The sequence below is a fragment of the Cricetulus griseus genome, chromosome 4, assembly GCF_003668045.3.
Source record: "Cricetulus griseus strain 17A/GY chromosome 4, alternate assembly CriGri-PICRH-1.0, whole genome shotgun sequence".
Taxonomy (NCBI): Eukaryota; Metazoa; Chordata; class Mammalia; order Rodentia; family Cricetidae; genus Cricetulus; species Cricetulus griseus.
Genome location: NC_048597.1, coordinates 66,423,283 through 66,567,461, shown reverse-complemented (window position 1 = coordinate 66,567,461; position 144,179 = coordinate 66,423,283). Strand labels below are relative to the sequence as shown.

At 43.5% G+C, this 144,179-nt stretch overlaps 1 protein-coding gene and 1 pseudogene across 3 annotated transcripts; both read right to left on the bottom strand.

The window, feature by feature from the left end:
* Positions 1-69,382: 69,382 nt before the first annotated feature.
* Etv5 (ETS variant transcription factor 5) lies at positions 69,383-129,981 on the bottom strand. 3 transcript variants are annotated; one of them, XM_027412995.2, is made up of 13 exons: positions 129,856-129,981; positions 126,854-126,973; positions 126,632-126,719; positions 126,455-126,502; positions 126,311-126,361; positions 103,106-103,235; positions 101,923-102,210; positions 91,127-91,386; positions 88,733-88,792; positions 82,754-82,822; positions 82,427-82,596; positions 76,118-76,219; positions 69,383-71,831 (listed from the first exon to the last, which is right to left on the bottom strand). In XM_027412995.2, the coding sequence occupies exons 2-13, from the start codon at positions 126,896-126,898 to the stop codon at positions 71,610-71,612; spliced, it is 1,533 nt and encodes a 510-aa protein (XP_027268796.1). In that variant the 5' UTR covers positions 126,899-126,973; positions 129,856-129,981; the 3' UTR covers positions 69,383-71,609. The 3 variants fall into 3 exon arrangements, with proteins under 3 accessions (XP_027268796.1, XP_027268797.1, XP_027268798.1); XM_027412996.2 differs by lacking the exon at positions 129,856-129,981 and adding an exon at positions 129,703-129,813; XM_027412997.2 differs by lacking the exons at positions 91,127-91,386; positions 101,923-102,210; positions 103,106-103,235; ... (3 more) ...; positions 126,854-126,973; positions 129,856-129,981 and adding an exon at positions 90,335-90,571.
* A 7,777-nt stretch (positions 129,982-137,758) lies between these two features.
* Positions 137,759-138,539, bottom strand: LOC100756935 (annotated as a pseudogene).
* Positions 138,540-144,179: the final 5,640 nt, after the last annotated feature.

Sequence of the window (144,179 nt, the reverse complement as noted above, 5' to 3'; positions counted from 1 at the left end):
ACACAGGCAATATTGTCCATTAAAATTGAAGAAAAAATTTCTTGATTAAAAATGGACTAAAGGGGCTAGAGAGAAGGCTCCATGGTTAAGAGCACCGGCTGCTCTTCCAGAGGACCCAGATTTGATTCCCTGCACCCATATGGTGGCTCACAACCATCTGTAACTCCATTTCCAGGGAATATGATGCCTCCTTCTGGTCTCTGCAGGCACCAAGCACATGTGTGATATACAAACATGCATGTAGGCAAAACACCCCCCATATATATATGCATATATATATATATATGTATGTATGTATATATATAGTTACAATCTCTACAGACAATACTGGGAAGATTAGTTTAAAGAAAAGAATAAACACACCCAAGAAGTTACAGAAATTAAGCAATACAGGACAGTTAAGCAAAAGAGTTCTAAGAAAATAACCACAAAATCAGCGAAATGACAGGAATGGAAATCTTCCAACAACAACTCTTAATATTTGTGGATTTAATTCCTCAATAAAAATATACAGACCAACAAATTGAATTAGAATACAGGACCCACTTTTTTGCTGCCTCCCAGGTAATACAAGTTTTTAATCCCTTTAAACTGGGGAGGCATAGAGAGGTGGATCTTTGAGCTTGAGGCCAGCATGGTCTACAGAGTGAGTTCCAGGACAGTCAGGGCAAGGAACCCTGTCTTGAAAAACCAAGAAACACAGCTCAGTGTCAGTCATTCACAGATACTATTTTAGGCTACATGGATGGAAAAGGTGTTCCAAGCAAATAGAACTAAGAAACAAACAGGCAGAGTTATTTTAATGTCTGACAGAACAGACTTCAAAACAAAACCAATCAGAAGAGATAAGGAAGGTCACTTCATACTCTTTAAAGGGACTATCCACCAACAGGACATCACCATTCTAAACACATTCTTCATTAAAATACAAGGTTATGAAGCTGGAGAGATGGCTTAGTGGTCAAGAGCACATACTACTCTACCTGAGGACCTGAGTTCTATTCCCAGCACCTGCATCAGTTGGTTTACAATTGCCCAGCTCCTGGGGAATCTGACACTTCAGAAGTCTGTGGGCACTTACATTCAAGCGCATACATCTGCACACGTGCATATAATTAAAATAAAAATAAATCTTTAAAGAATATATATAATATTAGATCTAAAACTACAGATTAACCCAAACATAGTGACAATGGGTGACCTTAGTACCCACTCTCACTCACAGGCAGGCCATCCGGACAAAAAGTAAATAGAGAAACTTCAGAGTAAATGGCATCATAATCAAACAAACCTAAATGTCTGTCTTAGGGTTTCTATTGCTGTGAAGTGACACCACGACCATGGCAATTCTTACAAAGGAAAACATTTCATTGAGGTGGTAGCTTACAGTTTCAGAGGTTCAGTCCATTATCATCATGGTGGGGAGCATAGTGGTTGGGAGTATGAGGTATGCAGGAAGACATGGTGCTGGCTACATCTTGATCAGAAAGCAACAGGAAGTGGTCTGTCTCACTGGGCATAGCTTGAGCATATAAGAGACTTCAAAGTCCACCTCCACAGTGACACACTTCCTCCAACAAGGCCATACCTCCCATTAGTGCAGTTCCCTTAGAAGACCATTTTCTTTCAAACTACCATGTTGTCCTAGCTAGTTTTATGCCAACTTGACAAAAGCTAACATCATTTCAGAGGAGGGAATCTCAATTGAGAAAATGCCCCCATAAGATTGGGCTGTAGGCAGGCAAGCCTGTAAGGTGCTTCCTTAATTAGTGACTGATGGGACAAGGCCCAGCCCATTGAGAGTGGGACTACCACTGGGCTGATGGTCCTGGGCCCAGTAAGAAAGCAGGTTGAGCAAGTCATGAAGAGCAAGCCAGTAAGCAGCACTACTCCATGGCCTCTGCATCAGCTCCTGCCTCCAGATTCCTGCCTTATCTGAGTGTTTACCCAGACTGCCTTGGATGACAAACTGTGATACAGAAGAGTAAGCAAAATAAAGCCTTTCCTCCCCAAGTTGCCTTTGGTCATAGTGTTTCCTCATAGCAATAGAAACACTAACCAAAACATTAACATATCTACAAACCAGTCCACTAAGAAACTAAATAATGCATATTCAGCAGCCCATGGAACTTTCTCCAAAATCCGTCATGTATTAGGATACAAAGCAAGTCTCTACAAATACAGAAAATTAAACTAACATCCTGCACCCTATTGAACCTCAGTGAAGTAATGGTAGACATCAACAGCAATAGACATCACAGAAAGTAACAGACACATGGGGAGTAAACAACATACCACCAAGAAATCAAAAAGGAAACTTAAAAATTCCTAGAATTGGATGAAAATAAAAACAACATACCAAAATCTATGGAACATAATGAAAGAAATCCTAAAAGGAAAGTTCTCATCAAAACAATTAATAACTTAATGATGCACCTGAAGGCTTTGGAAAACCAGGAACAAACAATAGTAGATGGGAAGAGATAATCAAATCAGGGGTGAAATTAATAAAATATAAATAATCAGGGAAGCAAAAAGTTCTCTGAGAATATTGACAACCTTGTCAATTCTTTAGCTTAATTAATTGAAAGAAAGAAAAAGAGGACTCAGGAAAATTAGAGATGAAAAGGAGACATGATAATAGACACTGAGGAAATTCCGTGTCTTCAGAATTGTAAGGACATACTGTGTATACTGCAGTAGGGTATAAGTGAGCTGACTGGGGAAATGGGAAAGGAGGAGCTTTTTAGGGATCAAGGATAGGGAGTAAATCAAGGCTAGGTAGGAGGCTGGTAAAATAACAATAAGGATGTCTGAAAAAGTCACAAGCAATCATATTATTAACTATCTAAAAAGCTTATAATACCCATAATTCTGTGTATCAATATACATATATAGTTTAAATGAACTAGGCTAAAAGCTACCCTCTAAGAACCAAAGACCAGACGGGCGATTGTGCTGCACACCTTTAATCCCAGCATTTGAGAGGCAGAGGCAGGTGAATCTCTGTGAGTTTGAGGACAGCCTGGTCTACAGAGTGAGTTCCAAGACAGGCTTCACAGACACCTAATAAAAACCCTAATACTAGACAGAAGAAGCCCTCTTTTGAACCGTTGGTCAGGGCTTTCCAAGATACTCCCAACACATGCAGACTACTGCTAATGCCCTTGACTACCTACCAAAAGGTGGAAGTCCCTAGTACGTAAGACACCATGCACTTCAGAAACAGGGCTCAGAGGCCCCTGAGATGGAGCTAATCTGAATGTCCCCTCCCTGGGGACTAGATTTTGTGGTAACAGAAGGCACCATGTAAGCTTCCAAAAGAGGGAAGCAACCTACAGTCACACTCAGCTATGCCACCTATGAATCACAACAATGACCAGCATGACACAATACCCTAAATGCACAGTAGTGGCACACATACTGTGGTGGTAACCAACAGCACTCTAATTGGACTTAAGATCACTCAACAAGAGGAGACCATGCCTGGTACCGAAACCTAGCCAACTATTCAGTGCTAGTGAAGTCATGAATCTTAGAAGAGAACCTACAGCTACCACTTTACCAAACCAACATAATCCCTACCAACATTCTAAATATTCATCTTTATATTCACAGGTAAGTGTAGTCCTCACCCATCATCAAGGAAACTTTTCTTTGCAACAGATGGAGACCATTACAGAGCACCACAACCAGTCAAAATACAGAGTTGTGGAGCCCAGTTCCAGTGGATATGTCTACAGAACATTCCCAAACCTAAGGCTCAGGGAACACTGTGGGAGAGGGGGCAGAAAGTTGTAAGAGCCAGAAGACCAATGAGGTTTTTGTGAGAGCGTCTCTTACTAATGCGAGAAGCCAAACCCATAAGGTCTCACCAGCATGACTGTCTAAACATGAGCTGAATAAGGATGCCAATAGACATGGCAAAGTGGATGGGGAGAAGCCATGGGGCCTCAATATAGATATACATTATACATATATATCATATGCACATACATATGCATGTAATAACAATAAATGAGAAAAAGTTCATGAATGTGAAAGAAAGCAAGGAACGGTACATGGGAGAGCTTGGAGAGAGGAAACAAAAGAGAGAAGTGATGAAATTATAATTTCAAAAATAAAAAATATATAATTTCAAAAATAAAAATATAATTTCCTGCTAAGCTAGAACATCTAAAAGAAATCAGTGGATTTCTAGATACATATGATCTACCAAACTTAAAATAGGATGAAATAAAATGATTTAAACACACATATAACAACCAATGAGATAGGAGAAGTTACTTTTAAAAAAATCTCTGAACTAAATAAAAGCTCAGGGCCAGATGGACGTAAAACAAAATCCTATAAGACTTTCAAAGAACCAACATCAATACTCCTCAAATTAGTATCTAAAATAAAAAGGAAGAAATACTTTCAAATTATTTTTATAAAGTCTATATTATCATAATACCCAAAGCAGATAAAACTCAACAAAAAAAGAATAGTAAGGTCCAATCTCCCAGATGAACAAAGAGGAAAAATTCCCAATAAAACACTTGGAAACTGAATTCAAGAAAACATCAAAAAGGTCATCCACTACTATGAAGTGAACTTTGTCCCAGACATGTTGAAATGACTCAACATACATAAATCAATGAATATCACTTACCACATGAATAAACTCAAAGACAGAAACCACATGATCATTTTATTAGACACAGAAAAGGCCTGTGACAAAAATATAAAATCCCCTTATGCTAAAAGTCCTGGAGATTTCAGGAATACAGGGGATGTACTTTAATATAATAAAGACATTCTATAGCAAGGAGGCTCACAGCAACATCATGCTAAGTTCAGAAGACCTCAAAGCATTTACACTAAAATTAGGAACAAGATAAAGATATATACTGACTCCACTGCTGTTCAACATAGTGCTTGGAGTCTTAGCTAGCTAGAGAGAGAAAGAGAGAGAGAGAGAGAGAGAGAGAGAGAGAGAGAGAGAGACAGACAGACAGACAGACAGACAGACAGAGACAGAGACAGACAGACGGAGGAAACAAATAGAAAAGGAAAAATCTAAAGTAGTCAAAGTACCCTTATTTGCATATGATATGATTCTATGTATAAAAGACTCTAAAGATTCCACCAGAACTCTTCTACAGCTGATAAGCAATTTCACAAAGTAGCAGGATATAAAATGGACACACAAAAATTAAAAATTGTTGTTATGTTCCAACAACAAATCTATTGAGAAAGAAATCAGGGGGAAAAATCCCACTCAACATTGCCTCAAAAAATATTGGGATAATTTAACTAAGGAAGTGAAAAACCTGTACAATGAAAACCTTAAAACACCAAAGAAAGAAACAGAAGATATCAGAATATGGAGGGAACTTCTATGCTCATGGATCCATCTGATTACTATTGTGAAAATGCTATCGTGCCAAAAGCAATTTATAGATTTAAGCCCCTTAAAATTCTAACACAATTCTTCACAGAAACCAAAACAAAAAACAAAAAACATGAACAATAAAAGAATGATTAGCTGATGTCAAGTTAGTAATAAAACCAGTGTGGTGCTAACATACAACACATTAATCAATGGAAGAGAATTGGGAACCCAGACATATTTGTATCTGGGTTATAGATATACTATGCTCCTACAGTCACAAAAACAGCATCTTCAACTAATGGTGCTGATCAAGCTGGATAGCTGCACGTGGAGGAATGAAACTAGATCCTTATGGCTCACCTACACAAAATCCAGCTCCAACTGAATCACGAACCTCAGCATAAGACCTGAAACCCCAAATCTGACAGAGGAGGACATATGGAGTCACTTCAACTTACAGGAGCAGGAAAGGACTTTCAGAGCAGGATCCCAGTAATGCAGAGGTAATACCGACAGCAAAAAAGGAACCCCAAGAAACTAAAAACTCCTCTGTGGCAAATGATACCATCATGGGGAAGTTAGGATAGAATGCAGGATGGGAACATCTTTCCCAGCTATGTATCTGACAGAGGGTTGATATTGAGAATACACAAAGAACTTGAAAAAACTAAACACCAAGAAAACAAATAACCCAATTAAAAATGGGCATGGAAATAAACAGTGAATACAAGAAAGAAAAAAAAAAAGGAGAAAGAAAGAAAGGAGGAAAGAAAGAAAAATACAAATGTCTAAGAAACATTTTTTTACATGTTCAGCATTTTTAGCCATCAGGGAAATGCAAATTAAAACTACTTTGAGACTTCACCATAATCCATTTAAAATGGCTAAGATTAAAAAAAATGACAACAAATGGCAAGAAATACTGGCATGGATATGGGGAAAAGGGAACACTTAATCACTCTTATGGGGCGTGCAAACTGGTTCAGCCACTATGGAAATCAGTATAGAGTTTCCTTAGAAAGCTATAAATAGATGTACCAAATGATCCACTATCATATATGTCACTTCTGGGCATATTCCCAAGGATTCTGTATCCTACTACAGAGATACTTGTTCATCCATGCTCATTACTGCTGTATTCACAATAGCTAGAAAACAGAATCAGCCTTGATGTCCATCAATGGATGAGTGGATAATAAAAATAAAGTGCGTATACCCTGTGAAATATTATTCAACCGTAAAGAAAAATAGAATTATGAAATTTTCAGGTAAATGGATGAAGCTGGATTGGTCATTCTGAGTGAGGTAACCCAGACCCAAAAAGATCACACTGCACACTCTCTTTCATATGTGAATGCTAGTTTTCATTTTTTGAGATTTTTATTTACTTTTCTTTCGTGTGGTTGGGGATGTTTTTCTGTGCACCATATACATGCAGTGCCCCTCAGAGATGAGAAGAAGCTGTTAGAGCTTCTAGAACTGGAGTTATGGATAGTCGTTAGCTGTCATGTGAGTACTGGGACTTGAACCCTGATCTTCTGGAAGAACCAGTCTGAGCTCATGGCCACTGAGCCATCTCTCCAGCCCAGATGTTAGTTTTGAAGCACTCTGGATCTGTGTGTTAAGTTGGAGAATCCACAGACAGCAGGGAAGTATTAAGGGACCATAGGGAATGGGGGATAGAATGAAGGCAGTATGAAAAGGAAAGGTATAACAGAACAGAAAGGGTGAGTAGGGGGCCAAAGGGCAGGGTAGAGAAGGGATGACCAACTAAAGACCTTTGAAAAAGTCAGGTGGAAACCTATTTGTAGGGGACAGTAAGCCACGTCTGTTAAAGGCTGGCTAGGTGTGTGCCTGTCCACGCCTGTCAAGGTGTGTGCCTGACCACACCTGTCAAGGCGTGGTCAAGGTGAGGTCAGAATGACGAGGCATAGGTTCTTAAGGTACAGTGAGCACATGGAAGCCCCCTCTCCTGCCCCTTCTCTCTGGCCCCGCTGCTCGGCAGCCCCCGGCACACTCTGGCTTGTGTTTGGCTGGTATTTATCTCAATAAAGATATCTTGACCTTACGGATTACGGATTGTCTCTTGGGCCACGAAATACCCATTATTGTAGAATTTTCCTTAAACAGATACATATACGTATATAAAAGGGGTTTATGTGGAGCTACCCTATAATGGGGACAATGCCTCTCCTCAGACACCATAGTGTATCAAATAAAAAACCGAGTATGAGTTACCTCTTTTTACATTGTTGATTGATGTGGTTCCATAAAGTCTTCTGTCAAAAAAGAATATTGCAGGTTGGTTACTGCCTTTGCTTTTGGTTACCCTCCCAAGTCTGATGGTAAGAGTTGGTTGCTAGAGACACCACACATTTAAGTCATAGGACAGGGAGAAATCAAGCTAACTGGAAGATTTATGACTATTAGGTAGCTTTCATAGTGCTGGAAGTTTCCGTGCATGCTATTAGGGGAGTTTTACCCAGCTGTGAAGCCTGAGAGCTACAATAACAACTAGCTTGCCAATATATACCCACTGGTGCAATAGTGGCTCAAGAATTGTGGGCATAACCAACCACTTTCTTATTAGATTGAAAGTCCTCTCCACAAGACAAAACTGTTACTTAGTACCCTTAATTGGGCCAGAAACCCATGGCTGACTAGGCCATAGGCTCCAGAAGAAAAAAAACTAACATTTTTATTCTACTAAATAGACACAGTAATAAATTACAAATGTTCTTACCTTTATACCATAGACCAATGCATTTCTCTACCCTGATTAATATTAGTGAAGCTTTTTTTGCAGTAGATGGCAACGAACACAGAGAACCACAAATGTCAACATGTAGAGAATAAGAGACTGGTCAGTTCTAAGTGGGACACACACATACACACACACACACACACACACACACACACACACACACACACACACACACACCCCTCACAATGCTCTCTCCCTTAAGGCTCAGGGGTCACTGTGGAAGAGTAATGATTCTAAGAGCCAGAAAGAGTAGAGACCCTTAAGGTGTATTTACTGGGCTTTTGTACACACGAACTCAAACCATTTGGGATTGCATCCACAAGTTCTGCACAAGCCAGGTACAATCCCAGCCTGGATCCAGGAGGGGCTGGTGAAGTCCCGCCTCGTGCTGAGAAACTTAACAATTGATAGCTTGTGGGAGAGTCCAGTTTTCTTTAGGGATGCAGGCCACACTCCAATAGATGGTCCCACACCATACACACACAGGCACTCTTCACTGCCTCAATGGATTAAGAAAAAATCTCATCAAGTTGGAAGGGAAACGTAGGAGGAATAGGGAAGGAAATGGGAGGAATGGGGGATAGATTTGATCAAAACACATTATATATGTGTAAATGAAATTCTTAAGCACTAACCTCCCTAAAAACAAACAAAACAAGAAGGTCCCCAGATTAGCAATAACTGCATCACTAAGGAAGTTGTTAAGAAAAGCAAATTCTCAGATTCTACGCTAGAGTTCCTGAATCCCACACACAGGTGCACCCTAGCGATCACCACCAGTGTGATACACACTACACTTCAGGGTCTAAAACCAAAAGCCATGGCGACTCTCTAAGGCAGCTACAGTGTTTGGTCAGGACCAAGGGACGTCTTAAGACACGAATGTGGCTTTGTGAGGACCTTGGAAAATTAAGTAAATGGATCAACACAAACTCGATTTTGTAAGTAATATTTCATCTCCAATGAATAATTCTGAAAATTCTTTACAAAGGCAAATTAGTTGTTTCTTTTACTTATTTTCCTTTCCATTTTTGGTCCATGAGTCTATAAACATTCTTATTTGTAACTAACAAAGACACATTTTTCTACTTTGGTTTTGTTTTTGTTTTCTGAGACAGTCTCACTATCACTTTGTAGACCAGGCTGGTCTCAAACTCACAGAGGTCTGCTTGCCTCTGCCTCCTGAATGCTGGGATCAAAGACATATGCTACCATGCTCAACTATTACATAAACTTTTATACATTTAGAATAAAATGTGGGAGATTTATTCAGGAAAACTTTGAAGTTTTCTGTGGATTTAGTATCTAAACCTATAATTTCTATAATGCCTTCTAATCATTTTCCTCATGGAAATCATTTACATAACCAGTATAGCAGTAGACTTTTGTACATATAGAGTTAACATGTTATAGCACAAACATTATTCCTTATTGAACTTCCTTATTTGTCGCTATAGTTTTCATTATGTACAAGAGGCTAGTCAATAGATTCACCATGGCTTATTAGCCAGCAACTTATCATTGACTGCTTCTATTTCTAATTTCTGCACTGATAAACATCTTTGTATGTGAAGCGCTTTCCCTCCCGTATTAAGTTAAACCCTTAGCATACATTTCCAGAAGTGGAATTTCAGGGTCACAGGATACAAATTAGTTTATGATTCTCAATACATTTTGCCAAATTTCTCCCAAAAAGTTTTGTACCGGTTTATATTGCCACCAGCAATGTGTGAGGATGCCAGCTTTCCCACACCTTTGGCAATTTTAGAGATTTTAATGAAAACTTTCTGCCAATTTAATAAGCGTAGATTTTTCACTTCATTTTAATTTGCATTTTTATTACTTTACCTAATATTGCTCAGTATGTTTTTCCTATGTTGCTTTAAAGTTCTCAATAAATCCTCTTATGGCTGCCAAGCCCTTTTAGCATTGGGGCTTGATGAATGAACATGTGGGTAGGGCCATCACTTTAGAGACCACCTCACGGAGCCTGTATGGCAGGCTGTGGAGGGCTCACATGCAGCCTTTGAGGCACACGCTCAGAGTTTTCAGCTCCCATTCCCCCTGCCCCAACACTACCCCCCCCCCCCGTCAACAGCTCCACCAGCTATCACATTTTTTTTTTTCCAGGACAAAACCTGGACCTGGGGATCACTGTTAACATCGCCCTGCCCTTCACCACCTACATCCAATCAGTAACAAATTCCCCTCAATTGCTCTTGAAATTGCATCTTCAATTGCTCTTCTACTATCCAAGTTCACACTGTCCCCTCTTCTGAAGGTCAACAACCAAACCTCCTTGTGAATCTGACTCTTCTAAACTGTGTTTCATGTTGTAGGCAGACCTATGGTTTTAAGACCTAAATATAAATCTACTTTTTGTCCTTCCCTTTTTTTTAAAAACAACTTCTCTTAGCTTCCTGCATGTAGTACCCAATTTCCAAATCCATTTTGCAAACCCTGTATCTTCTGAACCGTATGCTGCTCTTTTTTTTTTCTTTTCTTTTCTTTTTTTTTTTTTTTTTTGGTTTTTCAAGACAAGGTTTCTTTGTAGGTTTGCGAACTCTCTTTGAAGACCAGGCTGTCCTCAAACTCACAGAGATCCACCTGCCTCTGCCTCCCAAGTGCTGGGATTAAAGGCATGAGCCACCACCACCGGGCCCACGCTGCTCTTAAATGTTTATTTATTCTGGGTGTTTGGCCTGCATGTATGTCTGTGAACTTGTGTGCCTAGTGCCCACAGAGGCAAGAAGAGGGTGTCAGAGCCCCTGAGACTGCAGTTACAGATGGTTTTGTGCCACCATGTGGGTAGTGGGAATCCCACCCAGATCCTCTGGAAGAGCAGTCAGTGCTGTTAACCACTGAGCCACCTCTTCACCTCCAGCTGCCTTGCTCTTATCTAAGTGGTACACACTGTCAGGAGACTTGTCTCCAAATTTTGGACACCACAGCCACATACTCAAAACTGTTGACTGAGACCACAGTTAAACGATGGGAAATAGTATCTGCTTTTACAAGTGACCTCATTAATATGCCTGCCATATCTCAAAGACAATCATTAGAGTGGTATTTTGCCTAACTCTGGCTTGGTCTCTGAAGTATGTTACTAGTACATGACGGGAAGAAATAAAAATAGTAAGTAGTTACCAGGGTGGTGCATGCCTTTAATTCTAGGACTCAGGAGGCAAAGGTAGGCCGATCTCTGTGAGTTTGAGGCCAGCATGGTCTACAGAGCTAGTTCCAGGACAACCAGGGCTACAGAAAGAAACCCTGTCTCAAAAAAAAGAATAAACAAAAAACCCCAAAACCGAAATGAGAGAGAGAGAGAGAGAGAGAGAGAGAGAGAGAGAGAGAGAGAGAGAGAGAAGAAAGGAAGTAGCATTTAGAAACTGTCATAGCAACTAGATAGAATAATTTTCTGCTTAGGAGCTAATAGCAAAACTGGGTTTGTATTTTGGTTCTTAACTTTTTATACTTGCTGCTGGACGGCACAGAATAATGAGGGGGCTTGAACAGATGGGTAGCTGTGTCATTTGTCGCTGTTGCATTTTATTTTCCATACGCTCAATGTACATGTGTGTACATATTGTTTGTGTGTGCCTGTGTGTATGTGTGTGTCAGCTTTTGGAAACCAAACAACCTAGGGTATTGTTCTTCAGGCATTGTCTATGTTGGTTCCCTAGAGAGCCATAGGGGCCTGCCTGACTCTGCTTCCTCAGCTCTGAGGTTACAGGTGCATGCCATCACACCTGTTTTGTTTTGTTTCTTTGTTGTTTGTTTTAATGTAGGCTCTGGGGATTGAACACGTGTCCTCATGCTTGAAGGCAAACACTTTACCAATTATGCTATTGTCCTAGTTGCATTTTTTTTTCAGTGACAGGAAATGCCAAACCTTGAGTTATTTATCACAGAATTTATGCTCCACCTTGGCTGTGTGACTAAATATGGACTGTTTTTTTTACTTCTTCCCTCCCTCCCTCCCTCCCTCCCTCCCTCCTCCTCCCTCCCTCTCCCTCCCTCCTCCCTCCCTCTCCTCCTCCTTCCCCCTCCCTCCTTTCCCTTTTCTTTTTAACATGCAAATATATTCTTTGACAATTTCATACATATATACAATGTGCCTTGATTATATGCACCCCAATTCCTCCCTCCACTCTCTTTGGATGCCCCCCTCCCCAACAGATGCCTTGTCGCTCTCATCTTGATGTCCCCCTCTTCCCTCCCTCTTCCAGTTAGTGCTACCTGTGTGAGCATGGCCCTTCCAGCAGCCACATCTTCAAAGGAGAATGACTTCCCCACCCCCAGCAGCCAGTCTCTGCTAGCTCTCTGTCTGGCATTGTGCCATGGAATAGCAAATGCCTGACTCACAGGCATAATGTCAGGTGTGGAGGTTGGATATTTGAATGCATAGAAGACAGGCGTAATATCTGAGTGGCAATATACCCGATAGGGAGCAGGTAGACTGTGGTGGACTGGGAAGTGTCCTGTTTAAGGGTTTCTGCCTGTGGCTGCCATGTGGCATGTGAGCCCATTCACCAGTGTACACAGTCTAGAAGCTAATCATGCCTCATCTGCCCCTGGCTTTTGTAGATCTGAAATTCTTGGAATTTTTTTCTAATGCTGAATAAGTAGGACATATGAAGTATCAGGCTAGTGGACCAGTTGCCTCAGCAGTTGCTTAGCACCAAGTCTGGCACATGGTGAACAGACTACGAACGCTAGCTGTCATTATCATCATCATCATTATTACCTAATAATGGTGCAGCAGACTTGGATCTGTCAATAATTGCAATGGAGTTATAACATAATTATACAATTTTGTGCCATTCAAATTTAATTCTCCCAAAACCGTACCATAAAACTGGAACATCGTGGAGAATTATTGACAGCGGGGGAAAAAAATAAATAAAGTCTGAGATGAATTTGGGTCAAGTCCAAGGTGGGGCTGGTATTCTTCTGCCAAGTGTGTGGGTGGCCAGCACCTTCAGACATTTGGATGTCTTGTCTCACTTTGTGTCCCCAAGTCAGGCCTATTCCAGTGGTTGTCCCAAAACAGTTACAAATAGGTGTCTAGATCTGTGGCTTCCTTCTGACGTACAGGACTGTCGCATCCCATAATCCTATGATAAATCTATGATAATACCCATAGAATTAAACCCTTTATCTCTGCCTTACTTGTATAGAATCCAAATGCCCACAGAATGACTTCATATATCATTGTGAAATTTTAAGCAGGGGTTGGCTTTGGCTTTGCACTTTTAAAGTTACAAAACAAACAGAAGAGGAAATAAAAACGTTATTTCTATTTCCATCCTAACAGTCTAATAAGACAGTTGTTTCTTCAAACTCCCTCTCTTGCATTAAATAAAGTAAGTCATAATATTACTGAAATTGTTAAAGATTGGTAAAGGAGTATGGTCATGTTGGAAAATAATCTCTCTCTCTCTCTCTCTCTCTCTCTCTCTCTCTCTCTCTCTCTCTCTCTCTCTCTCTCTCTCTCCCCCTGGTGTTTTGAGACAGGGTTTCTCTGGAGCCTATCCTGGAACTCACTTTGTAGACCAGGCTGGCCTCGAACTCAGAGATCCATCTGTCTCTGCCTCCGGAGTTCTGAGATTAAAGGGGTGTACCACCACACCCACACGTGACCCTTGGACTAACTCTGAGTGGTGTGTGTGTGTGTGTGTGTGTGTGTGTGTGTGTGTGTGTGTGTGTGTGTTCTAGAGATTGACTTTAGACAGATTAACTAAAAATAAGTTATTAACTATTGAGAATTTCATACAATCTATTTCAACCATATTCACTCCCAACTCCTTCTTAACTCCTCCCAAATCTACCCCCACCTCTCTAACCCCACACTTTTGTGACCTCGGTTTTTTTGGTTTTTTTTTTTAAGTAACCCGTTGTGCTGTCTGTGTACTCCTGGGTCCACCCACTGGAGCATGGCCAACCTACCCGGAGCCACATCCTTAAAGAAAACAACTCCCTCAGTCTGTGGTGGGAGCCCATGAACCCTCGTCCCTTCATGCTAGAATGGTTACTGTCTTGATTGCATGTGCAACCATGGCGTCTGTGAATTCACTAGTGCAGAAAACTAGATTAACTCTGAAGAGGGGCAATGGGTGTATCTGTGTTTGAAGAAACCTCTTTAGATAGTAATCCTGCGGTCTTCTGGGCAGTTCAGAATGCTGCCTCTGCACTCAGGCGAGCAATTCCGTTCTGTTGAGTAGCAATGGAGACTAGAGGTTCAGTCCTTGGCTTTAGAAGCTGCTGATTCTAGTGACTCTCAAGTCTGAGGATAGCTAGGGAATCATTTCACAAGACCTCAATTAAAAAAAAAATGTTACGGATTGTTTGTGTGTGTGCATGATGGGGACACAGGCATCTGTGTCACATCGAGCATGGAGGTCAAAGGACAACCATGTGGAGTCATTTCTCTCCTTCCACCCTTACATGGGTTCCAGGGGTCACACTCCCGGCCATGGGCTTATGCAATAATCTTCTTTACTCGATAAAGCAAATTGCTGATCTAAATAAAAAAAAAAAAGTTAAACCAGACAGAGTGGCGCATACCTTTAATCCCATTGCTTTAGATGCTGAGGCAGGTGGATGTCTGAGTTCAAGGTCAATTTGATCTACATAGTTTCAGACAAGCTATGGTTGATTCAAAAGACCTAAAAGCAACAGCAACAATACATATACATTGTAAATATAATTATTACTTGCCATTTAGGAATTTTAAGTTTTATTTTCTGTGTGTGTGTGTGTGTGTGTGTGTGTGTGTGTGTGTGTGTGTGTGTGTGTGTGTATGGGTGGTGAAGGTCAGAGGACAGCTTGTGAGAGTCAATTGTCAGTTCTTTCATTCCACCCTGTGGGTTCTGGGAATCAATTTCAGGTTGTGAAGATTGATTGTTAAAACCTTTACCCTCTGGAGCCATCTCACAAACCCTTGTCATTTTCATTTTAAAGGTTTATTTATTATGTGTACAGTGTTCTGCTTGTATGTATGCCTGCAGGCCAGAAGAGGGCACCAGATTTCATTATAGATGGTTGTGAGCCACCATGTGGGTGCTGGGAATTGAACTCAGGACCTCTGGAAGAGCAGCCAGGCCTCTTAACCTCTGAGCCATCTCTCCAGGACCCCTTCCCCACCATTTCTTTTTGAAACAAGTCTCACTGAACTTAGAGCTTTCTGATTGACTAGACAAGCTGGGCTGTAAGACCCAGGCATCCTCTGCCTCTGCAACATTTGATTATTTTTTCTTAGCAACTTTGAAATATACTTAATAGCAGGCTGGGAATGGTAGCACACACTTTTAATCCCAGCACTTGCGAGGCAGAGGCAGGTGGATCTCTGTGAGTTTGAAGCCAGCCTGGTCTACAGGGCATTCCAGGAGAGACAGAGAAACCCTGTCTCAATATATATTTGTAGCTCAGTGGTTATGAGAACTTCTTGCTCTTCCAGAGGACCCAAGTTCAATTCCCAACACCCATACTAGGTAGCTCACAACCACCTGTAACTTGAGCTCCAGAGAAAATCTGATGCCTCTGGTTTCCACTGGCATCTGCACTCACATGTACATACCTCCCCCACCCACACAAAAAACCAAAACTAATACACCTTACAACTTTCCAACCTCAGCTTGCTGTGCATTAGATCTCAAAACTTTCTCTCTCTGTGCATGTAGAGAAGGATCACACTGCCTGTCTCTAGCCTTTGGTCATTGCCACACTCTTCCTTGGTTCTATGGGTTCAGCTTTTCAAGATTATAAAGTAAGTGAGGTCTTGAATCATCTTTCTGTAACTGATTTTTTTTTCCAGGGACCATTCTACAGTTTAATGCCACCATTTTGAATTTCAAATAGAAATCCTCAGTAGAGGGAAGGTGGAGTGGATTTTCTTCATCCAGTCAGAAGGAACTGGGGACAGCTCCTGGCTGACCTTGTGGGGAGCCTGACAGCTGGAGAACAGGCCTTCTCTCTGCTTGAGCCTCATCAGGGGCTCTGGTCCTCTTAGGAAAGCCCCTTGGGACCTGGGTGGGCAGCTGCTTCCCTTTGGTGCCACTTTCTGGGCAAAAGACTCAGTGTTTGGATTTTTATTAGCCAATAAAGTTAAGGGGAAAATGCTGGAAAAAAAAATATCCCAGCACACTGCTGTTACTCTTATGAATGAGTAACACAGCTCGCAAGTGGACTATTAATGTCTAAATGGGTTTTCTGTGCTCCGAGCCAAAACACATTTCATAAAGTTACATAGCGATGGACTGCATCCCAGTTAATAAAAACAGTCGTGTGCAGAGGATGCCTGGTCCAACCAGAGGGGAGCTGGCTGCTGGGTGGTTGCCTCAGTTACTGTTCCAGCTGTGATTTGATTTGACTTTTCAAAAACAAAGCATTTCATTAAATAATTAAACTTAAACATTATTACCAAATCTTAACTCCAAAAATACATTTGTTGTTCAAGTTATTGGAAAGATGTAGATAGTTTTTTTTTATGAATTACTCTGACTAATTTTTATGAATTACTCTTTCTCTTTTTAAGGCAGGGCCCCACGTATTCAGTGTAGGCTTTGAGTTCTCTATGAGCAGTGGATAATCTTGAACTTCTGATCTTCCCATCTCTACCTCTCAAGTTATGGGGTCACAATGCCATCATGCCCAGTCTGTGTTGCCCATGTAGTCACTGAAGCATGGTCAAGCCCCTTACAGATAACTGAGTCGTGCCCCCTCCCCCACCACCACCAGAAGCCATCAACTGTGAAGAACTACACTTCAGCATCTTTAGCACAATTTTTAAGGACTGTCTTCAACAGCTTTCTGCCTGGAATATTTTCTTTTCTTTTTTTCCCTTTCCCTTTCTTTTTCCTTTATTTTTTTTTGGGGTGGGGAGGGTTGCCACAGAAGCCTTCAGCGGCTGCATGGAGCATGGACCTCAACACATTCTCTGGAAGCAGCATGGACCACAGACATAAATACAGCCTGTGGAGGCCTCACCGATTACGTAGCATGGCCTCCAATGGCAGCATGGATCATGGAGGTCTTTCTAGGAGGCTTAATCCAGAAAAAGAACCATTCTTCATCTTAGAATCAGGGTGATCCTGTGTAAGCTCCAGGCCGGTGCACCCCACTCCCCAGCCCTGCTTGGCCCATTTGACCATCTTTCCCATCTCTGTATCGAAAACTCATTCATTAAAGTGGTGTTGCTGTTAGACCCCTGAAAACTCAAGTATCCGGGGTCCCAGGCCACGTTTGCGGTCACCCCAATCACCAGGCAGATTCGAGAGCTTGCTGCAAACTGCATGAGGCTTTATTGTAATTTAACGAGCTAACCCCATGTTAGCTCGGGTCTTTCACCCACCTGCCATGGCGGATGGCTAGAAAAGACGGCTCCTAGGGGCTCCCGAAAGATCTTATAGGGCAGCGTAAGGGGAGTGTCTAGGGGTACGCACAGGCTCACGATTGGTGTGCCTCCAGGCTTGGAGGGCTTGCCCTGTGTTGATTGGTCAACTGGTTGTTATGGCCCATAGGCCCTCCCAGGGTGGTTGCTATGCTCTCTACGTCATTGCTGTGCGCTTGTCCATAAAGCACACCCAGGGTCGTAAAGCATAGCGCCACCAGCTAACTTCTGATTGGCTCCTTGTCATGAGACAGGCATCTGACATTCTAGTGTCTGGGACAAGGTCATAGAAGCACGTGTTCGGCTATTATGGCTGCCAAAAGGGAAGCTGGTTCCTTCATTGCAAAGTGCTGTGTGTCTCTCAGTGTATCTTTCCCTTCCAAACAGCTTTACATGCAAATACTCATTGCAACTAGTCTGGCTCAAGGTTTCTGAAGCACCATAAATGCTGGACTAGCTCTGAGACTCATCTCAGATGTCTGTTGTTGCCTAGAGTCAGGGCAGCCTTGCTGCTGGGCAGCACAAGCTGGGACGGGATCTGCGAGAGTTACAGGCCACTGACAAACACCTTAAATCCCAACACTCAGGAAGCAGATCTCTTTGTGAGTCTGAAGTCAGCTTCTCATCCATAGTGAGTTCCAGGCCAGCTAGAGTCACATAATGAGACCCTGTCTCAAAAACAAAACAAAACAAAACAAAAACAAAACGAACAAAAACAATAATTTGATCAAAACACGTTATGTGAATAAATGAAGTTCTCAAAAATTAGAAAAAAGATTATACTAAAACAAGCACAGAGTAAATAAAAATAGCAATAACATGACCTTTATTGCTGAGGAGATAGAAAAATAAATAAAATACAGGGCAACAAAATTTTTTTATTTTTATTTTTTTTAAATTTATTTAACTTTTATTTTATGTGCATTGGGTTGAAGATATCAGATCCTCTGGAACTAGAGTAACAGACAGTTGTGAGCTGCCATGTGGGTGCTGGGAATTGAACCTGGGTCCTCTGGAAGAACAGTCAGTGCTCTTAACCGCTGAGCCATCTCTCTAGCCCCCAAAACAAAATTTTAAAACATTTAAATTATACTTATGGGACCAGTAAGGTAAGATGACCTAACTGGCAAAAGTGCTTCTTGGGCTTGGTAAGTTGAGTTTGATTCCTGAACAAATGGAACACATGGTAGAGGGAGTGAACTGATTCCTGAACGTTGTCCTCTGGCCTTCGCACGTGTGCCCCTGCACGCATGCATATCCTAATGATAAATAGAAAAAATTAAAATTATATTTAATGGGCTGGGGATGTGGCTCAGTTTGTGGAATGCTTGTCTAGCATTCTCAAGGCCCTGAATTCAGGCTCCAGCATTGCATAAAACTGGGTATGATGGTACACACCTATAATTCCAGCAACTGGGAGGGTGAAGAGGGAGGATCAGGACTTCAAGACCATCCCCAGCTACATAGCTAGGTAAGGGTGGCCTAGGCTATAGGAAGCTGTCTCAAAACAGAAAACACTATCAAAAAGTTTTGAAGTCTACATCAACTACATTGACAAATAAAATGAATGTTACTTAGGTTATTTTTGAGACGGGATCTCACGTCTCTTAGATGGCCTAGAATGGCTCTGTAGACCAGGCTGGCCTTGTACTCACTGAGATCTGCCTGCCTCTGCCTCCCACGTGCTGGGGTGACAGCTGTGTATCACCACAGGTAGCATGGAGGATCTTAACACTAAAATGACACTAAATAGCCATGGGTGCCTCTCAGTTCAAAGAGTTATGGATGTGATCAACTTCCATGAAACATGACAACGTGTTTCAGAGCTTAGCATTTTTAAGCTCCCATTATACTTAGGCAAGAAAGAAGATAAAGAATGAAAGGTGTGCTGTAAGAAAGGCCGGGAATTCCACTGGAGAAGCCCGCTGTTGTTCTTAGAAACCCTTCCTCCCCCATCCCAGAACCAGCTGCCGCTGGCCAGCTCACACATCGTCATAGCGGCCTCTTTGGCAAGGCTGAGAAATATATGGCACAGGGAAATTCTTGCACAAAGCAAGATTCCTCTGTGTATCTTTATGTGCTCCTTTCTCTCCCAAAATGTAGTATAGACATCATGTGTAATATCAGTAAAAGACCAAAAATAAATTTGGTGTGTATATGGAAATACATCAAACAGAAGCCGCCAGCTCGTCAAATTATGAATGATTTTACTTAATTTAGTTATTAATTTTGCAGTACTGGGAATGGAGCCCAGGGCTTTAATGCATGCTAGGTAAGGCTCTACCACCAAGCTCCCCAACCCATCCCACCTTTTAAAATTTCAGTTTGAAATGTTATCTCTCTAAGTTGCCCAGAATGGCATCAAATTCACTGTGTGGCCAGGCTGGCTTCAAATTCCCAATCCCCTTGCCTCAGACTTCAGAGTGGCTGGGATCACTGCTGTAGAGTACTGTGTTCAGCAAGGTAGATATTGATTTGACCTGCTTGTCTTTTTATGTAATAAGCCTGTACCTCTTAGGAAAAAGAGGTTGTCCCCCATCTCAATCTCTCTCTCTCTCTCCCCCTCTCTCTCTCTCTCTCTCTCTCTCTTTCTCTCTCTCTCTCTCTCCCATTTATATAGCAAAAACATGAGTGTGTGTGTGTGTGTGTGTGTGTGTGTGTGTGTGTGTGTGTGTGTGGGTTGGTTTCGAGACAGGGTTTCAATGTGTAGCTCTGGCTGTCCTGTAACTCACTCTGTAGACCAGGCTGGTCCCAAACTCAGAGACCCACCTGTCTCTGCCCCCAGAGTACAGGGATTAAAGACATGCACCATCACCTCCCAGCGTCTGCCAACTTCTAAGTACATCTATCCCAAGCATATATTCCCACATTGGGAAATGATTACAGGATGAGTTCAGGGACCTATTGGATCTACTGTGAATTGGACTTCAGCCAAAACTACATTAATCACCTGACCTCTATAACCCCTTACTTTACCTGGAGGGCCACAATCAATCTTGGGGTCTCTTGGAATCGGTGTCAATTCTGAACCAGCATCCAATAGACCTCAGAAATTCTGGATGTTTCCTTTCCCCTGGTGTGCAGTTGTCTTTGTAAAAGGTCATAGATTTCTCTGGGGAAGGACTAGACAAAGGCTAACAGTAAAACTCTTAGGCATTTAGCAGAGTCCTTCCTCAGGGGGACCTGGCATTTCCTTAACTCAAGGGGTTCTGGGTTTGCAGACTGGCTCAAGTCTGAGAATTAATTCACAGGCCGACTTTCCCCTTTGCACAATCCAATATAGCCTTTCTTTAATTTGTCTGAAAAATTTTCTTACACAGATCAAACAAAAATCCAGTAGGCGTCTTATCTATTTCATGCCTGGCAACACCACGATTGATTAGCCAGTCACACCACTATAAAAATCACTTTGCCTGTGCTGACCATTACAGGTCAGGCCATTATGGACATTGCTTTGTTTATGCTGCCCATTGGGATAACTACAATGACCTTGCCTATGGTGACTCAGTGCTGCCACCTGGACCTTGCTACTTTTGGACCTGATTAAATCCATTGCATTTAATTCATTCAATTGAGCAGCAACATCTCCAACTCTAAGGTCTAGCCCAAGAAAAAGGGTGACAACAAAGGTCCTCAAATGTGCTGGTGCTCCTCTCACCACATTGTGGACTTATGGGATTAGTGAAGGGCGTATCTTCTAGGCCTTCCCCTTGTGGAGGATTAGGTTTTAGCCATTATACCCACCCTAACATTGCAATTTCCCCGAGCCTTTAAATCCCTTCGTCAATCCTAAGCCAAGGGATATCAGACATCTCCAACTCCTTTGCAGTAGGTTTGACAAAACACTTTGGCCAACCATTCAAACAAACTTTTGATACCTTTTTTTTTTTTTTTTTTTAAACTTTGCAAGCTTCCATATTGTTAAGGGGTTCATTTGGAGCCAACACAACTCATGCACCAAGTCAATGCAGATGACGAAAGTTTAGTGTAATCAAAGCTACTACTGATGGATCAGGGTTACAGAACTGATCTGAATTCAGGAGCTGAACTGTGACCCTGAGCCAGAATGTTACAGAGTGTTTAAGCCTGAAAACCACAAACATCTGTGCTAAGTTACAGTTACATTTTCCACCAATCAGGATTTGGGGATAGGAGCCTTTCTAGGAACTTATCTTGTTCTCATTGGCTGGTTCACTCAAGTATGTTGGGGCAGCTTGCCTACCATTCTTGTCTCAGCCTGCCAACCAGGGTGTCAGTGATGTCAGTTACCCAGGGGTGTCTGTGGAGGTCATGGGAACTTAGGCTTTATTTGATCCTTATTCAAAATGGAAGTTCTATCCAAAATGGCTTCAGTTTGGTTCCTTTTTACAATATCAGACCTAGAATCTTCACTCAGTGGGCCCATATCAATAAACTCAGCCTGATCCAATTTCATGTTCCTTCCACCATTATCCCACACTCAAAGGTCCATTCCTACACATATTCTCAGACTTCTGCTTGAATGAATTAGCAAACTCATTAAGCTCTTTTGTAGGGTAGCACACCTCCTCATGGACTTTACTTTTCACCTTTCCTCTAGGAGGTTGCTTTGCCTTATGGGTCTAGAGGCAACTGTTGGTGGGCCTCTAGACTGTATTGTCTTGTCTAGCATTTCCTTCAGGGAAAGTCCCTGCTAGTTTAGCAGACAGTAAAGGATTAATGTCCTCTGTTAAATGCGGAAAAGGCAATATTTCAGGGGGTGGGAGTACATCTGCTAAGGGTGGAAAGACTACTTTCTCAGGTGAGATGAACCCTTGAGAATCTGAAGATTCAAAGTTCTCAGCTTCAATAGGTCCACACATCTCCATCCCAAGATACAGAATCCCATTATTTACCAATTAATGCCCTTACTTTAACCATTGTCACCCTCTGAGGCTGGGACTTGAATTTTCATTGTAATTCAGCCAACCTTACAGTGATTTGACTTTTTTACAACTTGAGATCTGTGGCATCAGGAGAGAAGATTCTCTTCCAGGATGCATGTAGAAACCTGTATAGTCTAAAGTTTAGACTGTTTATGTGCATCTGGAGGTGCTCAGTTTTATCACAGAGCTCATTGCTATCTTCACTGTATTCTCAGATGCTAGAAGTTGATTAATGTCTGGTAAGCCAGCTCCCAAATAACTACACAGAGACTTATTATTAATTATAAATGCTCGGCAGATAGCTTAGGCTTGTTACTAACTAGCTCTTACAACTTACATTAATCCATATTTTTATCTACATTCTACCACATGGTTTGGTACCTTTCCTCAGCATAGCATGTTCATTTTGCTTCTCCCCTCATCTCCTGGTGACTCCATCCTTCGTCATCCCAGCACTCTCTCTCTGTCTGCAAGTCCTGCCTAACTTCTTCCTGCCTAGCTATTGGCCATTTGGCTCCTTATTAAACCAGAGAGCAATACATCTTCACAGTGTACAAAAAGATTATTCTACAACACAGAGCTTATTCTTTGCCTTTGTCAGTTTATCCAGAGATGCTAGTATCAATTAACCAACATCATTATTTTCCTTATTGTTCCAAAATTTGCCAAAAGTTTTATATACAGAGTCACAAAATCCCTTTCCTCTCACAATTGGTGACTCAGGATAATCAAATGCATCTGTCTCAATACATTTGTGAAATAGTTCATGCCATGGACTTTCAGTACTCTCCAATCTTCTAGGAGAGGCTTTATTAAGTATAGGTGTCAGTAGGTTGGAAAGCCTATTCCAGGTACTTAAACTCATCCTGATACTTCTGTTATTCTAGCCCTATTCCCAATATAAAAATCTGTGATAGTCAGGGTTTTCTAGAGGAACAAAACAGATGGATAGATAGATAAATAGATAGATAGAAGATGTAGGTAATTATTTATTTAGATATATAAACAGAAGTATTAGCGTAGATTACAGGCTGTAGTCCAGTTAGTCCAACAATGGCTGTCTGACAATGGAAGGTCCCAACGTCCGTTAGTTGTTCAGTCAACAAGGCTGGGTGTCTCAGCTGGTCTTTAGTAAATGTTAGAATTCCAAAGAAGTAGGCTCTAATGCCAGTGAAGGAATGGGCTTACCAGTGAGAATGAGGACAAGCAGGCAAAGAGCAAATGTTCCCTTCTTCCCTGTCCCTCAGATAGGCTGCCACCAGAAAGTATGGCCTAGATTAAAGGTGGATCTTCCTACCTCAAATGATTTAATTAAGAAAATAATCCCTTACAGGTTTATCCAGCCCTTGGGTTTTAGTTAATTCCAGGCATAGTCAAGTTGACAAGCAAGAATAGCCATCACATGTATGAATCTTGGGGAGCCAGGAACCCAACTATTCTGAGTTTTCCAGTATTGCCCCCCAAATACACATTCTTTCTGGGACCTCAGAATGTAATCTTACTTGGGGGTAGGTGTAGTTAAGACATGTATGAGGTCCTATTGCAGTATGGTAAGCCCTTAGTCCAGTGTAACTAGTCTTGTAAGAAAAGGAGAAACAGAAAAACACAGGGAGTGCCAGTGAACTGAGCATAGATAGAAGTAATATATCTGTGAACTTAGTAATACCAAGAATTGCTGACAATTCCCAAAGCTAAGACAGAGGTACACAGGCTCCCTGATGCACAAGTACCTGGGCTATGGACTTCTAACCTTTACTGTGAGACAGTACATTTCTGTTGGTTTCAGCCATGGAGACTATATGGCTGCTCTAAGAATTGAACACAACATATGTAAGTGTTGGAGGATTGAAATGTTATATACATTAAAAAACATACATGCAAAAAAATAGACATTGAAATACATAGATAAAAGGCCAACATAAAAAAAAATCTTTGGAGAAGGGAACTGGGATTGTCATGTAATTTAATCTTGTTTGTAATTCAAATAAAAAAAGTCAAAAAATCTTTAGAAATATTTTTACTTTTTAACTCTTGTGTATGTGTGTGTCTATGTGTAAGTGTGTTCAGGTGCATGGGGGTGCCTCAGGAGGCCAGGAGAGGGCATTAGATCCCTTGGAGGGGATCGTGATCTGCCAGATGTCTTTGCAAAAGCAGTACATTCTCCTAATTGCTGAGCCATCTCTCCAGACCCAAATAAGTTAATCTTATCTTGCTAACTTACAATATGCAAAAAGTCTTGAGAAGTAAAATGTTGTGGGACTTGTTTTTGAGACAGGGTCTAGCTATGTGGTTCAGGATGGCCTAGAATTCACTTATGTAGCCCATGCTGGTCTGGAATTCAGGGTGATCCTCCTGCCTCAGCCTCTTAAGTCCCAGGATCACATGTGTGTGCCACGATTATGTGTCATTTTAAAATAAGCTTTTCATTCTGGAATAGCTTCACATTTATAGAAAAGCTGCAGAGATAGTACAGAAAGTTCTTCAGCGCCCTCCCTGTTGTGTGTGGGGCAGATGGTGCCTCCCAGACCCACAAGCAGCTGTGATTCTGAGGAGAGAGCCTGCTCCTTGTCCACATAGACCCTAGAACATCTGATTGGTGATTTGCTACTGCCAAATTTCCAGCTCAGTTTCCCATTTGAAACAAGAACAAAATCACTGTGAACGTGGAGTAAGTCCTGTCTCATTCAAGCTAAATCATCCAGAGAGGACATTCAGCTCTTTGAACACAGGCTCAGTGAAATGAAGAGAGCAAAGCCTTTCCTACAAGGTGTGAGTGGAAGGGGAATTGCTTAGTTCATGGATTCAATTCTATGTTTTCTGCTTTTCCTTTCTTTACCCCTGAGCCATGTTTTCCAGGATTCTCCTTATGCTGAGTTTTATTTGGGGTGTAAAAATGGCCCGTCAGATATCTGCATGATCTATGTGGGCACTCCAGGAGAACTTGCTCTGAAATGCTTTCAACTCCTGGCACTGCTGGGGAGAGAGAGAAGGGAACAAAGGGGGGGGAGATGAATGAGAGGAGAGAGAGAAAAGAGAAAGACGAGAGAGAGGGGGAGAAAGAGGGGTGAGAAGAGAGAGGAGAAAAACAAGGGAGAGAGAGCAAGATGGAGGGAGGGGGGAGAGAGAGGGATAGAGAGATTGGGGAGGAGCAGGTGGGAGGGTAGAGGAAGAGAGAAAAGGGAAGAGAAGAGAAAGAAGTAGGAGAGGACAAAGAGGTGATTGGTGGTCCTTAAGGACCTACAACCTTGAGGCTCTTTGCATCAAGAGAAGCAGAATGTAGGCTGAATACTTCATGCTGGGAGTAGTCCCTAGCTCTGTCTGGAAATTTCCAGGAGGCGGCTTCTTCAGTACATATGTCTGAGAAGAGCTGATTTGTTCTAAAAGGAGCAAGTGCGTGGGTTGCTGCGCGCAGCACCGCTGCTCCTCATCACCCTCCCGTCGCCCCCACTTCTCCCAGCACCAGCTCTGCTTCTGCTGCGGCTGCTCCTCTTTCCCGGGCTTCCTGGGCCCTTTCCTGCGATGGCAGAGACCACAGGCCATCCATTTTAGTGCTGGGTTTCTGAGTCCTGTCTACGCTTTCCTTTGGAATTTCTTGGGGAAGATTTGAAACCAGTGGAGATTCTGGTTGCTTTGAGACAGGCTGTCGCTGTGTACCCCTGGCTGTCCTTGAACTCACCTCAGTCCTTCTTCAGCCTCCCTAGTGCTGGGGTTACAGGCGCACACTGCCATGTCCAGCTAGCAGTTCTGGTTTAACTGGACAGGAAGAGGCCCACTTTTTTTTGGGGGGGGGCAGGGAGAGCTTTCCTGGTAATTCAAAAATCCAACCAGGATTGAGAACTACTGCTTTCAGCCACAGGCTTCCAGATCATCTCAGAGAGAAGGCAGACATGTCCACACTATCCCCAGTAGCACAAATGTTCATTGGATGAGTCAGCAGAATTGCTCACCTAGAGAGGCCTGTGGAAGCCATGGAAAGATGGAGAGATGGTATGAGTTTTTGGACTGTAGGCCCCATCCTTAGTTGTACTGGAACAGCTCATGTTCAACTGTTATATTTTCTAACAACTTCCAAGTAAGACATGTCCTATACTTGGGAATCAAATGTCTCCCATAGATCCATTTGTTAAACACAAGTCCCTGGTGGTGTTACCGGAAATGCTGGTGCCTTTAGAGGCCAGGCCTGTCTTTCTTTAGCCACTGGGGAATGCGATTGAAGGGGCTTGTGTGGCCCTGTCATTTCCTCTTTCTCTTTGGCCTCACCTGGAGGTGATGTAAGCAGATTGTTATGCCACATACCTCCCGTCATTGTGGCCTGGCACCCTCCAGAGGCCTGAATGCAACGGGCTGCCTGGCTGTGGATTAGGACCTCCAAAACTGTGAGCCAAAACAACTCCTTTTATTATGTTGCTTGTTCTAGTGGTAACACTGCCCAGCACCCTGTAGAAGCTGATCACAGCACAATTCCAGAGTTCCACACAAGTGAGTAAGGGACAGTTTCCTGATATGTTAAAATAGCCCAAAGAAGTGGGAGAAAAAATCCAACTACACTAATTAACAACTTAAATTGGGATTTTGTTGTTGTTGTTTGAGGAGTTGGATGTGTAGCCCTGGGTGGTCTGGAACTTGTTTTCTAGACCAGGCTGGCCTTGAACTCACAGAGATCTACTCCCCTTTGCCTCCCAAGTACTGGGATTAAAGGTATTTGCCCCTATGCCTGGCCCACAAATTGAGTTTTGTAATTTGAGAATAATTTGGTGGGCTGGAGAGATGGTTCTGGTTAAGAGCATTTACTCTTCTTCCAGAGGACCTGGGTTTGATTCCCATAACCCACATGGCTACTCACAGACATGTGAGGAGCCCAGCACCTTCTTCTGTCCCAAAAGCACCAGGTACACAGACATACATGCAAGCAAAACACTCATAGACATAAATAAACCTTTTAAAAAAAGAGAATACTACCAGGTAGTGGTGGTGCACACCTTTAATTCTACCAGTTAAGAGGTAGAGGCAGGTAAATCTCTGAGTTCAAGGCTAACCTGGTCTGCAGAGTGAGTTCCAGGACAGCTACACAGAGAAACCCTGTCTCTGAACTTGGGAGACTAAGGTAGTAGGATTGTTGTGAGTCCAGGGCCAACCTGGGCTACGTAGTGCCTGCCAGCCCAGGCTTCAGCGTGAGATCCTGTCTCAAAAGCACCAACAAAAAAGAGAATACCTACATATATACAATTATGAATTCAGTGTAACCTGACAGCCATTTCTCCTGGCAGACTTTATTTTTGGAAACATTTTCAATCTACAGATGAATTGTGAAGACAGTACAAAGATTTTCCACACATCCTGGCCCGAGTTTTCTCCTATGAGACAGGACTTACTGGTAATAAGCACATGTCAGAATAGATGAACCAATATGGACACACTGTGTACTCTTAGCATGTTTCCTCGTGTCCTTTTTCACAGACCTACACTATATTTAGTTATCATGTATCCATAGGCCCTTCTTGGTTGTGACAGAGTCTCTTTTTTTCTCTTTTCCTTCCCACCCACCCACTCTCTCTCCCTCCCCTCCTCTGTGACAAGGTTTGGCCCTGTTAGTCTCAGATGACTTTGAACTTGAGATCTTCCTTGCTCAACCTCTCCAGTGCTGGGATTGCTACCACCTGGCTCCCTTTTCCTCCTCCACTGCTTCTTCTCACCCCCTCACCTCTCCTGAGTCATTTATGAATGTGTGGTCCTTGGGTGGTTTTCCTGTAGGCTGTGGTGCACTGCTCCTTAATTTTGCTGCCTTAGTTGTTTTCAGCTTGGCCACTAGGAGAGCTGGGGGAGCTCCCGAATTCTGTGAAAGATTACCACCCCCACTTGATTTCTGGCACTAGAAGATGCCACAGATTCATCTTATGTATTTTCTGTTACAGATATAACCACTTAGAAAGACATTTGAATTTCTTATATACTTCTTAAGTTTAGATTAATGTATTTTTTTCTCAGAATAATTGAAGATTATAAAAAAATAATCGGAGAGTTATGTTAGGCTGCTGGGGTCTATAGCATTGGCCAGCTTAAGAACTTTGTAAGTTTTTGCCATTCACTTTCTTGGTCAAAATAAATACTATTTTATATTCAATCTGGTATTCATGACTTGGAATATTCTCTTTAAAAGAGTCTGCCCACCTGTGAAAGTGTTAGGCCTTAGCTTTTCTCTCGGTGAGTCCCCAGTGCACTCTGGTTGACTAAGTGACCTGAAATATGAAGTCTAGATTTTCAATCGTCCTGGTGAAATGAGACAAAGATGAAACTATAGAAAAACAAAACTCACGCCAGCAAGATGGCCCAATGGACAAAGGTGCCTGCTAATGAAGGGACCAGCTCCCCATCTCGCCAGCCATAACAGCCTAACACGTGCTTGCCTGACCTTGCCTTGGTCACTAGGAGGTCAGATGCCTGCCTCGTGGCAAGGAACCCATCAGAAATTAGCTGGTGGTACTATGCTTTACGGCTCTGGGTGTGCTTTATGGACAAGTGCACAGCAATGATGCACAGAGCATAGCAATTACTCTGGGAGGGCCTATGGGCCATAACAACCAGTTGACCAATCAACACAAGGCAAGTCCTCCAAGCCTGGAGGCACACCAATCCTGAGCCTGTGCATATCCCCAGACACTCCCCTTCCGCTGCCCTATAAGATCTCTATGCTGTGGCTTCCAGTCTCTTTCCCAGCCATCCGCCACGGTGGATGGATGAAAGGCCCGAGCTAAAATGGGGTTAGCTGGTTAAACAACTACAATAAAAGACTCATTGCTTTTGCATCAAAATGGGCCTCTTGGTGATCTGGGGGTTCAGAATTTGGGCATAACACTGTCAAGTATGATAACTGGAATTAGATTCTCAAGCCCCACAGAATGGAAGGAGACAACTAATCCCAGAATAGAGTACCCCTCTGACCTCTATACCCTCTCTGTGGTATGTACACCCTTCCCCATACTTGAACACACACACACACACACACACACACACACACACACACACACACACCAAAGGAAGAAAGGAAGGAAGGAAGGAAGGAAGGAAGGAAGGAAGGAAGGAAGGAAGGAAGGAAGGAAGGGAGAGCCAGGCCGTAGTGGTGCACATCTTTAAGCCCAGCATTTGGGAGGCAGAGGCAGGTGGATCTCTATGAGTTCGAAGCCAGCCTGGTCTGCAAAGGGAGTTCCAAGAGAGCCAGGGCTACACAGTAAAACCCTGTCTCAAAACAAAACAAAACAAAACAAAACAAAACCAAAAAACAAACAAACAAACAAAAACAAAAATTATGTGTATGAGTATTTGCCTGTGTATCGTATATGAGCCTCATGTTTTCAGAGTCCAAAAGAGTGCATCAGATCCCCTGGAACTGGAGGTACAGTTAGCTGTAAAACATCATGTGGGTGCTGGGAACCAAAGCCAGGTCCTTTGCAAGAGCAGCCAATGCTCTTAGCAGCTGAGCCATCTCTCCAGCCCCATCAGTTTTTTATATACTAGGTCACTAAGCACATGTTGTTCCAATGTAGTCAGTGCATGCTCTGTAAGAGCAGCATACATTATATTCATCCTCCCGAGCACAGCTGGACATAAAGCAACAGCAAAGTCTTTAACTCCAAGAAGCCTATCGTGGGGAGAGGCATGAGGTAGGACAGCATATGAGTGATCACAAATGAATCATGGCAGGACGCTGGGCCATACTCCAGGAGCATCTGATTCTCTTCCAGGGCATCAGGAAGCCACCACAGAGCAGAGGTTATTTGCATTAGATTCTGACACATGAGTGATGCTTGTAATACAGAGTAAAGGAAAAAGGTTGTTGTGGTGTTGTAGTACTTTCTCATCAGGACCACTGGTCTTCAAACAATGACATGGAGACTTATTATTAATTATAAAAGATTGGCCTTTGCTTAGGCTTGTTACTAACTTAAATTAACCCATATTTTTAAATCTGTGTTTGTTGTGGGATATTTTGATCACACTCAGATGACTAATTACTAACCTACATTTCTTAATTATCTTAAACAGTTTGTAATAATAGCCTTTAAGGACTAGAACTTTACATACTTCCTTCCACATGGCTCATTATCTCCATACTGCTCATCCTGCAATGACGCCACCTTTCTTCTTCTTGGAGTTCCCTCTGCCTGGAAGTACTGCCTAGTCTCTCCTGCCTAGCGATTGGCCATTTAGCTCTTTATTAAACCTTAGGCAGAGAAACATCTTTACAGTGTAAACAAATATTCTGCAACGTCGTGGGCTGCAGAGTGGAGTGGGGCTGCATGAGGTAGGCTTAGGGTTGTAAAACCCTAGGGAGGTCAGTGAGGTCAAAATGTAACAGGCTTATTTCAATGTCCTTTCCTAGAGTAACACTTCCTGCATCAGATTCCTTTCTGCAATCTAACCTCTGTACAGTTCTTAGCAAGTTAGAGAGCATCAGATCAAGTGGTAGGCTAAAGAGACCCCACACAGCAGGGTTCCCTCCCAGATCCTGCATTAAGCACAAACCGTACTCAAACAGGTGTTTCAACAGACAGATCCTTTATTAATCTTCCAAGAAAAGTTAAAGTGGCTGCTTTCCAACTCCCAGGTGTAATTTTTAAGAAGAGAAAAAGGGGAGGTCTGTTTTAGAATGGCCTCGAATGCCATGGTAGATTTGTTTTTGTTTTTGTTTTTAGAGACAGAGTTTCTCTGTGGCTTTGGAGGCTGTCCTGGAACTAGCTCTTGTAGACCAGGCTGGCCTTGAACTCACAGAGATCTGCCTGCCTCTGTCTCCCGAGTGCTGGGACTAAAGGCATGTGCCACCACTGCCAAAGTTGTAGGAATTTTTAAAGTTATAATTTTATTTATGTGCTTGTGAGTGTGTCTCTATGTGTGTATGCCATCTATGTGCACACTATCTATGTGCAGGTGCCATTGAATGCCAAAAGAGAGCATCAGATCTAGAGCTAGAAATAGGGATAGTTTAGAGCTGCCTGACAAAGAAGCTGAGATTTGAACTCAGCTTCTCCTTTCTTTCTTTTTTTTTTAAAGATTTATTTATTTATTTATTTATTTATTTATTTATTTATTATGTATACAGTGTTCTGCCTGCAGATCAGAAGAGGGTAACACATCTCATTTCAGATGCTTGTGAGTCACCATGTGGTTGCTGGGAATTGAACTCAGGACCTCTGGAAGAACAGCCAGTACTTTTAACCTATGAGCCATCTCTCCAACCCTGAACTCAGGTTCTTTAGAAGAACTCTTACTCACTAAGCCATCTCTCAAGCTCCAAGTTATGTGAATATTTGGACATGGAAATGACCTCATCAGATTGCATGTGATAGCAAAAATCTTCAGAGAACTTAAATATCCAACAGAAATACAATGGCCAGAAAAAGCATTGTATGTTTCCTCCTAAAACTAGATTCTGTGTACTACTAATAATGATAAAGACTATTGTTATGAATTTAAAAAGACTACCAATATTATGGTATGAGATGAGGAAATTATAATAACAATTAGGTAAAATATGAACCATTTATAAATTGCACATATACATATATGTACATACATATGAGATAGCTGGAGGGATTTTCATAAATAAGCTATGGATTACTTCAGTTTTATCCTCTTTGGTTAGTTACTTTTCCTAATTTCTCCATTTATGTGATGTGCACAACAACAGAAATGTTCTTAGAAAACAAAAGTTTTGTGTAAAAGTATTTACTGAAAAACTAAGTACCAAATAGAGTTCCCTATCAGAACACAAGCACACCCCCCCATTGTGTGTGTGTGTGTGTGTGTGTGTGTGTGTGTGTGTGTGTGTGTGTGTACAGTCATGAAAATATGACATGGTTGTATGGGTATTGTAGTACTTTATTGCCTCACATCAAGTGATTATTCCCTAATCATCTCATTTAATTTTCATGACAGCTCTGGAACATAAGAGTGAGTGAGAAGCCTCTAAGTATTGGGATTTGTGGTTCAGAACTCAAGTTCACATGGCTGACACCTGGCTGAACCCAGAAGTCATCCAAGGCCTCTGCTCTTCAAGGATGACAATATTTTTCTTTCCTATCCCAGAGATTATCCTGAAGGAGGCAGAGAGTCATAGTAATATTTCAGGGCTTTTCCCTGTCATCATAGCCTTGGAAAGTGATAGCATAAATGTCCACACAAATCCGTAAGTTAAAAAAATATATCATGGTGAAGGAACCGGCTTCCCTTTTGGCAGCCATAATGGTTGAACATGTGCTTCTATGACCTTGTCCTAGAAACCAGAAAGTCAGATGCCTGTCTTGTGACAAGGAACCAATCAGAAGTTAGCTGGTGGTGCTATGCTTTATGGCTCTGGGTGTGCTTTACGGACAAGCGCACAGCAATGACGTAGAGAGCATAGCAACCACCCTGGGAGGGCCTATGAGCCATAACAACCAGTTGACCAATCAACACAGGGCAAGCCCTCCAAGCCTGGAGGCACACCAATCGTAAGCCTGTGCGTACCCCTAGACACTCCCCTTACGCTGCCCTATAAGATCTTTGGGGAGACCCAAGGAGCCGTCTTCTCTAGCTGTCCGCCATGGTGGGTGGTTGAAAGACCCGAGCTAACATGGGGTTAGCTCGTTAAATTACAATAAAGCCTCGTGCAGTTTGCAGCAAGCTCTCGAATCCGCCTGGTGATTGGGGTGACCGCGAACCTGGCCTGAGACCCCGGATACTTGAGTTTTCGGGGGTCTAACATTTTGGGGGCTCGTCCGCGATTTGCGACCACCCTTCACCTGAGTGGATTCGATCTTGGAGGTAAGATGATTCGAGCTCGAAACTTATATATGTTCAATGTTTGCTTGTTTTGTCTCTTGCTGTTTTGTTTGGTGCCATGATTTGTATTTGATCTGCGCAGAATTTGTATTTGTAATTGGGACTTCTGGGGAAGACCCTAAAGTCCTGCCCTGGATGAAAGTCCGAGGGTTGCTTGATTTGATCTGCGCAGAATTTGTAATTTGTATTTGATCTGCGCAGAATTTGTAATTGAACCATAGGGTAAGCAGACTTGCGAGAACCTTGGTTCCACCCTGGATGAAAGTCCAAGGTTTGGTTGTAATTTTGGTTTGGGGCACCATTTCTTTGCCGCGGTTTGTCCTGTCTAATGTTTGTGCTGTCTAATGTGCTGTCATTTGTGTTATGTGTTTCTTAAGCATCTCTTTCTGTCCCACATTGCCCATGCACGTGGCATGCATGGGTCAGGGGTCTTTTCTTGTTGCCCTAAGCACATGGCACGGGAAAGGAGTTCTGCCATGTGTCACGGGTTAGAATGTGTTATGTTGGAGTCCCCCGATGCTGCTTTTCTGAACTCGAACCACTGCTGCAGCCCTTACAGCTGAGCCTGGCCCATGTAGGTGAGTCTTTCCCTATCCCCACTTGCCGGTCCCATGGGTCCCTGCCATTTGCCTAGCTGCCCGGCATTCTTTGTGCTCTACACACATGGTATGCAGGGGGGCCGCAGGAGTCTTTTTCCCACCCCTGTATTGGCCTAGGGTCTGGGGTTACCAGCAGCACCCCTACCCCAGGTCTCTCTGCCTTGAGCCACATGGAGCTAGAGCGTATGAACTTATCTGGCCTGATCCGGACATCTAAATGGCCTTAAAGTTATTAAGAACTATAAAAGGGACTTTGACAAAATTTTTATGTTAACTAAAAAATAAGAAAAAAAATGTAAAAGACTTAAATAATAAAAAAAATAAAATTGTCTAAAAATGTCTAAGAAAGTCAGAGAAATAAAATAAAAGGTCAGAAAAAAGTTAGAGGTCAGAGAAAAAGATTGTTACAAAAAGTTATAGAGGGTTAAAGTTGTAAAAGGTCAGAGGAAAGTTGTCAAAGGTCAGGGAAAAGGTTGTTACAAGTGAAAAAAAATGTAAACTGTGCTATGGTTTCTCATGTCTACAAATAATAAATTTTAAAAATGGTAATATAAGTTAAAATTTTAACCATATTAAGCTAATTCTGTTTTAAAAAGTCCTGTTTATTTCTCAAGTAAATTATGTATACTTGTTTTAAAAATGTTCTATTTCCTGGTATAAACTTAAGCATGTTAAGCAAAGCAAGTTACGGCCATTTTGTAACTGGTCATATGACTTGACTGGTCGCCATTTTGCTAAAGTTAAAAAAATACTTAAACCGCCATCTTGACTAAAGATGACCGCATGGAAATTAGAAGTACCATCTTAGAAACAAGTTTTTCAATTAAGATTTAAAATGTTAATGCTTCTATATATTACAGAAAGACCTTAAGGGAATTTAAATTTCTTTTAAAACCAGTTTTCAAATGTTTGTTTTTATTAATGTTTGTACTTAAAGAGCTTCAATTTAAAATTATTCTTAAGCAAAGCCTGACAATGTAAAGTTCTTGTTTTATAAAAGATGCTAATCTGTTACAGTTTGTGTTTTCAGAAGTTATGTTTAGGGTGTTGGTAGCACACACCTTTAAGCTCAGGGTGTAGGTGGCACACGCCTTTAATCCCACCACTTGGGAGTAAGAGGCAGATGGATCTTTATGAGTTCAAGGCCTGCCTGGTCCGGCAGATCGAATTCCAGGACAGGCTCCAAAGTCACAGAAAAACCCTGCCTCAGAAAGAAGTTAAGCTACTGTTTAAAAAATGTAAGGTAGCTCTATATAGTTTTAAGTTCAGCTGTATTACAGAAAGACTTTAACTAGCCACCTGTGTGCTTCTTGTATGCTTAAGGCAAGTAATTAAAACAGACCTCTAATGCTTCAGAGATCTTCAGAATATGGCATTTAAATTGTTATCTTTAAAGTTTATAATGTCAGACAGACTGCCAGATCCTGACAGTGACCCAAAGTCTCCAAAGAAGATTACGAGGCACCTCAGTTCCTGCACCTGGACCAGTGAGCGAGATGCTCAGATGTGAAACCTGCCGCCTGCCAGAACCTGGCCGAGACTGTGGACAAAGCTGCTGGACACTGGAAAATTGATTACACCCCTTTGCCTAGACAAAACAAGGTCAGTCTTTTCCATGTCCCTCTTCCACAGAGAGAAAAAAACTCTCACAGTATAGGCCTGGCGAAGATTACTGGTCTTTAAGACACCTGCCTCCAGCGGTAATGGAGAAACTTGGGTGTGGCTAACTGTATATAGACTGGCTTCTGTCACTTTTCAGTAGATTCGGATAAAATATACCCTTCTCAGATCTCTGAAATATTATTGGTTGTCAGCTTGACAGCATCAGTCAGTCAGATCCACTATAGACTAGTCAGTATGTTAGCTGATAAAATAGTAACTATCTACTGTTCAGGCACAAGCTCAAGGTTTTTAAGTTTATTTTGGTTGTCATCTAAGTACAAACTTAAAGGGCTTTTCATCAGGCCAAAGGCACCTCTGTCCAATCCATACCTGGCTCTCTGGACAGAAGAGAAATGTACATGCTTATAGCCCAAATCTGTAGTTTTTGCTAGGACTCAAAGTTATAAATATATTCCTGCTGTTTAAACAGATATCCAAATATCTGCTTTTTCTACACTGTGGGCTTCAGAAAATAAGTTTTAACCTCTGTTCCTAGTTTAAACATGTCTTAAACAGGTTTCTGCTTCTGGCTGACATCTGAGTATCAGTTGCTAACTACAGGCTGTTCTAAGTAGACTGCGAGCCCTAGACTTGCTGTGGATGTGAACCAGTCTGCTGATGTGGACACCCCCTGTCTCTGCAACAGTGTCTGCTAACCAGAAGCCCCTGATGAATTCCCCATTGCCTAAATTCCTTTTTGCTTTTGACTAGCATTTCAACCTTCTGGGGTCCCTAACTTCGTCCCAAAGTCAGCAGGAAGCAGTTTAGAAAAGAATTTCGGCGTCCATTTTCCCTGGTTAAAATGCTAAGTCAAAAGGAACTCCCTTACATGGGGATGCCAATATCTATCACTCCCTGATGGGGATGCTAGAGAGACAGCAATTCCATGATTGGAATTTCCAGAAAAGAAAATGGGGGAATGAAGGAACCGGCTTCCCTTTTGGCAGCCATAATGGTTGAACATGTGCTTCTATGACCTTGTCCTAGAAACCAGAAAGTCAGATGCCTGTCTTGTGACAAGGAACCAATCAGAAGTTAGCTGGTGGTGCTATGCTTTATGGCTCTGGGTGTGCTTTACGGACAAGCGCACAGCAATGACGTAGAGAGCATAGCAACCACCCTGGGAGGGCCTATGAGCCATAACAACCAGTTGACCAATCAACACAGGGCAAGCCCTCCAAGCCTGGAGGCACACCAATCGTAAGCCTGTGCGTACCCCTAGACACTCCCCTTACGCTGCCCTATAAGATCTTTGGGGAGACCCAAGGAGCCGTCTTCTCTAGCTGTCCGCCATGGTGGGTGGTTGAAAGACCCGAGCTAACATGGGGTTAGCTCGTTAAATTACAATAAAGCCTCGTGCAGTTTGCAGCAAGCTCTCGAATCCGCCTGGTGATTGGGGTGACCGCGAACCTGGCCTGAGACCCCGGATACTTGAGTTTTCGGGGGTCTAACAATGGGGCTGGAGAAGTGGCTCAGTGGTTAAGAACACTGACTGTTCTTCCAGAAGACCTGAGTTCAATTCCCAGCACCCACATGGCAGCTCACAACTGTCTATAACTCCAGTTCCAGAGGATCTATCACCTTCACACCAATGCACATAAAATGAATTTAAGCAAACTATTTGAAAAAAAAATCATGGTACAGAATTCTGGTCTCATGTCACAGAAGTCTTGTCTAATGTCAGTAAAAATTCATTGTCCATGTAAACACATGAAAAAATGGATACATTAGGATTCATTGCCAAGTGTGTAGAGCCACTCTTTGCAGGAAGGTGTGAAATAAGATTCTGTGTTTGTTAGAGGCTCATGGGCCAGTGAGCCTGGAGTACACAGTGATGCAGAGACAACAGGAGGATGCTACCTTAAAACAAGGCAGAAGCATGACATTGACTTCTGAGAGTTGTTCCCTAACCACTATGGCAAGAACATGTTTGAACCAGCATGTGGGCATGCACACACTTGAACACACACACACACACACACACACACACACACACACACACACTTAATAGTTTTTTTTTAAGTTCATTTCTTTATTTACTTTTATTTTGTGTGCATTGATATTTTGTCTGCATGTATGTCTGTGTGAGGGGGCCAAATCCTTTGGAACTGGAATTACAGTAAGTTGTGACCTGCCATGTGAGTGCTGGGAATTGAACCTGGGTCCTCTGGAAGAACAGCCAGTGCTCTTAAACTCTGAGCCATCTCTCCAGTCCATAGTTTTTTGTTTGTTTGTTTTTTTAAGAGAATAATTTGGGGGCTGGAGAAGGCTGAATAGTGAAGAGATCTTGTTGCCCTTGCAGAGAACTCCAGCTGTTCTTAGCACTCATGTTAGGTGGCTCACAACCATCTGTGACTTGAGCTCCAGGAGATCTGCCTCTGTTGGCACCTGCACATACTCAGATGTAGGAACATTAAACATACGTATAATTAAAAATGTGGATGTGGTTGTGCATGCCTTTAATCCCAGCATGCAGGAGGCAAAGGAAGGTGGATCTGTGAGTTCAAGACCAATACCATAAACATAGTGCTTTCCAGGACAGCCAGTACTATGCAATGAGACCACTCCTCAAAACAAACACACAAAATAACAAAAGTAAATCTGTTATTATTATTGTTATTATTATTATTATTACTACTATAATATTTGAGCCCTGGCTGGTCTGGAACTCACTCTGCAGACTAGGCTGGCCTCAAATTCAGAGATCTGCCTGCCTCTGTCTCCCAAGTGTAGGAAGTAAAGGCATGTGCCACCAGGCCTGGCTAAAAAAAAAATTTTTTTAAAGAAAAGAATTTGTGTTCGTGCTTGCATTTGTATGAGGAAATATTAGGGAGGTACAACTAAAAATGTTCACTTCTCAAAAACTAGTTTTTTCATCATTTTTATTTCAAAGCATTCACAAAAACCCAAGTTAAGCCAGGCAACCCTGAGCGCTTGGGAGACTGGGGCAGAGAACTGAGAGTTTAAAGCAAGTCAGGGACCCTAGGAAGAAACTGTCTCAAACAAATATCTAGGATTGGTTTTAACCCTAAAATTAAAACACTTTAAAATGCAATAAATAAAACAAAATGCTCATTTTTCGTGGTAGAGAATCAGGAATTCTTATTCCCTTCTCTTTGGTACATCTGTATTTTCTCAGTGTTTTACATGTGTGAAAAATGAGTTATTTTGAAACAACTTTCAAACTTATTAAAGTCTTTCTACTTCTATTTGGAGGCAAGAGTTGATTAAGATTTCTGAAGGGTTCCAGAGCATATTGTAGGCTCCTTAAAAAGAAGCACGATTTTCACCTGAAAACTTACCTGCTGCTACCCGCCAGGCTGCAGAGATGCACTCTGGACCTGGTTGCCAGTCCCAGAATTCCCTCTGGAATTGCAGCCGGGACACTGCTCCACTCGAAGGTGAAATCAGGTTTCCCATTTCAGGTTCATTCCTTCTCTGCCCCAGGCAGACCCAGATAATGATTAAAAAACAACCCAGGGCAGCTACCTTAAAGGAAATCGAAGGATTTTAAAACTGAAGTCCAGAGACATTTTCTGGGCCTTTAGCTCTTGAGTGACTGTGAATGTAATGTATTTTTAACTCAATTCAAGCGCTTCTCCCTCAGGAGATGCTCCCCCGGTTTCTCGGCCGAGTTGCCTTGCGTTGTATCCGTGAAGTTTGGCTGGGTGTTTGTTGACACATTTTTCTGGGCACGGCTATTTGAGAAACGCTGACATTTGCCTAACTTCCTCTCCAGGCAGAAGTTGAGTTTGTCTCCCGGGCCCTGCTGGGGCTCTAGTCTCTTTCTTGGAAGGGAAGAATCTGTTTTCGTCTTCACAAGCTCGTTCCAGTTTCTAGTCTCCTTCCTTTATTTTCCGTTCCTGATTTGCCTCAGCCTGGACGCTTCCAACCACGCTGTCTCTCTAGGCACCGACTTCTCTGCTCTCCCATCTGAAGGACCGCAGGGATCTTTCTAGTTTTGAATCAGGAGTCATCTTTGCCACATGATCACCCAACAGCTTCTCCGTTTTTTCCCCTATATGTAACTTTTCCATCCATTAGAGAGGAAAGCAGTTTCGAATACTAAGGCAGCAAAAGTAAATGTGCTTGATTATACAAAAATTTAAGTCTTGCCACAGATAGTATTTGGTACTGCAGGACACACAACAATTCCAACGTTTTCAAAGTTGGTCAATATTTTGGTTTTGTAATTACCAACTGTTATTTACCATTCAAAAACAGATCACAAGATATACAACAAAACCCACTTTAAGTGTTTTATTAGAGCCAGGCGTTGGCGGCTCACGCCTTTAATCCCAGCACTGGGGAGGCAGAGGCAGGTGGAACTCTGTGAGTTCGAGACCAGCCTGGTCTACAAGAGCTAGTTCCAGGATAGGTTCCAAAGCAACAGAGAAACCCTGTCTCGAAAAACCAGGGTTAATAGTGATTATTATTAGTGATCCTTCTAGCGATGGCCAGAGGTGGTGGCATAGGCCCAGGCCAGGTGTTTGGTTTCGTTTCTGCACTGACTGGAATTAGTGTCGATGGTCAAAATGGGAGTCCCCAAGTTTTACAGATGGATCTCAGAGCCATATCCCTGCCTCAGCGAAGTGGTGAAGGAGCATCAGCTAGGACTTCAAGTACAATATTGAAGAGATATGGAGAGAGTGGACAGCCTTGGCTTGTTCCTGATTTTAGGGGAATTGCCTTGAGTTTCTCTCCATTTAGTTTGATGTTGGCTGTTGGTTCTCAACAGAGGAATCCAAAATGGCTGAAAGGCACTTGAGAAAGTGCTCAACATCCTTAGCCATCAGGGAAATGCAATTCAAAACCACTCTGAGATACCATCTTACTCCTGTCAGAATGGCTAAAATCAATAACACCAATGACAATCTATGCTGGAGAGAATGTGGAGAAAGAGGAACTCTCCTCCATTGCTGGTGGGAGTGTAAACCTGTACAACCACTTTGGAAATCAGTGTGGCGGTTTCTCGGGGAAAATGGGAATCAGTCTACCTCAAGATCCAGCAATTCCTCTCTTGGGCATATACCCAAAGAATGCACACTCATACAATAAGGACTTATGTTCAACTATGTTCATAGCAGGATTATTTGTAATAGCCGGAAACTGGAAACAACCTAGATGCCCCTCAACTGAAGAATGGATAGAGAAAATGTGGTATATTTACACAATGGAATACTACTCCAGTGGAAAAAAATCAATGGAATCTTGAAATTCTCAGGCAAAAGGATGGAATTAGAATAAACCATCATCAGTGAGGTAACCCAATCACAAAAAGGTAAACCTGGTATGTACTCACTCATTTTTTATTTTTAGACATAGAGCAAAGGATCACTAGCCTACAATCCACACTGCCAGAGGAGCTAGGAAATAAGGAGGACCCCAAGGAGAAGATTGCATAGTCCCTCAAAGAAGGGGTTGGGGACAAGAACCCCTGACCAAATTGGAGCCCGGGGCAGAGAGAGGAAGGAGAGTCTTCATCCAGTTGCTGTTTGAAGCAGAAACAGATACCCACAGCTAAGCATCGAACCATACTACTGGAATTCAGTTGTGGAGAGGGAGGAGGGTTGAACATAGCATTTGGCTTTAGAAGGCATTGATCTGCCCTAGCTCTATACATCACTTATTGACCAGGAAGTCTGGGAAGGCTCATTTTGTGAAGCTGGAGCTGTTGTAACTGCTCCATGGGGCACTTGGGAAGACTGAATAAAATGATTAAGTGAAAACTTTGTAACCCAGGTTTCCCCCCAAAAAAACCTAATTATTATTGTTGGTTGTTTTTTTGGGGGGGTTGTTTGTTTTTTTTGTTTTGTTTGTTTTTTTAAAGATTTTATTTATTTATTATGTATACAACATTCTGCTTCCATGTATATCTGCACACCAGAAGAAGGCACCAGATCTCATAACGGATGGTTGTGAGCCACCATGTGGTTGCTGGGAATTGAGCTCAGGACCTTTGGAAGAGCAAGCAGTGCTCTTAACCTCTGAGCCATCTCTCCAGCCCCATTTTTTGTTTTGTTTTTTACTCTTTACTCTTTTGGGGGCCCTGCCACCCAGCTCCCAAATAAACCACACAGAGGCTCATTCTGTTTTATGAATGCCAGGACTTGGTTGGCTTGTTTCTTGCCAGCTTTTCTTATGATCCTATCTACCTTTTGCTTATGGGCTTTTACCTATCTCTATTTCTGTATATCTTCTCTTTTCTTCTTATTCAGTGTCTGGCTGTGTGGCTGGCCCCAAGTCACAGAATTGTCACCCACATTCAGAGGGCCTAATTTGGTCCTATACAGGTTCCACAGCAGTCAGTCCAGAGGCAGTGAGCTCCCACTAGCTTGGGTGGGCTTCCCCATCAAGGTCTTGACCCCTTTGTTCACATAATCCCTCCTCCCTCTCTTCAACTGCACTCCAGGAACTCTGCCCAGTGTTTAGCTGTGGATCTCTGCATCTGCTTCCATCAGTTACTAGATGAAGATTCTACAATGTCAGTTAGGGTAGTCACCAATCTAATTACAGGGGAGGGCCAGTTCAGGCACCCTGTCCATTATTGCTAGGAGTCTTAGCTGGGGTCATCGTTGTGAGTTCCTGGGAATTTCCCTAGCACCAGGTTTCTCCCAACCCCATAATGACTCCCTCTATCAATATTTCTCTTTCCTTGCTCTCCCTCTCTGCCCCTCCCCAAATTCGACCATCCCATTCCCTCGTGTTCTCCTTCTGTCTACCCTTCACACGCACATGCACACACACACACACACACACACACACACACACCACACACACACCCTCTCAATTTACTCAGGAGATCTGATCTATTTCCCCTTCCCAGGGGCATCCATGCATGTCTCTCTTAGGGTCCTCCTTGTTACCTAGCTTCCTCAGGGCTTGTGGATTGTAGCCTGGCTACCCTTTTCTTTATGTCTGATGGGTGAGTACATACCGTGTTTGTCTTTCTGGGTGTAGGTTACTTCACCCAGGATGACTTTTTTCTAGTTCTATCCATTTGCCTGAAAATTTCAAGATGACATTGTCTGCTCCCCCCACCCCCCACATTTTCCTTATCCATTTTTTGGTTGAGGGGGCATCTAGGTTGTTTCCAGGTTCTGGCTATTGCAAATAATGCTGTTATGGACATAGGTGTGAGTGTGCATCCTTTGGGTATATGCCCCAAAGTGGTATTGCTGGGTCTTGTGTTAGACTGATGCCAAATTTTCTGAGGAACCGCCATACCGATTTCCAAGGCGGATGTACAAGTTTGCACTCCCACAAGCAATGGAGGAATGTTCCCCTTACTCCACATCCTCTCCAGCATAAACTGTCATCAGAGTTTTTCATCTTGACCATTCTGACAGGTGTAAGGTGGTATCTCAGAGTTGTTTTGATTTGCATTTCTCTGATGGCTAAGGATGTTGAGATTTCCTTAAGTGTTTTTCTTTTATTTTTTCTCCCTCTCTCACTCCCTTCATCCTTCCCTCAATTTGAACATGCCTGATGTTTCCTCACGACTGGAATATAATTTAGCTTCTTTTCAGGAGAGTCAGGGAACTACGCTGTGCTTCCCTCAGTGCTTTGTGTCAGGAAGCATGAGCCATTCATTCATCCTACTTACTGTTAGGGTTATGATTTGATTATGCAAATCCCCCATTCATGGAGACATCCTAACCATCTGTGGTGGTTTGAGTGAAAATGGCACCCATAAGCTCATAGGGAAGAAATAGCACTATTAGGAGATGTGGCCTTGTTAGAGAAGGTGTTGTCTTGTTGGAAGAAGTGTGTCATTGGGGGTTGGCTTTGAAGTTTTAAATGCTCAAGCCAGGCCAAATCCCTCTCTCTCTCTTCCTGGTGCCTGCCAGATGTAGGACTCTCAGCTACTCTCCAGCACTGTGTCTTCCTGCACACCACCATGCTTCCTGTATGATGACAACGGACTAACCCTCTGAACTGTAAATCAGCCCCAGTTAAATGTTTTCCTTTACAAGAGTTGCCGTGGTCATGGTGTCTCTTCACAGCAATTGAAACCTTAATTAAGACACCATCTGTGGTATTAGGAGGTAGGGTTTGGGAGGTTATTAGCTCATGAGGATGGAGCCCTTCTGACTAGGACTAATGTCCTTGTATAGGAGACTTTAGAGTTTAGAGTTCTTTTACCCTTTGTCTGCTTCAGGACAACACAGGAAGAAGCCTGCAGAACCTCACCATGCTGTACTCTGATCGCATAGAGTTAAACAAATTTCTTCTGTCCATCAGCTTCCCAGGCTGTATGTATGTAATGTGTTGCTGTAGCAGCCTGAGCTAAAGCAACCATCGATCTTATATCGAGTACTTATGGTTGACTGGTTTTCTTGGTGTAAAGATACCTCTGTGTCCATCATAATTGATGAGTATGTTTGGAGAATTATTCTGAGACTTTAAAAAAATATCTTTTCATCCCTCAAACTTTTCACTGTGTCTACAAATGACTTTTAGCTTGGGTTAATTCTTCTATTGTAATAGAGACTTTAAATCTTCATCTGTTCTATGTTTATTAGTGATTTATTTATTTATTTATTTATTTATTTATTTATTTGTTTTTCAAGACAGGGTTTCTCTGAGTAGCCCTTGCTGTCCTAGAATTCACGCTGTAGACCAGACTGGCCTCAAACTCAGAGATCCATCTGCCTCTTTCTCCTGAGTTCGGGGATTAAAGAACATGGGTCTCTGGAAAGAGCAGCCAGTGCTCTTAACTGCAGAACATTAGTGACTTAAATGTTTGTTCTCTAAATTTTATTAAATGATTTTTTAGCATCTATAAAAGTGAAACTATGTTCCCATTAATTTACTTATTCACTTTAGGCATGCAAAGTCATAGTTTTGGTCACGGCATCTCATACACTCAGGTTCTTCATTCTCACTTGGACTCCCCCCACCCCACCTCCACCCTCCTCCCCATTCAATAATTCCCCCCTTTTCTATTTAGACTCCCTCTTTTTGCTTTCCAATTATATGTATTTTATTGCCTTATTTCCCACCCATCTTAAGATCTCTTCCTTTCCTCTCATGATCACCTTTCTAGTTTTGTGGCCTACAAACACTTATGTATGCATATAATCTTAAGTTTAGGTATTCCATATGAGTATTTGTCTTTCTGAGACTGGCTTATTTCACTGAACATAATGATTTGAGCTCTGTCCATTTTCCTGAAAATGTCATGATTTTATTTTTCTTTAGGGCTGCAAACTTGTTTTTCTTCTTCCTTTATTACTGGGATGTAAATTAAGATATGGAATGAATTTGACATAAAGACTCTGGGGATGTCTGGCTTCACTTTTATCCCACAATCTTACTCTTTTAAATGGCTTAAATGATGTTTAAGCATCTTAATGGAGTAATCCAGTATAGTAGACATCTGTTGATTTTGCCTCTTGCTCCCCATCTCTTCCATTCTCCATTTTAGTTCAATCCATTTTGTCCTCAAATAGATCTTCCTGCATCAGCCTCCTAAACGCTGGCAGTACAGGTATGTGCCACTATACCCAGCTTGTCTCTCTGCCATTAATAACACCTTTTCATTTTCACTGGGGACTACTATTGAGTTCATATAGTTCGTTTGGAATCGATCCTACTTCTGTTTCAGGACCAGGCACATAAATCAACCCTGGCATTATTTCCCTAACCACTGTGATTAGTTTAGGGGTGGGCTCTAAGTCAAGTTAAGCCAATCAGAGTTAAGAGACTGAGCTCTAACACCTCTGTTGTCATATTTAAGAAGGAGTCTTTTTCTGTGGGATTTGGAATTGTCCCAGGCTTTCTGGACCCACTGCTATGGACAGCTCAGGAAGAAAGCAGCACACTGAGAAACAGAGACATCCCTGACAGAGATGCTGAGGCTGGCCATCATCTCCCAGAAGACTGAAAAACAAAACCATGCCTCCATAATCCTCAAGACAATTATTTGAAATAATGATTTCGCTATAGGTAACATTCCGAATGTGAGTTTGTCCCTGCAGTACCGGCTATCAACACTGTTGCCCAGCAGTGTAATGATGGTGAATTCAGGCAGGATATATCAGAGGCTGTTAAAAACCATTAGGTGAGCCGGGCAGTGGTGACACACACCATCTCAGCACTTGGAACAGGTGGATTTCTGTGAGTTTGAGGCCAGCCTGGTCTACAAAGTGATTTCCAGGACAGCCAGGGTTGTTACACAGAGAAACCCTTTCTCCAAACACCAAAAACAAAACAAAACCCCCAAACATTGGGTGGTATTTAGTTGGTGAAAGGGCTGTTATTATTAAGCAATAAGAGAATTATTTTATTCATTTATTTCACTATTTTCAGAACTAGCCAGAAAAATTGTTCATCTGAATGGCAGAGTGAGCTGTTTTAGCACATTAAAATCCTGTGTATGACTCAGGGTGCTGAGGCTGCCCATCATTTAGCTGTCTTTGTGACGTGAATGTTCAAAGTCCTCTTCTAGCTATTTTGAATAGCTGCAGTGCTTATGACTAGAGTCACTTTTCTGTAGGGCAGAATGCCAGAATGTTTCCCCTTATCTGGCTATGACTTTGTAAGAGTTTAACACTTACCTGCCCTCACTGGCCTCTGGTAGTTACTATTCCACCCCCTGTATCTATGAGTTCAGCTTCTTTGGAGTACACATATTAGTGAAAATCATGTGGCATTTGACTTTCAGTCTTCAGTTATTTCAGCTGACATTATGATCTCCAGGACCATCATTTGAAAAAAAAAAAACTAAGACAGAATTTAAAAAAAAATTACTGGCTGGAGCTAGTAAGATGACCCAGAGGGTAAGGGTGGTTGCCACAAAGTTTGATGACCAGGGTTTGATGTCACGGACCCACACGATGGAGATAATCAACTCCAACAAAGTTTTCTCTGACCTCCATGTAATATCCCCCCCCATGCACATGTACAAACACACATACAAGGAACAAATAAAATGTACTTCAAAGCTTGGCTAGATAACATTCCATTGTGCATCTGTGCCACATTTTAAAAAACTTGTTGATCTGTCACTGGACACCTCATTTGAATTCACAGGGACAGGTACTTTATAGAACCAAAGGCAAAGTCATCAATGCCAGCATTCCTGATAGTGATGCCATCTGTAGTTGTCAGAGTGGTATGAATGGAAGCACACAAGGAACATTCAAGAGTACCCCTGGAAAAATGCTGTGTAGGTGGAGTTTTCCTGTCCCACAGATGCTCTCAAATAATCACTAAGAGGCTTAATATTAATTACAAATGTTCAGCCAATAGCTCAGGATTATTACTAAGTAGCTCTTACATTTTGAGTTAAACAATATTCCTCATTTACACTCTGCCATGTGGTGGCACCTTTATTAGCATGGCACATCCATCTCCTGCTCCCTCTGCATCTGGCTGTCGACTCCAGACTCCACCCTTCTTCTTCTTCTCAGAATCCTCTTAGTCTGTCTCTCCTGCCCAATCTCTTCCTACCCAGCTATAGGCCAGTCGGTTCTTTATTAACCAATGAGAGTAATACATATTCATAGTGTACAGAAGGATTATTCCATAGTACTTCTCCCTTTTTGTCTAATTAAAAAGGAAGGTTTTAACCTTAAAATAGTAAAACTATATACAACAAACAGTTATTAAATAAGAATGGTAGTTACAATATCCAGTCAACTTAAATTTGGCAAAAGTAGAGAAAATACTCAATTATTTATCTTATATTTGTGACTGGAAAGTTTTATACCTAATCTACCTTTTATCATAACTAAGGAAAAGTTTTAAGTATGAGTATCTAGTCTTCAATGCCATCAAAGACCCCAGAGGGTGAAATGTTTCCTAATGACAAGGACATCTGGCTGCCTGGACAGTGACCCTAGGTTCTTCTGTAATATTGGGGCATCTGTCTTTGGCCAACAAGCCTAATATAGCTGACAGACTTTTCTGTGAAGCAGGAATTTTGAAGGGCTGTCCTACCTTGTCTTGGCAAAGTTTGGCAGTCACTTTCTTTTGTGTTCTGCTTGTTCAATTTGACACCATACTGTCAGCAGTCTAGGCAAGGGCAATTTCTTGCCCAGTGCCTAAATTTTGCCATAAAGAAAGTAAACTCCATGAGTAATTTCTACAATATCCATCATCTTCTCTGAAGTAGATTGGTGCTACCAGGAGCATATTTGTCTCGTCATGAAAAGCCCTAGCTATTAAACATATTTAAGAATGTCAAATTCTGTAGGTCTTTGAAGTGTTTAAAGACCATCTATCTATCTAAATATATGTTTATGACCTTGAAAACATACCTAATATGACTATAAATTTGACTATTATAGATGTCTATTAATCTGTATTTTAATTATAATATTATTTTTAAATGTGTTGCCTAAGTTCTGAACAAGTATAGAAACATACATACAGTATAAACAATTAACTTTAAATTTAATAAACCAAAACCCTTACCAATGTAAAACATTTTGAGATTAATTGTTTTTTGGATTAAAGTAGATTCAGTAATCTACCCTTTTAGCTGATCATTTTTATATCATACCCCTTTTTTCCTTCAGAAAGAGATCTTTGAATTTAACTCTTGTTTAGTTTTTTTTTTCCTATGACCAATAACAACTTGTAACCAGCCCTCCTTAAATGATAATAAACATCCATAACCCATTTTTGGAAATGTGGGTGTTGGTCTCTAGACTGCTTCCTGTTGTCTAGAGGCACTGACATCTTTGGGGGAACCTTGAGAAATCAGGATAATTGTTAGGTCTTGGCTGGAGTATTTTATGAGGGTGGATCATCTCAGTCAGCTGCCTTGAAGCTGTTCTGGATGCTGAATCACCTGGGCCATCTGTTTTCATTGATGTCTGGTCCCCTTGTTCTGAAAACACAAACCTTTAAAGGTAACATACATGTTTGCATCAATATAAATATAGACTGGGTATTGTGCACAAGTCAGCCAAAGATGATGTTTTGTGATGTGTTTGAGCAGATAAAATATACATCACAGGTCTTGTAGTTCTTTTATTTCTTTATGTCTGCTGTCAGGATTTCAGGGGGTCTTCCTCAATCAAACCTGATTTTCTTTAATCTGGAATAAATCCACAGCTTCCCATTTTCTGTGGAAACAAAAGTATAACTTCTCCCCCAAAGTAACATATCTTTTGACTCAAATTTTGAGGTCAAGATATTTTTTGAATATATAGGTTGGTTAAATCTAGCAGTTTTTCATGATCCAGTGTCTCTTAGCAGAAAAAAAAAAATCAAAGACAACACAATAACATTCAGAATCCAGACTCTCCCTTGTATTTTCCATCTTTATTTCATATTACTTTATCCCCCTTTTAAGGACTTTATTTTATTATTTTAAAACTTTGTATTTCTTTTTTATGACTATCTATACCTTTTCTTTTTCTCTGCCAAGCCTATGTATATTTTTTAAACATACTGTAACCCGTTTATAGTTTTCTTTTTTCGTGTGTGTGAATCTGTCTTTTACTGAGCATCTGTAACCTTTTCTGTCTGCATGAGCAAAACATGTGTAACTTAAATCATGGCATACTGGCGGCTGGCTTATCTCACTCAGTTCCCCAAGAGCCTAGTCGGATAGTGAGGTATGTTTACCTCCAGCTCTGGGAGCAACGTTTATTGCCCAAACTCTAGGGACTCTCTGGGTCCACACTGCCACTGAATAGTGTGCCACCGCGGCTCATAAACCCCATTTCAGTGTTAGGTATCAGGGCCTCTAAAAACAGCCAAGCAGTTTTTGCCACTAGCACTGAGCCAGGAAGCTGTCTCTTAAGGGAGTCGCACCTCTCCTCACTGCCAGCAAACAGAGCCTACTCGAGAAAATGCTGCTACCAAGAAGCCATGCTTGATTCTGTTCTTTTGTGTTTAGAATCCTTTTTAAAACTCTCTCAGGTTTTCTGTGGATATAATTTCGGAACATTTGGACGCCATTGGTAGGCAGAATTTTTCTGTCCTGTAGCCATTTCCAAATGACTGACATGGAGGCTTAATACTAATTGTAAAGCTCTGCCAATAGCTCAGGTTTATTACTAACTATCTCTTACAACTGAAATTAATCCATTTCTATTAATCTACATTTTGCCATGTGGCTTTTAATTCTATCCCATTTTGTGTGTCCAATTCATTCTGGGACTGGCTGGCAAATCCTCTGACTCTACCCCTCTTCATGCTAGCATCCTCAGTTTGTGTTTCCCTCCTAAGAATCCCAGCATGAAAGAGCATCAGACAAGCCCAGCTTATAAGACAATATATTCAACAATAGTCTGGGGAATGTCCTTGTGTCTAGGAGCTGAAGTTAATTAAAGAGATTAACAGATAGATGCTTACAGCAATTAAAGCCAAGTGCTGACTAGCGCTCATGATGGTTTTTTTTTTCTGCTTTCCATGGTTTTGAAGTTGTTACAAGTCTGAACAAATGAAATGAAATATCCTTTATACATGTTCACAAAGCACATGTTACACGGCATCTCAAATGATCCAGTATTTACTGTGCATCATTCAGTTACAGCCCTTTCTACCAGTTCATGTTAGGAAAGGTTTGTTATAATTATAGTTAATACTCATTTCAGACGATAATAAGATTCTGCACCTTCTATTAACAAAAAATAAGATTATATGCTAGTTGCTCAGCTAGTTACTTTCAGCAGTATATACCTTTCTTTTTCATTAAATACATAGGAAATTTAATCACAATGTCTGATGAAATTAAAGAGGCTATTTTGGCTTTTTAAATGAACAACTTAATTGCATTATTCCCAAAAGCTCACCACCAGAATTCACAACGCATGGGAACACCCATTTGTCAAAGAGGTACCTTCCCTTTGGCACCACCAGTCACATCAATAATAACCCATAGCACAAAGGACTGGAGGGGTGGCTCAGTGGTTAAGTGCTCTGGCTGTTCTTCCAGAAGACTAGGGTTTGGTTCTTAGTACTCACATGTGGCTCACAACCGTTTGTAACTCCAGTTCCATAGGATCTAACATTTTTTTTCTGACCACTGCAGGCAAAATATCCATACACATAAAAATAAATTAAAACTAATAACCCACAGCTTGAGTCAATTTTACAAGTTTAGATAATTGTAATGAGGTCCCTATCATCATGTTGTATTGGTAACTGAATAGGTTAATTATATTCCATCTGAATCAGGTTTACCTGCTTTGGTAATTTTATATATTTATGAAGTATCATTACATATTCTCTGAACTAATTCATGATCATCCTACCTCACCAGCCCCCTGAATGTTAGTGTTACAAGTGTGTACAATGATGCTCTACTCTTTCTTTCTTTTTTTTTGAGACAGGGTTTCTCTGTGGCTTTGGAAGCTGTCCTGGAACTAGCTCTTGTAGACCAGGCTGGTTTCGAACTCACAGAGATTCTCTGCCTCTGCCTCCCGAGTGCTGGGATTAAAGGCATGCACCATCAATACCCAGCAACTCTTTCATAACATTTCATATCACAGGTGCTATAAAATACACAATTCCACCTGAGAGCTTTACCCTTACTCCCCTCTCCTTCGGCATCTCCTCATCCTGTTCTTTCTTCTGCCTGTGGGACTGTCTCTAATCACTATTCCTGCTAACCCAGAAACACTCTCTTTCTCACACACCTTTTCAGGAACCTCAGGAGTTCAGGGAACTAGGAAGCAGTTACTTTCTGTCACTCAGAGAACATTCTTCTGGTTTGTGAGGTGGCCAGTGGGGACCTGCACACCATCCAGTAAGCATCCTCTTCAGCATGTCTTACCTACTCTAAAACATGAATATTGTAGGCCCAGCCTGCCACCAGTAGACCCAACACCCAGTGCTTGGACCACTGGATACCCTTCCCTTGGATCTCAGGAAAAGTAGCCATTTGCTGTCTAACAGGGACCCCAGGGTTAACACGTTGTTTCACCTCTATGTATTTCTTCTCCTTTTGCTTAAATTAAAATAATGCATTGTCCAAGGCTATTTGTTACCAGAAACTCTTGTGGAAATTTAACACTGGTACTCTCAAATGGACTGGACATTGTGCATGTAATTCTTACCTGATAATTGCTCTTATTGTATGTAGTTTTACTGTGTTAGAGTTAAAAACTTTCTTTTTTATTTAGAAAAAAAGGGGGAAAAATTGTGGAATAATCTTTTTGTACACTGTGAAGATGATGATAAAAAACTGAATGACCAATTGCTAGGCAGGATTTCCAGGCAGAATTCTGAAGCAAGGCAGACTCTCTAGCCATATAGCGAGCAAACAGCATGGGCATTACAAAGTAAAGGCAACTGAGCCATGTAAAAGAATGTAGATTAGGGCTGGAGAAATGGCTCAGAGGTTAAGAGCACCTATTGCTCTTCCAGAGGTCCTGAGTTCAATTCCCAGCAACCACATGGTGGCTCACAACCATCCGTTATGAGATCTGGTGCCCTCTTCTGGTGTGCAGATATACATGGAAGCAGAATGTTGTATACATAATAAATAAAATCTTAAAAAAAAAAGAATCATTGCCTTAAAAAAAAAGAATGTAGATTAAAAGATATGGGTTAATTTATAAGAGCTGGTTAAAAACAAGCCTAAGCTATTGGACAGGCTTTCATAATTAGCAAGTCTCCATGTTGTGATTTGGGAGTTGGCTGGTGGGACAGAGAAAGACTTGCTACAAGTGGTGCCCAATGTAGGGTACATATTTCCACATAAAACCTGAGAAAGGAGTTCCAAATACACAAAAATGGAGCCAAACACAGTTTCCTAGTTCTACAGTCTCATGTGGGCTGCAGTACAGAGACTCGTCTCCTGGCTGCTACCTGTGGCCTTAAGCCACCAGTGGCCATGAGCTAAGCTGTGCAGTGATTTAAGGTTTTGCTCAAGTAGACAGAAAAGGTTACAGATATGCAGCAAAGCAGTTCAGATGGAAAACACCTCTGCACAGGTTACAGTGTGTTTAAGAATGTGTATAGGCTTAAGAAAAAAAGAAAAGTGGCATAGACAGTCATAAAATAGTTTTAAAATAATAGTCTTTAAAGAAAGAAGTAATAAAAAACAAGCCATATAAGGATGGAAAGCATTATAACACAGGGAGTTCGGACCTTATATGGTGCTTTGTTAATTTTGAATTTTTTGAATGCAAATGAACAGACAACAGCTGCTGAGAGATTGGATTGTGGCACGGACTCCTGAATTAAGCCAGCCTATCTACTTTAGAAGTGCAAAAGTTAAAAAAATGTATTAGGTTGGGGAAGAGGTTATGCTTTTGTTCCCACAGGAAATGAAAGGCTGTGGATTCTTTCCAGGTTAATAGAGATGAGATTTGAACAGGGGAGAACTCCTGAACATCTTGGCGACAGACATGGGAGAGGAAGCCAGGAAAGACCTACAGGACAGGTGAGGTGTAAGCATATCCCTCTGCATGGGAACAGCTCAGCGACAGGATGAGACATGACAAATCTTGTTGGCTATGGAGTCCTCATGACTTATTATTACATGCCATCCTTTCATATGGCATGAATAGAGATTTACATAACAGTTTGGTTATACAGTCCAAATGGACTTATAAAGTTGACAGATGTCTATTACCTGCTCAGACATAGAACAAAGAAAGTATACACTGCACATTACATAACTGTGTTGATGCAGATACATGTCCCCCCCCCAGGATTTTTTAACCCAATTTTTAATGAGCAATACATTTTCCCCCGCTCCCCTTCTCTCCTTCCCTTTCCCTTCTGCCCCCCCCCCCCCCGCAATGCTTCCCATGCTCCAAATGTACTCAGGAGATCTTGTCTTTTTTTCCCCATTCCTAGAAGGATCCATGTGTATCTCTCTTAGTGTCCTCTTTGTTGCCTAGGTTCTCTGGGGTTGTGGACTGTAGGCTGGTTGTCCTTGGCTTTATGTCTAATATCCACTGATGAGTGAGTACATACTATATTTGTTTCTAAGTCTGGGTTACTTCACTAGGATTTTTTTTCTCATTCTGTCCATTTGCCTGAAAATTTCAAGATGTCATGATTTCTTTGGTTTTTGGTTTTTTTTTAAAGATTTTATTTATTTATTATGTATACAACATTCTGCTTCCAGGTATATCTGCACACCAGAAGAGTGCACCAGATCTCCTAACAGATGGTTGTGAGCCACCATGTGGTTGCTGGGAAATGAACTCAGGACCTCTGGAAGAGCAGTCAGTGCTCTTAACCTCTGAGCCATCATCTCTCCAGCCCCTAGTTTTTGGGTTTTTTTTTTTATTTTTGTTTTTTCAAGACAGGGTTTCTTTGTATTGCTTTGGAGGCTGTTCTGGAACTCACTCTTTAGACCAGTCTGGCCTCAAACTCACAGAGATCCACCTGCCTCTACCTCCCATGTGCTGGGATTAAAGGCATAAGCCTGCTGAGTAGTACTCTGTTGTGTAAATTTACCACATTTTCTTTGTCCATTCTTTGGTTGAGGAACATCTAGGTCGTTTCCAGTTTCCGGCTATTACGACTAATGTTGCTATGAACATAATTGCGAAAATGTACTTGTGGTATGATTGAATATCTTTTGGTTATATGCCCAAAAGTGGTATTGTTGGGTTTTGAGGTTGATTTATTCCCAATTTTCTGAGAAAACACCATACTTATTTCCAAAGCCGATGTACAAATTTGTACTTTCACCATCAATGGAGGAGTGTTCCCCTTACTCCACATTCTCTCCAGCATAAGCTGTCACCAGTGTTTTTTTTTTTTTTTCTTTTTTTTTTATTTCAGCCATTCTGACAGGTGTAAGATGGTATCTCAGAGTTGTTTTGATTTGCATTTCCCTAATGGCTAAGGATGTTGAATATTTCCTTAAGTGTCTTTTGGCCATTTGAGATTCCTCTGTTGATAGTTTTCTGTTTAGATTTGTGCCCCATTTTTAAATTGGATTATTTGGCCTCTTGATGCCTAGTTTCTTGAGTTCTTTGTATATGTTGGAGATCAGTCCTCTGTCAGATGTGGGGTTGGTGAAAGTCTTTTCCCATTCTGTAGGCTTTTCCCATTCTGTTTTGTCTTGGTGACCATGTCCCTTGCTTTAGAGAAGCTTCTCAGTTTCAGGAGGTCCCATTTATTATTTGTTGTTCTCAGTGACTGTGCTACTGGTTTTATATTTAGGAACTGTCCTCCTGTGCCAATGCATTCAAGACTACTTACCACTTTCTCTTCTATGAGGGTCAGTGTGGTTAGTTTTATGTTGAAGACTTGGGTTATGTGCATGGCAAGAGATATGAATCTATTTGCATTTTTCTACATGTTGACATCCAGTATGCCAGCATCATTTTTTGAAGATGTTTTATTTTTCCATTTTATAATTTTAGCTTCTTTGTCAAAAATCAGGTGTTCATAGGTGTGGATTGATACCAGGGTCTTCGATTTGATTCCATTGGTCCACCCGTCTATTTTTATGCCAATTCCAGGCAGTTTTCATTACTGTAGCTCTATAGTAGAACTTGAAGTTAGGCATGGTGATGCCCCTGGTACATGATTGTTTTGGCTATCCTGGGTTTTTTGTTTCTCCATATGAAGTTGACTATTGTTGTTTTGAGGTCTGTGAAGAATTGTGCTGGGATTTTGATGGGGATTCCATTGAATCTATAGATTGCTTTTGGTAAGATTGCCATTTTTACTGTTAATCCTACCTATCCAAGAGCCTGGTATGTTTTCTGATGTCTTCTTCAGTTTCTTTCTTCTAAGACTTAAAGTTCTTGTCATACAGGTCTTTCACTTGTTTGGTTAGAGTTACCCCAAGATATTTTATGTTGTTTGTGGCTGTTGTGAAGGGTGATGTTTCCCTGATTTCTTTTTCAGCCCGTTTATCATCTGTATATAAGAGGGCTACTGATTTTTTTTGAGTCCAGCAGATATGTATGTTTAATAGTTTGTGTGTTTTCAGAACATGGGGACCAGACACCAACGAAAACAGGTATTCCAGGTAATCCATCCTCTCAGAGTGCCTCTGTTGCAATTTCCTCAGAGTTCACATCGAGAGCAGCTCCAAGGCTGCTTGCTGAGATGGCCCAGTCTCACAGACTACTCCAGCCAGATAAGCCCTGCATTTTCCCAACACAGTGAGACTAGAGAACAGCCAGGACTTGACCATTATCTCAATTTTCTCAGGGTCCCCCAAAGGTGTTGTCACCCTCAGACAATAAGAAGCAATCTAGAAAACATGATGCCCATATTCCCAAGAGGTAGGGTAGGTGGTTTTGGGCCCTTTGATGGGTTATGAGTATCTGTCATCATTTAGTGGGGTTGGTTACAAATTGTTACTGGTCATGGTCAGAGAGAAAGCTAAATAAAGGAGATTAGATTCAGAAATCTCTCTCTGAAGGGAAAAGGGGGGATAGAGTATAGTAATGACAGGGTGAAGGGTAGATTGCTGAGTCTACTTTTAACCAACCACTAGTCACAAATATTTTACACTGATATGGATTTTTGTATATTGATACAAAATATAAGATTATTTTTGATGTACTGTGTACTTCTACTCTTGTTTAAGGTAGTGTACTTATGCCAATCATTTAGTCCTTTAAAGCTATTCAGGATAATGAAGAAATACAGGTTAATAGCTAGTCATCTATAAAGGAAGTAAAGGAGGAAGGGAGGAAGGGAGGGAGGAAGGAAGGAAGCAAAATTGTGTCATAAAATATATTTTTGTTCAAAGGTGAAAGACTCAATATTTTCCACAGCAGAAAAGTAAAGATGATGACATACCGAAATCCAAGCACATCACAGAAGGGCCAAGTAAATCACAGGTTTGTGAAAGGTAAAACTTAGCCATGAGTGGAGGTGACTAAAATCCCCAAGGTCAAATGCAGTACACAGTTATTAACCTAAAATCTAACTCTCCGTTTAAACTGTGAGGAGTAATCACAGTGTGTTCTTGGTAACATGTAAAAGAAGTGGCTTTAAAACAGGGCTCATATTTATCACGATAACTGTTTACATTTCTAAGACCCTTGTCAGGCTTTTAACTCCTGGATCATACTTAATAAAATTCTCTTTGTTTTTGTCTGAGCTTTGCCTAACTGTTAACACACAAGTTAAATCTAAAATCCATTTCCTCTTCAATCCTGGTAAAACTATCCTGGGTATGGAACCGTCTAAGCTTGGAGGTCTAAGAAAAAACAGTAAGACTTTGGCCTTTGACCTCCAAAGTCAGCCAGGCCCCTGGGGGTGATGAATCCTCTGCAACAGGGCCTTACAGCTTCACTCAGTCACCTGCCCTTTTGATTAGAGCCACGGAAACTCCTGACATGGGACTCTAACCAGTGCACACCCTTACAAAGAGGAGAGTCATTAGACAGAAATGTCCCCCGTGCCTCTGTGGAAAGCCACATCTTCAGCAAGACTGACCCATTCCAGCAGATGGCACAACTCATAGAGAAAATTAAGGAGCTTATGAATTCCTCACAAGTTCCTAAGAGTAACCCTGTGGAGCCTTGACCAACCTTAACAGTTAAAGGAAACTGGTTACGTTTAGGTCATTTACATGGTATTAAACATGCAGAAGGAATTCATGATCAAAGAATAAAATAATGGGTATGACTGGCAAAAAAACAAAACAAAAAAAAACCACTGCGGGGCTGGAAAGGTAGTTCAGTGGTTAAAAGCATATGCTGCTCTTGCAGAGGACTGATTTCAGTGCCTGACAGCCATGTTTAGTGGCTCACAACTGTAACTCCAGATCCAGGGGATCTGATGCCTGTCTGTAGTCACATGCACACGCCCACATGTGGACACACCTACACATAATTAGATACACAAAAAACTACACACTTATCTTTAATTATGTGTGTATGAGTGTTTCCCTACATGCATGTATGGTCACCATGTATTTGCAGTACCCTCAGAGACCAGAAGATGAAATCAGATCCCCTGTAACTGGGGTTACAGATCCTCTAACTGCGGTTACTGATCCCCTATAACTGGGGTTACGGACTGTGCGAGCCTCTACCTCCCGAGTACTGGGATTTAAAACCTGTGCCACCACTCCAGCTTATGGGGGACATTTCAAAGTCAAATCTCAACTCCCATAAAAATCTTTTAAAGATATTCTATTCTTCTGCCATAACGAATTGTCAGGATCTGAGTAAATAAAAGTCTAGTTCTCTGTTTAATGCCTCCTCTATTACTTATGGAGAAAATCTCTATCATACCTGGGCTTGTCATTCATTCCCAGGCCTGTATGATCCCAATCTTCAAGATAGATCCATAACTGTGAGTCTCAGACCTCAGAGGACCCCTGGAACATTGAAACATAACTGGACAATTGGCACACACTAACTGGACATATCAAGTCTACCTTCTCTCTTGCTTCTGACATACACACACACACACACACACACACACACACACACACACAAGCATCCACACACCACCTCTCCTTCCATGGCAAGGCAGGCTCATGCCTTCTTGCTATCTTGCCTTGTGGGTAAAACCCCTTCACATCAGGTCTGCTGCTGTTACTGCCTTTCTCTGTCCATTTATCAACATGGCTTAGACAGGTGTAGCCATGGCTGGCCTATCTTATCCCTCGAGTAACATTTCATATGTTGCTGTATGCTTTTGGTTCCTGCCTTTCAGCAGTTTTATCAGGTTTGTTGCTTTAGAATTAAAAAAAATTTGGGTTCAAATAGTTACACAAGAAAGATAGATGCCATCTTACCTGTCCAAGATCTTGAGACATCACAATCCTACTTCTGGCAGATCAGCAGTGATAGGTAAGGGCCAGTACATCATTCCTGCTCAACACAAAGAAGCTACTAAAAACAAGACCACCATTCAAATGTCAAAAATCTGACACCATTGCTCTGCCAAGAGCTAAGTGTGTACTCCAGTTTAGGATGGATGGCCAGGCTGTTGCTAACCTTAATAAGCTCCAAATGCAATTGTTCCAAAACACTGACTTGAAACACCACTTGCATGGTGTTTCATGGACCTCTCTGCCCCATAAAACAGCCCCCTTAGAATGTCCCTGGCAGTTTCCTTCTGCTGTCTGCTATGGCTGTACTGGAATATATCTAATAAAGTCCCTATTTCTGCCTTTCTGTGTCTCATTGAATTCTTCCACTGCTTGCATTGCCAGCTTGTCCGCACCATCCTGTATGGCAAATAAGATTCGTGTGATTATGTTACACAAGATTATAATACCAGATTTTTGTTTGTTGTTTGTTTACAGGATAGTATCTCGCCATGTATCCTGGAATGCCCTCAAACAAGTGACCCTCTTCTTGTGTTTCTGTAATGCTAGAATTATAGGCAGGTGCCACAACATAAAACCAGTCTTCCCTCTTCCCTTTTCTTCATTCCCCTCCCCTCTCCTCCCCTTCCTTGCTCCCCCCTCCCATCCTTTTCCCCTCCCCTCTCTCAACTATCACTATGTACCCCAGGTTAGCTTTAAACTCACGATCCCCCTGCCTCAGACTGCCGAGTTCTGGGACAACAGATGTACACCCCTGTGCCTGGCATCATCCACTCTTGTTAAGAAAGTGTCCTTTTTTGGTTTTGAAGAAGCAAGTGGCAATGTTGGCAAGCCTCATGGCAAGGAGCTGAGGGTGGCTTCTGGCTGGCAGCTGGCAGAGAACGGGTGCTGCCCCCGACTGTGAGCAGAGAAGGCAGCCTTCCCAGAGGCATTTCAGAGGTAACATCTGTCCCTTCTGACACCGTGGCTGTACCCTTCGGAGACTGTAAAGTGGAGGACTTGGACAAATTGTGCTCAAATCCACAGAAATTGGAAGAAAATAATATATAATTTTAACTCACTAAGTTTGGGCTGATTTTGTGTGTGTGTGTGTGTGTGTGTGTGTGTGTGTGTGTGTGTGTGTGTGTGTGTGTGTGTGGTGTAGGCCAGAGGTTGACTTTAGGTGTCTTCCTCCATTGCTTGCTACCTCAGTTTTCTGGACAAAGTCTCTTACAAGCACAACTGGCTGACCATAAACCCTGCCTCACTGTTGCTGGGATCACAGGCAGTTAGTTGCTTTTGCATTTGATGTTTTATGTAGGTGTGGATATTTGAACTGAGGTCCTAATACTTGCACAGCAAGCCCTTTATATTTCCTTTGGACCATCTCCCTAGCCCTTGAGCCAATATTTTTATACACCAGTAAGTAACTACTACAAACAGCACATCTCAATATTGAAATGATTTTGAAACCATCAGATTCCGTGGGGTTCTGGAGATGCAATTACAAGCGCACTGTGTAGTAATTATTCTCAAACTTAAATGCACATTTAAATCACCTGCTAAGACACAGATTGTTGGGCCTCACCCTGGGGTATGGGTTTGTTATTATTACTTACTTTATATTCAGACAAAGATATTTATGTGTTGCTCAGGCTGGCCTCAAACATGTAATCATTCTGCTTCAGCCTCCTAAGTAATTTGGCCAGGTCCAGCATCTCCCTAGAGTTTCTGATCCTTCATGTCTGGGACTTGAGGGTCTGCCTTCTAACAAGGTGTTTTAGATGTTGCTGGGACCTCCTGGAATCTACCCTTTGACAACCAAACATGTAGAGTCATTTGATAATGAAGTTCTGGTGAAGATTCTTCAGTATATTCCCCAGAATTCCAGTTTCTTATTTTAACAAAATTGAGGAAGGACCTGGAAGCGCTATGTACTGGTAGACCATTAAGAGCAATTCCTAGGCTGGTGATGCAGGTTAGGGACAGAGCATTGGTCCAGCACGCACAGAGACTTTAGTTCCATCCCCAAGGTTAAAAAGAAAAAAAAGTTTCTGGTAAAAAATTTGTATGTGAATTTTTGCATATGACTTGAGAAGACATCCAGCCCTAGAGCTGAATTACTATTAAACATGCACACGGTGGGGTTGGGGGGATGGCTGGCTCAGCAGTTAAGAGCACCCACATGGTGGCTCACAACTGTCTGTAACTCTAGTTCCAGGACATCTGACACCCTCTTCTGACTTCTTTGGGCACCAGGTGAACAGACATACATGAAGGCAAAACACTCACTGTCTTAAGTTTCTGTTGCTGTGAAGAGAGGCCATGGCCACTGACAACTCTTAGAAAGAAAATATTTGAGTGAGGGTGTCTCACTTACAGTTCAGAGATTCAGTCCGTTATTATCATGATAGGGATCTTGGCGACATGCTGGCAGACATGGTGCTGGAGTAGCTGAGAGTCCTACATCTTACAAGCAACATGAAGTTGACTGGGGTACTGGGTGGTATCCAGAGCATAGGAGACCTCAAAGCCTGCTCCCACAATGACACATTTTCTCCAACAAGGCCACACCTCCTAATAATGCCACTCCCTATGAACTTATGGGGGCTAATTACATTCACACTCACACACACATACACACACACACACACACACACACTGAGAGAGAGAGAGGGAGAGAGAGACAGAGAGAGAGAGAGAGAGAGAGAGAGAGAGAGAGAGAGAGAGAGAGAGACTGAGTAATTGAGTTTTGTTTTTTAACTGAACAAAGTGTGTTAGATAGGGCAAGCCGAACTGCTCTTATTTCTTAGTCTGCTCTTGAGCATTCAGTGAGTGAGAAGCCCCAGCTTCTTCCACCTCAGGGTCCAACCATGCTTGAGGTGCTGACATCATCTACAATCAAATGGAAAGACATATGGACAAGCATACTTTCATCTTAATAGCCCTATGCCATAGATAACACATCTTATTTTTGCTTATTTTTAATTAGAGGTGACAAACATGACCACTGTATCCATCTGGATCCAAACTGAAGAAACTACAAAGTAATTTGCATAGGAGAACCTTCATGGAGACTTACTAAGCTCCCAGGGACTTGACAAGCAGGAGTGGCTGCCCCCAAACCTAGGAAAGCAGGGTTCAGAAGAAGAGGGGGCTTGAGAAGAGTCTCCACATTTTTTTTCAAGATCCAGACTTTATTGGAGAGATATATTTGAAGGTCAAATATCACCACTAGGCTCTGTGATTTGTGAGAAACAAGAACCACGAAGAGCAATAACAAGCAGGGTTGGGACCTGTTAAAGTAAAAAGATACAGACTGAAGTCAGCCTAGCAGTGTCTGGGGGCCACCAGGTAAAAGCTTCCACATGGGGACATGTGGAATCAAACAGGATTTAACTCTTTAAGCAGCGATGTGTGGGGGCACTGATGAAGTGCTACCCATCACAGATGTCTAGTAAGGCCTGATGTCCCGAGGTGTTGGGGTTAGTCACGTAGATATATGGCCGACTGTCCACGTAAGTGGTCTTCAGTTACTTGGCCCCTATCTCCTCCAAAAACCAATTCATACCACACAGATACAGCAGGAATCACACTATTAGTGAAGATTCTTTGGTTCAGCTCAAGGTCCCAGGTAAGTAAAGCCTGTTTTATCACACAGGATATCCCAGGGGCTTAAGGATGACTTTCCAGGAGCCAGGTAGAGGCCAAACCTTTGTGGAATGTGCAATGTTTAGACAATGCAGAATGAGTTAATCCTTTATTGACAAGAGGCCATGACTCTGGCTTACTGAAGGCCCAAAGTGCTTTGCTGGTGGAATCTACTAGAAATCCACCATAGTGGGTGGGTACTGGGGGAAGCTGCTCAGGAACTTTGTTATAAAACTGCCAGGGAGAGAAGATCTGGGTGCTTCTGGACACTGTGCAAGGAAGGAGCCAGGCCCTGGAGAGGCTGCAAGCTCTCTCAGAAGCACTTGGCTGCAAAGCCACTCAAAATCAGCTGTCTTCTATGCATTATAGCAACGGGTGTTGGCGATGCTAGACTACTCATTGCAGGATCATGCACCTCAGAAGTAAATCCTTTTTCTTTAGCATCTTCTATTGACAGATCACTAAAGGCAGCCACTAAAGGCACGTTTTTGAAGGTCTAAAGGACTCAAACAATTTCAGAGTTGCAAAAAAGCAAAATAAATAAATACATACATACATAAATAAGAGAGATGTTGAATTGGAGTTGAGAAGCCATGTTTTAATAATAAGCACAGCTGCATTACAAAGGATTCTGGGAAGCATAGGGCAGTAGTGTATCTGGCTACAGTCTAACTACTAACTGAGCAGAAGAAAAATCTTCCTTTGGATAGTTTCACTATGTCACACAAAATTGCTGAGTTGGAATAGAACTGACACCAAGTCCAGTGCCACTCTTGCAATAATGGAAAAGCAGTAACTCTCCCATCGAGCTCACTGAAAAATTCACTTACAAAATTTTTGTTTAATAATTGTGTGTCAGATTTGGTTACATATTTGTCTTTTGATGAATATGAACTTACAATCACAGGCACTCAATACAACATGATTTTAAAACTATAAAGCCTTACTGTCAAATAAATATATTTGTAAAAAAGATTTAATCAAACAATTTTTATTCGTGCACGTGTGTGTGTGTGTGTGTGTGTGTGTGTGTGTGTGTGTGTGTGTGTGTGTGTGTGTGTGTGTGTGAGTGTGTGTGTATAAGCCACATGTTCGAAAGTGGCTGATGAACCAAAAGAGGCTGACCCCCACATACATATCTCTGTCTGAAGGAACAATGCTTATTTTCCATTTTCACTGAGTTAGATATTTTAAAACATTTTATTGATTCATTATATGTGTATGGGTATTTTGCCTGTATTTGTCTGTGTGCCTCTGTGTGCAGGTCAGAAGAGGAGGGTCAGATGCCTGGACCTGGAATTGTAGACAGTTGTGACCTGTCATGTGGGTACTAGGAGTTGAACCCAAGTTTTCCCAAAGAGCAGCCAGGGCTCTTAACTGCTGAGCCATCTCTCCAGATCCTCAGTTAGGAATTTCCGTTTTAGAGATAACACAAGTTAGCCAGACAGATATGTTCTGCTTTCATGGAGTTTATACTCTGTTTAAAAGAAAACAGTCAACTAATCTTGCAATGGGTGAACAATTAAGCAGTGAGGAGCTTTAAGAAGCAGTAACCATTAAAGCAGCAAACAACTGGAGATTAATCAGTGTTTTGCAAGATTCATGAAGTGTCTTCTCCTTGGGTGAGGTGTGGTTGCGTGGACTTTATGGAGGTCAGAGGTCAGGGACAGAGGGAAGCAGGAAGCAGACAGCTACAGTTACATTGTTACAGTGAGCATGTAACAATGATCTAAGTCAGAATATGGACCATCACCCTTTAGCCCTGTTATGGCTTTCTGATTTCTATTAATATAGCTTAATTTTGCTACTTAAGACTTCACGTAAATAGAAATATACAATATTGTTTGCCATTTACATGTTTTCAACTTACTCTATTTTTAAGATCACAGGGGTGCAGGGGGTGCAGTTCACATTGTATAAAAAATAAAAAACAAATCACTCAGTACATTATGGGAAAGAGGTTGGGGTGGGGCAAGAGTGGAGGAGATGAGACCTACTAAGTGCTGGAAACAACAGTCTGGGTGGGCTGAGATACGCAGCTGATGGCAGAGACAGGTCTGAGAGAGACTCAGGAGGTAAAATTGACAGGAGTCGTTACTGTTGTTTGATCTTGGTGGTTGTTGACATTTGGCTTCATTTTGTGGTACATTTATCCCCAGCAAATGTGACTCCTTAAACATGTTCTATGGAATAGCATGCCATCATTAAAAATGTACAGTAAACATTTCTAAATCTTTACATGTATGTATATGGCATGTATTATGTGTGTGCATAGGGGCACAAGTGTGTCACAGCACATATGTGGAGATCAAAGGACAACCTTGAGTGTTAGTCCAAACTTCCATCTTGCTTGATACTAATACTGTCCACTCCCATGCCCTGGATTTTATGTCAGACAAGCTAGCCTATGGACTTCCAGAGATTACAGGTGAAAGTGATTCCACAGCCGATTTCTCATGGTCTCTGGGGACTTGAACTCACGATTGTATGAGCGCTTTACCCACTGAGCCATCTCCTCAACTATATTTTTTGATAAGAAATAGTTTAAAGTATTTTATTTAAGAAACAAGTTACAAGAGTTATACAATGTAGTAATGGATAATTTTGCATTTTAAAAAGTTAATTAACAATCTGAGCAGTGGTAATGAACACCTTCTATACCAGCACTTGGGAGGCAGAGGCAGGCAGATCTCTGTGAGTTCAAGGCCAGCCTGATCTACAGAGCAAGTTTCAGGACAGCCAGGGCTGCACAGAGAAACCCTGTCTCAAAACAAAAACAAAAACAAAAACAAGTTAATTTATCAGTCAATTACTCAGTGTGCATGTGTGTAGGTAAACACATTCCATAGCACACAAGTAGAAGACACTGGACAAGTTGGGGACTTGATTCTCTCCTACCAGGTGGGTTTTAAGAATTAAACTCTGATCATCAGCAAATGTTTTTCCTCCCTGGCCATCTTGCCAGCCCAACTTTGTGTATTTTAAAGATAGTGTGGAGAAAGAAGTGGGCTGGTGTTAAACATGATCTCTGGCTTGAAATTTTCAAAGCAGTTTGACATTTTGGCTATAGAGCTTTTAAATTTTCCACAAAGAACGTTTGCTAATTATAAATACGAAGAAGGTAATTAACAAACATTTAATGTTCCAAAATAGGAATGCGCTTTAAAAACATAAAACAAGAATAAACAGAACCCCAAAGGGGTGGGAAGGTTCTAGCAACAGTACCCTGCTCCTTCCTCCAGAAAGGCTTTTTACTCTATGAACTTGTGGGCATGGGCAAGGATCCTACCAACTCATTCAGAAGTTGTGCCTGGAGGCAGCAGGATGTGCAAGAGGCTGAGTTGAGTTCAAGCCAAGGTTTTGAAATCCATGGGGCTTCCCCTGGCCCTAACTCAACTCCGAATTCCAGCCGTGCTGAGCTGTTATCTGCCATCTCATGGAACGTCTTGTGCCAGTCCACCCAGACTGTTCTTACTGCTTCAGTTTCAGCCCTCTTCAAATTAGAAACACCGGAAGAGTGGAGCCTGCCTTCCTATAGGAGATGCTTCCTGGTACCCTCCCCTCCCTCCCCTCCCTCCCTCCCTCCCTCCCTCCTCCCTCCCTCCCTCCCTCCTTCCCTCTCTCCCCTGCTCCTAGTTTCCCAGTCTCCATTACTGACTCTCGTTTTCCCCATGTCTTAGTTGTGGGTTGTCGGAAGGCACAGCTCCTCTCTCTCTGCTTGTTCCCCCAGTGCTCCCACCCAGTATCAGCTCTTCAGGCTCCCATACACACTTCTGATTCCCATCTCCACCTGGAGGTCCTCCCTCAACTCCATCCCAGTTGATGTCCCCCGTCCGATCGTTTTTTTTCTAATGTAGTACCTTATGTGTATGACTGTCTTGCTTGTGTGAATGTGTTATGTATGTGCACTGTGTGCATGCCCTGTGCCCTCAACCCCGGGGTCTCTGGACTGGAGTTACAGACAGTTGCTAGGCACCAGGTGGGTGCTAGGAATTGAACTCAGGTGCTCTGTGAGTGCAATCAGTGCTCATCACCACTGAGCCATCTCTCCAGTTTGCCCAGCTGATTGCTAAGGGTGGTATAAGTTAAATATGGCCTGGGTGGAGACCCACTTTTCCCCAGCCACAAATCCTTTCTCCTCAGATTTCTTTCCGAGTTTCAGTTCACAGCAACTTCAACCTTCTTCAGCCCCAAACCTTGGAGCTGTAATTAAATCCCCTTTATCCCAACAACCGTCCCCAAATTATTGGCTCCAATGTAAACCTGGAACCGGGTATGCCTCCCACTGCCTGTTGTCTGCATTCTGCAGGGGCAGGTTTGGTTTTCTTGTTTCCTTCCTTGGCCTCTCCCACCCCTTTCAACTTGAGAAGTCAAAAGACTACTTCTTGAAGTAAACATCTGATGAGGTCACTTCTGAGCTCAGATAACTAACAGCTAGCCAAGAACAAAGCAACTCCTGGTGTTCTGAATGTCTGTGCTGCCCTCGGAGGCAACACTCTTTATCTCTCACTGTGGCCCACAGCTCCCACCGGGCAATTCAGTCGGTGCCCTTCCACAATATCCCAGCCAGCTTCACTCTCCGGCACTAGTTCAAGTCTTTGCTCAACCATGAGGCCTTCCTTGACCTCAAGGTTTAAAGCTGTGGCCCTCCACTCCACCCTCACTGTCTCCTCCAACCCCTTCCCACAGTGGTTAACATCTTCTGACAAATGCTAGCATGTGCTTATCCTTTGGTTTTTTTTTTTGTTGTTGTTTGTTTTTTTTTTTTTGTTTTTTGTTTTTTCTTGTTTTGGTCCATTTGCCACATAAGGTCCTGAGCATAAAGATTTGTATTTACATCCCTTCAGCTTTACACCGAAGAGTAGCACCTGCCACGTAATGGGGGAAGTGCTTCTGTGTATGTGTTTGTCTTACTGGATGATAAATAAAGTACTGTTTAGCCAATGAGGCAGCAAGTTAGGCAGGACTAGGAGTCGAGTTAGGCCTCGGGCGGTTTTTGGCGGAAAGATTTATCGTATCAGCCATGGAATGCTGCTACTTAGCAGATGCTGCCAGTGTGTTGTGTGTTCTAGTTTCATCTAGAGAGATGTTCTGTCAGTGGCTTTGAGAGTAGCCTGGGTGGGCTCCATTGTGATTCTCTCATACCAGTGTCTTTCACATAATTGGTAAGCTGCACATTCCTGAGAGATGGAAACAGATGCATCCCCCTTCACTATGGAAACAGGACCATCCGGGAGAGGGCTAGGCAGTGCTTAAAGGGCTACACGGCAGACACCACGGCTGCCCTGAGACCACCTGAGTGAGCTTCACCTGCCAACAGGTCCCAGCACACAATCCTGCACCTTTCCCCTTGTTCCTGACAGAGTACAGAAGGAGCGAATATCCCAGGGTTAACATTCAACTAGTAGGGGTAAAGGCTAGCAGGTAACTAACTGCATCCAGTCAAGATGGTCAGAACAAGATGTTGGAACAGTGTTTGAGTATGAGCTGGGAGGTGGGGCAATAAACATTCTCAGGGTCATCTTGAGTATTACCGTGCCACAAAGCAACCTTTAATTTGAAACTGCTATTTCTAACCTTTAGCAGTGACTGCATCCAGTGGGCAATCAGTGGTTGCGTAGACAAGGATGTATGCTTGGAGAACTGTGCTTTATAAAGGTGAGGCACACAGCTGGGGCCAGAGCCCACAGGTCCAGCCTCCCAGAGTCGAGTCTGATTTCTACGGTAGCCACTGTGAACATCCTGAAGAGAATAATTTTGGAGGCCAAGAGCCATATTTTCAGATTTGATTTCAACCAAGTGTTCCCATTTAAGACAGCATGCCAAAAAAGATAATGGAGACTTAAAAAAAAAAGTGCTCTGCAAACTGTAAAGCGCTACCAAATGGTTAGCTATCTGAGGATCACTGCCAAGGTCAACAAATTGAAGCCTGGGTGTAGAGCCAGCTCTTCAATTGGAAGGGCTATGGAAAGCCCAGACAGGGTCTGTGTATTTGCCGGAACCAGGACACAACTGCCTGTCTGTGTCCCACCATGGATCCCTCCGTCTATGTGAAGCACAAATGCACTTACACCCAGTGTTTACATTTGTATTAGAATCGACTTTCAGGAGTTGTTCCTCCCACTCCCCATCCCCGACCCCCCTTGCTTGCAGTTTGGAGACAAACTATGCTCCAACTACCTGACTGCTGGGCAGATGGCTCTTCCCAAAGTTCCCTACTGTCTTTAATGTTTTTCTTCCACACTCTGTTCCAGCTGCATTACAATTTAGACTTGAGCTCTGGCTTTCAAACCACATTCTTTTGCCCTCATACTGCCTCTTTGTCATCTAACAGCTGAATGGGCTTTGTTCCTCTAACTTAGCTCATGAAAGGGGACCCCATGAAGAATAAACTTCACATTTTTCTGGCTTCCTTACCCCAGCCTCCAATACTAGCAGGGCAACAGTGTTGGGTGACCTCTGGCATTAGGTTAACGATCTGGGTCTGAGCCTAGGCTAGATAATGAGCTTGCATAGAATGGGGAGGCGTCTGTCAAGGCTCTATCACCAGAAATCTGAAAGGCGAGCCCCTTTGTCCTGCACACCCTGCCCCCTTTTCCCTGAGCACCTCGTCTGTGGAAGCCAACGGGTTTTATGTAGTAGACATTCATTCCCCACACGTTCTCATTGATGCAGCTGTGTACCTATTCAGTCCTGGATGTTTCTACACTTAAGGGCTTGTAAAACGCCAAAAGAAAGATAGGTAGATAACTTACAGAAAGCCTTCTGTTCCAAGCCCTAAAAGGCTCTACTTGTTTCTGTTTTGTAATAGGAATCTTGCATGCCTCAAATTAAAAGTGCGTAACAAGGATGAGACAGGAAACCTGCAGATGAGATGCTATGTGTAACTGCCAATGACTTCCTCCCATTTATCTATCTCCCAAGTATTGTGTGTGCGATATTCATATGTTATGTATCATTTCCCTCCAAGAGTAAGAGATGGACATGGAGAAAACATACCTACTGACCAGAAAAATAAAAACAAAACAAACGACCTAGTTCTTTTGAGATGACCACCAATAAAATTATTTCACTTGTCCAAAGCAAAATCTATTGGGAGGAAATTAGGAAATGGTCTTTGTGCTTACCAGTTTCTGAAATACCAACCAAAGTGGCGGAGTTAGAAACTGTGACTGAAAATAAGCCCTGCCTAGTTAATCTTTTCACACACACTCCAAGGTTCAAGCTTTAAAAGGAAAGTTACGAAGCGGTCCTGGGGTGATTCTAACTCACCGTGTGCTGGGGTAGATCTTTGCTGCCAACCCCTTCAGTCAAGATTTTTTGTTTTTATGACAGGGTTTCTCTGTGTAGCTCTGGCTGTCCTGGAATTCTCTCTGTAGACCAGGCTGGCTTTGAAGATCAGATTTTTAACCCTTCACTTCTTTCCCCTCCATTATCTATGAGTAAGGCTAAATGTTGAAGTCAGGTAGGGATAGGGCAATGAGAAGCCCAGGGGCTCTTTATTACTTGAAAATTAAAACACCGAGGGCAAGAAAGAGACGGGTTTTAAGAATGGGTAAAGGAAAGCAAACTTCTTTATTGTACACAGTACAGAATATAACGCAGCTCGGCAGGATGTACACAGCCCTGCGCAGGGGGAGTTTTCAAATCAACTGGCAGGCTAAAGGCTTTCTGCACTGTAGACTTTCCACACTCTGGAAAAGAAGCAAATGAATGAAACAAGCCCCACACCCTGAAGGAAACAGCTATCTGGGAGGTACATGAGTCCAATGGGAATGCAAAGTGACGCTGCTGTCCTATGTCCCTTGACAGCACAGGCTGTGCAGTCACAGCAGGGGAGGGGCAGCTCAGGCTACAGAAGATTCTTTTCATACCCAATGAAACAGCGTAAGTTCATTAAAAAACAAAACAAAACAAAAAAACAACAAAAAGCCCCAAACCAGTATAAGAGAGGAAGGGAAAACAAACAAACAAACAAAAAACCCAATCTATACAGCATTTACAACAAATAAAATCTCTAGCCAGCTGGGTAAAATTCGCATCTATGTATAGACTATGTGTAGATTAGAAAGCTATAAATATGCTTCAGAAAGAGTTCTTTCAGTAGAGTACAATGCTAATTAAGGCCCAAGCTTCAGGCTTGACACCTCTGTGGGCTGACTAGCTTTCAGGAGGAAAACCTCAAGTTTCCCTTAGCTATAAAAATGCACCCGTTATCCCTGTGAACCTCTTCACAAATGTGCTGTGGGTCATGAGAAGACTACGGAGTGCCTCACTGTAGGACAGGAAAGCACGTCCCACACTCAGTCAGCTCTGGGTCTTGCACGGAGGAACACTCTTAGTGGGTGTGGCATGTCAAGGATAGCACACTCCAGTCAACAGGGCAGCAGGCAACAAGGTACTGGCGCTTCCTGGTGACTTTTCCTCCACTCCAAACCCAAGTTTCAAACACCTTTAGTTTGGTTGTTTAAAACATTCCCAATATAATACAGCAATCAGAATAAAATAAAAACAAAAAAGTAGCAGGAAGCCAGAATGCTAGCTAGCACTGTTTTTACCCATCAGTGACAGGTAAGTTTCAAACCCCAGGGAACCATTATGCAGGGTTGAAGGTCCAAAATAGAAAGAAAAAGAAAAACAGAGACTGATGCCTATAGGGTTCCCACCAGGTGACCAGTTGTTAAATGGACATGACGTGTAGTATGTACATCTGCTTCCCAGAGAGGCAAGTTAGTGAGCAAGGAGAGCTATACACATATAATCTAAGCCGTGTCCAGGCTGTCCTGCACACTTCAAAAATGTACAAATCAGATGTGAATGTTTCAACAGGTTGTCTGGTGCAGAAAGCACCAAGCAGGCTTCTACATGGTGAAGTTCAGGAAGCCCCAGCAAAGCCCCTACAAGCTGCAATGTCTTCATAAGTGGGCACGGCCCTGCCTAAGGGACATAGTGCAGTTACCAAAAGTTTTTGTTTTTTCTTTTTTTGCTTTAAATACCAAAACTACAAAAATCAGTTTATATAAACTGTTTTTTTTCCAAAACAACCACCAAAACAAAATGATCCCCCCCAAATCAAAGCAAAACAAAATACTGTCAAGTGTTAATTGCTTTTCTTCTAAAATGAAAGCCATCCGCACTCAGCCATGTGACTGGGAGGGGAGGGGCTTGATCTACTTGGTGACCACTCTGGCTGGAAGGCTCCAGAGAAGCAGTGGTCAGAGAACTACGCAATGGGTAACAGCTGTCCTGACCTCCCCAGTTCTGGACTTAGGGGAAACACTTCAAACTGAGCTACAGGAGTTTTGCAAATTTCAAGCCTTCGTGATCTGAGCCTCCCCAACCTAGCCTTTCTATTTTCCTATGGGTATGTGTTTCTTTCTAAAGAATTGTGCAAGTCAAAGCCCTTCTATGTAAAGGCATTTAGTAGTCCATGATCAACGCAGATTGTCATACACTGGGTCCCCTTTCGTGGGCGCTAACCTGAACAAGGTATTGCTCTGCACATGTTGTCCATGCTGGCAAGGAGGCTCCACTTTCATCTCTTCCCAGGAATCTCATCAGAATCACCAGCTACTTGGTGGTTCTTCTGTCTCTCCCTGTTCCCACTCCCTAGCCAAGGTATTTGTCTTTAAGGGTGTCAATCCAAAGATGGCTTGGGTTCTCCAGATAATACTCAGAGGGCAAGCTTTAGGAACAGCCAAGAACACAAACAAAACCACTGCCCTCATTTGCCTGAATGGGGACTGCTAGCTCTAGGGTGTGGCCACTCAGCCATTCAGAAATTTAGTAAGCGAAGCCTTCAGCATAGGGGAGGCTGCTGCAGCGATCCATGTCCAGGAGGTAAGCAGGGTTATCTTCAAAGTGAGTCAGTGGCAGGGTGTCCTCCTCATTGAGGGGGCATTCAGACTCTGCCTTCAGGAATGGGCGCTGATTGTCTGGGAAGGCCATGGAGAAAAGCGCATCCGGGTCACAGACAAATTTGTAGACGTACCGTTCCCCAGCCACCTGCAAGAGAGAACACACCATACAAGGCTCAGCTGGAACAACATATGGGGCTTAAGCAAAGAATATTTTTTTTAAGACACCAATCTCTCAGGGAGTCAAGAACCAAAGGGCTAATTAGTAGCTAATTATTCCAATCGAATCTCAGGGACCTATTACCTGCCAAGGGTTTTGTTGACATAGCTCAATATTTTAAAAGGCAGTATTTGAATTTCAAATGCACGCCAGTTGGGTTCCTTCAGCAGCAAGCCTCACTGTCTTATACTGACAGCTCAGGCAGCCTGGTTGCCCTAGGGCTGGTACAGGGGCTTAAACACACAATGCAGATGCCAGCCCAATTTTTCCAATGACCTCCAAAGTTTACAGTTTTCCCAGGATGGATGTGCTATTATGAAGGGTTTAGAGCCCCCTTTGTGTGAGAGAGTGTGTGTGTGTGTGTGTGTGTGTGTGTGTGTATAGTGTGTGTGCGCGCGCGCACGCTCTCGTGTGCATGTGCAGAGGCCCATGGCTGAGATTGGCAGTCTTCCTCATCACTCTGCCACCTTATTCTTTGAGGTAGGGACTCTTCAATCAAACCGGGGTTTGCTGAAATAGCTTCAGAGATTGGCTCAGCTGAATTTTGAGGCTGGAATTACAGATGAGTCCTATACCCATGTACTATTATTATTTATCTGGGGATCTGAACTCCAGCCCTCCTGAAGGGAGAAAACTTTAACCACTGAGCAATCTCCCAAGACTGTGTTAAAAATTCAATTAAGACAGGCTCTGTGGAACTTAAGTATGTTCCAAACAAAAAACCCTTTGTCTGACACACTGGCCACTTCCGCTTGTGCATGCAGGGGTCCACGGAACTGGAACGCACTATATGCAGCTCAGGTTGGCCTTGAATTAAAAATTCTCCTGCTGTAGCCTCCACATACATTTGCACTTGATGACAGTACAAATCCAGAGGTCTTGATTATTCATGGGCCTTGCTGTCATACAGCTGACAAGCCAGCTAACTCAGTGATGACCTGACCTAGGCTCTGTTGCTTCTTTCACAACAGTGAGAAAAGGGACAGACTCCTGACAGGCAAATCTAACTGTCAGGCATTGTAAGGAAGGTAGCTAAAGTTCCCGAGTACATAAGCGCGTTAAGACTAAAGCACCCCCATGGCTGTGTTAGCCCACAACTATCATTCTGCTGAGATCTCCCATCTCAGTGTGACAGAGGTCTAGCCCCGCTCCCCAGCCTTGTGCTTAACTGTTGCAGCTGCAGCCCTTACAGCTGATGCTGGTGGCGGGCTCCTCCCAGTCACCAGAACACACATCTGTGTCAACACTCCTTGGCAATGGAAGTCAGGGAACCACGCTTATCAGCACAGAGTATACAAACACCAGAGCAAGCCCCAGGGGCAGCAGATGTAATCAATCATCCCGACTACTCATTTGTTCATCCATCCATTTATTATTTTTATTTTATTTTTTTAAATTATTTATTGTGTATACAGTATTCTGCCTGCATGTATGGCTCCAGGCCAGAAGAGGGCATCAGAACTCATTGCAGATGGTTGTGAGCCACCATGTGGTTGCTGGGAATTGAACTCAGGACCTATGGAAGAGCAGCCAGTGTTCTTCACCTCTGAGCCATCTCTCCAGCCCTATTAATTTATTTCTTAAGATGGAGTCTTCACTAAGTAGCCTAAGCTGAACTGGAACACACTATGTAGCTAGCTCAGGTTAGCCTTGAATTTAAAATCCTGCTGCCTTACTTATGGGACCATAAGCCTGTGTTACCAATGCTGATGCACATAGTCTTAGTTAGGGTTTTTTATTGCTGTGAAGAGACACATGGCCACAGAAACTCTTATAAATAAAGACATTTAGTTGAGGGGGCTCGCTTATAGTTTTAGAGGTTCAGTCTATTATCATCATGGTGGAGAAGAGAACATGGCGGCGTGCAGACGGACGTGGTGCTGGAGCGGAGAGTCCTACATCTTGCAGGCAACAGGAAGACAACTGATTTTCACACTGAGTGAAGCTTGAGAAAAAGACCTCAAAGTCGGCCCCCACAGTGACACACTTCCTCCAACAAGGCCACACCTCCTAATAGTGCCACTCCCTTCAGGGGCCATGCACTTTCAAACCACCATGTGTATTTATATTCAGTCCTTGTGTGGGTGGCATGGCAACCATCCAAGAGCAGCGTGTCTTCCAGCACTGGTGCCATCACCAAGTCTTAACTCTATTCCATACAGGAACTGAGGACATGACACTGTCCACCTCATTCAGCCATGGGTATATAAGGCAATGGACAGCACATTATTATTACTTAGATACTTTCCGTCGCATTAGCCTGAAATTATAGCAGAGCATTGCGTTTTTCACTGTAAGGGATATGAGAAGTCGCATGACCAGACAGGAGAAATAAGAATGTTACGTTCTGAACCCGCCAAAGCCAGACTCCTGGGTTTTCCCATGCTCAGAAATCAAGTCAGTAAGAGGGACAACCTTTTCTCCTGAGTTCTAAGCTACTGTGCCTACAATTATATTCTTTCATATTGGGCCTGGAGCTCTGGAAATAATGTAGGGATGATGACGCTTGTAGTGGCTTGGATGAGAAATGCACCCATAATCTCAGGCACTTGAACGCTTGGTACCTAGTTAGTGACATTGTTTTGGGAGGTTTAGGTGTGGCCTTGTGGGGGAAGAACTATCGAGGGAGGGCTTTGAAGTTTCAAAGCCTTGCTGTGCCATTTCCAGATTGCTGTTTCAGCTTCCTGCTTGTGGTAAAGACGTGAGCTCTCAGCTCTCATTCCTGCAACGTATACCGCCTTCCTGCCGTCATGGATGAACTCACAGACATCCACCTGTCTCTGCCTCTGGAGTGCTGGGATTTGTTTCACCACTGCCCAGCTTGGTCATGGTGTTTTAATCAGAGCATCAGAAAAAAAGTAACTAATAAATCTTTTTCCTATATTTGAGATTTCATCTGATATTAAGTGGGTTGATGGAGGATAAAATTGACTGTAGGACAGCTGTACAGATTAACTGGCAAAGTCTATGCAAATACTACAATTTAAAAAAAAAAAACTTCAAAATAGTAAATTATTAATTGCTTCAAAATATTAAATGCTTCCTGTTCTAAGCATTTTGGGGAAGGATACACAACTGTGTCCTAAAGGCTGCCCCACTGTGTAAACACTATAATCTGGATGCAAAGCACATATGTGGTACTAACGAAAGATACAGTCAAGTCCTATGTTACGAATGGATTTCAAGGTTGAACTCCCTTAACCCTTACCCTAATAAAGACTCTATCCTGGCTTTTTCAGAATTAGGTTTTATCTTCTTTTCTGCAAAGAAAAAACTCTTACTGAATGACTGCAGCTGCTATTTGACAAATTTTGGGTCTCTTAAGTTCCAGGGTGTATGGTTTTAAAAGCGAAACAGATTTTCTTATTCTTCGAAATCCTCGAGATAGCTTCTCACTCTGCTGACAGTGTAGATTGCTGTGACCCAAATGTTTAAACTACTAAGATTTCAAGCAATACGGAGTAGAGATCTTAACTTGATTCCTTCATGTCTTCCTTTAAATATACAACAGTAGCTGGCCTAAGTGTTTGAGTCTTTTGTAACAGAAGGCAGATTAGGAAAATTAAAGAAAGCCAATTTCCTCTTGCGGCTTTCACATGATACTTCTGTCATTAAAAAGACTTTTAAGAAGCGATGTTCATTGTTTAAATGTGGGCCCAAGTGTATATACATGTCTCACGTGTGTACAGTACCTCTGGAGGCCAGAAGATGGTGTCATATCTCCAGGAGCTGTCTGATGAGGTCCTAGCCCCCACAAGTCCCAGGAGAACAGCAAGTACTCTCAAATGCTGAACCATCCATCTCTTCAGTCCTAAAAGTGCTCTAATACCCTGTCTCTCTCTCTCTCTCTCTCTCTCTCTCTCTCTCTCTCTCTCTCTCTCTCTCTCTCTCTCTCTCTCTCTCTCTCAACTTTTTGGAGACAGGATCTTATGCAGCCTGGCCTGGCTTAGAATTTGATGTAGGTGAAACTGGCCTTGAATTTCTGATCCTTCTGCCTCTACCTCCCAGGTGCCGACATTATAGGTACCACTCCATTTTATAATTCCTGTCTTTTTGTGTGTTCCAGGTTCTTTTCTTCCACAGACTGACTCACTTATGAGACTCACGTTTTCTTCCAGTTATTTTAAGTGACCTTATACAGAGGTTAGGGACGGTCCCTTGCAGGAGACGGGGGTGTGGGGTGTGGGGGTGTTTAAGCATCTGTAGTTTCTCACCTTCTGCATAATGCCCTTTTCATAGTAATAGCGCAGGGAGCGGCTCAGTTTGTCATAGTTCATGGCTGGCCGATTCTTCTGGATGCCCCAACGCCGAGCCACCTGAAACGACAAGACAGCAGAGATGCTAACACATTCCCGGGGCTGACAGCTCTGTAACTCAATGGATCTGGCCAATGACTGGCTTCTCTAACAGAGAAAGTAAAGCGTTTAGTTCTCTCCAGATTAAATATTAAGTAAAGGTGATGACTCTGCTACAATGCTTAGGAGGTGAGACCTGGGTGTATAAGACTCCTAACACTGTAAGACTGTAGAGGACTTGGTTAGCATCCCAGAGGATACAGGCTCTCTACTATTTCTCCATTTATGAATTATTGACCAATACTCCTGGACCATTAACATATTGCCTTTAAGTGCTATGGTTTCTGTAGCAGTCAATAAGGAATAATTAGAACGGTCATTCCTGAAACATTAGGAACATGCTAGTGACTTGCTAATGGGCCTGCAGAGCAGAAGTTCAATTCTAATAAGATTGGAGAGGGGCTGGGAGATGTATACTTATTGCAGCTCATGGACTAAGGGGGTTCAGATCGTATCAGCCTACTGCATCCAGCCCTCCACTCCCAGCAGACCCACAGAATGGACAGTAAAGCACACAACACCATTATCCATTTAATGAAAAATTAACAGGGCTTCTCACACAGTTCTAAATTGCATTATAGCAACCCAGTCCACTTGAGGTGCAGGGCTGGGGAAATGTAATTGGAGCTTTGGGCAAAGGCGTTATAGCAGGGGAATTTCCTACTAGAGTCTACTCTCTACTCAATTATCAGGACAGCAAGCTCTTTCTCTAGAATCTAAACTTTCACAACCCCACTTAGGAGGATGGCTGTCAAGGCAGACTAACTGTGGAAACATGAGCTGTCTGATGTCTTCATTTTAGTCACCTTTAGAAATTTCAAAAAAGACCACCTGACAACATCCTTTTGATGTTTTTCTACATTATTTGGAGACAGGATCTCTCTATATAGTCCAGGCTGGCTTCGAACTCTCAAATCTTCCCACTTCTGCTTCCCAGTTGCTTGGACCACAGACGTGCACAACCCCAACTTGCTCTTTGGAGACACAGACATTCAGACAAACTGGCCAAAAAAGCCAAAGGTTAAATATAGAGGTAAGTTGAGAACAAAAAGAAGTTCACCTCAAATATTTGGAATTCAGGGTTCTAAAATGACTGCTAGCAAACACCAGAGACAATCTGGGAAGGAAGAACTCATCTGTCCTAATTATATCTGAACAATCCACCAGCCATGTTTCTACTTTGCCCTGTAAGAAATCCCATGCAAGTTCAATTTCCGTTTGTTGTTTAGTGTCTCTCGGGCAACTACAAATCTTGGTTCTCCTCTTTGTTGCATTTTTTTTTTAATCAATAAGTCTATCATCAAAAAATCCCCAAAGGCAAAACTTAGCAAAAAAAATCCTGGTTAGAAGTCATTTTTATTTGAGACAGGGTCTTATTATGAAGCTGTGGCTAGCTTGGAATTCACTACATAGCCCAGGCTGGTCTCAAAATTCACAGGGATCCACTTGTTTCGGCCTCTGAAGTGTGTAAAGTTGTGTGTCAGCCCATCCCGAAAAGGTATACATTTCGAAACAATGGAAATATTGGTAAAAGAGCAATTTGCTAAGTTAATCTCAGTCCTGCAAGGTTTAAAAGCAACCCACACTCTGAAGCTAACTGCCAACCTGTCTGTCACAAGTGACAGGGAGTGTCAAGGCGGCTGGCTTTGTCTCTTTCCTGCACTGGGTGGTAGGAAACAATTTTGCCTAGTCTTTAGCTTGAGTGGTGACCTCTCATTGCTGTCAGCACATAAAATAGCTTACTGGAGAGAGGTTTTGTGTATGTGCAGATTTCAAAGCTGCTCTGGTAGCTATAGTTACTGACTCATCCTCCAGGCTGGTGCCCTATGATTGATTCAGTGGCCTCAACACACTGCTCCCTCTATAGCAATTCGTGATGCAGCTGGAGACTTGGGCAGTCCCTATTTGGTGTTAGGAGGAGCAGGCGAGAGCACATTGCCAGCTTGCTCCTTCATTCTGCTCCCCAAGTAGTAAGCTATAGAATACACATTGTTGGGAGCTGAGGCTAAAGGACTCACCTATTTCTCTTCAAACAGCAAGTGGTCACAGAACCAGGAGTGGCTCTTTCTAGCAGCCCAGCCTTTAAAAACCTGCCATGGCATCACATATCCGCCACACGTTCAACAAACAACCCTACCCCCCCCAAACAAATACTCATATTAATGCAGATTCACAGTTAAAACGGCTCCAGATTAAAGCCGAGTCAGTCATAATGGAGAGGTTGCTAAGCTGGACGCCTATCAAAAGACATTTGATTAGGGGGCCTGCCAAAACGCAGTTCTAAAACCACAATTTCCATGCACAGTGTAATGGATATTATGGATAATTACCCAGAGTGCACTACTCAGCCACACAGCTGCCTACAATTACATCCCCAACAGCTTCCTCCTCAGCTTCACCCTTTAAGCTCCCCCATGACAAGTCCTTACAGCTCCCCCCAGGAGCTGGTGGTATCTTCCTGACATCAACAACAACAGGGCTGTCACAGTTACACAAAGAACAGAAGAGGGCAAGTCAAGCACTATGCAGGCCAAGGCTCAGTGCCCCCAAGACTTCAAAGGGCCCTGAATTAAGGAGCCCAAGAATGCCAGGGACCTCAAGTCAGGGAGCAAAAAGCAGTTCCTAGAGAAACAAGGCTGGGGTGGTGGGATGGCTCAGTGGGTGGAGGCATCTGCTTCCCTGGATTGGCTCTCTGAGAACCATGTGGTGGAAAGAGAGATTTCATTCCTGTGGGCTGTCTTCTGATGTGGCACATTCATTCGGCACACACACACATAATAATAACAACAACAACAACAATAACAAACATAAACCAACAATAATAATTTTTAAAATGCGGCTCAATCGACAGAGAGGCTCAGGGCCACCAAAGGTTTACCCATGTGACTTGGAGCCGCTTGGCATTTATGAGCGAGCATTCTGGGTTAATATTAGTTCCTTCATTAAGTAAGAAAGCAGGGGCCCTCTGCCATCTGTTCATTTTCCTTACCGCTGGTAGGAAAGCAGAAGATTCAATAACAGCCTGACTGAGGCTCATAACCAGGTTTACCTGCAGCTGGACAGCCTGTGCTCAGGCCCGAGGCGGTGGCAATAAAGGTCATAAAAGCTCCTGTTTGTGGAATGAGATGAATCAATAAGGGCTGCCCACAAGACAGGCTTACTTTCATTTCCAAAAGCCTGGGTGAGTTAAGGTACCATCCTGTCACCAAGCCTTACATAAGTCAGGCCACATCATCAGGGAAGCATCGAGGGAGGAGCGGCCTATGTGGGGCAGTGGCCCTCTAGCTCAGCTGGAGGCTGTCTGTGGCACTCCATGTTGACAGCATTTCTGTGACTAAAGGGGAGGCCCGGAATGCCATGGACATATTTGTGTGTGCACACCAGTGTGCGTGTGCTGTTGTGTCCACATGGAGGCCAGAGATCCCAGTTCTGTGCCTCCCTCGGTTTTCTCCAATTCTGAGACCAAGTTTCTCTCTAAACCTGGAACTCACCCATTTGATTAGGCCGGACAGCCAATGAGCTCCAGGGATCCGCCTGTCTTTACTCAAGAGTGCTGGGATCACAGAGGCGTGGCAACTGTACCCAGCTTTCACATGGGTGCTGGGGATACACACTGGAATTGCCATTCTTGTGTGGCAGGCACTTTGCTGATTGAACCTTCTCCCTAGCCCCAGAAATGTATGCTTTATACCGTTTTAAATGAACCCTGCAGGAGGCCCCCAAGTTTCTATCCCACTTTTTTCTTCCTCCTTTTCCCATCTCAACTTTCAGACCATGTCCTTCTTCCAAACACAGTGTCAGGTTGTTGCCTTCTGCTGCTCACTCTGCAGTCCTTAATGGAATGCTTCCCAAGAGGGCTGTTCCCATTTCTATTGCACCAACTCAGGGACAGCGTTTGCCTAACCACACACTATTAAAGAACTCTATGCCAGCCGGTGTGTGTGTATGTGTATCTTTTCCATCTACATTTTCTTTAAAAAACCCTAAACCAAATAGAAACAAAAATTATGCCCTGTGGCATGGGACATACTAATAACCTCGCTTAATTCTCTATGCTGTATGTTCTGGAAGGGGTCCTATGGGGGTATCTTCCTCACTGAAGAAAGGCAGCAGATTCTGTCTTAGGTCTTTCTGCGAATAGCACTGGGCAAAAAGATGGTAACCATGTTTCCTTTTCTGAGGGAGCCTCAATGGAGAAAATGCCTCCGTAAAATTGGGCTGACAGGCAGGCCTGTAGAGCAGCAGTTCTCAACCTGTGGATTGTGACCCCTTTGGGAGGAGTGTTGAGCGACCCTCTCACAGTGAGTGGCCCTCAGACAATCTGCATACCAGACGTTTACATTTTACAATTCATAACAGCAGTAAATTCACAGTTATGAAGCAGTAATGAAAATAAGTTTATGGTTGGGGGTCACCACAACCTGAGGAACTGTATTAAGGGGTTGCAGCATTAGGAAGGCTGAGAAACACTGCTACGAGTGTCTTCTTAACTAGCGATTGGCAAGGGAGGGACAAGCCTGGGCTGATGGTCTTGGTTTCTGTAAGAACGCAGGTTGAGCAAGCCAATAAGCAGCACTCCTTCCTGGTCTCTGTGTCAGCTCCTGCCCCCAGGTTCCTGCCTTGACTTCCTTGGATGATGAACAATGATGTAAAAGTGTAAGCCAAACAAACAAACAAACAAACAACAAAACCCCACAAAACCAAAACCAAGCCAGACCAAAAAACCAAACCAAACCATTTCCCACACAAGTTGCTTTGGTCATGGTGTTTTATGACAGCAACACAGCAATAGTGACCCTATCTACAACAACCAGGATCCTACATAACATATTTAAAAAGAAAACAAGGCATTTATGTTGTGAGGCTGGAGAGCTGGCCCAGCAGTTATGAGCACTCTCTGCTCTTGCACAGGACCCAGATTTGATTCAGCACCCACGCAGTAGCTAACAACCACCTGTAACTCCAGTTCCAGGAGATCCAGTGCCCACTCCTGGCTTCCATGGCCACAGCACACACATGGTGCACCCACATACACCCAGACACACATACCCAGACGCACATATTTTTATAAAATAAATACTTAACATTTTTTTTTTAGGCTCCTAAGACTTAGCTTTGGTAACTTTATTTCTCCAAGTTAGAGCCATGTGAAGTATGTGGTGGGGATCAGTGAGATGGCTCAGCAGGTTAAGGCGCTTGCTGCCACTACCAATCCTGGCAACTTGAATTTGATCCCCAAGACCCAGATATAGGAGTGAACTGATCCCCACAAGTGGTTCTCTGACTTTCACACATATGCTACAAATTTAGTGCATGCCCATGCAAACACACATCAAAGAAATGAATGTTGGAAAGAAATACGTAGTAGGGTAAATGCATTACACAGTACGCTCAGATGGCTTCAGCTACAGGCTGTAACAGACTAGGGTTGAGAGCAACAGGCTGCAGCAGGCTGTCACACACAGTATGTCCATACAGCCTCGGCTGCAGGCTGTAACAGACTAGGGTTTAGTCTGTGTTATACAAACAGCACTTCCAAAACATTAAGAGGAAGAACACAGTCTGTATTAGCGTAACTCTTCACGGCTTCACCCCTCGCTTCTTTTCTCCTCACGAGGAGTGTTAAAATACGTTAAATGTTCTACAAATGGGAGAACTCTGCCTGTACGTTTTGGCAACAAATAGAAAACTATCCTATTGAAAGGAAGAACAACACTGCTGAGCTCACCAACTGGAAGGAAAATGACAAGGCAGAGCTCACTGAGTCACAAAAGCCTCACTTGCTCACACCCAGCATCCACTGCAGTGGCTCAAATAAGAAACATGTCTCATGGGCTCTGCATCTGAACACTTGGTCCCCAGCCAGTGGTGCTGTTTGGGGTGATCTAGGAGGCATGACCTTGCTGAAGGAGGTTGTCCTTGGAGGTGGGCTTAGAGGTTTTGAAGTTCTCAGCCACCCCTGGTGTTTGGCTCTCTCTTAGCTTTATGCTGGTATCTGAGCTGCAAGCCCTGAAGAACTTGCTGCCCTGCCTCCCTGCCGAGACAGAGCCTAACGAACCCTCAGGGCCATGTCAGAGCCTAACCTTCTGGAACTGTAAGTCTGAACAGTTTCCTTGGTCATACGGTTTCATCACATCAGCAGAAAAGTAAATAGATAGCCAGACTTACCTCCTCCGGTTCTATCAGCTTAAATTCCATGCCTCGGCCAGTCCAGGCAATGAAGTGGGCATTGGCTGGGTCATCAAGAAGGGTGACAAGGAACTGCCACAGCTGAAGAGAGCCTCGACGCTGATAAGGGGGCCCCTCCCGATACAGGGTGGGCTCCTGCTTGACCTTGCCTGTGTGGGACAGGGATACATGTGTTATAATCGAGGTTGTAGTTTCTCAGACATGTGCACAAAAAGCAGTGGTTACTGACGGTTCAGTCACTGAACAGGACGGGAATGACACCGCCAACCCTCTCACTCAGCATCAAGTCTTGGATGGGCATCTTACCTTCTAGTCTTTCAGGTACCACACAAGTGTCATCAAAGTATAGCCTGGGATCCTTTTCATATGTGAATCCTGCAAGAGTTTAAAGAGAACGATTAACACTCCATGTTGTACAAAAAGCTATATTGTGCATTCTGCACATACAAACGCTGGCCTGTGTGCAGTGCAGACCAGCAGGTGGCCAGCCTCGCACCTCTCAACAAGATATGTGGTTCAAACCCAAGGTGCCTAACAACTCCCTGATGGGGACCCTTTACTCTGCCTCAAAGGCATTACACTTGGTGTACAATCCTCAAGCCCTGGCTTAGTCTCTGGTTGAGTCAACTGGATGAAGACTATTAGCTTGTGTATGCTATATATGGAGGGGACAGAGAGAGGGCTATCTGTGGCCTGAAAACCCCATAGGTCAAAGAGCCCAGATGTGACCCTATTTGGGCTATGCTTGGCTTCTTTGTAATCAGTCCAGGTGAGGGAATGTCTTGGCAGGCCCGGCACCATCTTAAGATGCAGAGGCCTAAAAAAAAAAACTTGAGTGCAATGTACAATAGATTGTTTTGATGTTCATTAGTGTCATTAGTCTTTTTATCTTTAGCCTCAGGCATGATGTTTCTGTTGTTTAAATTAAGACACCATATATGTGTTGGAGAAATGGCTCAGTGGTTAAGAACACTGGCTACTATATCAGAGGACCCAGGTTTGATTCCCAACATGTTGGCTCACAACTGCATGTAACTCTAGTTCCAGGGAAATCCACTGCCCTTTTTTGGATTCTCCTTGCACTGCATACACACACGGTGCACAACCCATACACAGACACACAATTTAAGAAAGATGTGTATTTTTGTTGGTATTTTTTTCCTGATTGACTCCACTAAAAATTAGGCCACATATTGTGCTGATGCGGGTAGGTAGTAAGAATACAGCCATGTTCTTATGCGTTTATATCTCAAAGCAGGCAACAGATAATAAGAGAACAGGAAATGACATAGCATACCATAGGATTTAAAGGGTACAGGCTCTAGAAAGAGACAGGTTGACCCCAATTGCTCGGTGATTTTGAATTAACTAATTCCACTGTGTTCAAGTTTTCTAGCTGGCATGGTTATGAGGATTTAATGAGTTAATGTGTAGTCTGTTCTACTGAGTCACTGCCCTATCTCTACAACAGAGTTTAAGTACAGCTTCTGGTGCCTAAGTGTGAAATAAATGGTATTTTAAAAACAAAACAAAAACAAAAACAAAAAACCAAGCATAGTTGCAGACTGTGACAGACACTGTCAAGAAACTGCATGACCCTGTGTCAGGTGTGGTGGCTCCTGCCTTCCATCCCAGCACACTGAAGGCAGAGGCAAGGTCTAGGCAGTCCAGTCTACAGAGGAGTAACAATGACATTGCATCAAAAATAAACAAACAACCAGCCCTGAATGACAGCATGAGAACTTTAATCTTGACATTGCCTGCCATGGAATCAAAAATTCTCAGGGATAAGGGTCCTATCCTATGCTTCTTAGTGTTCCCATGCACCTTGTCCACACTAAGTGTTCAATCAATATCCGAGGTCCTACAAGATTGCCTGACAATTTAAGCAAAGAATTTTGACATTCCTTCCTTTAAGACATGGTCTCACTCAGCACAGGTCTACCCTGAATTTGCCATCTAGTTGAGGATGACCTTAGACTCCCCGTCCTCCTGGAACTCCACCTCCAAACACCTGGCAAACTGACTTTTATGACAAGCTGGTGTGCTTCACGCTATCAGCAAGACATAATTCCTTATGCGTCATGCTTTTCCCCCTTAGCTGCCAGGAGGTGATAGAGTTCCCACCTCCCATATGTGTTTCAGTGTTGTTTAAATGGTGTGGTTATAAAGTCATTGTAAGTGAAGAGCTTGAAAGTTTACACACCTGTCTAGCATGCCGTGTTATTTTCAGAACTGTTCTCTATGGGAAAGATAATTAATCCACAACCCCACCAGACTAGATCAAATTCTTGTTTTGGTTTTCAAAAGCTTATAAGGAACATCATTTGGGAACATTTTGTGGTTTCTAGTTATTGCCACACGAGATCCTCTCAACACCTGGAAGATGTTTCTGGTTTGAGTAATAAAGTCAGTTGAGTTTGCATCTGCAGTTATTTCAGTTGTGGCTATAACCATCTAATCACTCAAATAAAAAGGTGCAGGAAGGAAGAACCTGTTTGAAGAGCAAAGTGGAAACGAAAGACTCAGAATACCACACGAGGATTCCAGGTGAGTACCCGAGGCAGAATGGCTATCTTAGCAATCAGAGATGCCAATCAGAAACGCTTGTCTTGATAACTGTTTCCTAGGCATCTGTGGTCAAGACTGTAAAAGGAAGGCTAGAAAAAACCAGGCCAAGATAATTTCGAGCAGTTTAAAATGCTGGCTCTTTTGAGATTTTCTTTTTTCGATGTGTGCGGTCAACTGGGCAAAGGAATAGGTTGGAGGGCGGAGGTGGCTTCACGAGAGGGTTCTGTGTGTAGTAAGCAACCCAAAATCTTACTAAAAATATTTCCCCTAAGAGCATGCTCTTTGCTAAATGTTGTAATTATACAAAATGTTTGCCTCCCTCTCTCTCTTCCCTGCTCCCCCAAGTGCGGCAGACATCAATTGCCTCTATACAAACAGCAAGGAATCTGGAAGCAGCCCTGCGCAGCTGTGTTTCCACAGCCAGAGGGCCAGTAGACAGCCTGCCTGCTCAGGTCGGACACTCACTGAGAATATCACAAGGCACACAGCGGGGAAGTGGCACCGGTCTTGCCTAGCCAGGGGAAAGCTGTTGACCCAAGAAACCACTCTAGTCAACTTGTCACTTGCTTTTGTTTGTTTGTGGTTTTTCCAGACAGGGTTTCTCTGTGTAGCCCTGGCTGTCCTGGAACTTACTGTGTAGACCAGGCTGGCCTTGAACTCACAAGAGAGTGAGTTAAAGGGGTTAAAGGCATGCACCACCACTGCCCGGCGTCAACTGTAGTCACTTGCAAGAAACAACCAGTGCTTCCTGAATATCTAAAATGCTATTGATGGGTGTTCACAGCCTCAGGTTTATGAGATCTCACTCTGGAATTTGGGGTCTCACCACTTTAATTTAAAAGCAGTTAGGTGAGCCTGAGGGAGCTAGCATTATCAGAGGAAGGAGCCTCAGTTGAGGATCAGCCTCCATGAGATCCAGCTGTAAGGCATTTTCTCAATTAGTGACCAATGAGGGAGGGCCCAGCCCACTGTGGGTGGTGTCATTCCTGGGCTGGTCCTGGGTTCAGGCTGAGCCTTTAATCCCAGCGCTGGGGAGGCAGAGACAGGCAGATTTCTGGGAGTTCGAGGCTAGCCTGGTCTACACAGCTACAGAGAGAAGCCTTGTTTCAAAAACAAAAACAAGAAGAAAGAAAGCAGGCTGAGCAAGCCATGGGAGCAAACCAGTAAGCAGCATTCTTCCATGGCCTCTGCATCAGTTCCTGCCTCCAGGTTCCTGCCTTGTTGGAATTCCTGTCCTGACTTTCTTCAGTGATAAACAGCAATGCAGACGTGTAAGCCAAATAAACCCTTTCCTCCCCAGCCTGCCTTTTGGCCATGTGTTTCGTTTCAACAGAAACCCTAACAAAGACAGTAGCTTTTGAGAATTTGTCGCTCCAAGAGAAGCTGATGCCATCGGTTTGGGGGGAGTCAGAGAGCTCTAATAAATTTATTTATGTGGAAAGGTGTGTTTGACAGAGAATGAAACATACTTCTGGGGACCCACTCTATGGAAAAGTACTTCCCTATCTCAGTGTTTGGAAAGGAGGGCCGACCCTTCCATGCTGCATAGAAGAGTAACTTCTAGCCCAGTGCATACCTCTCAAGGGCTTAAACACACAATGCTCACAAATTTCCTCTCAGACCCCACAGGGCTCCTTCTCATCCTATGAACTGACTGATTTGCACTGTCATCCACTCATGCAGGAGCTAGGCATTCTACAATCAACCTCTGCAGCTCTGACAGCTCAATTATCCTCTTCCCACATGGTGGCCCCCTCTCTTCTCTGGATTCCCACCCAATTACTTGTTCAAACAGGTCTTAAGACTTAAAAGTTGGCAACTACACACTGAAAACAAACAACAAAATGCTGGCCTCCACAAAACCTGGCAGCAGACACCTCAAAAACCTTGTATCCTTTTAACCCAGAAGGTCCAAGAATTTAGCTTAAAGGAGTAATCAAGGAAACATGGAAAGATTTAATTAAATGACTGGCCACTTATATTATTTTGTGAGGGGTCTGTGAATATTTAAAATTTAGCAAGAAGGTCATAGCCAAATATACCCCCACAAAGTAAATACTATGCAGCCATCATTGAAGAAGCTGCTGAGAAATGTGAGATCTGGGTGATTACCCTAGACAGACGTGGAGAGAGACGAAGGCTGGCTTTGGGGCCCAGAGAGACTTGTCTCAGAATTTTGGATCTACCTTCCAAAGCCAGCATATCATTTAGAGCAATCTTCTGATCTCTTGGAGCTTCAGTGGCTTATGATATCTTACAGGACTGCTGGATGACTAAATGACTTGAATGCAAGCAATCAGCTTAGGACAGGATTTGAAACATAGTAAACACACAATGAATTAATGACTCTTGCTAAGAACTCCATAAAGGAACCCTGGTATGATCTGTACAATTCTATACAGATGTACGCACACAAAAGCAAGTTCATGACATCCTTTGGAAAGTGAAATCTGATTTTTGTATCTGTGTCTGTCTATACTCTCTAAACGGTGTGCAATCTGTATTTGTTACAGGATGTATAAACTATGGAGGTTTGTACTGTGAGCAGAAGTAGCACCAAAGTGGAGAGAGGTTCTCCAGAACCCTTGGGTTCCAGCTCCATTCTGACAGTTTCCTTGAGACCACATGCTACAGAACATCTGTGACTCTTTAAAAAGTCTACTCATTATATTAGAAGGCACACAATGTGCTACACTGAAGATCAGAGGACAATTTGCAGGAGTTACTTCTGCCTCATGGATCCTGATGATCAAACTCATGTTGGCAGGTTTGGCAGCACCTTTAACACCTGAGCCACCTTTGCCAACCCTTATTTTGTTTTAGCCAAGGATGGCCTTGAACTTCTGATCCTCCTGCCTCTACCTCCTAATGCTGAGATTACAGGCATGTGCCTCCATGCTTGGTTATGTGCTGTGCTGAGAACCTCACACAGAGCTTCTTGATTGGTAGGCAGACACTCCATCAGCCAAGCATTTTAGTGTTATGAAAGATAAGGTCACAGGTCCAACTCTGCCTACTGTTCTTGTTCCTAATTGTATCTCAGATGTTTGATCAATCAGTCAATTCTAAAGGGACTGTGCACAAGAACCTAAATAGTATACAACACTCATCTTTTGTGTATATGGTTGTATGAAACTGTATGTGCACACGTGGAGGTCAGAGGTCAATGTCAGGTATCTTCCACCACGTTCACCTAATTTTTTGAGACAAGGTCTCAAACTGAAGCTAGAGTTCTCATTACTTGGCTAGACTGGCTACCTAGCAAGTAGCCAGGATCCCTCTGTCTCTGCCTTCCAGTGCTGGGATTGAGATAGGCACTGACATAAGCCCTAAGGCCCAGCTTAGGCCGACATAGCTGCGATTGTACAAACCAAGTTCCCTCTTTCTTTACATTGCCCTAGAACTCTGCAAAGTCAGGCCCACTGCCATTTAAAAGGACAATAGCCTCAGTGCTTGGACGGCTGGGCCAAAGCCTATGTGCAAAGTAACCAACAATCACCATCATTTAGCTCTCATACTCATGAACTTCTGAAGGTCTAACTAACTGAACTCAAAGCTCAGTTCAGAAACTGGGTAATTTTAAGTTAGGCATATGAATTACCAAAAAACAACAAAAAAAAGGAGGAAACCCTCCAACTTTCACATGTGCCGTGACCTGTACAGACCCCTCCCCCAAACAAATTAATTTTACAAGGGCAAAAGCAAGCTCATTACCTTCATGGTTGCTGGAGAAATACCCTCCTCTCATGTAGGACGACTGGCAGTTAGGCACTTCTGAAAGGGAAATACAGACACATGTACTCTTAACTGTTCCTTGGGAACAGCAGAAGATATGCTGGACAGCAAAGCCCCTAACCCTCACACTCCAGGTCATACTGCTTTAGTTTTTTTTGTCAACTTGACACAAATCAGAGTTACCTGGAAAGAGGGACCTTCCACTGAGCAACTGCCTCTAACAGATTGGCCCCTGGGGCATCTAATTGATTAATGATTGCTACAGGAGGGTCTGGCCCACTGTGGGAAGTGCATTTCTGAGGCAGGTCAACGTGGAAATGTATAAGAAAGCAAACTAAGCAAGGCATGGGTGTGTGTGTGTGGTGGTGGGGGGGATCACACTAGTAGGCAGGCTCATCTGTGGTCTCTGCAGCAATTCTTGTCTTGCCATCCCTCAATGTGGATGCACTGTAATTCCTAAGCCAAATACCGGATTCTCAACCCCACTCCCTGCACCACCAAGCAGTTTTGACGAGTGTTTTATTAAAGCAACTAAGAATCAACCTATGACAAAGGGCAAGTCTTTGGGGCCTTGTTCTGTGGAAGTGTACCATGCTAACAAATATGGCAAACACTAGAACCCACCACCTGCAAGTGAGACCCGTCTTATCCAGAGTCACAGGAGAAAGAAGAACGATGCCTTGTCTCCATCTCACTCATTTTAGAAACCAGTTAACAATGGATCTGGTGAGAAAGCCAATGGTAACATGAGAAACTGGCTTTCAAAAGGGCTTTAGATGGGGTGGGGGAAGACGATCGCTTTAGATCTTTCCCAATCTGCTCCTTTGGCCACTGATGGTTACATCCAATTCTGTTGCCAGGGGTGAGGGTATTTAAGGCCAAAGGGATTAGTGGAACTTAAGCTTTGAAGCCAGGATGAGAATTGGCAGGGTGGGTATTGTACTTTTGCAAATCTGTTTTCTCCATGTTGTATCTGAAACTCAACCAAACTCCAGCCATCTCTTCTTCAGTCCCCATGAGAAGAGAGTAAACTGGGTACACACTGGGACAATGCTGGGGGGCTGGAGAGATGGCCCAGTGGTTAAGAGTACATACTGCCCTTCAGAGGATCTGAGTTTCAAGTCCCAGCACCCACATCTGGCTCACAACCACCTGTAACTCCAGCTCCAAGGGGATCTGACTCTTCTGGTCTTTGGAGGCACTCATATATACTGATACATAATTCATCATATAATAAAATAATTATATATAAAACAAATAATAAATTATATAAGTATATGTCAATGCTACTGCCATGACTTCTCCTAAGAACATTTCAAAGCCTTCAAAAAGAATCAGTGGAAATTTGTATGGGTCAGCAGCAGTTATTCTTCTATTGTAAGATGGTAATTCGGCCCTTGGCCTGCCTTCTCAGATTCCCCCAAACTAGTTTCTATCCAAACAGCACAATGCACGTGTTATCTCAGAGACCAAGAGCAGATTCTATACCCTGCTCCATTCACTAGAGTCATTCAGTTTCAGACTGCTCCAACCTTCCCAAGGGGCTTAAGGAAAATCCACAGTGAAAGGCAGGACACCTACCAACCACTCTTGCGTTATTTTAGTCCAAACCATAAGGAAAGACTGGGAACATTTCAAAGAAGCGGAGAAACATGTCCTTACACCTCCAGCCTGCAAGGTTCCGGGTGTGGTGTGCTTTTCCTCCCTGGGTCTCAATGGGTCTGGCCCACAAGACACAGAGGAAGAGGTCAGACAGCCTCTTCATATGCTGAAAACAACTTCTTCAGATGCTGAAGCTCCAAGCAAACAGCAGGGACCCTCACAGGTTCCACCTCTACCTGTGCGGGCTAGCAGCCTCTGCAGGACACAGGTACCAGCCTACTGTAAATAGTGCAAGAGGAGAATCTGAGCCAGCACTCTGTTCATCTGTGGGGTATCAGGTATTTCAGTCACAGAACTGTCTGAGAAGTGAACGCTTTCCCTTATTAACTGAGCCTGTTGCACTGAAAACAAAGGCACAAAACTAAAACACACAAATTGTGTTCTTTGTGTCCAGTGCACACTTGGGAGGGCACCACCCAAGTGTGGCCCAGCAATCTTCAGCCTGGACTCACAGGTGTATTTTTTACACTTCTGAATATCACTAATTCATTAAGGTCTTTGAGGGGCAGGTTTTTTTTTTTTCATTGTTTGTTTTTGGTGGCACTGGGCATGGAATCCAGGAGATTGTATTCTACATACTGAGCTACACCCCCAGCCCATGAAGACAATTTTTATCCAGCGATTCCACAAAGCATTGCAGACATCAGACTCAACACTGATCAGACAGCTGAATGTGAGGATACAGAAGCCAAATAATGAGTCTATGCTAACCTGAATCGGCGCAGTAGTCTCGGGGCTCCTGCTTGATTCCCATCGGTGACTGGAACCCATGTGCTGGGGGACCAGGCATCCCGGGGACTCCATGTTCATAGAGTGGGTCATGGTATTCCTGCTTGAATCCCTGAAGGGGTGGGGGAGCTGCGGGGACAATAGGCTCTGACATCTGACGGTGGTAGCTGGGGCGATTATCTCCAGGGACTCCTGACTGAGGAGGGAAGGGGTGACAGGGTTCCGAAAGCTGTCGCTGAAATCTGGAAGGAAAAAGTTATATTGTTTAATACAAAATGAATACTTACTATGATTCAGCATCAGGGATTAGCCACAACATTTGGTTTAAGAAGACAATTTCTAAATGTGTGTGTGTGTGTGTGTGTGTGTGTGTGTGTGTGTGTGTGTGTGTGTGTGTGTGTGAGAGACACATGAAAAGGTTGGAGGATCACTCTGTCGAGTCATTCTCTCTTTCCACCTTTCCACAGGTTCTGAAGATCAAACTCAGGGTGTGTTGGGCTTATACAGCAAGCACCTTTAATGGCTGAGCCATCTCACTGGCCCATGAGTTAATTTTGAAAAAAAAAAAAAAATCAATGAGTTACTTGCTTGCTATGGATACACACCGTAAAACTACCATAATTACAATATAAGAAATGAAAAGTTGATTGGTAGATCGAAAGAACTCAAAAAAAAAAATCAAGTATTGTCAAGAATATAGTTTTATTATATTAAATTAAGCATTCCAAATTTATAAGGAAGGTTACATTCTAAGGTAAATCTCATATAGATAAAAACACTTCATACTATGAAGAGAAAAAACTTTTTAAGTTACATTAACATCAGAAACCATCAAGATAAACATGAACACACAATCAAAACTAAAACATGAAAGTGGGATCGGAGAAAAATCATCTGTAAGAGCCAGAAACAAAATCAGGAGTAAAACTGGGGACACAGCAATGTTGACAGACTTTTATTTTATCTGTTTATCTGAGTGGGATTCAGGATGAATCCAGATCATCCTGCCCCAGCCTTCTGAGGGCTGGGGTTACAGGTGAGCACCCCCACAGCTTTTAAAAAGTTAACTGAAGATCAGTATCTCAGTGTGGTGTTTGAATGAGAATGGCCCTCATCGGCCATTGAATGCTTAGTCAGCAGGGAGTAGCACTATTTGAAGGCTTAAGAGGATTAAAAAGTATGGCCTTGTTAGAGGAAGTGTATCACTAGCAGTGGGCTCAGAGGTTTTCGAAGCCCACACTAATAAACCAAGCCCAGAGTTTCTCTCCTATGGATCAGGAAGAATCTCTCATCTACTTCATCAGCACCATGCTTGCTGCCACCATGCTCCCTACCACAATAATGGACTCTGAAACTGTAAGCAAGCCCTAATTAAGCACTTTGCTTTATTAAGAGTTGCCTTGGCCATGGTATCTCTTTACAGTGAGTAAGACAGTGAGTGAAACAAACGGGAAAATCAGAAATGAAATACTAATGGCCATAAATAAAAAAGTTTATTAGTGATCATAAAAGGAGGCCAGAGAGAGGGTTCACTGCTCTTTCACAGGACTCAAATTTAGTTTCTGGACACTGCTGGGCAGTTCTCAACTGCTCCTCACTCCAAAGGATTGAAAACCCTCTTCTGGCCTCTATCCTGCACACACAGATAAAAAGAGAAGGCGAGAGGAGAGAAAAAAAAAGAAGACAAAGTTGGGGTGGTGAGATGTTTCAACGGGAAAGGCACTTGCCACTGGGGTTTGGTCCCTGAGACCCACATGGTACAAGAAGTGAACTGATTGCCGTAAAACAATCTACAGATTCAAAGCAATCCCTCATCAAAATGTCAACTCAAAAATTTTTCACAGAAATTGAAAAAACAGCCTTAAAATTCATATGGAAGCAATAATAACCCAAACAACCTAAACAGTCCTGAACAATACAAACTGTGGGAGTTATCATCACCTCTAAATTTTAAGTCAGACATCCATCCCATAAGTAAAAAGAACACACTAGCATAATAAAAGCAGACAGATTTATCAATGGAATAAAATCAAGGACCCATTAAGTTCACGCTCCTCTAGTCACCTGGTTGTTGACAAGGATGGAAAACACTACACATAGGAGAAAAAGTCAACATCTTCAACACATAAAATGGTGCTGTCAAACTAGGCATCTTCATGTAGAATGAAATTAATTTCCTTTCCTTCTCACCCTGCATACAAATCAACTCCAAATGAACCCAAGATCTCAACGCCAGACCCAAAACTCTGAAACTCCCCCCCCCCCCAACAAGTAGGGCATACACTTCAGGACACAGTCTTAGGTAAAGACTTTCTAAATAGGATTCAAACCATCCAGGAAGTAAGACCATCAATCACATGGGACTCCATGAAATTCAAGTTTCTGTACTGCAGGAAGGTGTTAATGACTGTAGAGGCCATCTAAATGGGGTGGGGGTGGGGAGCCTTTGTGGGGGGTCTTTGTAAAGTTATGTCTGACAGAGGATTAGTACCTAGAATATAGAAAGAGCTAAAACCTAAACTAAGATTCCACTAAAACATGGGCTAGAAGAAGAAACACATGTGGCTAAGAAAGATTTTCAAAAATGCTGGCCACCCTTAGCCTTAGGAAATGCAAACTTAACTACTTTGAGATTCCATCTTACCCAAGTCAAAATTGCTAAGAGATTAAGACAACAAAAGACAAGTTTTTTGTTAATAGATTTAACCCAACAAGTGGGTTTAGATTTGAATCAATCTGTGTCAACAGGTGGGTAACAGATTTCTAGAGCATCAAGACTTAAATCCTTAACCTTAGAGATCCGGGTACAGATAAAACCGTGAGATCAGCACACAGCACGATCTGCTCCTGGGTGAGTTTTTACTATCCCCCTGCAAGAAGCACCATAAAAGTCACTACATTTTAACATGATCCCTGAGCAACTTTACACATGGATTTTTTTTTTGTCCCCCACATAAAAGCATTCTCATTTGCCAGGCCTACATTTTCAACTCCCCCTACCACGGGGAAGTTCAGTAGGCACAGGTGCTTTGTTTCACCAGCAGAAACCTGAGCTAGGTTGTTGTCTTTAAGGAAACAATTCAAGGGTCTCCAAACAAGCATGCACTTGCAACTCAGACTTGCCCTTGACATTTTGAATTGAGGCACCAGCCAGGGGCTCAAAACCCGAATGAGGGCCTTTCGGAAAAGCACAAAGATACTGCAGAGGCTTTATTCACATTTAGCTACCCAAACCCCTTGTTACTTGGAAGAAAGAGCAGCAGGGACAGCCCCTCTCTTGCTCCTCTGCCACCATGGAAGCACCTTCAAAGGTGACCCCCACAAGTCAGTTCCTTTGATGGCTCCAAGATGGCCCACACAGCTCAGTTCTGTAACCAGAGCCTTAGCAGCTGGCGGGACCGACGGTCCTGCTTCCGCTTAGTCCTCATCTTCTCACCTTCCAGAATGTAACTCTAGAGCTGGCCTGGGATGGCCTTCTTAGGAAAAGATGCTTCCACGAACCCTAGCCAGAACCCCACACCCCTGCAGCTGAGTCCTAGGATTCATGAAGCCAAGGCCTGGCTAGATCTCAAAGATAAAGATGGAGCAGTTTTTCCACCAGCATTGCTCCTCATTGCATGTTTCGAGAATGGGGAGGTGAAAAAGGATTCCTGGGGTAGGTCACAAGACCAACATATCCGGGAAAAAAAAAAGAATGGCTCAGAGCTTGCAGCTGTAATTGCTATTTGCAGAGATTAATAAAGTAATTCAGTGCTCATCCTCAAAATATATCCTGTGAACTTTACTCACTGGCCTTCACCTGAACCTCACCCCCCTCCCAGCAATCTCTCTGAAGCATCTAAGAATGTGTTGTCCACACAAAACAGCCACGACCAAGACACTCTTGGGATTGTCCCCAAAGCAGCGGCAGCCCAATTGGACCTGTCTCTCTTCCTCCCACCCAAACCGGGACCCCAATGTGGCTCATGAGTGCCGAGCTCACATACGGTGAGCAAAGGGAGACAGACTACCAAGCAAGGCTTCTGAGTGCCAGTTTATTTAAAGGACAAATTATTTATTTATTTGTCAGATTTATATAGCGCCTTTCCTCTCAAGAGCACGCCCACACCACCAACATTTGGTTTACGTTATGAAAACTGTTAGATTCTTTTTCTGCATTTCCTTTTTGGTCTCAGCTGCCAACACACAGAGTAAACACAATGGTAACAGAAATGAAAGGGAAAAAAGTGCAGATTCAACGAAGGGCACTTCGTGTCTATGATTGGCAGGCAGAACAGTGACAGTTCAGAGGTCACCTCAGAGATGGTAGGTAAGATTCAACAAGAATCACACCACACACTTAAATCTCACTGTTAATGGCTAAGACAAATGTGATGGAAAACAGAGAAACAGCAGAGGCAAATGGAGCCTGGCTGTGAGGTCAGAACAAGCTGAGCTGAAAGCCAGCCTCTACCACAGCTCCCCGAGTGACTTCAGGCAACTTATATAACAGCTGAGCCTTCATTTTTCCATCAGCGGAATAAGGATGACCAGGAATCCTGCCCCAAAGGTCTGTTGTCAGGATTACATAAGATAACGCATATAACTGGACGTAGCACACTAAATTCTCACCAAAGTCCTTCAGTCTCCCAGCTAAAATCACAAGCTATGCAAATACAAAGACCTCATGGGGTCAGGTGATGGCCACATACACAGATAGAAGGAAGGCCTATGATTGTCCACAATATCTAGTCCCCCTTTAAGATAGAACACTGGGTTTCATTCTTGAGTGACTCATTTATGCCTACCTGAGAAGCAAAGTAAGGCAGACTCGGCATGCCACAAGAACATCTTCAGTTGGACAGTGTCCACGAACAAGCATAACTCCAATAGTCAAAGAACAGGGAGGAAAGACTTCACATTATAAAAACTATAAAAATACAGCAACTGAACTCTGCTTGTGCATCCACATTTTAGGAATCTTCTTGTAAAAAAGTGTATTTATAGAAATAAACTAGTTATTATGATGTGAGTGTGTATGATGGGGTGGGATCATGGGAGCAGAGGGCAGAGAACAGATTTCAGGACCCACTCCTCTCCTCCCATCTTCTGCTTGGGTTCCAGGGCTTCAGGCTCAGGCTGTCAGGCTGTGTGGCACACATTTACCTGTTCTGACATCTCATTGGCCCCAAAACAATGTTTACAAAGTAAAATGCACAGCCAGTGAGAAGGCTCAGCAGTAAAGATAGCTGCCAAGCCTGACCATCTGAGTTTGTTCCCCAGGACCCACACAGTGGAAGGAGAGGTCAGAATAGGTTGGCTTCGGGGCTCCACAACCACTCCCCACCCTGACAAAACTAATTTGGAAAGTGTGGAAAGAAAAAAAAAAAAAGTAAAATAGAGCCAGGCCTGGTGATACAGCCTGCGAAATCACAGCATGTGGGAACAATTGTCCCATGTCCAGCACACCTCACACCCAAGTAGCAGAACTGGGGTTCAACTCCAGGTCTCTCAGTCTGTAACTCCAGAGCTACAGGCCAACAGTTTTTGTTTTTTAAAGATATACATATAAAAATATGTATTTTAATATTTTACATGTGTGTGTTTCTGTGTGTAGGTGCCCTTGAAGGCCATAAGAAGGCATCAGATCCCCACAGCTGGAGCAACGGGCTGTGGGTAGTGGGATCTGAACTCTGGCCCTCGGTAAGAACAGCAAGTGCTCTTAACCACAAAGCTAGCTCACCTTCTTCACCTAAACTGCTCCCACACTGCTTTTCAACACTCTGTTAGTGACATCTAGATACAAATCACACTAGTCCATGCACCAAAAAAACCCATTTTCAGAAACCAAGAAAAAAAAATTGTGAAAAAGAGTTAAAACTAAAAGCTATGATAGCAAACACTTGGAATGACAAAAGCTTCACAAATCATAACTTAGGCAATGTATCTAAAGGAGGGCTTGTGTAAAAATTCAAGACTGATGTAGCTGACTGTCTAAATGGGGGCACACTACAGAAAACAGAATCGGACAGTCCAGAAAGAATGAAACTAAGTAAGATAAACAGCACTTGACTCCCAAGGCTAGATGTTTTTCCAGAGAAGTCAGCAGTGTCTGCCAAGGCTTCAAAAACTCTAAATAAAAAGGACAACGACAGAAATTCTGGTTTTTAAAAGCTATGGACAACTCTGTGCTAGTTAATTTTAAAACACACAAATGGGTAAATTCCTTAAATGTTTTCATTAGATTTAATAAACTAAATAGAAATTTACATTTTAAGTATTTCCCACCAGAATGTCAAGAATAAGTTAATAGTAAATTCTTCAAACACCTTCAAATAGCAATTCAGATTTTACATGAGATGTTCCAAATATAAGAATATCTTCTACTCATTTGACGAGCACAACTTCAAAGCTAAACCTAAGGAAGTCTCTATATGAGTGAAAAGCCATCTTATTTCTGTCACAAATCAGACACAGAGGTTCTAAACATGCATGAGAAGCCAAGTTCAGTCTGGAGACGACTGACTATAGAGCCAGGAGAGGACTCAGCTGTCAAGGAGCTTGGACCAAGCCTGACAACTTGAGTTGATCCCTGGAATCCCATAGTGGAAGGCATCTGACCTCCATATACATGCTGTGTTACACAAGCACAGAAATACAAACACTTTTTTAAAAAAAGATAAATTGGGATTGTTACAGAATGCAAGGATGGTTTCCTATAAATCAGTGTAATGTATATTATTAAAGGAGAAAATAATTTGATCATTTTAACAGAGACAAGAGCATTGTCTAACAAATTTCAACACTGATTCGTGTTAACTTTTCATGAGGGGTGGTAGGAAATTTCCTTTAGCTTGACCAAAGGTAACTACAAAAACGTATAATAAAAAGTGAAATGCTGGAAACTCTCTACTCCCACTGTTAGGAGACAGTTACTGTTTGTCAAACGTTTCATTAAGAATACAAGAAACAGAACAAAACAAATGCCTGGTGGTGGCACATGCCTTTAATCCCTGTACTCCCCAGGCAGAGAGAGAGTTGGTCCAAACTCTGTGAGTTTCAGTAGAGTCAGCGCTACACAGAGAAATCCTGTCTCAAAAACAAAACAGAACAAAACAGAAAAGAATCCAAGAAACTTGGTTTTAGTCCCCAGAGTGAACCCATGTTGCCATTCACATCGTGCCATTAGGCAGACATGTGGCGAGGACATGCGGGTTCTACACCCCAGGCTGGGTTATACACGTTGCCTCAGTCAACTCTTTCCCATAACCACACAGCATCTGAAGGGGCATGGTGAATGGCAGTCTGCCAGGGATGGACTCCAAGAGGAAGTCAGTCTTGTAATTTATCAAGCACCATAGTCTTCTATGAGATCAGTTTAAGAAAATAGCTCAATCCAGGCTTTAGGCCTGAATTACACAGCTCACACAGCAGGACACTGCTCTCAGCAAGGCCGGCACGGTCCTTTCAATATGGCTGTACTGCACCAATATGGCTGACCTAGTGCCTAGGTAGCACAGGTGGTGACTGACCACCGAATTATGGATGCACTTTCGCACTACTCAAAAGCAGTTTTATTTTGTTTTTTTTTTTCCCTACTACAGGGACATTTTCTTAAGTTTTGTCTTATCTTGACAAAGCACCTATTTCGAAATTCTTGGATGGAGCATTTTTTTCCCCCAGTGAAGTCTCTTCAGTTAAATTTGTGAGGCTTTCTTCAAGTTGAGATACAATGAGATATGATACAAGGAAAGACAAAAAAAAAAAAAAAAAAAACACAACCCTGCAGAATATACAGCTTCCTCGTTCTCAGCACTTACGACCATCAAGATTGGTTTGGCTGAAAGAAAAGCACACAGTTTCAAGGAGCATAAATGGAAATATGCTGGAGCTCGCCAAATACATGATGGTCCCCTCCCACGCCATGTGGGAGGAACCACCAACACAAATCACAGCTTTCAAATACAGTATCTGTCTTCTAAAAATAAACTGAATTGTGCAGAACTATATAGGCAGATTACACGAAACATTAAGAATATACTTTGACTATATCATTATTTTAGTTGTTTAAAGCATGACCATAGGGAATGACCAACACTATCAGCAAACCTACTGAGGGCAATTAAGATGGGTTTTTGGACTTATCGCCTGGACAGATCAGGCATATCATAAACAAAACAAAGACATCATGTCCTATGGACTTTGACCAGATAAAGCAGGAACTCCAAAGACACTGCCATTTAAGACAGGAACAAAGCTCAAAGACGAAACGGTCTCACTGAGGTCACTGGGCTTTTAGTGGATCCTTGCAACTAAGAAACAACCAGAAGCAAAACAAATGGCATTTCATGCTTTGTGTCCTCACTGTAAAATTAAAACAGCAGCAGTGGTGGCAGCAACAACAGAATTCTGCTTTGGTCACAGAGCCGTGCTCCCTTTAGCAAAAAAAAAAAATAGTCTACACCTGACAAAGGCTAGGCTGAGGTGAGATAGGAGAGAGCATTCTCCATGTTAGATCAAGGTGTTATGGTAACATATGAAAGTCATGGCCAAACCTCAGTCTCAGGGGTGGAACAAGGAACCTGCTTCTGTGCGTGTCTGCATGCACATGTACACACAATGTGGGAGACACAGAAGGTCAACTTCAGGTGTTGTCCCTCAGGTTCTGTTCACCCCCGCAGGCAGGGTATCTGACTGGACCTGGACCTCACCTAGCAGGCTACACTGGCTGTGGACAGCAAGCCCCAGGGCTGTCACAAGCAGGAATGACCATTCCTGACATTTTCACATGGAGTCTGAGAATCCAACTCAGGTGGCTGGCTGTGCAATTTTATCTCCACCTCCTGGTTCCCAGAGCCTCAGCTCTGTTCCAGGGGAGGCCCAGCACCCCAGAGCAGCTCTCGTTCTGTTGCTTTAGGAGCCTACCCACTACTTCACCTTTCACCCCAGTTTCCTAGAGCCTCTGTCACTTCAACGAGGTCTTCTTGTTTTAGAAGCACCGCTACTACAGGCAAAGGGTAAAAAGCAGGAAGTTCAAGGCAGACAGGCCACTTCACAAAAGACTCATCAAGGAAAAGAAATACCTGTGTGCTTTCCCTCTGAACCCGAGGGCATGTCCTGGGGATTTAAATCTTTCTTGACGGTGGGTGGGCAGCCAGGAGACTAGTCTATGCTACAACCGACACTCTGGCTTCTCTGTCAGCCATTGTGACAAGACAACAATGATTCCAGTGAGATTTTTCTCCCTCAGCTCTGTGATCAATTCATATATGCTTTCACGTTGCTCAGGATAAGAAACAAGGGCTGAGAGCAAAGTGCTCACCAAATAGATTTAACAAGGCAATTTCCATTTGCCCACATCTCAAATACCAAACAGATTCATCACAACCCCCACCCCCTGCCCCATTAAAAACTCCTGCAGGAAATCAGTGAGATGCCGTTTAAAAACACAACACCCAAACCAGTAAAATAAAAATGGCAAAAGCCCACCCACTTCTGACCCAAAAATCCATTTTCCATAAAAACACCAATTCTCTTGAAAAGGAACAAGGTTATGAATATATGACAATCCCCAAAGCCTGGCAGCTGTTGCCGCCTTTCACATGGGCTCTCTGTGGCAACAAAAGTTCATGAGCCAACATGTCTGCCATATCACACATCTCACCCCATCCCCAAATTGGTGATCACCTCTGGGGGCCTACATAGCACAAATGCTTATTCAGGGCTCTTGGCTTGAACGAGAGTGGCCATCAACCAGCTGTGAGTCAGTGGGGAGCGAACCACAACCTCCAAACAGACGCTGGGTTGAAAGTAGGCTCACAAAGACCCCATCTATATATATCTATATCCTCCCTTCTCAGTGACTCTGACCCTGCCCACACAGTATAATAGATACAAAGAATAGTGGTCTCCATCTTGCAGTCCCTTGGTAAACTACTGATTAATCATTATGTTATCTCATTATCCAACATAGATGAAAAACATCTGACATGCAGTAAGTCTACAACCCGCCAAATTTCTAGACTCCCACAGAGCAGCAGTTCTCAACCTGTGGGTCACGACCCCTGGGTGGGGGGGGGGAGACGACAACTGATCCTTTCACATGGGTTTGCTTATCAGACACTTACATTATGATTCACAATAATAGTGCAACTGCAGTTATGAAGTAGCAACAAAAACAGTCTTATGGCTGCAGGGTCACCACAACACAAGACTGTGTTAAAGGGTTGTAGCATTAGGAAGGTTGAGAACCACTGCCACAGACAATGAATTCAGAAAGCCAGATTTCCCTTTCTACCTTTATTTTTGATGAATGAAGGACTCTAGACAAATTTCCCCTGACGCTTCAACTGTTAGAAATATAGAACTACCTAGAAGGAAACCAGGAAATTTGTACCCCAAAAACAGATGTTATCACTAACATATTTATTGCAGAAATATGCTAAAATCTGGTGAATAATAATGTCTCCTGTAACTCAGAATTTTCCCAGGATGCAAACAGAATGATAATAAGGTAATTAAGAGTAGCATAAACTAAAGTTCAGTAGAGGTCAACCGATTGTGCAGCTTGGGCAAAGAACTTCCCGAGGGTGCTGCAATCCTATAACCCATTCTGAGTACATGGGAAAAGGGTGGTAAATAACCAGTCTACAACCACACCACAGTGCACCAGTAGTCTTAACTCAGATAACTCAGATGCCTCAGTGGAGTGGTAACTTTAGAGGTACCTGGTCAACATGACTGTTTCTCCCCAATGAGGAAAGGAACCCATGAGAGAGGGAACCAAGGAAAGTACCCACCTCTGTTCTGACGGATACTGGCTTTCAGGCATCATCTTTGGCATTTGCAGGGGCTGATGTGGTGGCCGGGGGACCGCAAATGTTTGTTGCTGTGATCCAGGTTCTGGAAGTGAGTGAGGGGTGGGGGCAGGACCCACCCCTTGAACTGGGCCGGCTCCAGGGGCAAGAGCTGAGGTGGGCAGAGTTGCCTGAGGGGGGGGAAACAGGGGATTCTGATGGGTGGGTGACAAAGGAGTGGTGGGAGGGGTTAATGGCTTGAACCCAGAGGGAGGCTTCCTATCGTAGGCACTGTAAAAAGAAAGAGAGAAGCATCCATTAAGCAGCAGTGGAGCATTTGCATGGTAACCAGTCCAGCAGAGCACTAGTTTGCAGCCCATTGTTGCCAGGAAATGACATCATTAACATAGTTAAATTGCTCCAGCCCTGGGGGAATATTTGTACCTCTGAAATGTGACAAGTACACTGCGTCAAAGACTTGTTTAACACTTCTAGTGATTTTTCTCCAAGATAATTTTAGCCTCTGCTTCCGGTTTCCTTTTTCCCTCCTTCTAAAAGAATTCTCTGTGGATGTGTGTGCAGGGGTGGATGGGTGAGGCTGGGAGTTTATTGGCCTTCTCTGGTTCCCTCTTCAAAATATTCCAGAGGTCCAGGAATTGGGTCAAAAATCTTTGTGAAAGGTGTCAGCACTTGAATTAAACAAGCCTTCCCTGGTTCCAGGCAGATCTGTGTTTACCCTTTAAGTGCAAAGAACGATTAAAATTAAAGCCTCATTCCTGAAGCCTGGATAGTCTTAGGTAAAGGGCACAAGTGTGGGGGCTTTTTAGTTTATTCTGATTTGAAGATTATTTCCTTGGTGCTTAAAGTTCACATTAACATATGATAGACAGGAAGAAGTGTATATTACCCGCCTCATAGATCAAATGGCCCAGGATTCCAGGCTCTTTCCCTAGCTGGTTTCGGTTCCCGGTGGAGCCACTACACACTAATGAAGGCTGTGCCTTTTATGCATAGCAAATACAGGCCCCAGCTGAACAGGCTACACCTAGGCAAGGCAGGCAAGCTCTGCCCCAGGGCATGCTCCAGATAATACCTGCAACTCTACTCTCAGAGCCTTTTCGGTCAGCTCTCCATCCCACCCTCCCCAACCAGCCCCACCCTAAGTTCCCCCAACTGTAACACTCACCAATAGTTGTAGAGGCACTTTTCTCCATAGTTAGCACCAAGAGCCTGCTCATGGCTACAGGATGACAACTCAGAGGAGGGGCTATGCAGCTCCCGTTTGATCTTGGTGGGAGGTGGAGCATGAAGCACCACTGAAATGAGAGGAATAAAGAGGACAGCATTCAATAAATCAGGCTTCTTTCTGCAAAAGGCCAGTGCTGACAGTTCTTGAAATTCAAGGTCCAGGGACCTGGGAACAACCAGATGTAACCTTTTGTCAAAAGACAACTAACTAAAGTTCTTCAGTGGGTCACGGCAGTGCACAGCTGCAGCGTCCGCACTCAGGGTGACTTTGTGGCCAGCCAGGGATACATAGTGAGACTTCTCAAAAGACTGAGAGTCAGAAACTATGATCTGACACTTTAAGTGAGCAACCCTCATTCTTATTTCTTTAGTCATGGGTCTTGTTTACCAGTTTCTGAAGTCCTTAAAGACCCTAGAGGTGGTAACGAGGGAAATGCAGGTGGCAAGAGAATAGCAAGGTGTGGGCACCAAGAATTCTCTCAAAAAAAGGAGAAAGCAGCCAAAACAGGTGCTAGCCATTACACATTAGCTCTTCAAAGGCTTCAAATGCTTGAGGCAATAAATTTCTTCCTTTCTTCCTTCCTCTCAGACAGGGTTTTTCTCTGTGTAACCATGGCTGTCCTGGAACTTACTCTGCAAACCAGGCTGGCCTCAAACTCAGAGATCCGCCTGCCTCTGCTTTCCAAGTGCTGGGATTTATGGTATGTGCCACCACCACCACCTGGCTGCAATATATTTCTTATTCAGAATCATGCTTTCAAATTAAAGACAATTTTTTGAAGTCTTTTTCAAGAAGCTAAATACTATTTCTGAATAAGGAACACTCAGGTTTAGGGGAATGAGCAGTCTTTCGGGGAAAGGCTAACAACCTTTGAGGTCTCAGGACTTTGTCCCCCACCATACCTGTTCCCAGCCTTTCCCAGCAACCAATCAGGAAGGGCTGGTATGCATAAGCACTTCAGTACATGGTACCCCGTGATGGTTTGGACTTGGTTTGTCCCCTCTGAACCTCATACTGCCATCTGTTTCCCAATGTAATGGTGCTGAAGGACAGTGTCTGGATCACGGGAGTTCCACTCGGAGGAAGGAATGGGTGAAGAATGTTCTCCACCGACTAAATTAACAACCCCAAGGGTTATCCTTCCGTTGTGTCTAGCTTCTTAGTCTTGTCTCTTCCATTACACTTCCCTTTCCCTCATTTTTGCATGAAGGCTTCACCAAATACTTCTCAATTTCCAAAAGTATAACCTACATAAACTGCAGATATACTTATACACGTCGTTACACATATATATGTATGGATTCTTAATAAGTTACCCAGTCTGGTTTATTCTGTTACAGCAACAGAAAATGGACTAGGAAAATGTCAATGGCTTCTCCCGAATTCATAAAGTGCAGCTGGGGGCTGTGTTTGGAAGCCTACGACAGAATTCTGAGAGGGCAAAGAAAAAAGGACTTTTCAAAATGAAGGTGATTTATTTACAATGGCTCCACACTGTCCTGTCTGTCTTACCTAAATGCTACATCACTTCAGAGAGGCCCTTTTCCCCAAAGTAGAACAAACCCTAACAAAGATGCTGTACCACGAGGGCTGTCCCTTACAGCAAGCATTTAAAATGGCTGCCCTCTGCCTAGCTACCTGGATGCAGGGTGTGAGATCAAGCTTCCCTGAGGACCACATAACATCAGAGAGCTCATCAACAGCTAACCATAGTCGGTGTCTGGTGATCCACCAAAAATCTTCCTCGACTCAAGGTTTCCTCATAAAGTACTTTTAGGAATCTGACAAAGTTCTAGTGATTATACCAGACAGAATTAGCTAGTAATTATCCTTTTCTATCTACTAAGACTGAGGCAACTGGTTTCTCTTGCAACGTCAAATCTGAGAACCTGAATCCCACCCCCAGAACCCAGGGTGGACAGAGACCTGACTTCTGAAAGTTGTCCTCTGATCTGCACACAAATGCCATTGAATATGCAGAGGCACACAAATGCATTCACACGCTCACCCACAAGTGTGCACCCCCCAGAACCCCCAAACGTGTGTACGCTCCCCCCCCCACCACCCCACACACAATATATAAAAAGGCTGTCTTGCCAACAACAGACTGGAGAAGACCGATTTTCATAACTCTTCTCTTATATAATACCAACTGTGTTTTCCTGAATCTATGAAATAAGTTGAGAACTAGCGGATTATATTTAGAAGTCTAATATTAGAGTCTCTTTCATGAGTTTTTGATGGTGACATCATGGCAGCCGAGAGTCAATTGTTATCCAATATTTTCAGATCTCAGACACAAAAAAGTAGCCAAGCTTGTCTGTGTTTTGTTAATAAATGAGAAACTCTGGTGGCCATCAGGATGGCCCCTTGGTCACAGCCTCTTTTTGTTTTTTAATTACTTTCCTGCAGCCAGTTTTGGTAAAAATAATAATAAGCCAGGTGGAGGAGGCCACACCTTTGATCCCAGCACTTGGGAGGCAGAGGCAGGCGGATCTCCGAGTTCGAGGCCAGCCTGGTTTACAAAGCTACACAGAGAAACCCTGTCTTGAAAAGAATCAAAATAATAATGATGATGATAATAACAACAGTTATCAACACTCCAATTTAAAGAAAAATTATGTGTAGCTTTAAAAGTCTAAAACTTTTTTTTTGTCTAAAATTGTCATTTATAATCATGGTTCTACCTAAATGTACAGAATGATTATGGCAATGTTAAATTTTCTCATTTCAAGTTTTAGAAATATCTTCATTTTTACATTATTATTAAAAATGACCAGTTTTTCTGACAAGGCAAACTCTCGAATGCAAACCAAAGCTGCCCAGAGAGAAAGTTTCATTACAATGTCAGGAAAAGCATAACCCATTTCAAAAGGAGATCTATGCCGCTTGCTGTCTCCTCCTTGGGCAGGGTCTTTGACCACCAGGCTCTCAAGTAGTGATATCTCACATTTCCTATACAGAAAGGGAGCCATCAAGATATTCACATTAATGCCCAGGCCTGGTGGCTCACTCCTAGAATCCCAGTACTGGGGAGGTGGGAGCACTACTAGCAAGTTTGTGGATAGACAGGGCTACACGGCAAAATCTCCCTCAAAAAAAAAAAAAAAAAAAAAAAAAAAAAAAAAAAAAAAAAAAAAAACCACAAAAAACAAACAAACCATCACATTACAATAAATTATAAATTGTATATATTACCAACCACCTTTTAATGTTGAAGGCAGGGTCCACATGGTTTTTGAGACAGGGTTTCTCTGTAGCTTTGGAGCCTGTCCTGTAACTTACTCTGTGTACCAGGTTGGACTTGAACTCACGGAGATCTGCCTGCCTCTGCCTCTCCCGTGCTGGGATTAAAGGTGTGCGCCACCACTGCCAGGCTCCACATTTACTCTTTAATTCCAGGTAAGATTTAGCCATAACTCCTCCTCCCCCCACCCCCATATTAGTCATCCTGAGAGAAAAGGCATGGCAGAAAAACAATGGTTAAGTTTTACAAATCTATGTTGACAGGGGAGGCAGGAGAGCAATGAGAAGAAAGCCCAATTGCCCACAGCTCTGCTGGTGAGGGCTGTTGGGTAGGAGTCTACTTTTGGCATGTGCCAGTCAGAGGAGGGTTCACTCAATCCAGGAGTTCTAAAAGGAGGCACTCTCTGTGCTACGGAATAATCTTTTTGTACACTGTGAAGAAGTGCCAATCAGATTGGTTTAATAAAGAGCTTAACGGCCAGTAGCTAGGCGGGATTTTGGGGGCAAAGAGGACACTGGGAAGAAGGGTGTAGCCTCCAGGAGATGCCATGAGACCAGAGCAAACAGTATAAACACTATGGAGATGAGTTTATAAACCACAAGGCAGAAAGTAAATTAATAGAAATGGGTTAATTTAAATTATAAGAGATAGTCAGAAACAGGCCCAAGTTATCAGACAAGTTTTCATAATTAGTAAGTCTCTGTGTGGTTATTTGGGAGCTGGCTGGTGCCTACAAACAATGAAAGTATGTGACACCACTTTGAGAGTGAAGAAAATGACACAGAACTTCTCAGATGGAGCCATGATGTTGCATAATTTTACCTGGTGCTTTAAAAAAATTAAAATGCTCACATTTCCACAGTGGACCTACTACACAATGCCAGCCAGGCATCTCTAGCTGCAAAGGATGGAACTGGATTAGATTAGGGAAGGGTCATGAATTTCTGAGAAGTCTTAAATGTTCAAAGTGTTGGCTCTTTGAGCTGATAACCATCTATAATTAGAAGCAGCTGAGAGACCACCTGGGGCCTTGGTCTACTTCATTCAATTCCCTACACATAAGAACCCTGAGGCTTGCCAGGTGATGGTGGCACATGCTTTTAATCCCAGCACTTGGGAGGCAGAGGCAGGTGGATCTCTATGAGTTTGAGGTCAGTCTGGTCTACAGAGTTCCAGGACAGGTTCCAAAGCTGCTCAGAGAACCCCAAGGCTCAAAGGACTTGAAGGAACGGTCCCTGGTCCTAGCACTGCTGTCTAAGGAGGCAAAAGCTCCAGATTGTCACTCTGTCGGCTTTCTACCTCATGGTCGGAAACGGGAGACATTCCCATCACCTACTTTGTCCATTAGAAAGAAATAGAGGACATATACTTTCCCCCCACCTAAAACAATAAAGGCATAATATGCCTAATTGAAAGTATTTTGTGTGTATGTAGGAGTGTGTTACACGTGCATGTAAAGACAGGAGGACACTAGTATCCTTCTCACTGTCTTATTTCTCTGAGTTTCTCTGAGACAGAATCTTTCATTGAATCTGAAGCTAGGCTAGCAGTCAGAAAGCCCCAGCAATTCTGTCTCTAACCTCCACCCCCTCCCACTGCGCATGTACATAACACCGGGGTTACTGGCGCACACACAGTCACACACACCTGGTTCATCACCTGGGCACTGGAGGTTTGAACTTGAGTCCTCATGCTTGCTCAGCAAGCCAAGTGCTCTGAGCCACCTCCCCACCCCCAAAAGTACTCCTGGAACAAAGGAAAATGGACAAGAAGAACCAATAATTCTAGAAAAGAACAAAGGAGACAGACCACAAAACAAGCAATCAGGCAGACCCCCCCCCTCAGCATTCCCTATGAGCCAGATGCCATGGTTTGCTTTATTTCACTCAGTCTTTTCAACCCAATGAAAAATCAGTATTTGCACTCTTTCCATTTACAATAGGAAAGCAAAGCTCAAGGAGCCTGCTATGGTCTCTCAACTAATATGTTGCCAGGATTTCTACCCAAGCAGTTCTTAGGTGTCCACCCTATTATAGTCTCCCAGAGGTAATCAGAGGGAAAAAAGTCTGTTCAGAAAAGTGGACAGAGCTGGGCATAGTGACTCATGTATGTAATACCAGAACTTGGGAGGTGGAAGCAGGAAGATCAGGAGTCAAGGCTATCCTCTGCCATGTAGAAAGTTTGAGACCATCTGGGCCATATGAAACTGTCTGTCTGTCTATCTGTCTGTCTGTCTCTGCCCCCCCCCAAACCCAAAAAGATAGTAAAGAAAGCCAGCCTTGGTGGCAGACATTGTGGGATGTGCCTGAAGTCCCAGTACTCAGAAGCTGGGAGATAAATTCAGGGTCACCTTGGCCGCAAAGCAAAATCTTATTTCCGGGGAGGTAGATTAGACAATTTAGCAAAAGAGATGGAAAAGAAAGTCAAGTCAGAAAACATGAGGAAATTCTTTTGGCTAAATGAGAAGGTTGTAGCCTCATGTTTACTGTGCATTTTCTAGATGGGGTACCCTGACACTTAATCCACCCAGGAACAGACACCTTCCCCTCCTCTACCACACAGAATGGCCAGGAGCCTCCTTCACTCCTATTGGCAGCTAACCTCCCACGCCTACAGCCTTCATGCTTTGCAATCCATTCTCCCTTCTATAGTCCAGTTGGCCAAAGCCTTCTGCTCACTCAGACAATTGCCAAGACCCTGGAAGACCTTTATCTTGCCCACCCTCTCTTAAACCACCTCTGAGTCAAGAACACACTGAGTCCACTCTCCAGGTTCCTATTTAACCACAAGATGTCTAGTAAAGATCTAGGCCCAAATACAGACAGAAAAAAATTAGACAGTAACTTTAATTAAGCCCACATCCGGGCATACATTAAAAAGTACAGCACTGTCTCAGAGCCTACCATAATACTATTTTAAATTTAGATACTGTATTTACCTATCAACCAACTTAACCTCGTAGCTTTTTATCATATCAGAATGGGAAACACCTCAAAAGGGGCACAGGATTAATAAACAAACCAGGTGGTCCTCAACAATGGAGGAAAGGAAAATAACAAAAACCCCACACACAGAGGCATCAGAAAAGAACTAAAGTGACATTCTTCATGGATGGGCTGGATGAGAACAATGAAAACATACATATACCCACAAAGAATAAAAATTAATAGGCTGATCTGGCATGGTCATTTATTACAACATCAATATATACAAGAAGAACTCCATCTACATCTAGTAACCAAAGTAATATGAAATAAGAAAATGTATTTAGGGGGCTAGAGAGAGGTGTTTCTGTTGTTAAAAGCACTTGGTCCTCTTGCAGAGGACCTGGGTCTGATTCCCAGCACCCACATGGTGGTTCACAACCTTCTGTAATTCCAGTTTCTGGGGACTCAATGCCCTCTTCTGACCTCCAAGAGCACCAACGAATGTGGTACTCATACATACAAGCAGGCAAAACATGTTGTGGAACAGTCTTTTTGTACACTGTGAAGATGTGTTGCTCTCATTGGTTTAATAAAGAGCTAAATGGTCAACAGCTAGGCAGGAAGAGGTTAGGCAGGAGTGGCTGACAGGGAGAGAGCTCTGGGATGAAGAAGGGGGAAGCTGCCAGGAGCCCCAGAAGATGAACATGTCAAGCAGAGGAAAGGGACAGATCCATGTGGTAAAACATAGGTAAGAAATATGGGTTGATTTAAATTCTAAGAGCTAATTAGTAATAAGCCTAAGCTATCAGCTGAGAATTTATAATTAGTAATAAGTCTCTGTGTGGGAGCTGGCTGATGGGATGGAAAAATCCACCTGCAAAAACTTTATACATAAAAATGAATAAATTCAATAAAAATTAAAGAAAATACATTTAGGCCAGTGAAAAGGCTCAGTGGGTATCTTCCAACAAGCCCCAAAACCTGAATTTGACCCCCAAGAACCATATGGTAGAAGAAACCCAACTCCCAAAAGCTGTCATGGCATGTTCCTCCCAAGACAATTAAAATGCAATGAAAATTAATAGCAACAGAAATATCAATTACCTAAAAAAAATCTAGTAAGAGATTCCTGTAAAGCACTAATAAAAATTAAAGATCAGTGTCCCCCATGGGACAGCCAGAGGTGGATACTGGGGGTACTGCTCCGTTATTCTCGGCCTTGTTCCTTTGAGATAGACTCACTCATTGAATCTGCAGCTAGACTGGCAGCCAACAAGTCTCCATCCCCTCAGGACTGGGATTACAGGCACACACAGTCACACGTGGCTTTCACTTGGGTGCTGGAGATTTGAACTCAGGTCTCATGCTTGCACAGCAAGCTGAGCAATGTCCTCAACCTCGTGCTAAAATCCATATTGAGTTTCCCAAAAGACTTCTCCTCAAGCATGCACAAGCTCTTCTTGATATGATTACCAATATTTGATGTTACTCTTTTTTTTACAATAACATGAGTGCAAGCGACAGGATCAACAGGATAGGGGATTTCCAAGCCGGAGACTAGCATTTTCACATGCTGATTTCACTTCTACACACTCTTTTTAAATATATCTTTAAAATGGGTCAGCAACTTACAACACTCCCAGGCGGCACACACCTGCAATCCTAGCACTAGGGAGACTGAGACAGCAGGATCATGAACTTGAGGCCAGTCTATGATACATAGCAAGACCCTATCTTTAAAAAAATTCGGTGTTATGGGGGGAAAATATAGGTGGGAGGAGTATGGAGAATCAGACTAAGATACATGAGACCCTGTCTCAAAAATAAAACAAATCATGGAGACTGTTACAGGTTGAATAGTCACCAAATGAAGCATATGCACAAATACAGTGGGTAGGTGAGTATGCGTTCTCAATCAGAAGCAATGTCAATATTAACAACAAGAAAAATCCTCGGGGACAACTGCAGAATTCAAAACAGGACCTCAATACTTTCCTTAGACTATAGAGAAGAATTTCCCTAATTTTTAGAAATGTACACTACTGAAGTATTTGGAGGTGAAATGTCAGATTTTACAACCTGCTTCTCAATGATTCCACAAAAAAAAAGAAGATGCAATGAAACAAATGTAAAAATGTAGTGGTCTGCTTTTAAAAATAAATCATGAAAACAAGTATCTTCTATTTTTCAGCCAAGGGGACAGAACGGATCTTTTGCCTAACAGGTCAAAAATAAAGAACTTGGAACCTGGAGACACGGAGACAGCTCATTAAGAAAAATGCTTGCTGTGCCACTGTGAGGAACCTGAGTTCAGACCCCCAGCACCCACTTAGGAAGCCAGGCATGGCTGTACGCATCTGTAATCCCAGATCTAGCCAGCTGATGAGGTCCAGCTTTTTCAGTGAGAGACCCTGTCTCAAAAAAAAAAAATAAGTAAGGTGGCAAGCCATAGAGAAGACAGCTCATGCTGAACTCTTTTCTCACCAATGTGAAATGGACACCTGCACACATGCATACCCACACCAACATGGGAGGGGACACACAAAAAACCCTGAAGGCCACCCATGTTCACAGGAAGAAAATCAGTTTTGGGCCAGTTACCAAACCACCAGCAGAGGATGACCTTGGGGATCTAAAGTCACACAAGAGCAAATGTCGGTCGCATCCTAATGCTTAAGACTGTGCTTTTCAAACATTTTGTTGGCTCTGACCCACTTAGAAAACTTAAGGCAAACATCCTAGAGAGGGCAAGATGAAAACCGCCACTGTCACAGCTACTCTCTGCTGCCCTGCTGCAGAGTAGAGAATGACTGAAATAAAACCTATCAGTCATCTCACACACATATGGAACCACATAGAGCAGGAACTAAAGCATATGTCCAACCCAGAGCATTCTTGGGGGGTGGGGAACAGAGAGAATTTCCTCTCCTTGGGAATATATATATACACACAACAGACTTTCGGCATCACCAGACCAGCTGGACAGCTCATTAGATTCATGCCCACAGTCCTCAAGGGAGCACAAAGCAGCCATCAACAGACTGTGACAATTAAAAAGACTTGGAAAATTTGAAATATCTTCCTTGAAGTTCTCTTCAGTCCCTTCCCAAGTAGCTGCCACACCCCTCCCTTCCCCTCTGCTCATAAAGGCCAATCAGGGCCCAGACCAGGAGAAGAGCAAAGAGGGGGACCTTGGGGCTTAAGCATGTCTGAGGACTCTGGTTAGCCCACCCTATGCACCAGGCTGGGGGATCAGAAAAAGACCTGAAGCCAAAGACCTAAATTGTACTTAAAAATGAAAGTATAGCCAGATGGTGGTGGTGCACATCTTTAATCCCAGCATTCAGGAAGACAGAGGCAGGTGGATCTCTGTGTTCAAGGCCAGCCTGGTCTACAGAATAAGTTAGTTCCCTTCTTGAAGAACCAAAATAAATAAATAATAAATGTAAAAAATGAAAGTATGCTGAGCTGAGCATGGTGATTTATGCCTATATAACTTCAGCACATGGGAAGCCGAGGCAAGAAAGTTTGTGCGAATTGGGGACAGCCTGGGCTACACAATGAGTTCCAGGCCAGGAAGTTCTACACAACGAGATTCTGTCTCACACACCCGCAAACCAAAAAGCATGCCAGCTTAGGAAATATTTGCTTCATAGCAAACAAGGGCAGCCAGTAGGATCCTGGTATGGCACTAAATTTCTCCATACAACAGGAGACAGGACAATCCCCTGGTACAGCCAGCACCGGGGATGGGCATATGCCACATAGGGGCTGAGGTTTTAGAGAAGCTCGTACTGCAGTCTTATTAAGCTACAAGGACAGATAACATTTGTCCCAAGAAAGCACAGCTTCTGCTATGGGATAGAATTTGCAATCTCTGTGCACTGGGGAAGGCTGCTTCGGGACTGGCAGCATTACTCAGTAATTTAGAATGGTGATGAACCATGGTGGTGGTATGAGTGGTGTTAGTGTTGGTTAGTACTGGATATCCACAGTCTCTGTATGTTTCTCTCCGTCCCCATCTTCCTCCCCGTAACAGTCTCACTATGCAGTCTTGGTTGGCCTGTTTGGACAAGACTAGCCTCAAATTATCTGTGATCCTCCAACACCTGCCCCTTCAATGCTGACATTATGAGTGTCTGTCACCATGGCCAGATGGGTTATTTGTCTTGAATGTCACTTCATCGAGGACCACAGGACTGTCACCCTGGTGCTAGGGTTCAGGATCTCATGATGTAGGACCCACCATGAGGAACAGAAGGCCTTGTCGTAAGGCCAGCACCGCTCTCTACAATAAATAACACCACAGCCAAAGCAGGACCCAATAAAGCTAGTTCCCGGGACACTGGACTTCAGGAGTCAGGTCTCTCTGTTACAGTCAGCAGAAACAGCTGCAGCAATTAGAACTCAGAGAAAAAACAAAGATGTCAGGATTCAGACCTTGAAACCAGGTAATATAATCAGCTTAAGAAAGGCTTTGACAGAGGAGAGCTAAATCTGGGGGAGGGAGGAAGTGAGGGGAGGGACTGGGAAGACAGGAGGCTGCTGTCTGGATGTAATGTGAGAGAAGAAAAATTAATTAACTTAAAAAAAAAAATAAGTAAAACCATGCCATACACCATGGGGAAAGGCAACAAACGGCCAGGGCGATACAGGTACAGACAGGACCCACATACGACTGAGGGTAAAGGTAAAAAAAAAAAGAAAAAAAAAAAAAGAAACAACAAACAAAAAACTAGCTGAGGGGGGGGGGTCAACCAGAGGGAAATAACCAAAGACATCAGAGCTGGATCTTGCTACAGCAGGAACTGAGTAATGGAAGAGTGTGGACCCTGTTCAAAAGAACATATGGCATTGTATCACGGTTTTGGAAATTCAAGAACTAGGGCCTTTGGGGGCAGCATTTTGGGGGTATAAGCTCAGGAATCTTGATGGTGAACTACCTAAAAATGCTAGGGACCTTGAAAGAGTGTGGAGGTGTGGGGGAGGGAACAGGGAGGCTACTCTGATCTTAGTGGGATGGTAGGGATACCATCCCACTAAGACAGTGGAAGACTGCCTAAGAGCTCTGAAAATGGACACCCACGGTCTCCAAATGCAAGAGTTAGAATTTGAAGACGAAAACTGAGCTGATCTAAAAACTGAGCTCTGAAATTCTGAGGTAGTTCCATGAAGCTGCCTGGGGTAGGGTCTCTCTCCCAAGGCACGGGAATTCACAGCTCATAGACCTTCCTCTACTCTGCTTAGCAGTCAAAGATACCACAGATAGGGTAAGACAAAGACACCATGCTGTGAAAACCTTCCTCTTAATATCTTTATCTCTGATGAACTTAGACTTAGGTTGTGGACTCCATGGACCAACACAGCGGTTCTAAGCTGTACCATGCACGATGTGTTGGGCTTGCAGGGGAGGCATGCTTCCTCTAGGGACATGCTGGATGGGTACAGAGTAAAGCTTTGATGACAAGAGTGCACATGGGCTGTGGACAGCATTTCTAACTTTGGTTTGTGTGGAGGTCATGTTATACTATCTTATGGTCTTACTGTTTCCATAAGTATGCACAATTACATGAGGCAAGAGACTGATTCAACGGAGAAGTCTGTCTAGTTTTTAAGGCACCTTGGGGGCTCTGGGTTAGAATTCCATTTAACTCACAGGTCAAAGCAGGGTTGAGATGAAACTGGGGGCTTCACTCTCACAAAGCAATTTCAATTTCTTTGAAATTGGGTAGGGACATTGACAAGACAAGGGGCTTTAGATGAGTGCTGGTACATTCCGGGAACTATGTTTATTTTAGCTCTTAATTGCATATAAATAGGGGAGGAGAGGCAGCTTAGAGGTTGTTCCTGGTAGGCTCAACTTGACGATAAAATATCTAGTGGCTGGCTGGAGCACCTGATATCCTGTAATTAAATCATCAAACCCAGAAGGTAAAAAACTAAATGCTGCCCTGGACTGTCAACTTAGGAGACCATTGTGTAATGTGCAACCCATCAGAGGGGACAATACAGCTGACCAGGGAAACTGGTGTCTCCAGGGGAATCGCAAAGCTTCCCCCTTTAGAAAGCAAGAAATGTGGCCAAGGACACATAACTCCATGTTCTGAAGAAACCAGAGAGAGAAGGGAAAAGCCTGGCTGGGAAGATCAACATTGGTCCTCAAGACTCTCTACCTCATCTGTTGCATGAGACTGGAAGTTGCCTCCAAGGGATAAGAGAAATCTAGAAGAATTGGAGTTACTGGGCTGTACATGCAGACACACAGACTGGCCAATTTCAGACCTCTCTTCAAAGGGTATGTTGCCATGGACCTGTGGTCTCACTACAGAGGAAGTTGAGATCAGAGTATCGCTTGAGCTTACTACTTCCAGACCAGCCTGGAGACTCCATTTGAGAAAAAAAAAAAAAAAAAAAAAAAAAAAAAAAATCTTGGATTAGGGGCTAAGCTACAGTTCAGTGATACAGGACTTGTCTTCCATGTGTGAGACTCTGGGTTCAGTAGGTATAGGAGCGAAGGTAGAAAAACTGGCAAGTCTTGTCTGAGGCCATCTATTAAAGGTTGCCATGGATCTGGGAACACTGGCTTTGTCCTTTCTTTGACTCAGTCAGTACTAACAATGATGGTGGTTTTCAAAGAAAGCATAGCTAAAATGGAAAGATTCATTGTATTAACCAAAGCCCCCCCTCTTCTTCTCTCCAAAGCTGGTCTCGGAAGTCCACCATGGGCATAGGTAGCAAATCAGGCACCTCTTGACTCACAAACGGTGAGTGTAACACCGAACAGCTGCCTCTGGCGCTTGATATCAAATTATATTGTTTATAATTACAAACAGAAAACCTGTTATCAAATAAGGAAGGAAACTGGATGACAAGGACCACAATTGCCAAAGCCAATGATAACACTTTTTCTTTTTGACCCAGGTGAACTAGTTTCAGATTCCTTCATCACCACACTTCAGCAGCTTGGATCTGTGTGGTTCCTTTTCGGCAGAGGACGTGTTTGTGTATGTCAACAATCCTGGACTGGTGCTTGAGCATTCTCAGAGAGGCAGTCCAGAGACCTCAAACCCGAAAGTTAGAAATGAAGGGTGGAAAAGAGGTAGAACAGAGACGCAGACATCATGCTATGGGGTCTCTTACTCCAGGGGCTGGAGAGAAGGCCCTAGTTGAGTACTTGCTGCTCTTCCAAATAATCTAAACATGGTTCCCAGCACCTAAGTCAAGAGGTACACAGCCTCCCGTCCCTTTAGATCCAGGGGATCCCAAGCCTTCCTTTGGCCTCCACATACATACATACATACATACATACATACATACACACACACACACACACACACACACACACACACACACACACCTAAAAAATAAAAATCTTTTAAGAAATACTTTGTGCAGAGTAAGTTTTCCTGAGTGAGAATTTATCTACTAGAACATACAGACCAAAACCAAACCAAACCAAAAAAAGCCAAAGCCCTTTAATAGTCAAGGAAAGGGCTTGTCCACTTGGACAGAGTCAACTCTAGGGAAAACCAAGGCAAGCTTCTGGACTTAAAACACAGCCCAGCCACCCAGTTAAGAGTGTTTATAGAGTAACATTGTGACTGATTAGTTTGATCATGCAAGGAGGATCTGAATGTCCTGCAGACTATTTTACTACTTTTCTTAGCAACTATGCCCAGAATATTAATATTCATCCTCTACCAGTATGAGATACAACAGAATAAGAGGCCTAAAGAACGTCTTGCTCTCCGGGCTATAGTGTGGCTGAGTGGAGACAGCAGCATAACTACTCTGACCACAAGCTGCTCACAGTACAGTGCCTCAGCAGGGTAAACAGACATGGAGCATGGGGTGGGGGGTGGCGGGGTGGGGGGTAGGGGAGTGGGCGAATTTCAAACTGAACCTTTGGCTTGAACCTTTAAGCTTTACTGTCTCAACAATTTTTTTCTCACTTTACATGGTTCTCATCTAAACTGACACAAAGTAAAATGTTAGAAATATTAAAAACAGGCTATGTAGAGAGACCCTGTCTCAATAAAACAAACAACAAGAAAGTAACATTAAAAATATTTGGAATGCCTTAAGGCCTTTGCAAACTCTTCAACTTTGTATTTAAAATTCACCTTTGAAGTCTGACAGGAGAAAACCCAAATTTTGGGATCCATTCCTTTGTGTCACTTGACACCTTCTCCTATAGGTAGGGCATTGGGCACCTATGCTGGGCCTGCCCTCCAACACATGCAGATTTTCTTGGAGGTAGAAAATCGGCTGGTGAATCTAGACCACCAGCAAACACGTTACTACATGCATCCAAAAGAGTTAACAGGAAATAAGAAATAGCCATCAATGGAACACAGGCTTTGGATCCTTTGTTGCCTTCTGTCGGGAGGCCAGCACCAGGAGATGGGTTGGGGACAGAATGGAACAGATACACTGTTTGTGTGCTAAGTATATAACCAGGTACTACTGAGCCATGCAGAGGTTCCATGGCTGAGGAACATATCAAAACATTATAGGACTTCTCCACTGTTGGAAGTACTTGGAGACTAAAAGAAAATTCTCAATGTGAACAGGAATGGAGAATGGCAAGCAGGGATTGGGGCTAATATTCATAAAAATGAAGGACAGGTTGAAATCCCACATACTGCTTTAACAACTTCACTAAAGAAATAAAATTCTGCGGCTGCAGAGGAAGGAAAAGGGTGACAGAGGACCTGAGGACAATCTGAAGAGGTCAAGGGTATTTGAGTAACGGGGGCAGTTATCTCCATTCAACTGTTTTCCATTAAGATTCAAATTAGGAAATTCGGGAAGACTCCAGAATTGGACTTTACTGAGGGCGACTATGTACAAGAGACACTTATGTTGGGGAATGTTTGTTTACACTGTGAAGATGTGTCTTTGCCAAGGCACCTTCTGATTGGTTTAATAAAGAGCTGGATGGCCAATAGCTAGGCAGGAAGAGGTTAGGTGGAACTTCCTGAGCAAAAGAGGACTCTGGGAAGAGTAAAGGCAGAGTCACTAGCCACAGGGAGAACAAGAGGTATAAGATGGAAGAGAAGTAAGGCCATGTGATAGAATGTAGATTAATGCAAATGGGTTAATTTAAGTTATAAGAGCTAGTTAGAAACAAGCCTATAGGCTGAGCTTTTATAATAGTAAGTCTCCATGTCATTATTCGGGAGCTAGCTGGCAGGACACACCCACCCCTCTTTGGTGTATATAAGTGACCCTTGGGAATTGCAAAGTATTTCCAGGACTGCAGTTAAAATGTTGATGTCACCCGGCATTGGTGGTGCACACCTTTAATCCCAGCACTCAGGAGGCAGTGGCAGGCGGATCTTTGTGAGTTCGAGGCTAGCCTTGTCTCCAAAGCCAGTGCCAGGATAGGCTCCAAAGCTACACAGAGAAACCCTGTCTCGAAAAACCAAAAAACCAAAAAAAAACAACAACAAAACAAAACAAATGTTGATGCCCTCAGTGGGAGGGTAGGGGGGTGGCATCAGCAACCTCCAGACAACAAAAAACTAGGGTCACCTCCTGACAGGTTTCAACTGTGGCAAAGGACAATCTACCCAGGTCTATTCTCCTAGGAAAAGGGGGAGAGGGACCCTTGCAAGGTCAACTTCCAGCAAAATACTTGGGATAAAAAGCTCTTATGACAAAAAATAAACAACTTTATTTCAGTTGTGAGGACAAAAAGCAAACACTCAGAAGAGCATTTTAAAGCCTGCGGAAACCACACCCACCATTAGTAGTTAAGTTTTGCCCTCCCAGTGTGTGTCCTACAATGCTGAGCTAGCCTAGCTTGCTCTTTGGGAGTGTTCTAGGAGCTGGCTGTTAGCCAAGATGCTGGAGGATATTTAAGGATGTATATACTATTGAGCTGGGTACCCCCTAAAGCAGAGTACTTCCTGCATAAGGGGGGTTCCTTTGGCTTTGGAGTTGTTCCAAGGCAGAGTTCTTCTTAGTACTCCCTGGGTATTTAATTGGAGAGGCCAACCCTTTCATTGGTGTTTGGGAAGCAGCGAAGCCACAGTGAGGGTAGAGTAGCCTGTAGCTAAGTACAGAAGTTTGGGAAACACCATTGTAAAGTAACACTTTTTGAGTATGGACAAATGAAACAAAAGAGAGGCCAAGGGGTAGAGTGTGTACAGTTTTATTGGGGCCTATGAAAGCCTAAAAGCAAGAAATACCTGCCCTAGCCTTGCCAACACCTATCCTCCAGAGCTGGGGTAAAGAACAGAGGCTGGAAGAGGGCAGCCACCTTCTGGGGAGAAATAACGCCACAGCCCCAGAGGAGATAAAAGGCTGACACGCTCAGATCAAGTCTTTCTGGGGAAGCTACACTAGAAAATGTCAGGCAAAGCAAGGAGCAAGGACAGGGATCCACTGTAACTCGTCCTCGAAGCCCAGGTCATCAGCCTGGTAGGGAGAGAGTTAAAAGACAGCCCTTAAAAGAAAATTCATACCCCATTAAGCTCAGGCTTGGAGAGCAGGGAGCAGTTAGCAGGCCAAAGGAAACTAATTCTGGAGGCTCTCCAAGCTGCCAATCACACGCATATTTCTAACAGTCACAGCGTTGTTGGAGTTGGTTGTTTTTCCACAGGCTGCACAATGGGGTCTGGTTATTCATTGAAAAAGTCTGCCAGTGGGCCCCGCCCTCCATTCACAACCAATTTGGAATGCTCCATTCAGACAAGAGGGGGAGTCTGAAGCTCAGCTAGCTGGGACAGACCTACTACTAATGCCCATGGCTCAGCTGTCGCCACAGAGAAGCTTGCTCGCCCAGTGTGCTGTGTTTATGTAAGAAATTCAGACGCAGTAGGGGGCGCTGGCTGGGTCTGCACCCTCCCTAGGACCCAAATGGCTAGGATTATTGCTGAAATCTGCAAGGCTAAGTGACTGAGATGTTGTTCAGAAGTGCCCTCAGGCAAAGGGGCAAAGGAATAGCAGGACTACTCGGCCTCCGTCTGTCCATTTACTATATCACTGTTGCTTCCAGGGGATGTATCTTTCTACTGCCCTGATTTATATTAAGGGCCAACTCTGTCTCTGAGAGCTTGCCTAGCCAGACTTTCCCCCAGACTTTCCCCTGGTAGCCAAGAAGGGGAGCCCCACTGCTTCCTCCCCAGGGCAGAGGGACTTGGGAGACATTAGGAATTTCAACAATTTCTTGGCTTCTGAGTGGCCCGAAGGGTTTAGCACATCCTCCTGGATGCCCCGGCAGCAAAAGGGAAGATTGCGCAGATCTGGAGTGGGAAGATAAAATCTTTCAAGACTTCAGAGGGTACAAGGCTAAAAACTGGTTTGGTGTCTTAGGTTTTTTTTTTTTCTCTCTCTCTCTCTAAATGCTCAGTAATTACCCCAAGGTTGAATGGAGGGAGCACAGCTGTCAACCAAACTTGATTTCAAGGAAAGTATACTTCTTCAGGAAAATCGAATGAGATCACTTTGAGATTGTAGGCCGCTTTCTTCATACCAGACTTATTTTCAAAAGTCTTACGCTTACTGCTTCTCACTGACTACCCCTCCCCATTTCTTGGAGACCTTTCTCATTATCAAATTCCCAAAAGGCCTTACCTGTTTCTGAGGTAAGTCCTGGCCCAGACCTTAGCCTGCTCTAAAAATCTTCTACCCTCTGCAGCAATTCTAACTCCCTCATTCTCTTAGAGGGAGCCTCAGTTGTTTTCTGGGTGGGGCCTTTGGGGTGCGGCTCATCCCCAGTAAGGCCTGAACCTGGTACCAGTTCACTGTCATCTTATGTGCCAGACCCCCAAATGGACTTCAAAGTGATGACTTACGCCCCCCACACACACTCATTCCAAGCCCGAAGCAGGGACCATTCTTTTAAAAGAAGCCTAGAGAAGGGACGATGGTGACGACCAAAGCCCCTGTCAAAGGAGCCTGATGAGTTCACAAAATGAATTTTTAAAAAACCAACCTAATCCGGTAATGGCATCAGCACACCTGGCACCCATCCAAAAGCTGGGAGCCGCAACATGACGAGACTCTGAGCTCCCTGGATTCCAAATGGAGAAGCTGTGAGTGCCAGGGCACAGATGGGGCCCAAGCTGCTCAAGGGCAGAGTATGCCCAAGATGGGGAAGTCAGTGAGGCTGCTTCTTCGCCACCATTCAAACTCCAGAAATGCAGCAGCTGACTGTCTCTCACACACCCAAATCTGCCTCACCCCCAGGAATATTCTTTTCTGGGGCTGGTAACACAATCATGATACTATGAGACAGAAGAAACAGCAGACAGCATGGACTCTCAGCTTTCCAGTTCCTGTATCTTCATCTCATAAAACCAAAGGATGCTGGAGAGCAGGGACCTAATGGGGAGTTCTTGATGTATGCCAGGATTGTTACTTCTGGCACCTACATGACTGATCTGCCTGGCAGACAGATTAATTCCCCTTCTCAAGGCTTCTTACCAAATACAAAGGACTGGAGAGGCTTCCAGGCTTTATTGGAGAAGAGTTAGAGAACCACCACCATTTTAAATATGCCTAACTTGACCCTATGGCTCTTGTTTAGAGCAACGGTCTTGGGTCACTAGCGGTTCTCAGGATGCCATCAGTATGGAACCAGGAATGACCACTAATCACTGAGGGCCCCGTCTGCTACAACAGGCTAGCAACAATGCCTTTAAAGTCTGAGGCCAAATAATCATGTTTTTCCTCACACCTTTTCATCAGCTTTCTTTTCTTCTCTCCCTTGAGTTCTAGCACCACCTGAGAAGCACACAAATAGCCCTGACTCAACGAAGTCTCCTCTTCCTAAGTCACCTATATTTTCTTCCTTATCTTCCAACAACAAATCTAGGGTCCTTGTACAACAAGTGGCCTCATTTCAGAGTTAGGGCTGCTCCAAGCACCCCCTCCCACAACCCACGGCTAGAACTGTGTTCTCCTCAGAAAGGCCCCCGTGTCACCACTGTATCTGCTGTTTGTGGCTCCAGGGCTAACACAACCATTAACTCTGTGTCTTAGCTACCTACTGCACTGAACTTAGGAAAAGCTGATTTTAACAGTTAATTAGCTGGTCCTTGGGAAATTACTCGTACTTCCTGAAGTCATTCCTTTTTTTTTTTTTTTTCCCTCAAACACAGATTTAAAAGAGAACTCAAGGGGAAAATGGAGCCATTCAGATTTTAAGACCATTTTGTAAACTGTATTTGGTACAGGGTTACAGTGAGCTTTGTCATTCCTTCTCAGCATTAACTAGTCCAGTTACTCAAGCTGCTGGATGGATGGATGGATTCACAATGCCACCACTGAAGCAAGTGAGTTGTTTAAAAAAGACCAGAATTGAAACATTTAAAAACACACATTAGTACCCAGGAAGTCAGCTTAGAGAAATGAGCTCAGCAGCTTCTCACCCCCACATCAAAGTCCCTAAATCCTCCAGTTCCAATAGAACCTGTGGCTTTGACTTAATTCTGTGGAAATACTTAGGAAAGGGGTGGAGAGACCCACAGAGAACCCAAAGCCCATTGTCTGTTGTAACATGTAGCCTGTGACATACTCACTTCTCTCTCCTCTCTACTCTCTCTTTCTTTCTCATCATGCAGTTTTCCATTTCTTTATAACGATGCATCTTTAAGGGACTGTGTCAGTTGTTACAGTATTTCTGTTTTACATCTCTGCCAAGTCCTAAATGGGAGCTCTCTATGTCCCAATCTGTAAGACAGCCTTTTCTGAGGTGTGGACAGGATGGCTAGCCACCTCCCTCACTTTCCTGGAAGTCACCTCCTGAACCTTAAACATCGAGTCCTGACCCACCTGAGCAGGCTGGTAACAGGACGGCAGCTTTCTGAAAGGATTAAAAACTGTTCATTTCACTGAATTCTTCCCATTTACACCCAAACTACATGTTGGTTTTTCTCAGACTATCTCTACATGGGATTTCCAGCTCAAACAACCTTGGATCTTCAAGTCACTTCTCAATACCAAGGGATTATTGGGGGTGGGGGCACACAGGCAGTGCTCCTAGGCTCTAGAGCAATTCTCAACCTGTGGGTCTCAATCCCTTAGGGGGTCACATATCAGATATTCTGCATACCAGATATTTACATTATGATTCCTAACAGTACCAAAATTACAGTCATGAAGTAGCAATGAAAATAACCTTATGGTTGCAGTCAACACAACATGAGGAACTGTATTAAAGGGTCACAGCGTTAGGAAGGTTGAGAGCCAGTACATACAGAAGGATGCACTTTCTGTTCTCTTGATTTTAATTTTTAAAATTTCCAACAAGGAGCTAGCAAGATGGCTCAGAGGATAAAGGCGCTTGTCATCAAGCCTGATGACGCACACACAGGGTGAAAAGAGAGAACCAATCCCAACACATTATCATCTAACCACCGTAAGAAAGCTGTGCCCCATTTATGTGTTCGAGCGCAGGAGTATGTACTCATGAGACAGAGACACAATCTGCACCACTAGAGGTAAGCTAGGCATTTCTGTTCAACTTACAATGGGTTCCCTTCTTTTAAATCACATTTACAGACAAGGTACCCAAATCTGGAAGACTTACATAATCTTTTAGAAACTGAGCCTATATTGTTTTTAAAACAAGAAACAACAACAAACCGTTTCCACGTGACTATTACAAAAGACGATGGGTAAGCTGGTTCTTTACACCAGGCTATGGAAAGTGCTCAAGGTATCCAGTCCAAGGGCAGCTGGGCTCCATCAGCCCCCTCCTCCTCCCTGACCCATCCCTTGCCAGTCTGAACCTGAACTGCAATCACACACAGCAACATGAATGAAGGGTTCCAGGCTCCCCAAGCCACACTGGGGCTCTTGCCTCAACACTCAGGGCAGGTCAATCTATTCGACTCCACCCTTCCCCAAGCTCTACCTCAGAAAGAGTTGGAACAAAATTATTAATGTCCCAAGGCTTTTTAAGCTACCAGACCATCTATTTTACCCTTAAAATACAGACAAGCTCAACCTTAAACAGTCCTGACAAAAAGCAAACAGACAAAACAAATCAACAACAACGAACAACCCCCCCAATCATATTTGGTGGGCAGGGACAGCCCCAAAAGCACCTGCACTTAAGGTGGGGTATTTTAATTAAGGAAGCTAGAACATTCTATCTGTCGACCAGAAATTATTTCTAGAGCACCAAGACACATTTATTGATTTCTTTGCTTTAGCCTATTCCTACAGATAAGAATCTCTGCAGATAAAAACCCTTCTCGCTGACACCCTCCTCCTCTGTCAGGCAATGCATGCAATCAATCAGAGTTCAGCTGTCTCACCTCCCTTTTAACTCAGAGAAACAAACCAGAAACAAACCATAATAAAAGCGTTTTAAAGAACCTCTGCTATGAAAGCCACCTCCCAGGCAGACTGCAGCTCACCCTGCTCTGGGTAAGAACTGGAAAGGCAGGGCCAAACTGTCAAGACAGAAATAAGGAGGAGATTTTGTCACTGCCCCCCCCCACCCCCATGGGTTATCTCTATTTAGCCTTTCAATGGCACATTCCCAATCACTTGAAAGCAATCAAAGGGCAATAATAAGCATTTCCTTTTGTATAGACACTCTCCACGGCAAGCTGTGACAAAGCTAAGGTAGCCATTCATCTATGGGTTGCAGCCTATTCCCTTTTCAAGTTTCATGGCATTCTGCCTTGAACACGAGGCCTATCATTACAGAATGCTTAGCTGGTACCTCTGTTCTTTTATCTAATAGATTTAGAACACCCCGCTCTTTTAGAGACCCAGATACTCTCTCCCCCGGTGGCATTTTTACACACACATGCATACATACACCCCAGAGATAAAACAAAGCTATGAAGAATCTGTTGGTGCAAAATGAGAAATCAAACCCCAGGCTGGCTCAGGTGCTTGCTATTATAAACTATGACTAAGAGACACGAATTTCTCTATGATGCAACTCTCAAGAGAGGCGGCGTTCTCCAGCCCGCTCTTAAACCTGCTCGTTCGCCAGTGACTAATGCTCTGAGAGCAGCCCCGTGCTGCTCCAATTTCATCAGCCAGCTTTGTCCTTGGACCATAAAGCCCCCAAATGTACTGAGGACAGGGAAAAGGTACCTATGCTCTGCCAGCACCAGGAACCATGGGGGAACTTCTCCCTGCAGTTATCATTTTCAGGAACGATGAAGAAAAAGGCTTTTTTACTCTTCTCAACAGTGACATCATAACAACCACATGACAAATAAGAGCGTATCAAATCATTCTGTGACCACCCTTCATTAGCTTAGGAGAAACAAAATGGACATGTTAGGTGGAACCACAATCAACAGGAATTTTCCATTAAGTATGGGCCTTAACTTCCAAATGAAGAAAAAGGTCAGACTCATCACTGGCTTTGCCTAAAGTATAACTTTTTTGCAACGCTAGTGACTGGACTTGGAACCCTGGCACATGTGAGGCAAGTACTATACCACTGAGCTCCATCCCCATCCCAAAGACTACATTTATAAAACAAACCCACAAAGAAGGTTTTAGAAAAAAGAAAAAATGTATGATCAGTAAACAGGTAGGCTGATGGCTCACCAGTTGAGAGCACTTGCTGCTCTTCTAGAGCAAACCTGAGTTTGGTTCCCAGCACCCACAAAAGGCCACTCATGACCACCTGTAATTCCTGAGGATCTGACACTCTCTTCTGGTCTCTGCGAGTATCAACACAGGTTACACACACCCCCAATAAATCTAAAACTCATAATTTTGTTTTAAAAAAGCAGACAACTGACACAAAATCAAAGATGGTAAACTAAAAATTCTGGAGTTCAAGCTTTTAAGGTAAAAAGAAGTTTTATTGAAATTATATTGAATACACCTTGCCTCAACAGAACCAGAAACTATTAAAATACATGTATACCACTGTCCAAAATCCTCTGGCTATCGAAGAAGAACATATTCTATATGGGACCTATCCAAGACTAAACAATTTCAGAACAAATATGTCAGCAACAGAAAGGTACTTACAGTTATCAGACTGGAAATCTGGGACAAATTGTTCATCGTCAGGAACTTGAGCTGAAAAAGAGATTCCTGTTTTAGATCTTTGGGTTTTACTGAAAGGCACAGTAAAATGTTTTACATGGAGAATGGCATAGTAAAGAAACTTGCCTTCAGCTAACCAAGCCTCTTGAAGTTGACTAAGATCCTGGAACAACTCTGGAATTTAAAAAAAAAAAAAAAAAAAAAAAGAAGACTCAGCATGAGGATACTTCTTGTGGCAAGGAGAAAGCAGGTTGCACATTGGTGATCTGAGGAAGCCACAGCACACAGGGAAAGAGCCACTACCTTCAGAATCGTGAGCCAGATCCGTGTCCAAAAACTTCCTCTTTCTGTCAATCACAGGTCGTCCTCTACATTCCTCTGACCGAGATTTCTGAAAGAAGCCAACAAATGAAGGTTCAAATGCAGGAAAGAAGGTGCAGAGGGAGTCCACCCTCTTCTCCAGGAAGGAAGGGGAGGACTCAACACAAGGAGATCCAGGACAAAACGGCACAGGCACCAACTCACCCCTGGGACCATAAAAGGGACTTGCTGATCACAAAACCCATCCATGGTGCTTCCAAAGTGTCTGGAACCACGTTGAAAGGCTTCAGCATTGAGTAGTTTCTGGGGGGGTGTAGAGATCTCCTGTAACATGAATTTGGGAGATTTAAAGTGTGGGGAGGGGGGTGGAGTCTACTCTTCCCTCCTTGCCTGTGTCACCTCCCCTCTCTGAGAGCCCTAAAGCCTAGTCAAGGTGTAAACTTTCAGGATAAGTTTTGAAAGCTTACAAGGCACTCAGAACCAAATCTATTTACTTCATCATTAGGGGGATGTTGTCCAGTGGTAGAACACTTAACCAGCAACATATACAAAGTCCTAGGTTCAATCCCCAGTAGTGACAAAAAATTATATATAAAAAATTGCCTATCTACCACATAAACCAAAATCAAGCAACCAACAAAACCCCTCAAATAACTTTCATTGTGAAATGACCTTCCAGGACATATCTGTTGCAGGTTTTGTCTTGGTTTTTAAAGATAATTAAGTTTTTGATAGTACAGTAACAAGAACTAGAGAAACTGGGGTAAGTATTCCAAATTATTGGCAGTTAAGAAACTAAGATGCATGTGTTTCTCAAAAGTATTCTGTAGGTCTATTTATAGGTCTATGGTAAGAACACTAGGTGCAGTTCCAGAAACAAATTGATCAAAAGTATACTTTCTTCACACACAATTCTTTATTTAAAACCTAAGCCTTCTGTCCAAACAGGTGTGTATACCTGAAATGACATAAACATCTCCATGGCAACGTACAAAAATTACCTATTCAACTTCTAAAAGAATAAAACATCTACAAGAATAAGACATAAAGGAAATTCAATTCCACTTCATGTATTTATGCATCTCTTCCAAAGCTCCCCCCAACCAAAAAAAAAAAAAAAAAAACCTTCCAAAGCAAAAAGCTCCACAGAAAGAAAACACACTCTGCTGAATAGTGAAGTCAAATTTCCCAACAAAAACAATCAAACACTAGTAAGAGCTGGGCTTTGGAGAGGGCAACAAAAGAAGGAAGACACCTTTCTAAGGTGGAAGGAACTAATTAGCAAGTTGAGAAGGTGTGGCCTTCCTAAACACTTAATTTTCCAACTAAAAGCTCAGGTCAAGACTAGGGGGGTGGGGGTGGGGGACAATGATAATCTATTCACTCCAGTTCTAAATAAAAGAAAGTCCTAAATGGCAATTTCTTTTAACTTGTATACAAACTAGGGAACTTTGTTCACAGTAGCCCTTCCCATCTGATTTGTTTTTTATGCTGTGAACACCATATCAAATTTTCATAAGCGAGCAGGATACAAGAAAACCCTTCTCAGCCAGCTCTTGGCCCAAGTAATCAGATATTTTCAAAGTCAAATGAAAGAGAGTTCACAACTTCCTAGAAAAACACCCCTGCCAACTTTGCCTTCCACACAGTGCAAACATCGATCAGAGCGTGGCCTTTCTCTCTCTCTCTCTCCCGAATATCACCAACCAGTACCCAAATCTGAAAAACCTTAGTAGAGAAACATGAAAGAATTCTGTGTTGTATTTAAAAATCGGTCTGAATAAATTGTGGCTTCAGAAATTTTTAAATGTCTGTTGTGGGTAAAAGGACAGCGTGTAGGAAACCGGAGGGTAAAATATTTTTAGAATCTCATGATGCACAAAAATATCTTTTGAAAAAACTGGTAAAAGAAACTGCTCTAAGAGAATCCAAAAGCAGCACGTAGGATCTTCTAAGCAGCCCTCGGAGTTCAAGGGCTGGAAACACTCTGTTCAAAGTATCTTTTAAAAGCCTGCAGGGAAGGTTCCAGTTCATCCTGGAGTTTTAAACCACTTCCTTTGTGTCGTCGTCGCCCCCCCCAAAAAAATCTGGGTGCCCCCAGGAAAACTTTAACTCGGCGCAGCGACCGGATCGAGGCCCCTCCCCGTGGCGCGCAGCGGGCCTGGTTTTATGAATGGGAGAACCAGCCGCGGCCGCCACCGCAGGTAGAGGCTGTAACTGGATCCCTCGCGTCGGGCCCCATTCACAAAACAAGACACACTTCCACCCAATTCCCAGCCTTCCCATTCATGAAAACTTCAGCTGCGCCCCCGCCCCCACTCCCAACGCACGCCTAGCATCCGACGCAGGCCCCTCACCCCAGCGTTTTAGGGAGGAAAAAAAAAAAAAAAAGCTCAATGCTTCATTCACAAAAACCGGAGACGAAAAAAAAAAAAAAAAAAGCCTCAGGGTGCTCGGAGTCCACGAAAGAAACCTGCTTCATTCATAAAAGTCACCCACATTCAGAAAATGAAACGCGGCGCTGGGCGACACCAGCAGCCTCTAATTTACTCCCGACCCCAAACGCCTTCCTTCATCGCCCCCTACTCAACCGTCCCCCACCCCATGCAAGCCAGACCCCGAATCCTGCACGAGGCACCAGCATCACTCTCAGCCGGTTTGGCACCGGTTCTCTCCCCCGCAGGCCGCAGCTCAGGCGCCCCCCCCGGCACCCTCAGCCCCCAGAGGACGGAGTGGGGGGCTGGGGGCACGCTGCCCGGTCTGTAACTTGCCCGGCCCGCAGAAGTTCGGGCAGATCCCGCACCCGCAGGCTGCACATGTCGGTGTCATTTAACTCTCGGGGTTCTGGGGCAGCACCCCTGAAACTGATGCCCGCCCCCCTCCCACCCAAGAGTCACGGAGCATTTCTTCTCGCGAGCCTCCCAGGGCCCTCGGGGCCCCACAACTCCGCGCCCCGCACCCCGTTCTTGCATCCCGCTCGCTCCGCAGCCTGCGCCCCGCACCCCGCTCCCTGCACCCGCTCCAGCACCCCGGGTGCCTCCTCCGCGACGTACGGAAACCCTCTCTCCGCTCGCTCCGGAACCGCTAGCCGCCCCCGCCCGATGCCTCCCAGGAACCGAACCGAACCGGGCCTCGGGGGGAGGGGGCGACTAGCTTCGGGAGTCACCCTAGGCACGCCCGACTGAAGACTCGGAACCAGCCCGCACCTGAGCGGCCACTCTGCGCGCCCGCCTGCGCGCCTCGGTGGCGGGCTGGGCCGCAGCGATCAGGGATATGGACCGCTCCGCGCACCGGCCTCCGGACTCTGCGCCGCCCTGCAACCCGCTGCAGCACTGGCCCGGCCCCCGCCGGCTCCGCCCGCCGCCATTGGCCCGCAGCCCAGAGCAGACGCATCCTCATTGGTCGCCGGCCATCCCCCCGGCTGCCCATCACCTCTTGTTTACCCTGTCTTCAGGCAAATCCAGCTGGGCCGCCCCACCAACTGCGGTGCCCATTGGCTAACGGTCGTTCTCTCTCAACGCCCTCAGAGGTCTGTTTTACATAATTTATGCGCTGAGCGCCATTGACCAATCAGCACCGGCTTGTTTATATAATGAATGTAAGGACGTTTTTCATTCATAAAAAACGCGACCTGAGGGGGAGCTGAGCTGAGTCAGTGAAGCTCTTAAAGGGGCCACTCGCTAAGTTCTCCCCTGGCCTCTGCCTGCGCCGCTCCTCCCGCCACCCCCGCGCGGGGCCGCTTGGCGCCAGGCGTTCGCAGCTGCAGCAGCGAGCTAAGTTATCATTTTAGAACTCAGGCGAGAGGAATTCGTCATTCCACACACAGAAACTCGCTGACCCGCCTGGGCGTTCGGCCCATAGAAACACAGAAAACGGAAACCGAGCCCTCTAATCTTAGCTACCTTGAAGAGAAGAGGCCTTAATTTCTTTTAACCAGGTTTCCAGTGGAAAGACTAAGCATTTATCTTCCTTTTAAAACCTGAGCTCTTCCAGGTTTTAGTTGATGTTTCTTGTTGACAAAGCCTAAGGCCGGACTCGAGCTAATTGACTCTGGGCTCTGCAAGTTAGAGGCTTCAACCAGAAATCCGGTCCTTGGACCGCACACGGCACCAGTAGAGGGCCTTGGAAGCACAAATCCCTCTGAAACGTACGGCCAGAGTTAGACCGATTGCTTCCCTTCCGAGCTGCTTGTTTTCCATTTAAGTGTTGAATGCAAGATGGTGTATTTGCGAATTAGATCCCGTGCAGCTGGGAGCTGGGAGAAGCAGCGTTGCTTGCCAAAGGATCGGGCACTGACTGCAATCGCTGAGATTCTTAACAGGGTGTTCCAGGAAATAAATAAACAACCCTCTACCCTCCACCTCCTCGTCCCGCTCCTGAGACCGACACTGGCGGTTCTCCTCTCTTCCCAAGGATGCGAGGGCTCCTGTGAGGGAGTTCTGTTCTCTGCCAGCGTAGGAGCTGGATGACAAAGTTAGAAGAGCCTCAGCAATGGCTGTTAAACCGGACTCGGGTGCCGGGTGCCGAATCCCCCACAGTGGGAGATGCGGTGTGGGTTTCTAGGGTCCTCGGTCTTTCCACCTCTGCTTGTGTATCAGAGCCGGCACTTGGTGTGTTGATTGATCACAATCTTTGACCAGTCTGAATGCTGGGGGTGAAACCTGGTCCCAGGCCCAGCGGGCTAAGTTATCGGTTTTGCCAGAGACTTCGGGAGGGCACCAGTTGATGTGTGGGAAGGTGCTTTGAACTTTTAACGAGCAGTTCCTTGATATTTAATTTCCTGCTTGAGCACTGTGCTTCCCTTAGCACCAATTTTACTCGGTGACTGGAGATTCTGCCTTATTCTATTAGTGCTCCCAGCCTGTTTCCGACGTCCCTGGAGGCTTTGGATCCTGCTACTTGCAGGGCCAACATTACTTCCCAGATCCTCTCTTGCCATTTGGTCCACTCCCCGCCGCCATCCCGCCCTGTTCTCATCCCAGGGCAACCTCCTCTTGGTTGACTTTCTCTAAGAGTTTCCTAGTCCCCTTTGCTTAATTGTCTCAGGCCTCAGTCCTCCAAAAGCTCGGAGCTTGCTGTATAAGCTACTGGAAAACAGCGATCCCTTCCCGTTCCTCACTTGATGCCTTGAGTGTTGCTCTGGTGACCTTTGCCTCAGACCAAAGCTCTCCATTCCTCTTTGGGAAGAGGATGGGAAATTTATAGGTCGAGTAGCAACAAACAGAGGCTAATTGGGACAAGGGGGAGCGTTGTGTGTCATACTTCATTTATTTGTTGCTTTTTGAGACTATATCTAGATTGGCCTGAAACCCACTATGTGGCTCATCGCCTTGATTTCTCTGTTTTTCTCTTCTCCTAAATATTGGGATTGCAGTCCTGGGTAGTCACCATAATTTGGGAAGATAGCTTGTCATTGAGAACTTGCCTAGAAGGCACGGAGTCCAGGCTTATAGGCCTGGTACCACAGAACAGAAGAAAGCTGATAGAGTATACTATTCGAAGAATTATGCTGCATTAAAGCTATTGGCAATTAATAATTTGGTCATCCAGTAAACATTTAATTCATACCAAATATGCAGCCAGACCCTGTGCTAGTGAGAAAAAGAAAAAGAAAAATTACAGAAATGAATAAGATCCAGGAGAGCCCATTGTCACACAGTTCTCCACAGATTATCCGATTCCTCACAGTGAGTGAAGCAGTGAGAACTATTACTATCTCCATTCTACAAATGAGAAACTAAGGCACAGCACAGCACTAGTCTATCCATTGTTGAAAGTAGGTAAGACCAGATGTCACACTCCAGAGCCCCTACACCAGAGTCCCACCCGTGTCTGGGCTAAGCCAGCCACCCAGCAACAACATCTGAACAGAGTCCAGAGGCCAAAATGGGTTCTCCTCCTCTCTGGCTTTTCCAATCCGTTCCCACTCCAATCTCTTTCTCTCGTTATCTTTGCTGATACGAGAGTTAAGGTTAGTTTGGAGAAGTTCCTTGTCTAGTACATTGGATCTTTGCTCTTAAGAACATATTTACATAGGGGGATTTGTAGAACAAGTGCTCTAATTATCATTCCTTCTCCTCCAGGAGAGAAAACAAAAAGAGACCTGCCCCCTGGGACATTCATTTTGTGTCAATCTAGCCTTTGTCCTTGGGCAGTAACAAAACTCAGTCACAATGAAAAGCTAGACTCCTGTTCACATTCAGTTTACAGTGTCAGTTGACAGAAACAATAAGGGAGATGGGGAAAGGGATGAGAGGGGCCCCAAGCCTGGGGCTTACTTCCTTTTAGAGGTCTGCTTTTGCCAGGTACCCCCCCAAATGCCAAAGCCAGCTGGAGTGTAAAGCAAGCAACCTTGCTTTAAGCTGGTATCCAAAGTGATACAAGTGGTCATGTTGTCCCTTTGGGTTAACAGCAGGCTTCCTGTCCCAATTAGAAGTGCTATGGTGAGTGTGAGCCCTGGGGTGCAGGTACATAACTCCAGGTTTCTTTCTTCTTCTATAGTGTGGAAGAAAGGATTTGAAGACAAGGGCTAAATGGTGCGGAGGCATTTGCTTCAAAGGAAAGATCAAGAATTCTGTCTCCCTTTCTAAGATTTAGAAATAAGTGTCCCAAGACCTGAAGGAAGAAAAGAAAATATTACACGGTCAATGTTTCTTTAAACAGATAGGAATCCTGTAGCCTGCAGGGCTCCTTAGGACGGGGGAATAGTGAAATCAGATAGTTACTAAAAACTTCCCACCAGGCAACCTCCACTTAGTGCCACAAAAGCATCACCCCTCACTTTCTATAGGTGAGGAAGCCTCCGGCACAGAAAAGATCACAGGGCCAGCACTGAGCAGCACAGTGTTACAGTTTAAGTGGCTCCTGTCTTGAACAAGTGGTCCCTGGCTAGTGGCACTATTTTGAGGGCAGCAAGGAGGTGATAGAAGTAGTCTGGGTGGGGGTGGCAGTGAGGGTAGGGGTGGGGGTGGGGTAGGGGTGGGTTAAAGGTTACAGACTAGTCCCTGGCTCCAGGCACTCTCACTGTTTCTTGGTAGTATTCTATGTCAGCCATGGCAGAGCTGCCCTTCCTGCTCTGACAGCCTAGATCTCACTGAAACTGAAGGCCAAGGTAAATCTTCCCTCCCTTCAGTTGCTTCAGTGAGTTATTTTGGTCACAGCGACTCAAAAGTAACTAATACAGAGAGTGTATCACACAGGTTTTCCCAGAGCCTGCTATTAATCACCAGGTTGTACAGCCCAGTCCCTTAGAAGCTGTGTGCTTAAAATCAACAGCCAGCTCTGGAAAAGCCAGGCCCTACACAAAGGCTTTGCCTAAATTAACCGCTTGATCTTTCTATCAATCTCATGACATGTACGTAGGCCATCATTCTCCCATTTTCTACATGAGGAAAGTAAGGTATAAGGTTGGGGAATTTTTTCAAGGGTATGTAACTAGTAAGAGTTGGAGCCGGAGCGGAATGCAAATCCTGAACAGGTTCCATGTTCTCTGGCCCCCTGCTGTGATGCTGCAGTCTTGCCTGTGGGGTTCTGGCTCTTCATCTGCCACTCCAATAAAAGGAGTTTTCTGGGAACTTGCTCCAGAAACCCCACCTAGACTTCTGAATTATCCCAAGCCAGCAGGATACTCCTCCATGAAACCCACATCAGAAAAAGAAATTGTATTTACAGAGTATACACACACACACACACACACACACACACACACACACACACACACACACGTCTGAATGTCTGAGAAGTCAGGTTGAATGTGTGTTCCAGACCCTCCGACTGGGGTGCTGGGAGGAGCTCATATCCCTCTCCTGGCTTATTTCCGGAGACATCCTCCCTCCTGTCTCCTGCTAACGCTCCACTCTCAGATCTTATGAAACATCAACTATCAGGGGACTCTGGAGGAACGCGAGCAATTAAGATTTCTGATTGAAGAAGGATGTCCTCCTTAAGTCCCAAACCTCAAAAACAAACAAACAAAGAAACAAACAAATGGCTTCACGTTACCTTAGGAACCAGGACCCATTTTGAAACAGGATCTGCAGGGCAGCATCCTGTGACCCTGCAGTTTCTCCTGACCCCCTCCCCCACCTCCAGCTACAGACCTGCCTACTTGTGGAGCCAGTCACATGCCAAGTTTCCTGCTCTATCTCTGAGAGTCACAAGAATTGCCTGGCCCACATGAGGGACCCTCAGGCTACTTGTTTTTTGTGGGGAACCTGCCTCTTCTCTTTAGAGTTTCCCTGCTCATCTCTACCTTAGATTGGCTACCAGAATTTATAGGGGGTTAAAAACATGAATTCTCCAGCCACTCAACCCCTCTTGTCCACCTTAGTTTTCTGCCTCTGATCTGCCAGTGAAGAAACTCCAAGCCAAGTTTGGGAGGAAGTTCATGCTTGCAACCCCCATCCCTCTAGAAACGTAAATGAATTCGAGGTGGGTGTGGTAAGAATCCCCGGGGTTCTGAGTGGGTCCATTGTGCCTACTCCAGTGATTCTGTAGAGGAACTTGATGTGTGGACTTGGCAAAATCTATTTTGACCGACCTAGAGTCCTCTTTTTGCTTCCTTTTATGCCTTGGTGGTGAGCTTCAGACTAGCAGAGGCTGGCCTTTGCAGACTTTATTCCCCAAGCAAGAATCCTGTATCTCACAGTTTGTCTGCCTGGAGCTATGAAAGGTCTGGCTTTGGCGCCTCCCAACAGCACTACTACTGGAAGACAGGCTAAGGCATGGGAGGAGCTGGCTCACTTCAGTGTGGCAGCTGGAGGGCAGGTGGCAAGGCAAGCTGGTCTTTGGCTTTTGGCTTGGTCTATAAGCACCCACCTACACTGAGGCTCTGCCAGATTTACTGAGTGGGTTGTATATATTTTGAGTTGGACAAAGGGGAAATTAACCATGGCTGACTGGTAGTGGATCTCCAGATGGAATGCTCCATCTTTGGTTACTTCACTTGACATGGGGAAGATATCCAGCCTGTCTTTTTAGCCTGGGGTAGACTCCCCATCCACACAGTAAGTGTTTAGAAACACATACATACATATCTTATTCCCTCATCGTGTTTATGTCTGTCTGGGTGTGCTTTGGCTCTGGGAAGAAGATAGCATTCACTCAAACCACCTGAAAACCTCTCCTTACCTCTTGCTCCTGTCCTTCCTATACACCCCATTCCCATCAAGAAGTCAAACCAAGCCTGGTGTGATGGCACACACACCTTTAATCCCAGCACTTGGCAGGCAAAGGCAGACAGATCTCTGTGAGTATGAGGTCAGCCCAGGCCTAAAGAGGCAAAACATTAGAGAAGTCCATCCTGGGCCTGGCCTGGTGTCTAGAATTGTAGATGTGCTGAGTTCCCTGTTCCTTCTTCTCTGTTCTCTGGCTTTAGCTCATGGCAGGAACCAGGTGCAGATTCTTCACTGCATCCTGAAGAATCAGAGTTATCTTGGTCACCATGGCATGGCATTGCTGGATATCTAGGAGGCTGAAAGGATGGCATCTGACTTCCAAGGGGGATTTTCAACCTCTTAGAAGAGAAAGCTTAGGATTTTAGAGTTGGCCTATTTGACCTATATAACAATAAATCTTTCCGACAGGCTGCCTGAGCCCTGCTGCCATGTGGGCGCCCAAAATAACATACAGAGTCTTATATTAATTACAATGCTACTGGCCAATGACTAGGATTTCTTATATGCTTGCTCTGTCTTAAGTATCAACCATAGCCATTAATCTATATATTTATAAAGACTTATCTTATGGAGGATGCCAGCCGCATGCATCCTCTTCTCGGGATCACATAGCGACTCCACAAAGAAGAGAGGAGAAGGAAGAGAGCGATTTCCTGCTTGTCCCTGCTTATATTCTGAGTCTGTCTGCTATGTCATTTCCTGCCTGGATCACAAGACTTCTCTTTACATTTCCCAGAATCCTTCTCAATTCCTAGTCCCACCTATTTTGCTTCCCTATTGGCCAACAGCACTTTATTTATCAACCAATTAGGCAAACATATACACAGAAGGACCTCCCCCATCAGACCTATATACTTTTTATTAGGTATAGCATATACAGGAAAGTGCATGGATTGTTAACTGTGGACTAAATAAGTTTCCACAAAGTAGGGACCTCTGTGTTTGCTTTGTCCAGATGTCTTAGTTAGGTTCCTATTGCTGTGATAAAACACTATGATCAAAATCAATACAGGGAGGAAAGCAATTAATTGACTTACAAATCCTGAGTCACAGTCTACTGAGGGAAGCCAAGGTAGGAACTCAAGGCAAGAACTGAAGCAGAGGCCAAAGAGGAACCTGGCATACTGGCTTGGCCCCCTGGCTTGCTCAGCCTGCTTTCTTATACCACTCAGAATCAACTGTCCAGGAATGGCATGTAGGCATATTTTTCTGTCCCGCCTAGCCATCGCCCAAATGATCACACAGAGCCTAATTATTAGTTATAAATAGCTGAGACTTGTTACTAACTAGCTCTTACAACTTAAATTAACCCATATTTCTTATCTGCATTCTACCATGTGGCTTGGCACCTTTCCTCAGCATAGCATGTTCATCTTGCTCTTCCTGGAGTCTCCTCATGACTCCACCCTTCTTCATTGCAGCACTTTCTCCCTGTCTGCAAAGCCCGCCTAACCTCTTCCTGCTTAGCTGTTGGCCATTTAGCTCTTTATTAAGCCAATGGGACCAACACATCTTCACAATGTACGAAAAGTATTCCACAACAATGGCACCACCATCAGTGGGCTAAGCCCTCCCACATCAATGATTAATTAAGAAAATGTCTATCAACTTGCCTACAGACAATAAGAAGGGGACATTCTCTCAGTTGAGGTTCTTCCTCCTAGATAACTCTAGATTGGGTTGTGTTAACAAAAAACCAACCAGGACAGCAGACTAAGACACAAGACTTCACCAGTTAACCTCCTAGCCCCAACAGAAAGCCTCCCCACCACCAGGCAACAAACCCTCTTCCTGCCTTCCCACTGCCTCAGTAGCCACGTTCTTAGCTTCTAAAGTTTTATAGATCAGTTTTATATATTTTTATACTTCATATAAACAGAATCACCCAGCCCATATTTTTTTTCAGTGCATGATTATTGTTACCCTTAAAGACTTATTTTTGATTGGACTCAGACTTACAAGTAGAAGCTCTCAGCAAGGACAGCCTATGTCTCTTGGCGATCTGTTCCTGACAATTTTGGCTTCCTTCATTCTCTTGGCCCAAAGTTTAGCATATTCTGCAGCCTCCTCGTTTTTCTTTGTTCGTTGTTTCTTCAGAGCAACACACGTTTGTGTTGCAGGACATGTGGAATAACAAGATGCTGAATCTTGGGCACTCTGGTCCTGGGCTTCTTACCTTCTTTGTTTTAAGGTTTTCTCACAACATATTGGTGGACATCGTCTTCTTGAGAGAGACTAAAAAGCTTTCTGATTCTGCTAGTTCTTTTAGGTCCCAACCAACTAGGAACAGTAAGTAGTATCTGTCAGTCCAGGAATATCCTTCTCTCCTTTTTCCTTTTCTTTTTCTTTCTTTCTTTCTTACTTTCTTTCTTTTTTTTTTCTTTCACAATAACCAAGTTGAGAACACTCAGATTGACGTCCACGATGCATCCTCGAACAGACTTGCACTTCTCTCTCCTGTTCTCCTTGGTCTATAGCAAGAATGCCCCTTACTCAATTCTGTCATGGGTCAAAACGCCTTGCTTCATGGGAAAACCTTGTTTGTCATTCCCGCCACTAATTTGGATCACATAACCCTTCCACTCTTCAGCCAGAGCATCAGCAGCTACTTCTGTGGCCGTGTGCTTCTCAGAGAATGCACAAAGCTTGCCTTCGTCGTCCACTTCAATGAGTTTCTGGAAGTTGGTGGTGGGGAAGGAGATAGTCAGCTTCATCTTCACATAGCCGACAGCCTAGGAGGTACCACAAAAAAAAAAAAAAAAAAGAGCCCCAGCACGTATTTTTATGTCTGGCTTCTTCGCGTGGTGTCTAGGAGAGTCACCAATTTGTAGTTGTGCTTTGTTCATCTTCTTTGTAATGTAATATTCCATTGTATAAATAGCTTGCAGTTGCTCTAATCATCTTACTGTTAATGGACATACAGGTAGTTGTTACGCACATTCTGGTGAGACTCTAGCATATATGTTTTGGTTAACAAAAACAAAAACCTAGTTTTAATTGGTTTATTTAAAGTCTATTTACAGGATTCATTCTCATTTCTTATCTCTTTGAAATGATAGGGACTCCTGACAAAAATTTTATCATAAAAAAGACATAAAATGGAAATAAAAGCCCCCATGTTACCACCTTGCCTGTATTCAGTTTTCCCAAATCGCCCACTACTAACAATTTATTCTATACTATTGTGAGTATGTTCTGTTGTACAGACAACCACACTTAAATTTACACAATGGAACTGTTACAAACCTGTTATATTTTACTGTGCTGTATTCATGTCCCCTGGCCCTCTTCCCGTACTGTCTATAGAGCTCCAGCAGTAGGTGGCCATGGCAGGTTGATGGTCCCTCCTCTGTCAGAGGAGGCCATCACTATAACAAGTCCTCCCTAAGGTAAGGCATGGGCGTTTATAGAGCAGTAAATGTCATTTCCACTCACATTAACATCTGTTGAGCTGGCATCCTCAGCCTGGGGCTTGTCTGAGAAGAGCTAACAGTCTGCTAGTAGGTGGGAGAAAGGCACAGGAACAAATAGCTATTGTATGTTGGCCACAGGTATCATAAGAGAGGCGTGGAGATGGGTTCTGGTATTGCACATGAAATACTTCCTGTGAGGGTCAAGAAAGACTCCGGAGACAGCTGGCACATGGGCTGGCACTGGAGTTGCTTGATTCCTAGAACTTTACTGTACAGAGCAAGGCAGAAAGGGCTTTCCATGAGGAGGGCATAGCACACATAAGCACACACAAGCTGGGCAACAGTCGGTATGTCTCAAGACTGCCAACTGATTGCGCCTACATGTCTACCTAGTAGGATACTAGATAGTAGAGATATTTATATTAGAACTAGGAGGTCCATGGCTGAGACAGGGCTAGAATGAGAGTTTGGAGGACAGGACATCAGATCTCTTGTATGGTCATTGGAAGGAGGATCGTTCACATTTTGAAGTGATAGGCTACATTTCCTAGGTAAAAGCATCATCAAAAACCAGAACCGGCTCCGACTGCATCCTTTGACATGTTCCTGATCAGAGCACAGGGTAAAGCCATGGTGTTCAGGTTACAAATTCCTCTAATAAAGACCCTCTTAAAGTTTTGTCTGAACCTTGCAACTCCACCATGCAGTACTTTGTAGGTGGTCACCAAAGATTGAATGACTTTATGAGTAAATATTATGGGATATTTGTACACTGTGTGAAAATGTACAGCTGTGGCTGGAGTAATAAAAAGCGGAACGGCCAATAGCTAGACAGGAGTTATAGGCAGGATTTCCAGGGAGAGAAAGAAAGAAGAGGAGGAATCTAGGTGAAGGGGAGACATCCACGTGACATAAAGGGAATTGGACATAGAGAATGAAAGAAAGGTAAAAAGTTACATGGTTAAAATGTAGATTAACAAAAGCAGGTTAATTTAAATTAACTAAATTAGCTAGTGGGACAAGCCTAAGCTAAGGCCGAGCTTTCATAATAAATAATAAGTCTCTGTGTTATTATTTGTAAGCTGGTGGCTCCCCTAAAAATATCTGACTGCAAATAAACAAGCGATCTATGCTGCAGCAAAACACCATGCCTGAGAAAGGGGCAGCTAGCCGTCCTTTGTGGACTTAAATGTTTAACATACGCCTTTCTGGGCAGGTGTTCTGTTCTACCTGCCCATTGAGGAACATTCCAGTTGGGAGAATTTCATGCACCCCCTAACTGGAATCCCTTCTGGCTCTACCCCCACTTTCTGTGCTCCTTTCATAGCCTAATTACTCTCTATATTTATCTGAGTTTCATCTGGACTTCTCCTCTTAGGAATGTTTACTTGGAGTGTGGAGGCTCGCCTACCTCGGGGCCTGCTCTGACAGAGCTTACCAGTGTCATGATAGGATAGAAAAGCTAAATATGGTCTTCCTCTTCCTCCCTCCACGCTAAGCTGCTTTTAATGACAAGATGTAGTTTTTCATTACAAGATCCATGTTTTACCTGTTCTGGCCCACGCATTCCTGGCTAGAATGTGGATAGCATTCACTTACACTTATGTGTACACCTTGTAAATGTGAATGGTAAGTAAGTAGGTAATCCATATGGCAATATGGTAATAGCTCCACAGACTCATGTCTGGAGGAAGCGGGGAGGGTTGGAGTGTCTGCCATGGTTGTTGGCAGTGCTTTGGCTCACAGCAATCATGACTTTTAAGTGGATAATCATGGTATTTTTTTTATTTAATTTAATTTATTTATTTATTTATTTATTTATTTATTTTTGGTTTTTGTTTCTTCAATTATCACTGAGGGCTGGAGGGATGACTCAGAGGTTAAGAACACTTGCTGTTCTTCCAGAGGATCGGAGTTCAGTTCCCAACACCCACAGCAGGCAGCTCACAGCCACCTGTAACTCCAGCCCCAGGGGAATCTAATACTCTCTTCTGGCCTCTGCAGGCAGGCACCCAAACATACATGCTATCCATTCACACAGACACACGCATGCAAATAAGATTGAACATCACCATGCTGGGGGTGGGGTGGGGGGGTGGCGCATGCCTTTAATCCCAGAACTCAGTAGGCAGAGGCAGGCGGATCTCTGTGAGTTCAAGACCAGCCTGGTCTACAAGAGCTAGTTCCAGGACAGCCTCCAAAGCCACAGAGAAACCCTGTCTCGAAAAACAAAACAAAACAAAACAAAACAAAAAAAAGATTGAACATCACGAAAGTATGCAGCAGATATTACACAAACCAAGAACAACTGAACTAATAGAAATTGGGAATGTAGAAGTGCCTAAAAAGCCACAGCCATGAGCAAATGTCTGTGAAATGTACAAGCCATGGGAGGACATGTGTTGGGCTGTCCCTGGAGCTTTCTGTGGTTATTCACTCAGGACTTGTTCATTCGATTGGCCATCTGTGAGTTCTCACAGGAGATAGGCAAAGCTGCGGGTGCCAAAGGTTTAACAAAAATTGACGGGGAAAATTTAAGATTGAGAAAATCATATCTTTGAGCACAAGTTGGACAAGATCCCATCGTTCTATTTTAGCAAAGGAACATTTATTTCCAGCCCATGGAACATGTGTGAACCAATGAGGAACTGTCTGCTGGACCAGGAGGACTGGACTGGAGTAGTAGGGCAGGCAGTGGAAGGAATGCTGGACAGGCGCCATGTACTGAAGAGCTGGAAGATCTGCAGCCCTCTTTGAGCAGGAGAGAGCCTCAAGTAGTTCTGGAGGGGGTGAGTGACAAGAGGTAACGGGGCTCAGGTGCAATGGGCAAAGACAACTTTACTTCCCATAAAGGTGTTAACGACAGCAGAGCAGAGTGTGAGAGAGCAGACACAGATTTGACCTGGATAGACAGAGAAACTACTGTTCTGGCCTGGAACTTGCCCTGTAGACCAGGCTGGCCTCGAACTCAGAGATCGGCCTGCCTCTGCCTTCTTAGTGCTGGGATTAAAGGCATGTACCAAAAGATCCAGCAATAATCTCACTTTTTAAGGTGGGTGTAATCCCCCAATTTTTTGTTTTGTTAGATTTATTTATTGATGTTGCAGTACTGGATCACGGACAAAGGGCCCTGATGTGGTAGGCGGGCCCGCTGTACCAGCTCCATCCTGAGACCATGTCATTTTCTTTATTCAATCTTTTTAACCCAGACAGAGCATTTGTCTTTGAAAACAGGTCATATTAGCAAACACAATTTGCAATATAATATACAAACTATAATACAATGTTAATTGCAAAGTACGTATGTGTTATGTACAATTAGGGAGACTTTTAAAAAGATTAAAAATAAGCCAGCAAGCATCCATCATCTTAGAAATGAATACAGTTAACATTTGAACATATTTCCTCCTTCTTTCACAACTGCTTTACATAATGGAAATATTTTTTTAATATATAACTTCACATTTTGCCTCACATTTTATCAGGCATATCTCCAGGATATTAAATATTCTTTATAAACTTCATTTTAAAGACTTACCTAATATGTCTTGTACTGGTTCTATTTTCTTAATTGTTCTCCTAGTGTAGAGGATTAGTCTTGCTATCCTGAATTTCTCTCTCCCTCTTTTATCAATTCACATGTCCATGTATGTTTGCTAGGATAGATACCGCTGTGGTAGATCTGGCCAGACCCTGCTGCCCATTTTAGATGAAGGTAAGATTGTCCTCTTGCCATTGTAAATGAATGCTGTCAGTCAAAGGGAAGACTGCCCCAGACACTTTCAGTGTGGCTTCTGGGAGTGGAGATAGCACTGGCTTTAATCTAGGAGACCCTCTTTTTCAGAGAGAGACACAGAGAGAATGCCAGTACAAACGTGGAGGTCAAATGACAACTCTCAGGAGTCGATGCTGTCCTTCCAGCTTTATGTGGGTTGTGATGAGTTAGGTCCTCAGGCGTGGCATCAAGTATCTCTTCCTGATGAGCCATCTCATCGGCCCCCCAAAGTTTTTTGAATTCACCAAATGAGTATTGTGTAGCTTCAAAATTAAATTACACAGGATAAACAAAAATGGTGTGTTTAATGAAAGTAGGGAATAGCAGTTATGATTAAGTTGAATAACAAGCTAGTTGGAATGTAGTCTGTAAATTTCTGTTCAGGTTGGCATCCTTTGTAGAACAGTTCCCCAGGGTAGCAGAAGGTGGGGTCAGTCATCTTGGGCAAGACATTTGGCTTCTCCGAGCTTCCATTGCTCACTTATGAAATAAAAGTGGCAATGTTAATATTTCTCACTTATTGAGTGGATTCAAACAGAATAAGGGTCACGATAGAACCTAAATCGGCTTGTTCTTAAGCCAGGTTCTCAGCAATGTCCCTATCCCAGAACCCAGTCGACTGGAGCTTCTGAAACAGAGATTGAAGGGAGCTCTAGGCTACATTTTCAGAAGCCATTGCAGGGATCCTAAGGCTTCGCCGTCCTCCTTGGCCGTTGGATAAACAATTTAATTTGCACACTGGCTTTCCTTAACAGACAGCTAGCATAGTCTTTGTACCAGGTGGGGAGAAGGGCCAGAGATGGGATAAGGGAACATTGAGTTTGAAAACCCTGCCATCAAGCCCAACACCTGATTTAGAAACAAGTGTATCCAATGACAGTGTATTACCTTACCAATGGTTCTAAACTCCTAAGAATTCCCTAGTAGGAAACAAGCAAAATTTATCAAAGATCTCCCTAATTGTCTGTGACTAGGAGTTGTTTCTTCTTCCTGACTTCTCCAGCTGTTGTGCATGCTTGTTAATGAGCAGTCACACAAGATCCAGGGACACCACAGAAACCCCAGTGGGAGCGTGTACTGCAAGTCAACAGCATCAAGGTAGGGTTCAGTTCACCAAGGTAGGGTGTCTGATAGATGGACTTCCTCCTCTTTAAATGAAACTAAGG

Excerpts from the sequence above, each read along its gene's own strand:
- Etv5 (XM_027412995.2), bottom strand. The coding sequence starts at position 126,898 with ATGGATGGGTTTTGTGATCAGCAAGTCCCTTTTATGGTCCCAGGG. Across the intron at positions 88,793-91,126 it reads AGACTACTGCGCCGATTCAG|AAGTGCCTAACTGCCAGTCG; the intron begins GTTAGCATAGAC and ends TTTCCCTTTCAG. Across the intron at positions 76,220-82,426 it reads AGCTGATAGAACCGGAGGAG|GTGGCTCGGCGTTGGGGCAT; the intron begins GTAAGTCTGGCT and ends TTGTCGTTTCAG.